The sequence below is a fragment of the Amphibalanus amphitrite genome, unplaced genomic scaffold (assembly GCF_019059575.1).
Source record: "Amphibalanus amphitrite isolate SeventyFive unplaced genomic scaffold, NRLGWU_Aamphi_draft 000327F_arrow, whole genome shotgun sequence".
In the NCBI taxonomy this organism is placed as follows: domain Eukaryota; kingdom Metazoa; phylum Arthropoda; class Thecostraca; order Balanomorpha; family Balanidae; genus Amphibalanus; species Amphibalanus amphitrite.
Window position 1 is genome coordinate 514,255 of NW_024881822.1, and position 141,027 is coordinate 655,281.

Sequence of the window (141,027 nt, forward strand, 5' to 3'; positions counted from 1 at the left end):
TAGACCGCAGCTCGAATGGCCTCGGCTGACTTCAAGCGAACGAGCCGAAACGCCGACCGATCGCTAGCATCACGTGCCGTAGTATATTGAGATACCACAAACACGAATGTTTGCTATCAAGAAATGTGCAACTAAAAAGTTCCCGGAGCGTTCCCCGTCTCTCTTCGATCGCTCGCATGCGAAGGGCGGACTACGGGGCCTGGCACGGGCGCCGCGCCGGTGTCTGCCCCTCCCTCGCTCGCGTGAGCTCTCTGAGCGCGAGCTGCAATACCACGGAGCCTTGACTGGCATGCTGTACGATCAGCTTCTCTGAGAACCAGGGGCCGGGTCGGATCGGACCACTCCTGGTGCCGACGCCCACATGGGCGTCACGGGTGCGATGGGCGTCGGAACTCTTCTAGTCGAGCCGGTAACTGCACGAGAGTATATTGCAGTGAGGTCACAGCATAGATCGCCCAACGGACGCCCTGCGCGGCGCACTATCCGACACGCCTCCCCGCGCCCTCGTCATGCAACGCCTAGACGGCGCCCTTGCAGCGCCCCGTGCGGCGCCCCGGCGCCCCTCCCTTTCCTGCAGGGCGTCTCCCGCCTGCAGGAGAAGACTGCGGCTCTGCCCACGCGGATGTCGGCTTTACAGCGGCCTCCAGATTTCAGCGGCCTGATCCGACGGGCGGCGGCTCGAGGATTAATGTTAGAAAGTGGCCGGTCGCCTCCGCCCCGACCACGCCGCAGCCGTGTGACCGACAGCAGCCGGGGCGGAGCTGCGGGCTAAGTCTTACGGACCGTCATACGGGCCGTCAGCTAGACTATCGTACGGACCGTCAGCGCCCTGAGGTCAGCGGGGAAACAGAGGTTTAGCCGACAGGTGCCGGGCGAGGGAGGTATAGCTGCACGAAACGGAACGGCGATCTATGGTAATCACTTGTGTTTTCCTTCTTCGGCCTTGACAGAATAACTGAACGCGCCCGCGGAATCGTTCATATCCAAGGCCGCCGGCGTCCGAAAGGAAACCGGCAGATTTCGCTGGTGTATTTGTTTCTTTTGTTTTGGTAGATGGATGGGCAGCGGCCGGGGCACAATTATACCGGAGTCGGGGCAGTAATTACTAGCTCCATCTCTGTTTGGGAGCTGACAGGTCGCCGCTATCTGATCGCGCGCAGAAAGCGCCGCCACCGCCGGCCGCCACCGCTCTCCAGTCGCTCCGACGCTGATGAAGATGTGGAAGAAGACGTCAGAGCTTAACTTTAAATCACGCGATATGGCTTACACATAGCACTGCACAAATTCTATGAACTAATTTTACGAAATTCTATGAGGCCAGAGGTTGCAAGTATGAAGTCCACTTCGATCCATGCACCATGCTCAATACCTACTCTCGATGGAATAATGCATTCATCATATAACGAGACTTGTCCAGATGTAGTTGCAGGGACACTGTCACATCTGCCTCAGCCCTCAGGGTCCCTGAAAGAGTTTATTCCAGGTCCTCCGTAAGGGTTCACGCTGGCACTCGCCTTCAGGGTATCCACCCGGGTGCCTGTCACAGTTTCCGTTATGCACTTCGCCAGAGTCCCTGCCGGGTTCCCTTTCAGAGTCCTATCAGGCTCCCTGTCCGGGATGATGTAAGCCGCCGAGGCGCGGCGCTCGCCGTGTGTAAATCAGACACGCCAATTTGCATCGACGGTCGGTAACGGGCCTCGCCCGGCGCATCGGTCACGGCACAGTGTCATCGGTCATGCGGCCGACGCGGGCGGGGTGCGCCGTCGCGACCGGCCGGTCGGACACGGATGTCGTCAGTGGCCGGACCGCCGTCCGCCCGATCCGCAGCTGGGCACTGGTCAGTGATTACTGGTCAGACGCTGTTTGCCAGAAGTACGACCACTGCAGTTTACCGTCCAATTGAGACCTCGCCTATGGTTTAGTGGTGTTGGTCCTCTTGTGCACAACCTAGCCGAGCAGTCACCTTGTAAAACCAGCCCTCAAATTGAAAGAGGTGGACTGCGCACGAATTTTGTCGGTATCCATCATGATTGGTCAGCTACATGTAATATTTTTTCTTCTTATTTTGTTCCTCGACATCTTTTATTTATTTCAAATGCATTCCTCAGTCACAAGCAAAACGTATGAATATTGAATACCTGAACGATGACGCATCACGCATGAACTGGTAAAAAACTGCATCTCGTTGGTGTTATATTCTATGCTGCATCGAAGGCTCCTGGGAAAATTGTCACGATAGGCAACAGAATGTGGTTTTTATTAGTGGTTAACAAACTACGTATATTTTTTTGGTATTTTTGTCCCAACTTCTCTCTCTCTCTCTCTCTCTCTCTCCTCTCTCTCTCCTCTCTCTCTCTCTCTCTCTCTCTCTCTCTCTCTCTCTCTCTCTCTCTCTCTCTCTCTCCTCTCTCTCTCTCTCCTCTCTCTCTCTCTCTCTCTCTCTCTCTCTCTCTCTCTCTCTCTCTCTCTCTCTCTCTCTCTCTCTCCTCTCTCTCTCTCTATTTCTTTTGTCCAGCCTTGCCAGTTGTGCCTCGCCGTTTTTTATATCCGGTTCCTCTCTTCACCGTCCCATTCCCAATCCCTCCTCTCAACCTCCATCTTCGCGGCGGCCGTCTTCTCTCCACCTCGCTTTCCGCCCGTCTCTTTCGTCCTCGAATCCCCCTCCCTCCTCCCTCCGCATCCCCGTGCCACCGGCGGCCCCTCCCACCCCCACCCCACCCCCGGCCCCGCGCGGTGGCCGGCGGGGCCTTGGACGGCTGGCTCCCTGTCCGCTCGGACCGACCCGGACCGTCTTGACCCGCCGGCAGCAGATGGGTCCGGCCCGGCACTCGGGGCGGGTCCATGGCGGACCAAGGTCACCCGGTACGTCACGTGTTTCCGCCGCCGCGGCGGCCGAGCAAAAACGACACCGCTGCAACGCTCCGCCGACCGTCGAGCCGTCCGCCGTCGCGCGATCGGGGCTGGAACCTCGCTAGGGCACGGATCACATAAGGTGATCACATTAGGTGATCCGTGCTAGGGGTAGTGGGAGGATTGAGGAGGCCTGGGGTACCGATCGAAGAGGAACGAGTTTCAATTAGGCGCGATTAGGGGCGGAGGACCAGCTCTGGTGCGCGCACGATGGAAGTGGGTGGGAGGACACGCCCGAGGAGAGAGGGAAGAGCGCCCGAGGAGAGAGTTGGCGGAGAAAAGGAGGATTACCGTGCTAGCGAGCGAGAGAGAGAGAGAGAGAGAGGGAGAGAGGAGAAGAGAGAGAAGAGAGAGAGAGAGAGAGAGAGAGAGAGAGAGAGAGAGAGAGAGAGAGAGAGGAGAGAGAGACGAGAGAGAGAGAGAGAGAGGAGAGAGAGAGAGAGAGAGAGAGAGAGAGGAGAGAGAGAGAGAGAGAGAGAGAGAGAGAGAGAGAGAGTTGTATTGGAATAAAAAGGAAATGTGCACACCATACATACACCCAACAGTTAACACATTATGTAAGTGTGATTTGTAGGATATGGTTAACGTGTACGGGTCGATGAGGCTGTTCTACAGGTTCTGGCGATGAGTTTAATGTCAACGCTGGTTTTGTTGACATTAAGTTTTTTTCTAATCATCCCCTAAATATGTGAACGGTATGATTTAATAAACAAATGCATTTGATTGCCATGTGCTATATTCAATGCAATGCAAGGTTTGCTATAAGTAACAAGAGTGTTTGCATGAATGTTTCACATAATTTGTTGAAATGCAAGCCACTGTCGGTGCCTAATCGGCAGTACCCGGCCATTTGTCTGTCAATTTGTAGCGCAATAGCATAGGGGAGAGTGGGGCAAAGCGGCCACCCGGGGCAAAGCGGCCACCCATCGTTTTAGCCCTCATGACTGGCGTCAGTTCCAATTTATGGTTTCCAATTATACTTCTCTTCACGGTCGTTCGAATGAGCCAGACCGGGGTTTCAGGCCCATCACCATTGTTCTGTGAAACACGGAAAAGCATTTCTTGCCAGGTTACCAACTATGTTTACAACTTTTAAATGTTATGTTATTCCATAACCGTTTGGAATTTTTATAAGCGTTCTTGTCCATGCATTGCATGGTTATCGTACATGTATTTTACCAATTTTAATGTTTTTTACCCCACTAATAGCTAAGCTGGAATATTTTTGTCTCGGACGGTATGCGCGGGGCAAAGTGGCCGGGGCAAAGTGGCCACCCCCCAATTGGCCATAAGTTGCTTCCATCTGGATAAAAAACATAATTTATATTCAAATGTGTCGTCATGCAATTATCTTGGCCAGTTTTCAGTTGCATGAGTTACCAAATAATGCAATTCAATGTTTATTTTCATGAAAATCCTTTCTTTGTTTACCTACGGGTGGAAGATGATAAAGTAAACATCCATCCTCGCTTAACCTTGTCACCATCAAATACCGTAGTCGTACACAAGACAACTATTTTGTTTCTCATATCGGGACTTGAGAAGACGCCGGTGGCCGCTTTGCCCATGGGTATGGGGCAAAGTGGCCAATATGCATAGGTTTAAAGTTTTGTCAATATCTTTCATATGTGAACGCCTTTGGAAATAAAACGCAGTTGAAATAAAAGGCAACTTAATAGGGATCACATTGGTATAGAAAACATCTTTCCAAGTTTAAAAATCAAGCGTTGGCATCGTGAGAAGCGTTAGGGTGGCCGCTTTGCCCCACTCTCCCCTACATCACATTGCCACAAAGCGTGCACCGCAACTTACACTACCAGATGCCAGGTCCATAAAGCTAGTTTGTGTGTGAAATGGCTAAATGACGACTGAATAAAACACTGTCTATGTAACCATAATGATGCTTTCGCTGGTCACGAATACGACTGTACCGCTACCTGTTAATGTTTCTAAAATGTGAATTAGATATTATAGAGCGCATTTCCAGCGCCACATCCGTGATTTCGAGTTAGGCCTACTGTTTAAAGGCGATAGATTTGACAAACCGCGCAAGGAGCAAAAGTGGCCGTCACGTTTCAAGCAGCTAGTGACTGCCATCGCTCACGAATGATGACTACGAATGTACATACTTATATGCTCGGGACATTGACGATATATGTGCGCTAATAAGCTACTGCGCAGCAATATGGCTTCTTTACTGAGATTGACAGACGGAGAACTTTGATGACTGAGTGATGCGTCTTTTTGAGTCTACCGCCTGCTTTAAATATTTAACTCTTTTGAGGATTGAGTAGCTTCATTAAAAAGTGAGCATTATTATTACAATAGATTGGTTTTAATGGCATTTCTGTGTATTTTTCCTTTTCGAAATGACAGCCAAATGACTTTTCTTGATACCAAAGTAAAATGAGACTAATTTAACATTTATACGAAGAGAACAAAGATGAATATTATGGACAGCATCTAAACAACTTGTATCTTTTACAGCATCTTCAAAAGACGTTATGGCAAAATTGCTAGTGAACGACCAAAAAAGTTGCGCCGCGGAGGCAATTGAAATAAATACCTATACTAAACACTAAGATATGTAGATAGGCTTCAGCTCATGAGGGAGCACTTGTCCGTTGCAATCAAAGTTATCTTCATCAAAAAGAATAACTGTTAATCGCCTGCGGCATCCAACTCGAGCATTGCCCAGTTCTGCCAAGCATGACTAAAATCATCTTGGGATGCGCAGCCACCGCGATCCGTCCTTCTGTCGCAGTAAAACGGGTCTCTTGACAGGTGGATATCGTCCTAGAACGCGGATATTATACAGTGCGTCATAAGATCGAGCTCAGCTGCTGCGCACAATTGTCACCGTTAGCAGTCGCAAAGGGCAATACTGAAAAGCACATGGAATAATGGAAATTATCAGAGGTTGGGTCTGATGCTCTGAGCTCTGAGGGAAGTGGCCGAGTGGTTGAACTGACACGAACAAATGTATGCCTTGTTTTTGTGTTGATTAGGAAGAGCTAGCATCTAAATAAAACAGCACTCTGCAGTCTGCCTGAATGCTCGTGGCTGACTGAAGCGGCTCTACACAGTAGCTCCTTTGCGTTTCTTAGAACAAAAACCGTTACATTTCATTCAATAAATTTGTCACGACAATATGGCTTATGCTGTGTATAGTCATTTTCCCATGGTTCTGGTTTATCCAATTAAATTCGATTCAGCACGCTGTTGCTACACGATCACACCTAGGAACTCCTCTAAGGATCTCTCACGGTAGGCTCTATCAGGAAAATAGGACTCACTAACGATATAATACAAGCTGCACTAGTGCACAGTGCCTACACACTTCGTGAAAATTATAAAAAACTTGTGCCGTGAGGTAACTGTGCAGCATGCACGTTGCACATACCTACTCTACCGTGATCATTTTTGAAGTCGTCTACAAATATGATCATTGGGTATTGCCTGGCCTACGTAATTCACCTGTAAGAGTGCGGTGCTAATCTGACGGTCTCGTGAGCCGGGTTCCGCCTCTCCTCTGCCGCGCAGAGCCGTCGATCTGACCACAGGCGGGCGTGACCCAACCACAGGCCACCCGCCGCCAAGGACAGTCCCGGCTTCCTGGACCGACGTCCCTGCAGGCCGCGCCGCCAGAGGGTCGCCGATAGCACGCCACGCCGCGGAAACACTATGGATTGATACCGGGTTCTCAGACACACCCGGAACTGAGCGGCATGGAACGTGGCGTCAAACGAAATTTTCGGAGTAAAGGATTTATCTGCTCGCGCAAATATATGCCTATTCGCGCAAATATATGCCTATTCATTGTTTCGCGAACAGAGCGCCGTTTTGGTTTTTAGTTCTGCTCTGAGGTATAGGTTTGCATGAGATGCAAAGTAGGTATTGCAAATTTCCATGAACGCGGTAAGCACAAAATGCGACGGGGACGCATGACAAAACTTTTCGAAATGCAGATGCTTACTAGCACGTTGTTTTGATACCTCTTTTTCTACTTTGATTCATTAAAGTAAGACATCATATGTATATAGACTAGGCTGCAGTTCTATGTTTTTGAAATAGGCATATCTGACAAATGCATCTTCCACACATAGAACATTTTGTACACATATTTTTTTTCTACACATAGCCTATTTAACAACAACCATGCGAATCAGGACAGGACACGGTCATGGAGTTCAGCGTGGTCACTGAATTATTCCATCTCTTGTGCATGACCCGCCATTTTGACCCTTACTGACCTCTGACCTCAGAGCAGCAGCTATCCAACCCATCAGAGCCATCTGAATCCAGCTTTGAACCAGTCCCAGCATACATGGTCAAACTTTGATTACTGACCGTCGATTTGAAAATAAGAAACTCGACTGAAACCACAAGTTGACAAGCGTTTAGATGCAGTGAGATCATTCTTTCACCAATTATGTACCGTTAGTAGATCATTCTGTAGATGCAACGGCCCTCTGTCAAGCTGCCTTTTATTTGTCCAGATTGTGGCTGCGTATGATAAATGTTCTATGTAACCAAATAAACATTCATTCACAAAAGCAGAGCTCGGTATTTTAAAGATATTTTTGGCGGCACTGGCATTTGAACCGTACCATTTATACCGTGCCATCCTGCAAAAAAAAAAATCATGCAGGGGAGTTGATTAATTAACTCGTTTTACTCTTCATCAATAAGCGGGTCAACCTGAAGCGAACCAGGAACGCACTTTTCTGCGGTATGCTACCAGGGTCCGTGCGTTATGCCCAAATACGGCGGTACACCGCGCCGTGGGACTATACTGTGCGGGAGCGACTGCGGGTCGAGCTTTGGCGGTGTCTGGGCGGTTTTTGCTCGGATGAGCCCGTGATCCAGACCGGACCGCCTTGGCTGCGACAATCGCGAGTCGGGCACATCGGGAGGTGCAGTGGCGGATGTTTCCGACCCGCGACAGACCAGCGGGGGTTCGGTCGGGGGGGGGGTCAGCCGACAGGGGGGTCTGAAGGACGGCCGGCCCGGCGGTCGCCGAGGCCGTCCGCTGATATCGGAGGTCACGGGGGCACGACTGGTCCAGCAGCTCGGCCGGCACACGGAGGGCGCGGTGGTTCCGCCGAGGTTAGATAGGGCTGATCCGACCGCCGCCTCCATTTACATAAACAATCGACGACGACAACGGTGGGAAACTAAATTGTGAAGAAAGTTGGGCGTTTCTGGGCCCGGCCCCCTGCGCGGGAGGGCGAGTGGTGCCGGGTCGATAGACGGTGCTATACGTCAGTCACATATCCTGCCGCCGAGCCGAGTCGCATAAAATGCCAATGTGATGTCCGGTTAGACCCACTTAGCGCCAAACACAATACTATATTGGTCTCCTTTATTCAGCCTTATATGCATGTCCGTCGATATGTTATGTTGCCATTGCTTCATGTCATGGTTATTGTAAGGCATAAGGTGCAGGTCGTTACTCGTGCCAGCGGTGATCACGCAGAAATACGACTGCTGTTGCCCGGTGTACAAGATGACCTTTCGCGGCTTACACTGAAAGTAACAGCCCTCCTTAGTTGTTACGAGATGAGAATTCCAGCCACATAGATTGCTGAAGAAGCATGAAGTACTTGCGGTTTAGGTGTTTTGTCTCGTGCTACATGATAGCTGGCCTCATTCGAGTGCAAAATGGAAGTTCGAGATGTGTGGCAGGAGTCGACTTCGAGAGCTCCTTTGTATAATCCGATCATCAGCTGATGAGCTTTGGTTATGCAATGAAACATCAGAAAAATGAAATTAAATGATACAATAGGTACCCTAGAGTATTGCTGAATGACACTAATGAAGCATTGGACGGTTTTAGTATAGTTAAGCAGAATCTGGATTCGTATTCCAAGGTAAGGAAGCATTATTGATCACGACCGATCTTTTGTGTTTCTGTATTCCACTGGTGAACTATCAAGCAGGGAATTGAAAAGGGCCCTGGAAACTACTGTCACATACGGTGCATAAGCCAAAAAAGTGGCTTCACCTGGGACCGATAACCGTGTGTGGGTCGTACAAGCTTCTTAGTTTGATGTCAAACAGCATATGAATCATATGATACATTAACTATATAATTATACCAGTATTCCATAAACAAGGAAAGTCCTAGCTAGAAACATCAAAATTTGAGAGCAGCTTGAAACATCAGCATTGAAACCAGACTCATTCAGAATCGACACCAGAGGTGTGGCACCACTCACACCAACTCTGAGGACAAATCACTCTCAGCAGTGACCTTGGAGGACCCGTTTCACTCAGCAGCGACCCTGGGTGACCACCTTCCTCCAGCTCCGCCCTCGGAGGTGCCGTGCAGAGCCGTAAGAGCCCCATCGAACATGGGGACATCGTCTCCGAACGGCCTTAATGCCTCTCTAATTGGCTGCCGGGCCGGGCCTTAATCCGGTAATCAGGAGTCGCATTATCCGACCCGCTACTGCTGGGCCGCCGAACGGGTGTGAGGAGTCCACTGCAATCCAGGGAAAACCGGCCACAGTGCCCTCAGGGCGACAGAGTCCAATGACGCAGCTGACACTGGCAAAAGAAAGATGTACCTATTGCGATCTAACGTGTCGTGACTCGGACCTGTCCATGTCAAATTAAATCCTAAAAAAGTTTGCATTATTTCAGGTACGATGTCAGGTATACGATATCGTACGTATCAGGTATAAGATATAGTACGATATCAGGTACGATATCTGTAGCTCTGGAGATTCGCAAAATCAATCAATAACAAAACAACAGAAGGTGACGTCACTGACACTTGATGACGTCAAGCGGAAACAGATCACGTTACATTCCTTAGCAACACTTCGGCACGGGAGGAGAATACTCTGGCTATGCGAATCGGTAGCAGAAGTCACGCTTTGCGAGACAATTCCGTCAATCGATCAAGCAAAAACGACTTCAACCAATGAAAGGTGACAGAAACCGCTAGGAAAACTAGAGATCGTGGCTCGTTGCGCTACAACATGCTACTATTTATAGCTCGGAAAATTAATCGAGCATGTGAAGGACGTCGTTTTACTACTGCTGCAGTCAAAGATTGCAAACGGAGAGCAAAAGTGAGTCCACAGAAACTGCAGTTGAGCAGATAACTAGGCATTTAGTACATCTGGCCTCACTTTATGGAACCATTCAGCGACAGCATCAACAATCAAATGTCAAAAGAAGTCCTAAATAATCGAAAACATAAAATCGCCGAAAATGATTTTTAGCATATCAATGCAAAGACTCGCCGAACGTGACGACATTGTAGCTAAACACTGCAGCAGTCACTCGTACCTAGCTTTACCAACTGAACGCCCTGAGCGCCGTGCAATCTCTCTTCACGTTCTGCTACGAGCAGTTCGGTTGGCAGTCTGGGCGCGGAAGAACGACAGTAAAAGGCTTCGGTGGGCTGGCACAGCCATTTGTGGTCACAATTCAGACCTACACGCTCCCACAGCGGCTGTGATTGGTGCCGGTCAATGGGCCATAGCACCAACCGTGTGCTCGACAGGGCTCTGGAGCACTGGCAGTGTGCTCGACAGGGCTTCGGCACACTGATAGTGTGCCCGACAGGACTCTGGAGCATGCCACCCGTGGCTCGGCGTAACTCTGGGGCGTCCTCCTTTGGACATAAGCAGGCATCTTAGGGCAATGTAAAATGCATTTGTGTGAAAGCTGTCCATCAGGGTGCTACTGATATTAAATTTTGTTAGCCGAGCCTCGGTTCACTCACAATAGCACATGTTGAAACGTCCCCCTCATGGGCATACCTCATGTTTGCAATGTACTCAATAAAGCATACAATGCAAAGTGCAATGCTCTGTTTCATTTTGCAATGCGTTACGTACTGCAGCGCACGACGCATAGGCTTTGTCCTGATGTATTGCGGCATGAGTTGCAACAGGCGCTATCGGTAAATCGGAGTGAGTTAGGAATGAGCTTGGTCTACCATCTATGACGTGACTGAGCAGTGTGGATCATCTCTTCAAAGATACTTATTTAAACAAAAGGCAAATATCATAGCCATTCAGCTTCGGTCAATGAATAAAGAAATAGGTTTGGCAGGTTGTATCGTCAAAATAAGTTCGATTGCAGGCATCGGGAAAGCTTTTGCCGTCATATGAAAATGGTATATGTCAATCAAATGTCATTTGGTTGATTTTAGAATGCTTCTTTTGCTTGACTATTTTCATCGTCCTTGTTATATTGATGATGAGTCTTGGAATTTGCAATAGAGATTTGAAAATGTTACGAAAATGTCCTATTTTGTTTCCCCGGTCTCATTTGGAAAAGGTCCGTGTATTTGGCACGATTTGGACACGCCTAGGCTGCCACATGATATGTCCCTACTCGCATCGTGATCGATAGAATACAAATATATCCGAAAGATTTAAATCCCGGCTCTACGTCGCTCACGTCATCGCACATAGCTGCACACACTGGTCTCGGATCACTGCGAGGATTCCGACTAGAGATGCCACTTTTGAACCCGCGAACCCGCTTTCTGCGGGTTTTCAAAACCCGCAGGGTTTTTGGCGGGTTCGAGAAGCAAAACTTGTCGTGTGGCGGGTATTTGGCGGTCAGACTTGAAGGTAGTGTGCCACCTTTGAAAGATTTCCCATTTTATTTTTCCTAGGATAAGAAGCTTCTGTTTTTACCTAATATCGCAAAAAAATCAAAAATGGGCCTGGAATAGTGCCTTTTTCGCCTAAAAGTTTTTCGGTTTTTAGATATGTATAACAACTGTAGTGGGCTCACCTGCAAACAGGCGTCGGGCAACAATCGCGAATGCGGCGCACTTGTGACAATAAGCAAAGGTCATTATAGTGTTACGACCATACGACGTACGGGAATGAGTTATCAGCTGTCTAATCGTAGACAACACAATGTCGAGCCTTAAACTGTAAGCCCGTATTGGTATTGCTTCTTTTATTTGGCTGTCGAACATTATTTATGGTTTGAAATATGATTTTATGTAAAATAATTGATATGAAAAAGCCGTCTTATAAGTTATGACCCCATTTCACCACACGTAAGTGGCAGAAATGACAATGATCAGCTGACGCATTTTTCTTGGCCGAAGTCAGAGCGCGCGGCCCGACGCACCACGCGTATTTGGAAATTCCGACCTCGACGAGCATCAGAAGCCAACTAACAGGCGTGTTCGAAACCGCAGGATCTGATGATGAACGGGTTTATCGAAACTTGATTGGATGAGCATATCGGTAATAGCGATTTCAGTGTGTGCATTTATTGTTCATAGTGGTGTGAAATGTGGTTGGGGTACGACCGACAACCCGTCGGGGCGAATTTCGCACTGGGGTACTCAAAATTTGAAGAATTTAAGACGTTTCCATGAGTTTTGAAGGTATGGATAAGTTCTAAAAATCCGGTTCTCCTTATCTGGGCCATTAACTCCATACGGTCCAAGAAAGCTGGCACACTACCTTTAAGAACCTATAAATTTATTTTTTTAGATGCAAAACACAATGTCAAGTGCATTTGCTCAGGTTAACAATACAATATTCATCAAAACAACTTTAAAACAGAACCAAATATAAAAATATATCAAGGTAGCACATTTCAAATGCAAAACTGAAAACAACCAGCAATAGCATCCACAGTCTAGCAATGACCAGACCAGGGTACAAGCAACAAACTACAAAGCATAAGTAAATGCTGATGAAAGCATTCCATAAAACATAACAGAACCTGAAAGCAAACTTATAGGAAGCTGAACTGAAGTCTATGTGCAGTGTGCACTAGATATACATTATGGAAGAACCCAGACTTAAATGAGATGTTGAAAATCAGAGCAAATGCCACATGTTACTTTATTTGCGTCTGGTCGGCATAAAAAAGAGCTATCAGCTAAACAAAATTTGATGCAATGCAAATTCATTAATTACCTATCCTACTCTATGTTCTGTCCCACCCTATATTTCGAAAATAACACCCATTACCCTTACAAAAATCAAAATATTGACTGGCATGCGGCCCAAACATAACGCAATATAAAACTGGCGCACTTCCGACATTCTGACAAGGATTGGCATTTGACTGCGTCAATTTTGGTCTCTGAGGCGAAGGAAAGCTGACATTGATGACGCAATAATAATTTTGCAATCAATTTTTCTGTTTTGGTTTTTGAATACCTCAAAATAGCAGGTATAAATGTTACAAAACCAGTAGCTGGTCGCATTTATTTCTTTTGTCTTTTTACTTGTCATTTGTATGCCGAGAGATGACCAGCCAGAGAGCATTACCAAGACCATCTTTAAAATTATTACAATTTATTTAGTATTTACTGTCTCTTTATTTTTTAACAGGTGATTAACTCTGAATTGTAAAACTTTAGCTGTTGTGTAAAATAACTTTATCAGAATGGCACATGAATATGCATTATACAACGGTGTTTTCGCAACAAGTTCGCACTAACTACGGCTGCAATAATTTAGTCGCTGTAACATTCCTTGCAATCAGCTGTTGGTGACGCTTCTGACGCATGTTTCCAGAAACGCGTGGTTCATTGGTGGTTAGTTGGTTTTTGCTGGGATTTTGCATGATTTGTTTTATGTGTAGATCGACTGGATACTCATTATTCAACGTGTCACTATTTATTTTTAACTGGAAATCGCATATCTTTTTTATATCAACATTCATTTTGATAACAATATCATGCTAGAAGCCTAATATTGAGAGGGAGCTAGAGTGAAATTTTGATCCTCAGCCAATGCTGAAGGGTAAGGTGAGAGAAAGATTTTACTGAACTCTTTTCAGAAAGGAATTTCAAATGTATTGATGCATTATTCATTTTCCACTATCCAGTGTGCACTTCCTGAGGACTTAGCATAGAAATTTCAAGTCCTTACTATTTGTTTGGCTGCCTTTTTCTGCACAGCAATGAAGCAAGTAAGGTTTATATAGCTCTAGCATTGACCCAGCTGTATTTTTTTCATGCAAAAGCAGGTTTTTAAGATTGCGGGGTTTTTGCGGGTTCGGCTCAGCCAAAATCAGCTTGCGGGTAGTTGTGGTTGGGCAAGGTATAGCTGCGGGGCGGGGCGGGTAATGAAATGGCAAATTTGTGGCATCTCTAATTCCGACCGTTCCTCGCTTCATACGCGACCATAAAATCGCGAACATACTCTGCACGGAGGACACGACACATCCTTCAAAGGGCGCACGCCCACTCCTTAATCTACCCAACCATCTGCAAGAAATGCTGAATAACCGGGCCCGGTACATTTCTGTCCTCCGGCGGAGCGCAGCGCCCTTCGGACGTGCGCGGCGCAGCGGTGAGCCCCCTCCACTTGTAAATGTCCACACGGGCGACCGTCTGCGGCGGAGGGGCCAGCCTTGACCGCGATCGGCCGGCCGGCAGACGGGGACGAGCAGCACTGCCTCCGGCGAGGGGAGCGGCCCTCTGCACGGACCGGCGCCGCCGACTCCGACATCGCCGCCATTTTCAATTGCGCGCAGAAATTATGGACGCCTATTTTGACCTTAGGTCAAAGTGGTGGTACTTGTCGTTTTATTGTTGGGTGTGTGCAATACATATTACCTACTGCCCATCACTGCTTCGTCTTTCATTTTCCTTATCCTTCTTACAACATATTTCGACAATATCCATCCCATTTATGAGGCTGTCTCTAACGACTCTACTCCACAGGTTCCTGTCTCTAAGTGATGAGGCGCCTCCTTTTCCACCGTGTTTTGTGTCTGAGATTTGATTCGATGTTGTAACACTGTAGGTACTCAACTTCTTATGTACATAAGCATCTCGACCTGTGGCCACCACAAATTTGTGTCTGTATACAGGGCCGCGGCAACAAACAAGCGTCAGATTGTGTTGGTGAGTGACTGGGCTGCAGGTCACAGAGCCGGGAGGGCACCAAGTTACCGACTAAATCACCAGGAGGGCAGAGGTCAGTTGGCTATATAGGCGAAGTTTGGGAAGCAAGTCCAAAGAAGCCTTTGAAGTGATATTGATGTATTTTCGGTGGGCATAAGGATAGTACATGTTTTCGGTAATGCCCCATTCATTTTTTTTTTCATCCTGAGCAATGAGCAGGCGCAGGCTTTTCAGGAAAAGCTGACATAATAATTGGCAATGCTCCTGCGGAAAAGATCCATTTTTATGCAAAAATCCTTGTTAAAATTTAAATAGCATGAAGTTGTGTATTTTGTAAGACATGTTTTAGCATAGAAATAAAGACTGTTTTAGAAACTAAGTATCCAATAAAGGTATCACGAATCCCATGGCATTCAGTAAAGCACCAGGGCGTGCGGAGCTCTGCAGCCCGAGGAAGGAGGGGACGGGCAGTCGGCCTGGGTCGGCGGGTGGGGGTCCTCGTCCGTCAGGACCGGTCGGCCGGCACTCTGCCAGCCAGCGGGCGTGTCCTCCGACCGCAGAGCCGATGCCGCACACCAAACCGGTTTTTCTCACAAACCGCCCGGATTAGCGTGGGGGAGGGTCGGTGGTCGGCGGGCGGCGGGCGGCGGGCGGCCTCCAGTGGGCGGCCGGGGCCGCCGCCAGAGGGGGTCAGCCGCGGCCGGGAGCCGGTCCGCCGTCACCGACGTCACCCACGTCACCGGGCAGAGATCGGCTCCGATGTCCTCCCGGAGCTGCCGACCTGTCCTGGTGACGGACGGAGACGTTAGACCGGGCGTGGGATGTCCGGCTGGAGATGTCGGTTTGGATGGGCAAGTATTCTTGGGTTGAGAAGGCTCTCTTTTTTTCCTTTTTGCGGAGTGACCCATCCACCAAGCATACGATCGGCAGCCATGGATTACAGTTACTGCGTTTTGCAAACATCATTTAGCGGATCAACCTCATCTATTTTTATGTCTCATGTAATAACCTGACAGTCACACAGCATGGACTATGACATGTAAACGATATTAGCAGAGTGAACTCACCTGATTTCGTTAATGCACAGTCTTTGCAGGTACGCTCCTTGTTGTGCAATATTGATGCGGGGCCAGCCCAGCCCACCACTCCCTTTGACGGGGTGTCACCTGCACGGATGGCTCCGCCCCTGTCACTGCTCTCAGCCCTACCTGATGACCTGAGACGATAGACTTCCAGTTGCAGTGGCTGTTTTCAAAGCAGTTTGACTGCTGTGATACGTACCCTATGGTACACGACAAAGGTAAAATGACGAGCTGGATATGCAGGCGGACAGACGGACAGACAGACGGACATGCAGAAGAGGCGCACTTGCGGACAGCAAGGCAGACGAATGGGTGGACTTCTAATGAAGAAATTAACTTCACACTGTCCCCCAACCTCCCTCTTCTTTCTTTAATTTTCAAATTGCTTTGATTTATAAGTAATTGTTTCGTTTGCATAACAGTCTATTCACTCCAGTATTAAATGTTGTCGTCTGAAAATCGGGCGTTGGCATTTGCAAACCGAGAAGGGTTTTTGGGAACATTTGACAGTGAACCATTAACTAATAACATCAGAGAGCGGTAACATAAATTGCCTCCTATCTATAACCGGGTTTAGCCTGTCCCATCTGTCCGGATCTGACCAATGTCTCGTAAATACCGGCGGTGACGCGGGCCGTGTGTTTCGTGCGGCGCAGATCACGGAACTGTACTCGGAGTTTTCCCTGAATCTGCTCTTCCTCGTCCCGTCCCTGGCGCCTGACCGACGGTTTATGAACAGCGCGCCGTGTCGGGTGTATTCGTTGAACAGCACAAAGGCCTTGCCTTCCGCCAAACATGTCAGCACAGACAGAGAGAACACGAGCTGGCTGGGTGTGTTGGAGGAATCACAAAGCAGGTTTGTAACTGTAATGTCAAGAGACTAAAGCTGCTCAGGTGCTCAGGCTGTTATGGAAATTATGTAAACACTACACGAGCGAAACCTGTGTAACATGCAAGAGCTTTGAATATCAAAGTAGGGTGTGTAAAATGACCATTAAACCAAAAAAAGAGTATGGAACGAAACCATTTCTCCGATATGCATATAACATAAACGATAATATCATAATATCAGCGAAATCTCCTATCAAGGACCTACCACAGGTGTGTGTTCTCCCCGCGTACGAAGCTCATCCCTTCCAATATTCCAGTCCTCCGCCTCCGCAGCTAGGGGAGCGGCTGGATGTATCCCTGTGTGGCCGATTCAGCCAACAAGATCGTGACATGTCATAAACGGCTGCGGCAGCGCCGGCGGCGGCGCGGTGCCTGCTGGTATCCAACAGGATCCGGTCGGGACCACGCCGGCGGGCCCGGAGGTGACCGACCCAGGTCCGGGATCACACCCCGCCCGGACCGGCCGAGCGGCCCACAATTCATCCCAAACACTGACCCGGGCCCTGTCCACTGCTATAATTCGCCCAGTTTCTTCAATCACGCTGCATATTTTTGCACTTTTTTTCTTTGGATCAGTATTTGATTTTCCCCATATCTTCCATTTTTTGGAATGATCTTGCCTCCTCGAAATTCAGTGTTTCCTTCTTTTTTAAGTTAAAATTCCTTGTTTTCCTTCATATCATACTTATGCTATGTTTCTCCATAGACGTCTGGTTTTTCCATTTTTTCCCTCACGTCCTCTCTTGACTTCTCCTCTCATCTCACTTCATTCACCATCCCCCTCTTCTCCTTCTCATCCCCACATCCGTTAATTTTTCATTCGCTCTCCGCGCTGAGTCGGTGACCAGCTCTCAGCGCGCTCCCTGCAGCTACCCGGAACTGAGAACGAGCTGCAGCGAGCTGCGACTCAGTGGAGGAATGGCACCACCCATTGGCAATGCAGCGGGTGCGCTCTCCCCTCCCCCTCCCCCCGTCACCAGAGGTCAAAGGTCAGCGTTCTGTCGCCGACCGGACACCCGTTAACCGTGCACACCCGGAATGTCCCCTATAGAAGAGGGTGATGATTTGTCCAAGGGAGCAGCGCCGAGCTAGTTATATATGGGGTACGATCCAGCTGATGCAAGAGCCATATGTTATTTCCGCTGAATGCCGTGTCGTAGAGGATTGTTGAGGAGTGTTCGGTGGAGACACTGTCTAAGGCGCTTCGTTTCCTCGTTCATCACCCGATGGCTCACTGAAACAATGGCGTGAGGTGTGTCATGTTGACCAGATGCTGGTAGACATGAGAAAGGGTTGCTGATCAGTGAGTGATCACATCATGCACACTGATTTTGTGTGGCATCACCTCTTCCCCTATACTTTTCAGTTTTTGACCCACCCGCCTATACTTTTGTATTTCGACCCTACAGGAGTAATACATTGACGATATGACGTATCACCCTAGATGAAATTAAATGGCAAAACTCATGTGCAAGGTATCAAAGAAGAACATCAATAGATAAAGACAGATGTCTCATTATAGGCAAGTACTTTTTTGACAATAAACCTCATCTACGACTGACTTTAGAATACACAGCAGAGATCCTTCCGAATCTTCCTACAACCAGCCGTCCAATTTGTCATAGCGGACCATGTGTGCACAATGCCATGTAAAAATGTTCAGCCCCGCTGTAATATGTTAAATGCCCTGGTGTATCACGATACGAGCCGCATTGACGTCACAGGTCCTGTTTATGTTTTAATTCTCCGGAGCCGGCCGGCAGGGGCGAGCTGACGGGCCCCGGCGAACCGGTGAGACATCGCGGCCGAGATGTTTGTCTCCCGAGTCGTGCAGAGACAATCTGGAGATGGGAGCTCGCTGCATGGGAGAGGTCGCCGCGGCGAGCCGGAGAATGTCGGGGCGGAAAGTCCCAGACATATATTTTATTGGTATAATTGTGGGTTGTAAAAATGCTAGCAGGTAGAAACAGCTTATGGAGAAGATAACCCGTGTTATTGATAAAATAAAATGGTATTCTCATATTACAAATTAGCATGTTTTGTTTAGTTACTTGTCGCTGCATTATTCTCCTCTACCACATCCAACCACCCCATCCGTACTTCTCTGACCTCACTGCCACCTCCTTCTGCCGTGGCTCTGCCGCTGCGGGGGCCTTTCTTTGTCACAATTTCCCAGTACCCGGTGCCAGGACCCGCCCTGTGCCGCTCTCCCAGGCCCGACACAGACCCGCCAGTCTCGGTCCGTCTGCAGTGTACAAAGTACACAGCCGGCGGGGGCGGGGTCAGTTTCGTCACGCGTCACAAAGCGCCGCGCCGTCTGGCCGCGGCTGACGTAACGTCACGTGATGCACGGGAGGAGGATGTGACGGAGACGGGGTCGGCGCAGACGCCGCCAGCACGCCAGGCCGGCACGGCAGGGAGGGAGTCTGGGGCTGGGCGGTGGTTTCGCCGCACCGCGTTCAACGCTCAATCTGGGGCAGCGCTGCACGTTATACCATTTCAAACCATACCTACCTAACCTAGCACGTCATACCAGATATAAAACCATGCCATACCAAGCCACACTATACAAAACCACATCGCACCACACATAACATACCATGCAACACATCACCACGTCTCACCTCAGCACACCAAACCGCCTCACACCACTCAAGGCATGCCACATCGCGTCTCTCCTCAATGCACCGCGCGCCACACCCGACCAGCAGCCAGCCATCAGATTCCAACGGAGCCGCAGCGGAGCCCAGCGGAGCCCAGCGGAGTCCCGCCTCCCTACCGCGCGGAATCCGAAATGTGCCGCACCCGGATAAGGCTGTTGTATATTCGGCCCACCTAAACCGCGCCTCTTTGTCCTTTCTGAACCTTCTTGACCTATACCTCTCTGTCTTCTCTCCACGCTGAAAAATGCACCCCTGCTGCCTGAAACTCATTAAAATGTCCCAGGTCGATGTCTTTTCATCTACTCGGCAACCTTTTCCCGGCAACCCACTTTTCGCGCCGCGGATCCCTCTCCAATATATTTATCCGTCCATCCTCACCTTTTCTGTCCACTTTATGATCTTCCTTGTTCCCTTTACCCTTCTTCTCTCATTACTCTCCCTCCCCTATCCACCCTGCACCTCCCCGTCCACCATCTCCACCCACCCTGCACCTCTGCGACCCCGCCCCTCCCTCTGGTAAGAACAGCGGTCACGGCCCCTCCGCGGTCGCAAAAACGGCTCGCTGGCGCTGCGGTGCGGTCCGCGCCTTTGTCCAGCCGCGCGGCGCCGGCCGTGCGGGCGTGTCTTGAGTAATCCTCGACTGGCCCTGTCATCTTCTGCTTGGGGCAGAAGAGAAACGGCTGGCCACGCCCTGGCTCGGCTCGATAGTGGCGCCCCGAGTTGTGGTGGTACTAACAGCCGCTGCGATTTGTTTGGAGTTGGGACTGTATTCGTTAGAGCTGAGGGTGAAGGAGGCTGAGATGTTTTAGGAATATGCAATGAGTGAAAGAGTGTTGTGTTATTAGTGCTATGGAATAAGCTAGAGCAAAGATTTCGAAATCAAAACACTTTGCTTGTGGTTTAAAATTACTTAAAGGCCCCTGTAGGCATATCAATGAATCATAGATGAAGTTATATTCGCATTAGCAGCAGGATCGATCATGTATTGCTGTAAAAAGTGACACTATCGCTTTTTCAAGAATACCACTTGCTGCTTCTCAGTATCATAACAAGGGTACTACATATATCTTAGTTTGATTTGTGCTTTGACACTGGTTTCAATCAGAAAACTCAATAAGAATAGACAGACGACGACGGAAAAGGTAGGTACATTACTTTTTCGTAGCTTTCTTTCAGCTGTCACATTGTTACGATGTGATGTGCCGTCAAATACGGAATGCAGGTGCGTCTCCAGCGCGTCAATGCTAAGATTATATGGCATACGTTTTTGCAAATGTCCCTATTCTTAGGTGAACATCCTTGGAAAGACGGGAGTGCCGATTGCTTGACGCGTAGCTAAGATGATGAAATTATGCGAGTCAGTATTTTTTACCTGATAAGTTGCACGTTAACCTAATTATAACCTCAAAGCATCTGCGACTACCTATGTCAGACTTTGAATATTTATATTTCATTTCATGTATAAATTTGAACAATGGATAAAAAAAAACTAGGTAGCGCTATCTGTCTCAGAATATTTTTATTGATCAAACAGCGCTCTAACTTTCAGCAATTCTGTAATTTCATTTCAGAAGTCATGCCAGAGCTCACACAGTTCCACTTTACCCACACGCAACGCCACACGGTTTTGGTATTTAAGCAAGACTTAGGTGACGAAAAGTGTTCTCTATTTTCGGGCCTTATTTACATATTGGCCGGGTCATTGATAAGGCTAGGGTTAACCCTCGCCCGCACATGCCATTTTCCCATCCTAGAACGCACATGGGGGGGGGGGGGGGTTGCCACCCCCCCCCCCGCGCCATTTCGTTCCTGTTGGAGAAAGAGCTTAGCAGTAAAGACCAAAAAGATTCTTTGGGAAGAGACGAATCCAATGATACCCAGTTTTACCTTCTCAGGTCAGTCATTGACCTTCCAGGTCAGGTCAAACTAAAAAATGTTGCTGTTTTGGGTCACCGTTGGATATCAAGTGTGCTGCTTATCAAATACCGATGACGATGCTGTTTTCTGGTGCCAAGCCAGCTAGAACCTCTTTGTCACACTACCCGACCAGAACTTTGCTGCTGAGGTCATTTCAGGTCAAGTTAGGTCAAGGTCAATTATATGTGTTTGTATGTCTGTGTGTGTCTGTGTGTATACTGATGTGTGCACCGATTGTTTTTGGGTCCATATTACATGAAATCATGATCTGAGAAGCTTTTACCAAAAATGCAGTCAAAAAACTTCAAAAAAAGTAAATTCAGCTAGCCTAAAACGCAATTATCTTAGATGACCTAGGTTGACCTTGACCCTGACCTTGACCCCTGTACATCGTCGAACAACATGTTCCATGATAGGTGGGAGGTAAGACTGGCAAAAAAGGCCGAAATCAGGGTGTCAAAAGCTCATAAGGCCCATGGCAAACGCAAGATGTTGAGAATTGGCCATTTGGGTCATGACATGACCTGAAAAACAAGGTCATATCTCCGAAACCAAAAATCACAGAAACTTGAAATTTTTAGTGGACATCAAGAAAGGATAGAGGAGCAGCTATACGAAAAATCAGCCTTCTAGCTCTAAAAATGTTGAGTGCAGAGCAGAAAGACTACCTGGGGGGGGGTGGCAACCACCCCCCCCATGTGCGGGCGAGGGTTAAGGTAGAATGACACAGGACCATTTATCCACTAACTCTGATCTGGAGATACAGCTTATTGACCCAGCTTATTCTGATCTGATCTACTTTTTCATGTGTCTAAATACAAACTAGGTAGATAGCATGATTATTGTTTGTTTTTTGAATCGCATTGCCCCTTTGAAGACCTGTCAATAAAGGTCGAAGTACAGGGAAAAAATAGCTTCTTTACACCCAGAGTCAGTCCGCTAAACGATTTATTATCATTAATATACCTGGGTTTAAATATGACTTTACAGTCTCATATAAATACAAACACTTAAGTCAGATAGCCCTCAAACCACAGCCAACGGCTGGCACCTTTACCTCTGGCCCGACACATCACCAATCTACCGGAGGCCAAGATCAGCTGATACTCTCTTATGTGAAGTGTACGACGCGTGGCTGTGGCGCCATAGGGCGTTTTCGCGCCACATTAGCACCGCCACTTTAATTGCCGATGAGACAGCATCGATGGTGTCGGCCGTGTGGCCAATTTCAGGATTGGCGCCGACCACTCCCAGAATTGGACCTGTCTAGGGAGAGAGAGAGAGAGAGAGAGAGAGAGAGAGAGAGAGAGAGAGAGAGAGAGAGAGAGAGAGAGAGAGAGAGGGAGAGAGAGCTGGGGATATCCACACCCATCTTCAGACGTTATTAGACCCTGTCTGACAGACACAGCCCGGCCGTGTTTCCTAACCTGTAAATTACTCATTTAGCGGCCTGTGAGAGCGCCCATGGCGAATGTGGGCCGTGTTAGCGCGGTCTGGGCGAACACAGAGACGGCCGTGTCCATCCGAGGCGGCCGATAAAAAAATGGACCCGAGGCGAGTGTGTGTAAATGGACAGATCAGACGAAATGCGACCCCGTCTGAGCACGCGGGGATGAAATTCTTCAGGAAATGAGGGTGTAAAAATGTGGCAATAGAAGGTCCTAAAAAAATGTGACGCACAAAGCTCGAAGCGAAAAAATGAAAACAAATATATTTACCTACTTATTACACTACTTTGTTTTACAATGCTATAAGGAAATTGCAGACAGAAAGGCTTGTCTTCATTTCAATCATACATGTTATGCTAAAAGGTAGTCAGCTTTATCGAATCGCCGTGCACAGTGTACCCAGGCTAAATTGGACTCTATACCTTGTGTAGCCCTTACGGCATTAACCACACTATCAAACTACTTGCATTGACCCCACCCTAACCACGTTCAAACAAGCCTGCGACCTGACATGTGAACAAGTCGCATGTCCGCAGTCATAAATTGCGTTCAGATTACCTGGTGGCGGCCGCGACCCACCTTTATCGTGGCCTCGTCAGCATGAGCGCCAGATTCGGCCGCTGTCTGCTTGTTGAACAGAGCCGTCAATCGCCGGGCCTGGGAAGAAGGAACGGCGCCGGCGCACCCGTCAGTGGCGCAGGCCTCGGCCGTCCGGCGGCCGCCCGCCTGTCATATGAGGACAAAACGGCGTGTCATAGAAATAAAACACACCGTGACTGGCCGATCGGAGACGGCACGACAGCGGCCGACCCAAACAACTCAATCCCAGGCTCTGAGAGCGTTTTGGGCGAGATGGCAAGGTTAGAGGAAGCAGGGTGGGGCTGATGATTTGTCAGTTTACTGGAGTGTTCTATAGTTGGTTTTATAGATTTATTAAATTTTACTTGACATTCGCAGGTATTGTTGACATTACGAAAGATAAAATAATTTTCTGAGCAACTAAGCGAAAACGTAAATAAACAAACATTGCTAGATGAATAGGCGTGTGAGTTGGACATTCGAAAGACATCAACCATGAACCAGCGATGAGCAATACCTACGAGTCAGACAGGGTTATAAATATTTGCTTGCTATCTTTTTCTTTTACATGCAACGTACACTATCCGCGATGTTTACCTACGTAACAAGTCAAATACTTATGGCATGATGCTTTTTAACCTCAACTTTAGAGCAAGACTACATAAAAGAAGAAGACAAAAAGACAGTCCAAGAAATAAATTTGCAAGCAAACATTTTTCCACTGCAATTGAGACCGCATATTTCCCAATTTGCCCATTTGTTTCAGCAGGATATCCAGATAGTTATTTCGGACAAGATAAGTGCCAGTTTCCTAGATTTTATGTGTAATTCTGTGTCGTCACTTCTGCAGTCGTGCACAAAATCCCCTTAATCATGCAAACATCTGTCACTAGGCCTCATTAATTTTCATTTTGCGGCTGGCTGTGTTTCTATGTTTGCATGATCTTTGTCATTACGGGCGCAGTAATCACAGCTTACCGAAACCCGAACGGGAACCTGCATTACTAAATCATTCTCACCCGTCTAAAAATAACCCTATCCGGTCTTCATTCCTACTTCATTCTCACTAACCAGCACCATTTAGATTACTTTTCCTCCACGGACCTTAGCATTACCCTCCCGATTGTTGTCCATGTTCGCGGGGCGGGCGGTACTGAGCGGCTCCGCCCGGCGACTATCGGTACCAGCCGTGCCGGGATGGGCTCCGGCCGGGCGGCGGTCGCCGACACTCGGCCCAGCCTGGCCACGACGTGAGCCCTGCCCCGCGCCGCCGCCGCCACCGCCGCCCACGGACGCTCCGGATCGCACGCAGCCGCCCCGGATCGCTGACCGCCGCCCGGAGCCGCCCGGAGCCGCCCAAAACCGCCCACAGCCGCCCAAACCTGTCTGGTGCCGTACGGAGAGGCCAAGACCTGTCAGGAGCCTCCCGAGCCTACCAAACCTGCAGGGAGCTACCGCAACCACCAGGTAAGCCCTGCGCACCCCCTCCCCTCCCCACCCACGCCCCCTCCCTGCGCAGTATCGGCGGTAGATTGCTAGTGACGTCATCGCTGATGAGATAGACTGCTCGGGCGCGGCCCGTGAGTGCTGTGTGTGCGTGTGTGTTTGTGTGCGCGCGCACTTATCCCGCTTTACTGCAGTTGTGAGTTACGAGCCGAGCGAGCGCATTCGACAGGCTCCCTAGACGCGAGCAAAGTTGTGGGTTGTTGAGATGACGTTGTAGTCATCTCCGCAACATTTGTTCCTTGACGAAGCCCAGTAGCTCCGATGAGCACCGTCTTATGAGAGCCCACGGACCAGCGCGGCGGCGGAGCACCGCACTGCAGGCTGTCGTGTTATTTATTGAACGAGGGAGCGGTGCCCGAACCAAACACGGCCTGGTAATTTGGCTGAGGATGAGCTCAGCGTAGTCTGTCAGCCGTCACCTCGCCTGAGGGCGTCTGCGGAGGTCCCTAACGACGCTGGTGGTACGGCCAGCACGGCGGTACGACCGGTACACCCGGTACGACCAGCATGGCCGTTGTACGACGCTACGACGCTGCGAATGGCCGACGGTTGAGCACGATCGCGACCGCCGCAGGAGAGCCTTGTGCCAGGTCCGGGTAGCGTCCAGATGAAGATGTCACGCCGAATAGGCGCGTCGTGGACATCACGAGACAAGACGCTGATCGCGTGAGCGACCGTCACGTGACGCATCCCGTGACGGCGCTGATGTGGTGAGCAGTATCACGTCACGTAACTCTCCGTTACTGCGTTACTCTCCCGGGTGCCGAAGCGTTCTCTCCGCTCGGTAGTATGTATGTATGTATGTACGATGCGCCGCTGGCTTCACAGCCCACATTCCTCGTCTGACATTCCGGTGCTGATATCGTACTCGCCCTGGCCCCGGGCGTCACCCCAGGCTGACCTTGCGCAGCCCTCCCGGCGGGGGCGGGGTCGGGGCCGGGGGCGGGGTGGGGGCAGCGGTGCAGACCGGCGCGTGCGGCCGCCCTGCACGGCCGGCGCGGACGTGCCCGGGCGGCGGTTGGTCACAAGGCTCGCTCAGGCACGTCCGCTTGTGAGTTGCCCCGCCGACCGTTCGTTTGTTCGTCTGTTCGTTTGCTAGCCCGTCCGTTCGTTCTTCCGTCCAGCCATCCATCCTTGAGAGCCTATATCCAACGTTCTAGCACCAATGCAGGCTGACACGTCTCTCTGACCGGTCTCCACCACACCATAACAATAGCACCGACTACCCGGCTACTGTTCGGACGACAATGTTATCGTCTGCCGTCTCGGCGCTTCCTTGTTTGACCGTCCGCTCCGAGCCACCGCGGCTTGGCGGCGCGGTACGGCGGCGTGCGGCGACGTGCCGCCGTGGCCCGGTGTCCGGTCCGGTACGGCCGGGGGCGTGGGGCGTGCAGCGACTACGGCACAGCACGGCGCGTGACCGGCCTCGGCACGGCCACTCCCCTCTGAACATCCGGCCGGGGCCGAGATTGTGTAGGCTGCGACCGCTCCCGCCGGCGGATTTGCATGAAAACGGGTATTGGGCGGCTGTGGCGGAGACGGAGACGGAGACGCGAGGGCGTCCCAGCCGCGCCTACTCACCGGGCTGGGCCGGACAGCCACGGGCTGAGGTCATCGGGAGGGGCGAGGTCAGCCAGCGTCTTTGATGGGGGTGCGTATTATTTAGGCCAGGATTCATAATGTCCAGGGCACAATCTGTCCCGTGCTCGAATTGGCCAGTGCCTTGAATTGGCCAGTGTTCACATTGTCCAGGGATTACATGGTCCAAAGGTGGCCAACTGGCTGCAGATAGGGTAAATTCAAAGAGGCCAGGGTTCATAATGTCCGGGGCACGATGTGTCCAGTGTTCAAAATGGCCGGGGCTCATAATGTCCAGGGCACGATGTGTCCAGTGTTCGAAATGGCCAGGGTTCATAATGTCCAGGGCACGATGTGTCCAGTGCTCAAAATGGCCAGTGCCTTGAATGGGCCAGAGTTCATAGTGTCCAGGGATTACATAGTCAACCCAACCCAACCAAACCTAACCTAACCTAACCTAACCTAACCTAACCTAACCTAACCTAACCTAACCTAACCTAACCTAACCTAACCTAACCTAACCTAAGGTAATGATGTTTGCCTACCAGGGATAAGGAAATAGTTTCTCGCATGAATAGATTGCAAGCAATAGTAAATCAAATATTTTTAGGTTAACCCTATTAGTGGCAGGGGGGGGGGGGGGTTGTTTTTATCCACCCCTCAGGTTTTTCGGGAATATCTCCGAAACCGCTGAAGCTACGATGCTGAAATTTTCTGACTTTTCCTAAAACTAAATTGGGCACATTCCCTGAAAATTTCAAGTTCATAACTTTACCAGGGGCGGCTCCAGAGCACTGGGAATTGGGGGGTCCTATTCGTGAGGCGAGTCATTTGGGCGAAGATCACGATGCTGCACCAGTTTTACGAACAGTGAATAAAAGGTATCATGTGATAACATATACAGTTATTGTGCATCCTCTTTTGACACGTTTTTGCTATAATAGGCGGATCCAGGCGTCCAAAAAGGGGGGTTATGTTTTACCTCCCAACATAGGTGCCCTGACACCGCCTATGCATTACCAATACAATTTTAGTCGTTCTCTCATAAGAAAATTATAACATAACAAGACCATTACCACCCTTTTTAGAAACAGTACCAACAAAAACCTTATTTACTATACTTTTTGTGTACCCCCAATCTCAATGATCTGTATCCGCCTATGATTTTTGAAAATGCATATTTTTAGGATCCATGTGAATTCCTGGTTCATTCTCTATCGATCGGCAAAAGTTGCGTTAAGATTGGTTCAGAAACCTGGCCGTGATAAACAGTCTAAAATGTATCTGCAATTTGCCCGTTTTTACCCCCCTCTACCCCCCTATTGACATTTTTTGATTTTATTTTTTTAGAAATGTAGATCTCGTTGAGCCAAATCGAATGCCGTTTGAATTTTGAAAATCGACCGGTTAGATCTCGAGATATCAAGGGGGGTCGTAAACAGCCCCCCCTGCCACTAATATGGGGTACCTAGCCAGGAGCCTGCCACTAATAGGGTTAAGTGGTTATGCATCAGGCTTCAGGCCTTCGGCCTGAAGCCAGATACATAACCACTTAACCTAAAAATATTTGATTTACTATTGCCTGTGATCTCTCCTAAGGCATTGCCTTCGGCACTGCACTGCTTTGCATTGAGCTGATTCCGTGTTTTTTACATAATGACGTCACTTTCAGTGACTATGTAATCCCTGGACATTATGAGCTCTGGCCCATTCAAGGCACTGGCCATTTTGAACACTGGACACATCGTGCCCTGGACATTATGAACCCTGGCCATTTCGAATACTGGACACATCGTGCCCTGGACATTATGAACCCTGGCCTCTTTGAATATACCCTATCTGCAGCTAGTTGGCCACATTTGGACCATGCAATCCCTGGACATTATGAACTCTGGCCCATTCAAGGCACTGGCCATTTTGACACTGGGCATAGCGTACCCTGGACATTATGAACCCTGGCCAGAATGAATGCTCCCCCTTTGATGGTGCTTCAGGAGAATTTGGTGAATAGTGGATAGTCAGGGAAGCTTGTCTGGTTGATAGGTGAAGCCATAGCTGCAGGTGAGTTGGTGGGATAAACTCATTTGCATTTTTAACGGTATGAGAGCAATGATGGTGAAAAACCATAACAGATATTGTGCATACTGTACCTATCATTGTAAAAGCGTTTGATAGTCAACATCACTAACCGAGCAAAAAACTATCAGCACCTCAAGTAACGTTCCGAGAATCCCAAGTAGCTGCAAAAGCGATCGGGGTGTGCCCATTAGGGTCATGCTCCCTGCAGCTCACTAAGAGGGTCGCTTATCGGTGGCTTTTTCCCGCGGGGCGTGACACTGATAATGCGTCTCCCGTGTTGTGTCGGGTCGTGACCTGGTGTAGGTGTGTCAGAGAGCAGTGTCGCACTGTGTGACACGGTACGAGAGGTCACGGGTGTGACATCTGACTCGATTGTCTCCTCTCACACCGTTGTTTATAAGTTGTGGACCCGAGGTAACGATACGGCACGTCTCCCCTTTCCTTACCATCACAACACCGTGACGAGACATTACTTTTCGCCCATCAGGACCGCCACAGTCGACTTATGACGCTATTCCGGCTTCTTAGTCACCGAGTGGTCCTGTCTCGACCTCGGACTCACTACAGTCTGGTCTTGGACCTCAGTTCGGTCTGGGAATGGAACTCTCAACGGTCCCGTCTTGGTCCCGTCTTGGTCCAGTCTCAGACGGTACTCTGTGCCGCTCCAGCGAGTTCTGAGGTCCAGCTCGACTCTCAGCGGCGTTTGAGACTCAGCGAAACCCGGCGTTTAGTTCAGCCACCGCGCCATGCCGCCGCCCACATTCGTCTCAATTATAGACGCGATTTGATAGCGCAGTCACACTGATTACGGTGTCGGTAAAGCGCGCCGCCCGCGCCGTCCGTCGGCGGTCGACGGGCGGGGCCCAACTCCGTCGTTGGACCTCGTGACTCGGCCGCAGCCGTCAACATCGCAGTTTGTCAACACGGCTCGGACCCTGAGCGGCTCTCAGCGATAGTGAGTGCTGCACTTAAAGCGGTAGAGGCGGTCCCCACCCTCACCGCCCCCGCTCTGCAGTCTCGTCTCCAAACTGCGTCGCACCGCGCGCAACCCCGGCCTTCGGGCGTGGTGTGACGATGCGTCACCTCTCGTCATGTGCGTCATAAGTGTCGCCAATGCACCGATATCGCCGCACAGCGCCGCGGCACTCAGTGGCGTGCTGATGACGAATGGCGTTACTCATCACCGTCCCATCGGCCAGAGACGGGGTCACGCGCTGTGCCGGGATTGTGTGACCGCCGGCGGTCTCCCGGTCACTGATGACGTCATAAAACCCAATCCGGGTCTGAGGAGTGGCCCTCGCCCCACCCAGGACCTCCATCGTTCAACTACAGCCCAGCTCTGAGAACCAAACCGTGAGGTGTTGCAATATCGATAAATTGCAATTATGTAATGTTCCAATGAGTCGGGCGATGAATTTACCGTCCGTATAACGGTCGATCCGACGGATAATTGATGCCCCGTCGATGGCTGAGTGATCCGGCCACAATGGCTCGGCGTATACGGGCACCAGTTCATTGCCGGTCCGCCGCGGCGATCGCCACTAAATAATCGGACAACTCCTGAGCGACGTTTACGCCTTCCAAAGAGTGGGGCGCAGCTCGCTGCAGCTGGTGTTTTCAATTTGAGCGGCCCGGCTCTACACGGCCTGAGTAATGGTGCACTCATGTCTGCCGAGCTGTGAATAAGGCTGCGATTCTGATGATAGATTGAGTATAATCGCGTGATTAATATCGATAAGATGGTCTGAAATTGACGGGCGTGACGGCACGCAGCCAAGCGGATTTCTCGCCAGTAAGTGTACGGTGACGCTTTGTGCACCGTGCGATTCAGAAATCAGCTGAATAAACGTCTTTTATGGCAGTGCCGACACGACACTGCCGACACTCGGAAAACATGTAATGTATCGTTATTTACAGAAGGGACATCGCATAAAAATATGCATCATGCATGCAGCATAAGAGGGTCTATTTTGATAAACACAACATTTTATAATGCGTAAGAGAAATCAAAAACTTGCGCCGTGATTTCAAATGCTTAGCCAATTTGACGGTTCTATTATGTTTCAAAATGTATATGCTTTCATGTCGTATAATTTACGCGTCAAAAAGCATTTCATAATGCATGAACGAACAACCCAAATCAATGTCCCCTCACCGCAGACAAAGAATCCGTTCCCTTCCGTCTCTGCCCGTGGTTGTGACACGTTGGTGACCGTTGGACCTCGGACGGGGGCAGTTTACGCAGTGACTGGCTCAGAGACGTCCGGTGGACTCCTTCCTGCGGTCAGTGTCGGTCACAGCCGGCGGTGAGCACTGTGCAGGGCGGTGCACAAGGCGTTTCACAGGGCGGTGTGCGCAGTGCACGTGTCCCAGTGCACCCTGCCGCCCGGTTTCGTCAGACGCCGCGGCAGAAGGCGAGCGGCAGACCCGCGGTTATCGCTGCCCCGGAGACGGGAGAGCACCGAGCGACCCCTTCCCTGTCTGTGCATGTTTTGGAGGCATATCGACTGTGTCCTGCCGCTACAGACCATCCAACAAACAACCTGACTGGTCAGATTGTCAGCCAGCACCGCAACCGGAGACGATACTACGGACTGCGAGCCTGTGAGCCTGTCCACCACACCTCCTCAGCAACCGGGCACCAGAAAACCACGTCCCCCCTCCCCCGATGCCGGATGGGGTGATGACCACACCACCGAGCCGGCAGCATGTGTGTCCGTCAAACTCAGCCAGCTAGCAACCAGATAAGCACGTCGAAGCGCCGAGAGCTCACTCACACACCTCGCAACGGCACGGCGACTGGCGACGTCCCCACGCTGACTCATGCAATAGCTCTGCCGACAGCCGGACCTTCATAGTTCATACACACGTCACCAGCTCGGTAAAGCAGCTTATTACACGCCCTGGCACCACCCAGTCCCGACCAACCGCCGCCGTAACGGAGTGACATGAAACAAACGAAACGCGGCGAGTGTTTTTGTGCAGCGAAATGACGGACGTTGACTGAGCGAACTCTGCACGTCTGGATTGCCCCGCTCGTTAGGCGATTCTCACGATGTTTGAAGTGGTCATAAAAACAATGTTGCTCGCCGCAGAGTACATCAGTTTATGACCACGGGAAGCCACCGTTGCTGCTCAAATTCTGATCACCAGCCCGTGTTGACGTGGCGTGTCGAGTTTGATTGGGTATCGTGTGAGTGATGTCCCGTCATCTTCGTGCTTCTGGCAGTCGTTCAGCCACTGTGCTGTGTTCCCGTCTCTACCGGTGGGGTCAAGGGACTCCTCCCGTTTCACCTCTGACAGCCGTTAGCCATCTGGACGTCTGAGGCTATGAATGTGGCCGGTGGGCTGGGTCAGATGACTGGTTAGCCAGCCTGTGAAACGGTGTGAAAACTGGCGAACCGATGGACCTATGGAGTCGTGGACACGTGCACCGATAAACTTATGAATCGGTGGACTGATGCAGCAATGAGAGATGACGGACCGATGAATTAAAGTGAACCGACACAGCAGAGCGAGAAACCAGCAATGAACCAGCGAGCTGGTGCATGGTGGATAAATGCTCCGATGGTCCAACGGACTATAGTAAAGCAGTTGCAGAGACCAACGGTGCAGTGGACCACAACAGGCGGGGCCCCAACGACGAGAGGCCACCACGGGTGGTCCATGGACCATATACACTTGCCGACTGGCCGGTGGGGCTCCCGAGTCATGACCACGCCAGAGACACCCTGGTTAGAGACTGGCTGCACTGACCTCCCGTCCATCTGGAAACATCTGGATTTATAGGGCGGACCTTGACTCCTGCATGCCGCCACATTTAGTGTGTATGATTTCGGTATGCTTCCTGCAGCAATGGGTCCGAACTTTGACCTGCAATTGTCAGAAGCCGATCCTGAATCCCCATTGGGCGTTGGCCTCTGTCGGGTGTGCTATACGTTCAATTGCGGCCAGTGTGAAGCGTGGTGAGCCGTTCAGTTTGCTCCAAATGCGGCGAGAGACCTCTAATTGGCACCGGGGCTGGGCCTATAGATGCTGGCTTGATTCCAAAAGTTATGGCCCCGCTAAGCCATGAGGTCTCGAGGAGAGATTGACCGTATCATTTTGCCTGTATGCATCTTCCTTGGTCTTCGTCCCTTTCTCCCTCGCCGCTCGCTCGTATCTTCCCCTCTCTACCGTCTCTCCCATGTGTCGCGTTACTGCCGACTCCCTGTCGTATCTGTCGTACCCCGGCCTCCCCAGCTGTCGTGTCGTTGTGGCGCTGATACTCCGGTCACGCGGTGAGACATCCGAGCACGGCGCCTGTCCAAAAATCGCCACCTCCTGCCGGCTGCACCGGTGCGGGAGAGGGGAGGGGAGGCAGCGACCGTCCACCGCAGAGGCTGGAAAAAGGTGACCGAACCAGAGAGAGCAGGGACCTGCATGGGCGATGGTCGAGCGAGAGTAGAGACTAGGGTAGTGGCCGAGCGAGTACAGGGGCCTGGGCGATGGTCGAGCGAGACAAGGGACCAGGGTGGTGGCCTCAGTAGGTCGAGACGACCTGCGGTGAGGCGCAGTATGATATAAGCTGCGATGACAGAGCCGCAGAGAGTTATAATGAGCCATATAGCGAGATGCGTAGCTCTAGGGAATAAAAGCATGATAAAGAGCGATTTAGAACGTGACGTGTAGCTCTACATAACTGGCCGAATGCCTACGGCCTAGCCACGATGAGTCAACGCGGCACGCCACGAACAACCATGGCGAATCACTTGAGCATCTGGAGACGACACAGAGCAGTTTTTCTGCCCCTCCCTGAGCTCACCTGCACCCCCACCCTCTCTCTCAGTCGAGGACACCGGGTGTCTCCTCTGCCGCCGGGAGCACAGGCGGGCTTTCCACGAACCGGCGCCGATCCGCGGGCCGATATGCGGCGCGCTGTCTCGCTGCCAGTGTCTCCGCTGCCAGATCCGGGACGACCACTCCCGATATCGGCCGATTCCAGATCGGTGCCGATTCGGGAACCGGGTTTGGGGATCCGCAGACCGGCTCACTGTGGGGTAAGTCACGCCCGACTGTCCGCGAGATGCGACGCTCCCGTCCGGACCGGTAGGAGCCTGTTTCCGGTCCGTGAGCCGGTTGACGGCTGGAGATCGCCAGGAGATCGCCTGGAGATTGCGTCCGAGACGGCTCGGAGACGGGTACCCGCTGAGAGAAGCGTCTCATCCATCCAGAAATCGTGTGAGGCCACCGGTATCGCACTGCGCTGACGCCCAATTGGATCAGCGGCCGATCCATCTGAATTCGTCCGCCGCGCCGCTGTGTGCGTGTCTGTGTGTCGGCCGACAAAGTCTGTGTGACACCGATTTCACAAGCGTCGACCTGGCTGTATCAATAATAACGGCCGTTTACTGGGTCAGTCGTTGCTGCCATCTGACGACATTGCTGGTCTCTTTTGTGCCTTTTGATTCACCCTGCAGCACCCCAGCGTTCATCTCAGCTTTCAACCTCTGACCACGATGTTTTGACGCTTCTCCCGAGTGCAGTTAATCCTACAATCACCGCTATACCGCCTCCCACGGCCGGCAAAGATGCCGTGCCGAGCCGTCCGGCGGGCAGCGGTTATCGAAACACGCCGACCCGACCGCACTCTTGAGAGCCCGACCCTACCGTTAGCTACCGTGCTGCCGCCGACACCGGTCTGCGGGACAGATGGTCGCGGCCACGACCCGCAAACCGACCTGTCCACCGCTCAACCGCTGACCTGCTGCTGCCACCGGCGCCGCCACGCCGCAGCCGTCTCTGCCATTGGTGTGCCGTGCATGGCCAGAGAGGATCCCTCACTACGGTGCCACGAGCGGCAGAGCGGTAGAGCCGGTAACCTACTGGTGGTTAGAAGTCAGCCGGGACAGTCAGACCTGGGTTTTGCCGCTGAGTCGTTCGACCGCGATAATTTGTTTATTTCGAGCCATGAGCTGTGGCTTTCGCCCCCTCCCCGCTACCCCCATCGTGCCTGCGCCACTGCAGGCCAGCAAACAATAATCAATGCGCGGCCAACCAAGGTGAGGGCGTTTTTTTCCCCGACGGTGGTCACGGTCGCCGCGCGTCACGGACTCGGCGTCACGATTCGTCACGGCGGCGGCCGTGTGACGCTTCCGTCACGGGCCGGACCGGGGAGGGGCGCCATCACGACCCGTCTCACGGCCGAGGCCGGCCCATCCTCGTCACGAGCGGCCGGCGGCGGTCACGGCTCATGATCCGCGCCCCCGCCCCCGCCCGAGGGGAGGGAGCGGGCCATTCATCAGGTCACGAGCGCCGCCTCGCAGGAGCCGGCGACGCGCGACGCCGCGGTGCAGCGGCACGTGCGATGTCGCCACCGCCGCCTCGGCTGGGGACAGGTGCGCCGGGCGGGGCGGGGAGCGGTCGCGGCGGCACCGCGCCGCGCCGTGGTCACTCGGATGTCGCCACCCCTGGCCAGAGGATGGCACGGCCCGCGGTGGCCGCCGCGGCGCCCGGCGCACACCCGCGTCACTTTCGCCACCGCTCGGCGCCGGCGCTGCTATAGAAAGTCCGGCGGGTCGGCGCGGCGCGCGCGGGTGTGGCACCGCTCCAGGCCGGGAGAGGAGTCGCCGCGCGCCGCTCGGACCCGGCGCGGCCTTGCGATGACCCGCGCCTCGCGGCCGGTCCTGGTTGTTGTGTAACCGCCACCGAACCGCCCCTCCGCCCCTCCGCCGCCCGCCGCCCGGCGTCCAGTGAAAGTTGTCGGCGGCGGCGGCGGGGCTAATAGGTGTCGTCTTCAGCAGCTGACCTCGGGTCACCGGCACGCGGTGACCTCGATGGTCCGGTCGGCTGTCCGGCTGGCCACGGCGCCTCTCCATCTCCTCCCCGACCGCGCCCGACCCATGGGACCTCCCCACCGCAAACACGACCCGCAGCGACCGAGCCGGTCTGGCCACTGTGGACTCACTAGGTTACCGCTCACCACCTGCAGAAATTGCCTCATCACATCGGGGCAGATCCAAGCGTCGTCATACACCACGCTGCGAGCACGACGACGCGTCCCAGGCTCGTTCTGATCAGATGCCGACGCGTCGGCGAGGCACGCTCCATCGCCGCTCCGTCGGCGGCTCGCCGATCGCGACTCTCATCACGCCACCGGCCGTGACCGCTGTATATCACCCTCGAACTACGTGACGCTCGCTCGTAACGCGGCGACAAACAAGCTCTTGGTGTTTATACTGCAGCCGTCCGGCGACCGCCGACGGTCTTGGGGCGAGAGATGGTCCCGGCACGGCCGCTGCCCGCGCCGGGCGCCCCGCTGGCGTGCCCGCCCGCGCCGCGCCGCTGGCACCGCTCTCATTGCTCTTCATTACCCTTATCACCACCGAGGCACCGCCGGTGTCAGTGTGCCCATCTTCCCGTCAGCACGCGGGAAAGTGAAATCGGTGCATGTGGCGGCGGTGGAATGAGTGGTCCCGGCTACCATCCGTGTGGTCCGTAGTGGATGGAGAACGCTCGGTGGCGCTAGTGGCACTTTTGGTCACTCCTCCTTACGTTCAAGATCAAGGGGACGGGTTGACGCACAACCGTGACGTGCTGTGCCTGTAAGCTGCTGGGGCGGGTGGCTCGAACATCCTCAGCTCCGAGGTGCCGCCTTCCGTAGCGCGTTCTGAGGGAGGAGCGGCACCTCAGGGCGTCACCTCAGGGCGTCACCAGAGGGCGTCACCTCAGGGTGGCGCACCGTCCTCCCGGCGCGTCATCTGTCGTTGTGAGGGCGTCGGCGGGCGCCGCCTTGCAAAAAGCCGCGCCGCGCGCCGCCCCCGCCGCCGCCGCCGCGCCCCGAGCTCCGCCCGCACCTCCGCCGCCGTCATTGTCCATTGTGGCGGTGGCGGCGTCTCGGGCCGCCGGTGGGGAGGACGGTGCCGCCGGCCCAAAGACGCTCCGATCCGGCCCAGCGCGCCAGAAAGCGGGGCGGGGCGCCGTTTTTGCCCTCCGCTATTACGGCGCGGTGACCATTACGGCGCACCGACCCCGGCGGCGGCGAGGGCGCGGCGCCGCACAGGGCGGAGACTTCCGGCGCGCGGCTCGGCGGCATCCATGCCGCGGGCCGGCGGCGGCTCCTCCGCCCGCAGCGACCCGCTCAGCGGTCGTGCCGCTGCAGCGGACATCTGCCGCCCGCGGCGGCCGCCGCCCCCGCCCACCGGGCGCCGCTCGTGCAGCGCAGAGCCGGCTCGTCGCGTCCTCACGGAGCCGATTTCAGCCCGGGTGGACTTCTGCAACTTAATGGACAGGCGATGGACATCGCCCGTGCTGCGCGCCGCTGCAGCACCGCGCGGTGAGCTCCGGCCCGCGACAGTGACTACACCGCCCGTCTGAGGCAATACCTGTCCAGCGGAGCGGCACGGGGAGGGTCGGCGCACCGTCCGCGGTCACAGCGGACCCCGGGGTCCGTCAGTATCCGCGCGGACCAGTGATCCGGCTCCGACCGTCCGCCGGTGGAGGTCGTGTCTCTCCGGCAGCGCCCGAGGCGGGTCCGGTTGACCGCCACGCCTGCCGAGACCTCACATCGTACGAGCGTGATGCCCGTGTCATGGCGAGCGCGCTTTACTAGCGAAAACAAACAGCACCGGCTCAGCAGCTCCCGGATCTGGCCTGGGGCGGCGGCGGTGCAGCCCGGGCGGGGGTGGGGGCGGGGAGGAGCCGGTAGCAGCCGGCCGCACCACCTCGGGTAGTCTGCCGGGCCAGTCGGCCAGTCCTGGCTTAGAAATCGACAAAGAAAGACACATTGGGACGAGGAACAATTTCAGGAACTGGAAGACTACCAACAGACACCTTACGTAGACACTCAGACACTTAGAATCATACATTAGCAAAGGTCGCCTGGAGGTCGATGAATAAACTCGCTGCCCATCGCCAAGCCCGAACAGTGAAGGCTCGAATATCATGCCTGGTCAGCTAACCATTAGCCAGAGTCGATTCTTGAAACTTTTATCCGGGTTTTCCACCTTCTACGGGGTCGAATGGACCTCTTTGTACCTCGTCCTGTGCCGCACCTGTCCTCCAGCTGCAGGACAAGGGCGTCGGCCCGCGGGTGTATCGGCCCAGCGCGGCGGGCGCGGCCGCCCGCACCGCCCTGATCGTCTTCTGATGCATAGTGGCCGCGTTTACAAATTTGTTTCCTACTCAGGACCACCGCGGCGGATAATTATTGGAACCATTATGGTAATAGATGACACGCGGCATTTCGAAACGTCGCCTGTAACGACAGCGGGCGGAGCCGGGCCGGCGGCGCCGCGGTGTGCCTCGGCGCTCGGGCGCGCGCCGGCCGCCCGGGCGTGTCCGGCCCTCTCGCCCCGTGAATCAGAGGGCAGCGAGCGGTACGGCGCGGCGCCGACTGCGCGTGCGACCCAGATCTGACGAGGATGCGCCTCGCCTCCGCCCGCGGCGTTGGGCGGACCGCCGGCGCTGAGGATGTCGGATGATGGCCAGGGGTGGATAGCGCCGAGAAAGTGTTCGTATAGTGGGGAGAACCCTATATTTTTGGGCTGGTAGATTGCCGTCGCCGACCGAAGTCGGTGCCGCCTCCTGCCACCTAGCGACGACACAAGCGGCGCGGCAAACGGCGGCAGAAGCGGCACGGCCGTTCATAACCGGCGCGCTCCAAACAGCGTCGCGACACGGCACTTTTGGGTCGTGGTGGCGCCCGTAAACAGAGCCAGTAAGCGCGGGCTGACGGGTGGCCGCGCTGCGCCGCTGGAAATCCCGTCTGGTGGCGTCCTAGACCGGCGTAGACCGGGCGTATTTACTCGGTGCAGCTGCGCAGCTAGGCGGCGGAGCCGGTGGAGGCTGGGCGGAGTCGCAGATCGTCGCTCGGGCGACGTGGCTTACGTGTCCGCGGAATTTGGCCGGCACGCCCGCGTCGCCCACGCGCTGCGCCGCTCCCGCCGCCGCCCGGTCGGTGCGAGGGCGGAGCTGAGGTGTGGAGCGTCGGCCGCCGCCTCCGCGAGCACGCCGCACGGCCCATCAGCATAGATCGCAGCCGGTTCGCCGAAATCCGGCCGGTCGCCGCGTCGTTAATGCCGCCCGCCGCCGCCTCGGCCGCGCGGCGCTGTTGAAATGTTCGTGACGCGCGTCAGATTTGCCGCCTGTCGACGATAGTGCACGTAATGTGACGGCTGCGGCGCGGCCGGCGCAGCCGGCGCGGCTATCCGGGCACCCATATCCAGGAGCGCAGCTCGGCCGATCCAGCGATCACCAGTCCGGTTCGGGCCGCGCCGGGTCGGCTCTCGGCAGCCAGGCGGGACGGCTGACGTGTCAATGCTCGCCGCGGACCGTATATACGATGCAAATATATACGGCAGCGCCAACTGGGCCGGACGGGTCGTGGGCGTCTCGGCGGCAGGGTGATAGCGCCTCTGTCGACACCAGCCGACCGAGGGGACGGTGGGATGTCAGTCGTGTCATCGGCACCGCTCCGCCCGCCGGCCCGCCCGCTCCGAGATCCGAGACCTCGACCTGTGCCCCTCCCTCACTGGGGTCCTGTTCTCAAGCTGGACCCCTCCCCGCCCTAAGACACGTTCCTCTTTGGGGGGGGGGGGGTGTTTCGAACTGGGGCCTTCGCACTCTGAGACCCGCTGCCCCATGCAGGACCTCCTCGCTTCTGGCTCCGCTCTGAAGCTTTCCCCTATTTCGGACAGTCCGGTACGCCTGGTCTGCGAATTTTGTGCGCGTTCGCGTATAAATATTTAGGGACTGAAGACATATCGAACTTCATTTTTACATAAACTTAAGTTTCGGTTGCTGCTGGATGACGTATCGTATCATGCAGGCGACAGGCTATTTAGGATTTCAGGCATAGTTGGCATGCGCGTTTCCAAAAATGTATACAATATAAGTGAGCGTAACTTGGTATCTTTACTCTGTCACATAATATGCCATCTGCAATGTCACACATAGAGGTTCAACAGATCGCAACGCGTCCCAGATGAGCAAACCCTGGGCCGCCTGCCGCTGAGCCTATCGAGGAGTGTCGACATAGGGGAGTTACCTCTCGACCTCCTCACCTAGCAGGGAGTGGCGCGATATCCCTGAGCGGAGGGCAGAGCCACAGGAACGGCGCGGCGCGGGAGTGGCCGGAGTGCCGCCGCCGCGGTGACGGCCCGGCCCGTTTCCGAGCCCATCAGGAATGCGATGTCGTCAGGCGAGCCGGCGGGGCGGCGCCAGTGAGCTCCACCCGAGGATGACACCGATACACCCTCGGTCAACTGTGGCCTTGTCGTGCCTCGTCCTGATGGTCCTGGGGTTCGGCCCACGGCTTACAAGCTGTCTAGGTGCCGACCCACGGCTCACGGCGCACCAGCTGTTTCGGTGTCGACCTATAGCTGGCAAGGTGTAGTCAGCAGCTGAGGAAGGCAAGTAAAGTCTCGGGAGTGAGTTGTGAGACTCCGCATCGCATCCTCATGCAGAAGGAGTCCCGTGGACGCGACGGGCGGTCTGTCGGTCGGTCTAGCGAGCTGTCCTCTGATAGTGTCCTGTGATGACGGCTTGCCGCCCTGGCTGACCGCGCGTGCAGGGCATAGCGCTCGGGTCTGTGCAGTCACCTGGTCTCACTGGTGTAGCGGTAGGGCGCAGCTGAGGTTCTGTGCGATCCTCCGGTGCCACCAACACAAGTGTCAAACGATATCCGTTTTATCAACAACTCTAAAAAATCACCTGTGCATACAGGTGGCATCTCTCCACACCGCTTGTGGGTGTCGCTAAAGTGCGATTCATATCTTACCTCAGAGGACGGCAGAATCCCCGGGTGGGTTGGACGATGGGGCGCTACACAGTGTGTGCCACTTGGCACGTGGTACGTGAGCAGGCGGAGCCCCAGTGGTCGCTGACGACATGACCCGATGGTATCGAAACACACCTGTCCGCCAACAGAGGGCTGCGCCGCCGACACTGTTTTGTAAGGCATAAATGCAGCATGTAGGAACCTCGCGCCCCTTGGGGTACTTCAGGGCTGCATTGTATACTTTGGATTAGCATTGCCCATCGTAGGTTATACTAAAGATCCTCTTCTTGGTCATCAATTTCCAATACTGCCATGCTATTGTGCATGTTTAGCTCTCATAAAGTGCGATAAACGGCCATTATCCGCATTCATCCGTCGTTTATCTGAGATCAGATACTTGGAGCGATTAATTCGCGATCACTGAATGTATAAACGAGCGAAGTATTGTGTAACGTATATCGGATCGGGCCACCCAGGCTGGGGGCGGCGGGGTTTGCGTGTCGTCGCGGGGTTCATCTTGTGCGGTCGTTTTCCGGTCTGTATCTGGGGCCGCGGTCGCCCCCGCCCGGCGGCCGGCCGCGTCCCCGCTCAGTCGCCGCCGGCGCCGCGCCGATCGAGCGCGATTTATCGTCGTCTTCGACGGTAAATCACGCCGCTCGGGGCGGGGCGCCGCCGATGACGACCGCGCGCCGTCATCGACCGGCGGCGTCATCAGCGCGGGCCGGCTGCCGTCCGTCACTGGCAGTCCGCGCCCCCGCCCCCGCCCACGGCGCTGGCGCCGGCCCCAGGCGCGTTCCTGACGATCGCGGGGGGGGGGGGACCTCGTCCCAGTGATGACCCGTCACGGGGGGCACGTGCCACGTGACCCCTCCCTCCAGCCCCGCCCTGCCCACTGGCGACGCTCGGCTGGGGGGTGTGGCCGTGAAGGTGATTTGTGACCTGCCAGCACCAACACAACTGTAGCGTGACGCAAGGATGAATGTGAGCCGTATAAGTGTGAGTCAGCTTCAGCGTCGAGCTGTGAACCGGTGACCCAGCGTTGGTCATAGCCGCCGGCATCTGATGCCGGCAGGGCCGAGTTACACCCTGCAAGTAGCTGGGCCGGGCATGACGTATGGGAGCATGATTGGCTGGTTATGATGTGAGATATATGACGTATGACAGCGCGATTGGTTGGTGATGATGTGAGATGTGTGTCTGCGAGCTGTGGATGTGCCAGGAGGGGGATTGTGAGTTTAGTTGGCTGGAAGGTGTAGAGGAGAGCAGAATAGATCTTCTTCTTGTGCTGGACGGTGACTTTTAAGTCAGTACGACAAGCTATTTCGGCCTTCTCGACTAAGTGTTGTGATTATGTCTGACGTAGAAGAGGGCAGTGGTGCACCGGTAGCTGGTACCAATACCATGGAACCAGAGTTTCCTGCGCCTGCATTCGATCTGCGGGCAATACCGGAGTTCGACGGCAGCGGTGACGTCGTCAGATGGCTGGAGCAGGCGACACAGCTGTGTGCCCTGCGTCGTGTGTCACTGGCCGCTGTCATACCCACACGCCTGAGGGACCAGGCGTACGAGGTGTGGGCCACCCTCTCCTCCACCGAGCAGCGGGATGCTGCAATCGTCCGCCAAAAACTGCATCGTGCATTTGCATTGGGACCCGACGCGGCTATGTATGAGCTGTATCACCGACGTCTACAACCGGGCGAGTCTGTGGATGCCTACCTGGGATCAGTCAAGCGGCTGATATCCCTCATAGGTTCAGTGTCCAACGAAGTGATGACGACGCACTTCCTGCAAGGTCTGCCGCCGGAGGTGCGGCTAACAGTACGTAACAGTGCTGGAGATGAAACTCTCTCCTTGGAGCGAGCCGTCGCCGTCGCTAGGTCAACGTTGGCGATGGCGGCCAGGGAGAGAGCGACTGCATCGGTGGCTGTCGTCCAGCCGCCGCCATCATATGTACAGCAGCAGCGGGGAGCCAGAGGGACGGGTCGCCGTCCACCACTGCGGTGTTGGACCTGTAACCAGGTAGGCCACATCGCCCGGCTCTGCCCAAACGGGCACGGCGACGGCGCTACATCAGCGCCACGGGCTCCGCCGTCGCCAGCTGCCGCAGTGACCCAAGAGCCCCCATCATCGACATCAATGTAAATGGGCGCAAGTGCCGAGCACTCGTCGACACAGGGTGCAGCGAGACAGTGGTGTGGAAGGGCATGGTGTCCTGCTGGGAGCGGAGTGACGCCAGCTTGGTCGCTGTCAACGACAGCCCGGTGCTGTGCTGTGGGCGGGCTGTGGTCAGCCTTGGAGTGCGCGGGGCGACAGTGAGTGTGCGGGCGGTCGTCGTACCGGCCCGGTTGCTGGGTGTAGACGTGTTGCTGGGCATGACCGGCATTGACGCCCTGCAGGGCGTGAGTGTAAGTGGAGGATCCGTTCGCTTCGGGAGCGACAACCCAGTTGCGAGCGTCGACACGGCTGCTGTGGTGCAGCGTGAGGCCCCGCCGGAGCGGGAGGTGTGTCGAGCGGTCGACACGGCTGCTGTGGTGCAGCGTGAGGCCCCGCCGGAGCGGGAGGTGTGTCGAGCGGTTGACACGGCTGCTGTGGTGCAGCGTGAGGTCCCGCCGGAGCGGGAGGTGTGTCGAGCGGTCGACACGGCTACTGTGGTGCAGCGTGAGGCCCCGCCGGAGCGGGAGGTGTGTCGTGCGGTCGACACGGCTGCTGTGGTGCAGCGTGAGGTCCCGCCGGAGCGGGAGGTGTGTCGAGCGGTCGACACGGAGCCGGAGCTAAGGATTGACGAGACTGACTTCACGGCTGTGTTCGATGATGTGTGGACAGTCCGTTGGAAATGGGCCGGTGGCGTGGCTCCGCCCCCGCTTGGAAACTCGATAGCTCAGTACGGTGTGCCGAGTTGTGCGCGTGAAAAATTCGATGCAGAGCTGGCGCTGTGGATTAGTGAGGGCTGGCTGCGCGAATACGATGAGACGATGTACGGTCCCGCACAGGGATTGATCCCGTTGATGGTGGTTACTCAGGCAGCGAAGGACAAGGTGCGGCCGGTGTTAGATTATCGGGAACTCAATCAACACCTGACACGTCACACAGCCGACGCTGACGTCTGCGTGGAAGAGCTGCGAAGGTGGCGACGTCACGGACGCCGGGTCGCTGTCCTGGATCTGAAGAAAGCTTTTCTTCAGCTTCGTGTGGACCCGGCCCTGTGGCCGTACCAGACAGTCATCGTGCAAGGGCGGCGGTACTGCCTGACCAGGGTCGGCTTTGGGCTCAGTATCGCGCCTCTGATCATGAAGGCTGTGGTCAGGAAGGTGCTCGCACAGAGCCCCGGGTTGGCAGAGGCAGTGCTGCCTTACGCCGATGATCTGCTGGTCAACGAAGCGGTGGTCTCGGCTGATGAGGTTGCCGAGCACTTCGCTCGATTCGGGCTCACATGCAAGCCGCCGGAGCGGGTCGCGACCGGTGCACGTATGCTGGGCCTTCGTGTCGCCGAGAGCGACGGGCCGGCACTCCAGTGGAGTAGGGACGGGGAGTCACCAACGCAGGCTCCACCCGTGCTAACGCGGCGATCTGTCTTCGCGTGGGCCGGCCAGCTGACATCTCATGTGCCGGTCGCAGGCTGGCTGCGGCCGGCCGCTGCATGGATGAAGCGGACTGCCAACCGCCTCAGCCCGGACTGGGACACTCCGATCGTCAGCGAGGAACTACAACGTGAGGTGGATGAGGTGTCACGGCGGTTTCGAGCATGTGACCCGGCACGCGGCCAGTGGTGTGTGACAGGGACGAGCGTCGTGGTGTGGACCGACGCCAGCTCCATCGCCCGCGGTGTCGTGCTCACTGACCCTGACACGGGCGCCATCATCGAGGACGCGTCCTGGCTGCGTGCCGAATCGGAGAGGGACGTGCACATCAATATCTCAGAACTGGATGCCGCTCTCAACGGTGTCAACCTGGCGGTAGCATGGGGCTTCCGTCGCCTGACGCTCCGGACAGACTCGGTGACGGTGCACCGCTGGCTGAGTGACGCGCTGTCGGGTAAGGCAAGGCTGCGAACCAAGGCGCAGTCCGAAATGCTTATCCGACGGCGCGTGGCTGTTTTCCGTCAGCTCGTCATCGAGTACGAACTGGAGGTCACTATCGAGCTGGTCGCGTCAGCGGTCAACCGTGCTGATGAGGTGACGCGGGTGCCCAACGCCTGGCTGCAGACTGCCGACCAGCCAACCACTGATTCGTCCAAAGCACAACCGGTGGCTGTCGCTGCCATCACAAGTGCCTCAGCGAGTGACATCCGCACCATCCACGAAAACATCGGTCACCAAGGAGTGAGGAGAACGTTGTGGTACGCCCGACGTGAGCTGGGGGTGAGGCGGGTGTCAAAACCAGCTGTGCGAGACGTGGTCAGACGATGCCAGACGTGTGCCTCGATTGACCCGGCGCCGGAGCGCTGGCCCGGTGGGTCACTCGGAACAGAACGCACGTGGGATCGCCTGGCCATGGATGTCACCCACGTGCACGGCCACCCATACCTGACGCTGGTGGACTGCGGGCCGTCGAGGTACGCCATATGGCGACGGCTTCGCCGGGCAGGAGCTCTGGAGATTGTGAGTGAGCTGGAGAACGTGTTTCTAGAGCGTGGAGCCCCGGCGGAAATACTCACGGACAATGCGACAGAGTTCCGTGGCCGGGTCATGTTAGCGTTCGCGGCTCGCTGGGACGTATCCATCCGGTTCCGCGCTGCCTACGAGCCCGGCGGGAACGGCATCGTCGAGCGCCATCATCGTACCATCAAAGTGATGGTGGCCCGGCAGTCCTGCTCCGTTGCTGAAGCAGTCCATCGATACAACGTAACACCGAAGGATGGCAGTGACCCGGCCACAGCTCCAATCAACGGGGTGCTTCGACACCCTGGCCGAGACGTTGACGTGACGCCCCGCAGAACCTCAGACGAGCCTGGTGACGCCCTGCCGCTGAAGAAACCCGGTGTATACCAGGTAGGGGACATGGTGTGGGTTCGGCGGCGGGGCGACCGATGTTTTGTAAAGTCAGACGAGGGTATTGTGACAGGCGTCGTTTCGGCCCAGACAATCGAAGTCGATAATGTCCCACGACATGTGCGAAACCTCCGACATCGGTTGACCGTCCCTGAATGTCCGAGGCCAGGGGCTCTGCGAGCGCCAACGGTGGAGTGGTCTGATGACAGCGAGTGTGATGGCGTGTGTGTGTCGCCAGCTCCGAGTGATGTGACGGAGTCGGACACGCGGCCGCCCAGCGTCGCTCAGTCCCCGGACTCCGATCCACCGACCGGGTCCGATGTGTCCGCAGACGAGAGTGAAACGTTCGTGCCTGCGACGCTGCGGCGTGGTACGCGTGTTCGAAGAGAGCCGGAAAGATATGGCGATGGTGTGCCAGAGGATGTAGTTGATGCGTTGATTGAATGACATGTAACATGTAGAGTAATGTGGTTCTTCAGAACCAGGGGGTGATGTAGCGTGACGCAAGGATGAATGTGAGCCGTATAAGTGTGAGTCAGCTTCAGCGTCGAGCTGTGAACCGGTGACCCAGCGTTGGTCATAGCCGCCGGCATCTGATGCCGGCAGGGCCGAGTTACACCCTGCAAGTAGCTGGGCCGGGCATGACGTATGGGAGCATGATTGGCTGGTTATGATGTGAGATATATGACGTATGACAGCGCGATTGGTTGGTGATGATGTGAGATGTGTGTCTGCGAGCTGTGGATGTGCCAGGAGGGGGATTGTGAGTTTAGTTGGCTGGAAGGTGTAGAGGAGAGCAGAATAGATCTTCTTCTTGTGCTGGACGGTGACTTTTAAGTCAGTACGACAACAACGAATGACCGTGCCTACAGGCGGTAATGATACGCTGAAACTGGTAGATATAGTGGTGCGAACGGTGTCACAGACACCATAAAAAATACACAAGGTTCTGAATAAGAGAAATGCAGTTAACTAGCAGACGAGTCTATCGCTGATGACCAGTCAGATTCCATCCGTTAATTTTTCTCTTCGCGTGCTAACTAGGTATGCTAACAAGCCTCATTCTTAACGCTTGTTATCGCTAATTGGTGCAACTTTTACCAATTCTTCTTACGATAGACTCATTTTGCACACAGCCGAGATCTGCAAACCGGATAATCATTATATCCATTTCATCACGTACTTAACTACACCATTTCTATCGTACGGAATCGAATAAAAACCATAAGCGTCTCCACCGCAGCGGCTGGAGAATATTGCGCTGTATCGGTCGATCGCTCCGAAGGGCGGTTCCAGACGGCGGCCCTGTCCGGTTCGGGCGTCACTCAGCATTCAGGGATGTTGGAGACCGGGACTGAGCGGCACCAATGACACGACCTCATCACCATAGGCGGGTCAGCCGACCGGACCGTGTCCGGTGGAGGGCGTGCAGCGCCCGGCTCGTCCTGTCTGGAGAACGGTACGTTTTTAGATACAGGACCGGATCGCCGCGGTGGTCAGAGGGGCCGCGAGGGACTGGGAGGGGACTGAAGGGGTCCCTGCAGGTCAGGAGTGGTCGTGGGGGACTGGGAGGGGTCTAGAGGTCAGGAGGGGCCAGGGGGTCTCGATGGGTCAGGAGGGTGTCGTGGACGGACCGGGAAGGGGCTGAGAGGAGTCGAGGGGTAACAAAGGGGTCTTGGAGGGGTCGAGGGATCTCAGCAGGCCAGAAGAGGGCCAGGTGGGGCTCTGGAGGGGCTGACTCTGAGGGATCTCAGCGGGCCAGGAGGGGCCGTGGAGGGCTATAGGGTCTCGGGGGAAGGAGGGGCTGTGAAGGGGCTATGGGGCCTCGGCGGGCTAGGAGGGGCCGTGGAGGGGCCGGGAAGGGGTCACCTTGACGGGCGGTGGGCGGGACCGCGCTGCCGCCGACGGTGCCAGCAGCTGCCATGTCGGCCATGATCGGTGACCCGCCCCTAGCGTGTGCCGATGACATCACAGCCGCCGGGTCAGGTGACGGCGCGGACCACCCCGCCCCCCACCCCACCCCACCAGGCGGCACACACGGTTAGTTTGCTCAGCTGTCGGCAGACTGTGCCGAGCCGACTAGCCGAGCCGACTGGGGCGAGGACGGGCCACCACGAGCCTTGGCGAGACAAAACGGGACGAGTCAGGACGGGACGGGATGGGCGAATCGGGACGGACGCGACGCACCACCAGGGTCACGCAGGCCGCGACCCGCTCATCCGCTTCTGGCGTCTGCCGGTCGCGTCTGTGGCGCTTATCTCGTGTGCAGCCGACCGCATCCCGGCGCGGTCGGGCGCCGCCCTCTGCCCCGTATCGGACGACATCCGCTGGGTTTGGAGAGCAGAGGAGACAGACACGAGGAGACAGTCGATACTGAACGGAATGGAGACGGGAGGAGATGGACCAAGCCGAGGAGAACTTTGAACTGTAGAGGCCTACAACGGCAACGATCGGACACTTTCGCAACAGTAGAAAAGACGTGAAGAGGAAGAAGAAAAATAAAGAAGCAGGCAAACGCACGAATAGTTGCATAAAAGATTATTGGTGTATTTTTCTTCTTCATCGCATAGGTATCTCACCTGTTGCACTTGCCTCCCTCCGCCAGGCGAACACTGCCGCCTGCTCCGCGCTGAATACTGTGCCGGCGAACACTGTACTGGTCTCCGCGGCATAGACACACAGGGTGATGGGGTTGCTGGAGTGGGAGTGAGAGCGCGAGCGGGAGAGGGCGAGAGGGAGAGAGAAAGAGAGAGAGAGAGAGAGAGAGAGAGAGAGAGAGAGAGAGAGAGAGAGAGAGAGAGAGAGAGAGAGAGAGAGAGAGAGAGAGAGAGAGAGAGAGGAGTGGAACTTTGGGAGAGAAAGTAAGAGTGGGAGAGGGAGCGGGACTTTGAGAGAGGGAGAGGGAGTGGCGATGTTTCGGCGAAGTGGGAGTGCCGACGGAGTAGGCCATTTAAATGAAGGACGCTGCGGTGGGCCCACTCGTCCTCGGCAGGAGTCGCTGAGCTGACCCGGCCCCGTCGGACACCAGCCCCACCCTGACCCCATCCACTCCGTGCTCCGTGGCCGTGGCCCGCCGTTCCCCCGGCCACGCCAACACGGCCCTCTGAGGACCGCCTGAGCACGTTCCGATCGCCGTGGTGGTATAGGACGGCGGCCGATCTGTATCGGTTGGCAGCCCCCGGCCGTGTCGATCAGCTCCGCCCTTTGCGATCTCAGTCCGATACGAAACAGAGAGTCGGCTCCAGGCGCCGTGCTGAGCCCAACGGCTCATTTCAGTCGCTAATTAATGCCCGGCCTTTCTGCAGGAAACATGATGATCACTTAGTGCAGGTCAGATCGATGATCGACTATTCAATTAGGTCGTAGTTTATGTATAATAGAATGCACACCCGCACCGAAAATGGCTGATAGTGCCGTGCGATCGTAAAGCGGCGCCCAGTGCCTTGTATATTTCGCTGCGCTACACTACAATATTTTTACAGTGGTTTACTGTGACTCAAGGCACCATTTACAGCATATCGATCCAACCCAGTTTCATCCGCAAGGGCTGCATTACTCGTTTGTGTAGCGATCTGGAACCAGCTAAAGTAAGGCTCCCAGTATTGTTGGATATGATTTTGTACGACCTTGCGGCTCAGAACTGACGGCTAAATTCCTGCCATTTGGCATTGCATACAGTTCCGTGGGATAAGCTTGTTTAGCGGCCGTAACACTTCCCCGAAGCAGACCACTTTTTACATGATTGCTAATCGTTCAACCTTGGCGAGATCGACCATCATAAGCATATCTCTTGTTTCCAGAACATCATTTACCACCGGCTGACCGAGTAGTTTACATAATTGTTAATCAGCCAACCTTGGCAAAATCCGGCGTGCCGGCGTGCTGCTGATAAATTACCTCCATCCGAGGCTGTTGTTGGCGCCAAATAGAAATAGATGGCGGGTAATGACGTGTTGGAGAGACGTGTGTACCTGCTGACAAGTCGGCTCGGTAGACTGGGTCGGCGGGCGAGCGCCGGAGGGTGCAGAGACGGGCCCCGCCCAAAGCATGCAGGTAGAACCATGGGGAGACCTTCAGCCTGAGGTGCCTGGAAGAGATGAGTGTGTGACTGACGGTATAGTGGGATGAGCCATGAGCCATCCGGTGGTCGAAGTCGTATCTTTTCTTTGAAGGCGTTGAAAAGGGGATATCATTGGAACCATCAAGACGAGATCGATTGTCCTTTCAACCGGCTGACAGGAGCGCGCAATCAAACCCGAGCGTAAGCAGCTTCAACCGTTAACGGACTCACCGCAAAGGAAGAACACCTGACCAAAATTAGACGGGACTGATAGCCCGCGTGAGGCATCCCGGTGGCAAAGCCTGAAGCGGGCTCTACGTTGAATACATGATTTCGGTAGCGAGAGTTCGAGATTCCATGTTATCGTGCTCGACACCCATCTGAACTGGCCAATCACCCCGCTTCTCACTGGCTCCGTCAGCCACTGTGACCTGGCCGACCCAGCCATCACGCTTGAGCGGCTTTAGTATGGAAGGGTTTCAATCGAGCCCGCGCATACAACGCCAGAGAGTCGACGCGCTATGTGGCACCGCGGAATGGAAAGTCGGATTTTCCGCGGCGCGGCTGGCCGATATGCCGGGCTGCCTTCTGTTGCCTTCGGAGGGTGATGAGTGGGTCGACTACTGAAGCCGTCACCGCTGCTGCTTGGAGGGGGAGGGGAGACGGACCGTCCGTCTCACACCGCAGAAATCCAGCACGCGGTTGCGTTTCCGGCGTGGCCGGCAGCTCAGAGTGAGGCATTGCGCACGCTTGTCGCGTTCGTGATTAACGACTTTGGTCGGTTCTGATGGATTTTCATATTATGCTGCTGGCGAACAATTTAATCCAGCAGCTACCGGGCAATGGAAAACGGGCTGTTGACGGGGAGCACTCTGTACCATTCATTGATTTACGCTGGGTGGCGGCACAGATAAAGCGTGCCACTAAATCACTACCGAGATTAATTCCGTGACAAAACATAATCTTGGCAGGGCGTGAAGAATATTAAACAACCATGAGCCAAATTAACTAGGAGAAGCCGACTGTTATTCGGTGTAAGGCCGTATGCAAGGCGTGTAGCCGAAACGCTTCCTGAACTCTGGCTGCTACCCACTACAAGTGTCATAAATCATAGCCTACTTGGCTTTCGCTTCGGTTGGATCAGCACCGATTTCAGTTAATCCGCAAGTCATCTCCCCTTATTTCATAATTCTTACAAGCTTTTATCATTTTTGTGTTGCTATGCTGTGGCATAAAACCAATGTTGATATCAAAATTCACTACAATTTTATATTTTGCTTCGTGAGCGTGCGCACTGAACGAACAAAATGAAACAATGTGTATGGAACATTATTCAGGGGCGATGACGGTAAAAAAGAAAACGGACTGGTATCAACAGTAAACCGTGAAATCACCCATATTCTTCATGACGTCATTTATGGATTGCATGACTGAATGATTTACCATTTATTGTCATTAGCTTTAATAATAACTGTGACTTTCCCATTTTACCAGATCACTTCCGCATTTCGTGGGTGACTAAACGAGCCGAAATGTGTACAAACCCGCCCCCACCGACTCCAGGATCTCATCTAGTGGCGCCGGTTCTGGTCCGACACTGTCCAACACCGGTCGGACAGGCCTGTTTCCGTCGCCGTTTTGGAGCATAACAGTCCATCGTGTTAAACTCGTTATCTAAGCCATAAAGCATGTCCCGCCGCGAGAGATGACCCCGCGGCGGAGACCGCCCCGCCGCCACCGCCGCCGTCCCGAACGCGGCCATGTATCACGGAAAGTGGGCGCGCGTGGGGCCACGCCAACCATCGCTGTCCGCTCGGCAGCGATCGCCGGTCGAACCACGACACGCAGAAGTGTGATCCTGAGTGAGTGTCCCTGCCGGCGGCACGGCCGCGCCCACCGTGTCGGTACGTCCCCGGGCCGTGCTGAGCAGGCAGATACGGCACATGATCGGCTTTGAACCGCCTACGATCGGCCCGCCCCGGCCGGGTGGTGGTCGTGTGTTAGGGTAGGGACCATCGGCGTGACGCGAGATGGTATCGGATATGTGGAGAGGTCCAGGGGTGTGGTTAGACCACTCCTATCACACCTGTGTTGGCCGCGCTGAGGGCAGGGGCGTGATACAGTGCTGTACTTACCTCCTGGGTCGCACCTGCTGCCAATGGGCGTGGTCTGGTATCTTCCTAGCTCACTTCACCTATACATCAATGCATATGGAAGCACATGGACACATGGACATACATATGGACACTGCGTTTCTTCTGAAAATAGCAGAAGCGGTGTGTGTTGTGCTCATCTACTGCACTGTAAAAAAAAACTTACAAGCCCCTCGTAGAGGAATTCTCAGCGCAAAAATAACATTGCAGGAGCGTGTAAATTTGGCTAATTTTAGGCTAGTTGCCGAGTAACAAGCTTGTTCGACAAGGCTATGCCCCGTATGCATACGACCACCGTGCTCCACCTAGTTTGACAACACGCACGTAAATAGCGTGGGTAGTGCGTCTACTAGGTGTCATAATAGCCCCTGCCTGGTAAGATAACTAGCCACTGCCTACTAATCCATACCCAGTAATTGTACTAGCCCCCAAGGCTAGTAGTGGTACTAGCTCAAGGCCAGTAGTGGCACTAGTTAACTAGTACCACTACTGGCCTTCGGGGTCGAGGCACTGGGTCGACGGAATTCCGTCGACGGAATTCCGTCAACCAGTGCCCCCGACTCTCGACCGCCACCCGCAAGTAAACAGACTGAGTAGCGCTGCAACACATTTATTCGGGCACGAGAACGAGAACGAGAACAATAACAACGCCAGGACAATAACTATAACTTTAACAACAACAACAACAACAACAACAACAACAACTAACTGAATAATTTGCAATCAGGTTTCCTAAATAACCACCATCAAACATTTGTGATTTTTCATTAGCTCTGCACCGGCGGCAGTCGCGGGGTGAAGGTAGGCCAGGACATATGTACATGCCCCATTCTTTACCAGATAAGTCTGTAATGGGTGAAAAAAAACGAATATCAACATTATTATTATCATAAGGCATACCAATCTGGAAAATGATTAAATTAAAGTTGAAGAAAGTGATATATTCCTGCCACAAGCTAGCTTAAGTCCCAAACATATAGCTATTCTGACTTGGATAGACGATAACGGCGCACTTCTGCCAACGACGGGCAACATTATGCGATACTATACATCTTCTAAGAAGCTCAACAACATAATAACTTTTGTTTACAAATGGACAACCTTTTTGTTGAGCACACAGCAAATGATACAAGATGCCTCACCTTCAATCAAGCCAAAGAGCAGTTGGGCAGACACACACAGTAATGGCGACGCAACACAAAATGGACGCCGGCTCCCGGAAGCGGGGGGGGGGGGGACTCCTTCTGAAAGCAGCCACAGACTCCTAGGTTATAACATGCGACGAGGATAGCTATGAGGCACATCCTCATGCCATCCCAAGCCGCTAACCACGCAAGCTTACCAGCACGTTTACCAGCTGCAGGCGTTCGTGACAACAAGCGGGGTTGCACGCAAGGTTATCCGTTTAGTAGGTGCCAGCCGGGGCCTCGTCAGCTGAGCTAATAGCAAAATGACCTAATTGAGGGACACGCCAAAAACTGGCCGAGAACAAGCCAACGGCGGGTAACACTGTGAGGCTGTGCGTAGTTCATTAACACTGCGCAAAATTAGGTTCCTGAACATGCTCTCGCTCGTAGGCATTTGTTCCACAAAGGGCATTGTTAACGTGCATGGCTCTGACTACTAATGTCCATATATGTTGTAACGAGGTGCAAGGGAGGCACTCGTAAAAAATGCCTAATTTCAAAATTAGCTAGTGAATATTTTTTACAGTGCATGCCTTGCCTACATGTAACATATTTCACAGTTCCACCGTCAGACTCCCGGGGTTCTGTGCGCCGTACCGCTACTCGCCGAGGTCGGCACAGGAGCGAGTCAGAACGCCCCATCCATCAGAGCCGGACAGAGCCACCCGTCTGTGAGCGAGGCACAGCGTATAAGCGCGATATAGGAGACAGCCCTGGTCGACGTTTTTCACCGCACCGCTGATGGAGCTCCCACTTATGACCGTTTTTGCACAGTAAATTGTTAATTCATCAGAGATGAGGACCATTGTTGGAAAATATTGAATTGCTTGTTTGTGTGTGATGGTAAATGGGAATGGGTTAGTGTGGTGATGGGGGCGTTTGCTGGCCAAGTCACGTGCAAGTACAAAGTCCAGTTGGTGTTTATCGAGCGCGGGGAACGTCATACGTGTTCGTGACGAAATGTATATGGTGGCCTTGCAACACCCAAAACCTGAAATATTTTATTTTTCAAAGGGAGCATTCTCATGAGGCTAAGCTCCCGATATCTCGTAAAATTGTGTACACAACATTTTGATATAAAATTCAACATTTAAAATTATGAGTTACATGAAATATCGTGAAATATATGATCGTTCATGTGCGCGCTGAGATCATACTTATGTGTAAATCTGAAAATATCAACGGATTCAAAGGTCATTTACCAGCTGTTTTAATTCATATTGCACACGTCACGTAAAATGTGATGTGCATGCAAGTATAATGTATGCATTGCACCACATACAAATCCACGGGCGTACTAGGAACGTCATGAAAAGTGGGTGGGCCACCCTGTCAAGGGGCCTCCTTTTCCAGGGGCCTCCTATTTTCAGGGGCCTCCAACTTTTGCCTCGTCCTGCTGGCTGCTTTCAAGTATGACATCCAAATCTAGCTTCTCAGATCGGGCAGATGTACCCAGGGGCGTAACCGCTTAACCCTATTAGTGGCAGGCTCCTGGCTACCCCCTATTAGTGGCAGGGGGGGGGCTGTTTACGACCCCCCCTTGATATCTCGAGATCTAACGGGCCGATTTTCAAAATTCAAACGGCATTCGATTTCGCTCAACGTGATCTACATTTCTAAAAAATAAAAATTAAAAAATGTCAATAGTAGAGGGGTGTAAAAACGGGCAAATTGCAGATACATTTTAGACTGTTTATCACGGCCAGGTTTCTGAACCAATCTTAACGCAACTTTTGCCGATCGATAGAGAATGAACCAGGAATTCACATGGATCCTAAAAATATGCATTTTCAAAAATCATAGGCGGATACAGATCATTGAGATTGGGGGTACACAAAAAGTATAGTAAATAAGGTTTTTGTTGGTACTGTTTCTAAAAAGGGTGGTAATGGTCTTGTTATGTTACAATTTTCTTATGAGAGAACGACTAGAATTGTATTGGTCATGCATAGGCGGTGTCAGGGCACCTATGTTGGGAGGTAAAACATAACCCCCCTTTTTGGACGCCTGGATCCGCCTATTATAGCAAAAACGTGTCAAAAGAGGATGCACAATAACTGTATATGTTATCACATGATACCTTTCACTCACTGTTCGTAAAACTGGTGCAGCATCGTGATCTTCGCCCAAATGACTCGCTTCACGAATAGGACCCCCCAATTCCCAGTGCTCTGGAGCCGCCCCTGGTAAAGTTGTGAACTTGAAATTTTCAGGGAATGTGCCCAATTTAGTTTTAGGAAAAGTCAGAAAATTTCAGCATCGTAGCTTCAGCGGTTTCGGAGATATTCCCGAAAAACCTGAGGGGTGGATAAAAACAACCCCCCCCCTGCCACTAATAGGGTTAAGCGAACAGTGCGGAAAGTCCGCACCATTTTTTAAAACTTATTCCCCCTCCGATTTTTTTTTTAGAATCTATTTGCCGCCAACGGCGCATGACCCCTGAAAACCCTTACACAAATGTCTTCCTCGTTTCCCAGGTGCCCCCATTAGCTTCATAGGCGCCCTCTTTGGCATATAAGCGCCCTATGTATAGTCATCAGAGACATCCCTATATGTGCCACAGTCTCCCCGTTGTCGCATACAATGTGCGCTTATCATAGGCGTCTCTCTTTTATGGACACTTGAAGGCGCCTCTCTTTGCCATGCCGGCGCCCCTGTTTCTTATGAATGCACCCCCATGGCATTGATCAATTGCAGTCTGCAGACCTCTATTGCATGTGGACGCCCATATATGTAGGCCTCAGAGGCGCCCCTCTTTCGCATTGAGGCGCCCCTATGGGCTTCATAGGCGCCCCTCTATTGCATGTAGGTGCCCTACTGTCTCAGAACCGCTCCCCTTTGGCATGCAGACGCCCATCTTTCGTACGGAGGAGCCGCTGTGGTTCTTAAAGACGGCATGGTGCTCCCAGACGCAGATGGGGCTCTCGGAGTCGACAGTGTGGGACCTTCAGTCGCTGATGGGTGCCCGCCGGATGTGGACCCTTGGAGACGCCGGTATGGGGCCCTCAGAGATGCCGGTATGTGGCCCTTAGAGACACCGGTGTGGAACCCTCAGATACTTCAGTGTGAAGCCCTTACAATTGCTGGTGTGGAGCTATGAATGCGCTGTCTTAAATCCCTCAGAGGCCGGTACATGGACATTAGAGCTAAGTGAGAGCTTGTGTGGTGCCTTCAGTGGCCTTGTGGGGAGCCGTTAGACATCAACATGGTGCTCTCAGGAGCCGGTGAGTCCTCAGAGTCACCGGTGCGGGGCCTTCAGAGCTCCGAGATACTGGTGTGGGGCCCTCAGAGGTGTCGGTGTGGGTCCTTCAGATGTACCTATAGAGCCTTGAGATGCACAGGTGTGGTGGCCCACAGAGGCGCCGGGTGGGGTCCCCAGAGCCACCGATATAGGGCCCTAAGAGACACTAGTATGACCCTCAAAGGCGCCGCTGTGTGGCGCTCATAAACACTGGTGTGGAGCCATCACAGGCGGGTGGAGCCGTTAGAGGACGGAAAGGGCCCTTAGATGCCTACAAGGAGCCTTCAGAAGCCGGTGTGGCACCCTTATGGGGATAAGCGTGTCTACTTAGGAGCCCTTAAGGTGCTCTCATGAGCTCTGTGGGGCCCTACCGAGCCGAAATATGGCCACGGCCAGTTGCCGCGCATGGTTCTTCGGACTATCATTATCAGGGGCCTCATCTGCCTAGTTTGAATAGAAGGGCCTCTCAGAGACCATCAGTCTCATGGGCCTCCTCTGGCTAGTATAAATAGAAGGGCCTGTTAGACCATCAATCCTAGGGGCCTCCTCTAGTTAGTATAAATAGAAAAGCCTCTCAGACCATTAATCTCAGGGGCTCCTGTGGACAGTATAAATAAAAGGGCCTCTCAGACCATCAGTCTCGGGGGCCTCACTAGAAAAGTGTAAATGTGGATAGAGGGCCCCCCTCAGATTCATTAGGAGTGGACCTCTCTGACTATCAGTCTCAGGGGCCTCTTGTGGCCAGTATGAATATAAGAGCCTCTCAGACCATCGGTCTCAGGGGCCTCCCTAGAAAAGTGTAAATGTGGATAGAGGCCCCCCTCCTCTGATTCATTAGGAGTGGACCTCTCTGGCTATCAGTCTCAGGGGCCTCTTGTGGCCAGTATGAATATAAGAGCCTCTCAGATCATCGGTCTCAGGGGCCTCTTCTGACTAGTGACTAGTGTGTATAGAGGGCCCTCCCAGACCACCGGTTTCAGGGGCCTCCAGTGGCCAGTTATATGAACAGAAGGGCCTCACAGCCATCAGCCTCGGGGGCCTCTTCTGACTGGTGTGAATATGAGGGCCTCTCATACCATCAGTCGCAGGGGCCTCCCAGTCTCAGGGGACTCTTCTGACTGGTGCCGGATTGAGGAACCTCCCAGACCGAAAGTTTTGGGGGTCTCCTGTGGCCAGTATGAATAGAAGGGCCTCTCAGTCCATCAGTCTCATGGGCCTCTTCTGCCTGGTGTGATGATAAGGGCCTCTCAGGTCATCAGTCTCAGGGGCCTCCTCTGACTACAGTGTAGATGGATAGGCCTCCCAGACCATCAGTCTCAGGGGCCTCTTCTGACTATTGAGGATAGAGGGGCCTCCTCTGACTAGTGAGGGTAGGGGGCCTCGGCTAGACCGCCAGTGTCAGGGGCTTATTCTGACTAGTGTGGATGGAGGGGCCTCCCAGACCACCAGTCTCAGACCTCTGACTATAGTGTGGATAGAGGGGCCTCCCAGGCCGCCAGTGTCAGGGGCCTCCCCAGACCAGTGTGGATATTGGGGCCTCCTCAGATCCACTAGGGCCTCTCAGGCCATCATTCTCAGGGGCTTCGACTGACAAGTATGAACAGAGGGCCAGTCCTTGGATCCATCACGGCCCCTTGGAGTCCGTGCGTGGGGATTCGTGGAACTTATTTTTACCGAGTTTGTTTATTCTGCAAGGCGACGACGTCCTCTCAAATCGAGACGAGGGGCCTCGCGTAAAAAGTGGGTGGGCCAAAACACATGGTTGGCCCCCCCACCTCGAAAAGTGGGTGGGCACTTGCCCACCTGGCCCCCCCTGTTCCTACGCCTATGTACAAATCACGTAAATTCATACGATCGCCTCATAGTCTCAGAACTCAGCGACTATCGGACAATCCCTCTCACGGCTTCAGATGTAAAGACGGCAGCACTTACGTACCGACCTTTAAGGTCAACTTCGAAAGGCAAATCTTTTTCATCCGTCTGGTAAACATGATCAAAACATTCAATATGCCTACTAACGTAAACATAAAACATGGCACCAGGTAACCGACCTACTCCGGGCAGACACCCACGCGGTACGCTCATGGCTCAAACTATAATTGGATTTGAGGAAACTTCCGCAGCCCGCCCGCTGGACAGTGGGAAATCACATGGTGAAGGACAGTCACGTCATGTACCGCATCTCCGCATTGTCGGCTTCCTTCCCCGTGTACCACACCCTAGCAACGCCGCCCGCCGGCAGGCATCAGCATCAGCACCACCACCCGACGGAACCTCCTTACCACACCGGAGAGTGGAGGGAGGCTCAAGCCCTGTAGGCAGAGGGTCTTCCAAAGCCCCGACTGACCGACTTAAGTCGACCTACAGCCCGACATCGTGTAGCGGAGTGACTCATGAATGGAGACGGTCGGCGCCGGCGAAATTAGCGCGCCTGCGTCGAATTGTCTAGGGCAAAAAGGGCGGCTGGATTTTTGGTGTTGGATCGATTGTTGTCGCAGCGCCAGGGCGTCTGTGTTGGACGTGTCGCCGCCAGGAAAATGCTCACCCGGGCTGCCGGCTGACTGCAGTCTGAACAAAGCGCCCGGAGACGGTGCGGGCCAGCCACGCCATCTTTTACTACCGGACTTCGAACGCGACGCCACTCATAAGGCTTAACGTGCGCATCGCTAAAAGTAGCCGCTTTTTGTGCTCGTCGGGCCATCAGGAAAACCAGGGCGGGGGCCCGGCGGGGTGTGGGCCCGGCGGCGGCGGCATTGTCCAGCCGTGAGCCGACACGCCCGGCTAGTGAGCGTCTGTTTTCCTCGAGGCGTCACGGCACAGCCCATCGCGGCACGGCGCATGGAGGGCACGGCACGGCACGGCACAGGCCGGTACGGCGTCGCACGATACTGGGCGGTATAACGAAACACAAAATGTTACAATCATGCTGCCCGGTGGATGAAGCTCCGCTGGTCAAACTGTGGCGGGACGCCTCCCGTCAAGCTCTTCGCTAACTCCGCTGAAATATTCCACGAAATGATGCTCGTGAATAGCAACATTAATTAGTGTGAAATGAGCCAGTGCCGCTGAATAAAGTAACTAAATAAGCTCAGCCGGGAAGCACCGTCTGTATGGGCCCACCCTCCCCTCGCGGCGGTCTGCCTCAAGTCGGGCGTGGCAGCTCACGGGAGCGATGCGCGCTGATATGATGCCACTCTATCAGAGCTCTCCGTACATGGGAGTAGATATCACTCTGGGTGGTATATCTCCAGCTCGATCTTTCCGCTTCCATCGGCACGGCGCACGGCGTTCCGCCCACACTCTAATACGGGCGCCGGCGGCCGTGGCACAAATTTAATGAGCACCTTTATTATCACGGTAGGCTATCGTATCATACTATGAGTATAGCGTGAAATAGTGCAGCTGCTGGACTCCTTTTAAGACGAACGGCCTGCCTCTGGGTATACAGTGATAGTGAGCGCGCATCGCTCTAGCCCGCGCCTCGAGATGTTCTAACTGACGGTGAAGTATCACGGCCTTCCTGGACATACCGGCACGGATGCGGATGACCGGCGCCGCGTCCCTTATTGGCGCCCCGGTAAATTACATTACCCTCTGCAACTGCGGCTCAGCGCGGCGGCCGGACGACTGCACAGACCTGATTACGGCCGGTCGCCGGTTATCAGATGCCGTTATTGCCACTTGCCGGTGCCGGATCGCTGGTGATGAGGTGCCGATACAGCGCCAGCCGCCGGCGCTCTGATGGGCTTGTTGGGCCTAATGAAGTGCCCTGGTGTAGGGCCCCCGGCGGCGGTTGGCAGCGGCCAGTCAGCCTTCCCTCCGCGTGCTCCGATTGTAGGCACTGCACGCCGCCGCTGATAGGCCCCATGGCGTGTCATCAGCGCAGACGGAGCTGCCAAAACCTGCTCCGCCGTCGGTCAGTAATTTGTAGTGGTTTCAGATGTACGGTGGGCCTCAACTGAAGTGGCTCAGAAGGTGCGGCGCCGACTGTCTTTGTGACGAGATTCTGAATCCTGATGCTTAGCTATCGCGGTATGGTATTTCACCGATATGTTGTCGGGACTGATAATTGCATGCATCATCCGTATCTGTCGTCCGGTATGAGTGATGCAGCGATTGCTGTGACTACTCGACCTTCCAAGGCTGTCTGATGCAACGTGCTGTAAAATTCTTTGTATATCGCATACCTTGGGAACGGAATGTGCCATATGTTTAAAATAAAAAGTCATTGGTTGGTTCGATAAAATTATCTGTTTTGCCTGTTTCTTCGTCATTTTGTTATAACTACCTTAGCCGGCCTAAAAACCATTCCCTATTTTCCCAACGCAATTTCCATTGCTCGAACATCCTAAATCTCCCCTATCAGCACTCAGAAATCGTCGGCTGCCAGCGGACACGGTTCGCCCCGCCCCGCCCTCCGCCGGGCACATCTCTAACGCCGGGCGGGTTTGCGGCCGTGCAGAGCTCTGGGCGGAGCGGCGGCCCGCCCGCGCCCGGCGTCGGCGCCACCACCGCCAGTCCGTTCGCAGCTCTTCGTCGGAGCGGTCGGAGGGGCGGTGCTCGGCAAATTTGCATCAGAAAGCGCTCGCTGCCGCCCGGTTTTGGTGAATTGGCGAGTAGTGCTCAGTCGGTCTGCCGGTCGCGGACGGTCAGTGACGCTTTGTCTGGCTCTGGTGTGTGTCTCTGAGAGGTTTGGTCACCTGAGACGCTGAGACAGACCACGGAGTCCCCACCGACTACATTGGAGAGACGCGTTGAGGTGAGTGCGCCGTGCGCGGACTGCGTGCGTGACGGGGTGCGGACACGTGTACCCGTCAGTAGCGACCAAATCGCTGCGATCTGTGACGGTTTATGTGGCCCGGGTGGCGTGCGAGGAAATGTGATACCTTGATTTAATGACTTCGTTGTAATTGCTGAATTATGTTGACAGGGAATGTAACGATCCGTCATTTCGTTCCAAAAAATGAAAAATGAAAATTTTACCCAAGGACGTTGCAACATGTTTATCCTTGGCTTATCACGCACACTAAAAGCATTCCATAAAACTCTGAAAACAACTTCCCAGTCGTTTGCCGCAAACACTTTTATAGCGCCATTTTGAAAACTAACGGACCTCGTTCATCCTAAATCCCATATTTACCCACCTGCGCCCGACGGAACCACCCCTTTGTATTATCCCGACGGTGCTGTCAAACCGTCATACAACAGAAGAGGCTTTTCCGTCGCTGACCTCACAAACAGCACATACCTCCGTCTCGGGGCGTCTGTGCCTTGTGTGGTGACCCGAGAAGGGCAGCGGGCCTCATCGGGTTCCGATAAACACGGTGGCTGGCGGCGGCCCATCCGTCTCCAGAGAGCACCTGAGCTGACCGGCCCCCGGGCCGCGCCGGGCCGGGCCGCGCCACCGCGCCGCCGCCGGCGCTTGTTTATTTATGTTTCCCCGTCGGTTGGCTGGCCGAGCAGGCTTGTTGCTGGGCAGCGATTCAAGTGTGGCCTGACAGCGCCCGCGGCGGCCCCGCGCGGGGGCGGACCCCCTCCGACCCCTCCCGACCAGACCAGACGGCCCCCCTCCGCCGTCCGGACGCCCGCTGGCCCTCCCGGCCCCTCCCGACCCCTCCCGACCCCTTTACCCCTCTCGACGAGCAGCTGTGACCGGCCGGATGGGCCAGACGCTCCCCACAGAGCCCTGAGGGGGTGTCCGCCCGCCCGTCCAGAGGAGGGGGGGGGGGAGTCAGTGAGGATGTTTGCCTCCTGGTCAGTCAGCGGAAGGTGCTGCTGCCCCGCCGTCCGCCCTTGCCACGCCTGACGATGTTGTTTTCCTCGCCAATCTATTGTGGCTGGCGCCGTATCATGACTCATGAGTTCAACTCACACCCGGCCGGGCCTTCTGTGGTTGTGCTGCACGGGTTTTCCAATACCGCGCTGGTTGCGTTCGTGGTAATTGGTCGTCCTTCCCTATTCATGATTGTGTGGCGACCGTGTCGTGAAAAGCCGTCTTCACTACTGGTAATTAGTGTCCACTGCGGTGTCGTCAGGCACCCGTCATGTCACGGGATGTTCGGGCTAGTTGTAAGTACAAACTTGAACAGCTCATTCGTGGCAAAGGAAAACGTTTGTTTTAAAAGGGGGTCTGGTGAATGCTGTTTTAACGCATTACTAACTACGTTCCGTTTAGTTTGATGTCCCAACATAAATGAATAATAAACAGCTGGCTTAGGCTAACAAGAAAATATGTCACAAATCAAATAGTTTAGCCTCGAAGTTCTAAATTAAAAGCAAGGTAAATATCCCCTTATTTCTGCCATCCCGTTTAATATATTTTTAGTTCTTGATTTAAACATGTGCCCTTTTATCTGACATATAAATTTGCCAAGCTTAGGTAAATGCGATGCGGGCAGCATAAATCGCCTATTATTCCACATCGCACTGAGGAACCAGATGAGCAATATGTTGTTGAACGCCTTGCTTTGATCATGCACCCATAGACAGTGTCAACTGTATGTTCAATCAGCTAATGTGCCGAGGTCGGTCTTCCAAAAGTCGGCCACCGTCCCCGGTAAAAGAACAACTTTGATCGTCGGCCGCCGTTTTCAGGTGATTTATTGCTGTCCTCATTCACTAGCGTGCACAGGTTAATGTGGAGCAATTCATCGAATAAATGATCGCTACATGGCTCCAGGGACTTGTTTGGCATCAAGGAAAACTAGCGTATCTAGGCAACGTCTCCACGTGACACAAACCTGGTCATTGACCCGTGTTTATGAACAATCAAATTGCATTGGCGATGGTATTGCATGGCAGTTTGCTTTATAGAGGAGAGTTGCATGCATACTCGCCTTGATTTTATTTTGCATAAGTCAATTAAAATCTCGGTTGTGTGCGCTATCAAATTGCACGGCTGTTAACAGGTTGGTAATAAGTCCGCAGTTGCGGTGGTTTTAAAACCTCGCAGCGCAGTCCAGTCTGTTCATTCCATGTTCTCAATAACTCATGGTTATCGTCACTTTAGTACGCATTGTAATTTCATTAGACACTAAAAGTCGGCGGTATTTCTCTTGCACGTTCACTATGGGCTCATTCCTGGCTGTTGCTTTAACGTGGACAGTAATGCTCGGCTTTAAATAAACGGGAGTTGAATGTTGTCAATGTGTGTTTCGCCCATTATCGCAGTCTCAAACACTTCATCATTGCGACGTGTTTCCATGTTTTTGGAGCACACCAGTCGACCATTTTCTCAAGCACGGCTGGTATTTTCCATGGGCATGCAAACCCGTTATCTGCGTGCACGATTTTACGGCCATTATAAATAAAATGCTACCAGTAAAACACACGGAGCCCAAGGCCATGCATATACGACCGCACTGTTGGTATAGAAATACTTTGCGAGGATTTACCACCGGCCCAAACCTGTAATTAGAGTACCGCGCGGTTGACGTCAGTGAACAATTAGTCATTCATTCAGCGTGGGATGCGTTTCTGTCGGGGCGCGCTGCTCGGCTCGTATTTTGTCGGTGAGCAGCCTGTCCGCCCAGTGGCTGGCCGCCTATGGCTCTTGATAATGGCAGGCGCCGGGAATCCAGCTCTATCGGATCTCCGAGCCGTGAGCTCCTTTCGCGCCTCCCGGCTCGTCGTTCCCATGCAGGGCAGGTGCGGCAGCGGCCGTTTGGTGGCCGACGGGCTGCTTCCACCCCTCAGCTAAACAGTTGCCGACCAGTCGACACTGGAGAATCCGCCCACTTCGCGGCCGCTGAAACGATTTCGCGGCCAGCTGATGCCGATAAAGCCGGTGCTTTGTTAGCGAAGCCGCCGGGAGCGGCACCAAAGCGGCACATACATACACGCACCCGCCTCCCGCCGCCCAGAAAGTGATAAATTATCAATAATCAGTACGGACACATGTAATGAAGGCAGCAGGGCGTGATAAGGCCGAGGCTGCTCCTGGAACGCTCTACATACATGGAACTGCCTCCGGCTCCCTGAAAAGCTAGCTGACTGCCGGCGGCCCCGTTGCTCCGATCCACCAATCATGGGCTGGGGATTCAGAGGCTCCGCCCACCCCACCTGACCTCGGCTGCGGTCGTAGCAAAGCGGGGCACGAGGCCGTCTGGGGGGGGGGGGGGGGGGGGCGAAGGGAGGAGGCACTTCTGTGCGAGTGGTGGAGATGCTGCCAGACCAGCCGATGGCCGCACCGGCCGGCTTTTGCCTTATTTGGCTCAATTATGTTTTCACTGCGCGATTATGAATGCTGATCGTGCTGTAATTGCGTGCTAATGTGGCGCGATGATAAATTGAGGCAGCGTCTCGACAGCTCGTCCGGCCGCGTCTCTCCGCGAGTGGACCGGCCAGACATCTGTCGGACGAGCCTTCTGGCCCATCGCTGGACTTCTGAGAGCCCTCGTGATGTATCGACCGGCCCTTAGCGCCGATAATCCGCGCCGTCTGAGTTGTCAATGCGCTGAGAGCTGCTCGTTATTAAGCTGCCTTGTTCTGCATCTCTCACGCTGGGTTTGACCGGCTCTGCTTACCGCCCGGCCGTTTCACAATGCGATGATTTGTAACGGGCTGGCTGTCGGCTCATTATGAGCTAATCTGAGCTGATGGCAGCGCCCGTGGTGAGCTGACATGGTGAGCTGGACTCTCACACCAACCGGGGACAGGGGCTGCCGTCAGGGCCCAACCCCGATCATCACTAATCTAAGTTGGATTGAAAGAAATAGACTTCAATAGTGCAAGAAGTCCCGGAGGCAAAACGTTCGCCACCAGAAGGGATTGACGCTGAGTTGTTTCTGACAGCGCTCAACACGCCCCGCAGAGACCTTTTCACCTCTCACGGGGTGTGATCGACCGTCGCGACCGCCCGTCTCCGGCCCCTCCCTGTTATTTGCATGACCCGTCTCTGGCGGCACCCCGCCGCCCTCACCGCACGCCTCTACACTCGAGGACTCGGGTCTGCCAGGGCGTGTTCGGGCCGCCATCGCTGAGAGACAGACGGGCGCGGCGACTCTCTCCCCCCGGGGCACGTCGTCTGAGGAGAGGAGGGGCCATCGAGTCGCCCCGCGCGGCGCCAGTCACCGGCACGCGGCGGCCGCATTCATATGCACGTCGCGGCACGGCCCGCCGACCACGCCTCTGTAACAGATGGCCCATCGCGCCTTAATCGCTATTTTATTCAGAGGTCGACTGTGTGCGCCGGCCAGGAGTGGCCAATGAGCCCACTTCCTGGAAGCGGCTCGGCGAGGCCCGCCGACCGCCTGACACACCCCTACCCGCGGCCCTATCGTCCCAGAGGCAGTCCCAGGGCGGCGCGCTGCCGCCAGCTCCTGTGACCAAGTGCCGGATGTCATTTGTTCCGTTCCCAGATAACGTTAAATGGAAGCTGTTTAGCCTGGGAACCCGCGGCGCGCCCCTCGCCTGTTTTAGACGGGCCGCCTGTGTGGGACGGTGGTGTCATCGTTTGAATGGCGTCAGGGGACTGTGGACCCCCGTGCAAGAAGGCTTGGCGCCACCCACAAGGCGTATCTCCATCGTCACCTTCATGTGTGACCATTGAGCTCAGTCGACCCTACGTATCCTCAGTCTCAACTCTCAAGACATTTGGCAGGTGCGGCCAGAAAACTCTGTCCGTACCCTGTCGTCGATTTTAGGCCGCCCCTGTTTCGGCCCCCCCCCCCCTCCCCGTCGTCGCCGCCGCCGTGGCTGTCTCGATGATGACAAATACGACAGATCTTTCACGAACTGCTGTCCCCAAACGGACGGTTCCCCGTACAGGCTTAACCCTATTAGTGGCAGGGGGGGTTGTTTTTATCCACCCCTCAGGTTTTTCGGGAATATCTCCGAAACCGCTGAAGCTACGATGCTGAAATTTTCTGACTTTTCCTAAAACTAAATTGGGCACATTCCCTGAAAATTTCAAGTTCATAACTTTACCAGGGGCGGCTCCAGAGCACTGGGAATTGGGGGGTCCTATTCGTGAAGCGAGTCATTTGGGCGAAGATCACGATGCTGCACCAGTTTTACGAACAGTGAATGAAAGGTATCATGTGATAACATATACAAAGTTATTGTGCATCCTCTTTTGACACGTTTCTGCTATAATAGGCGGATCCAGGCGTCCAAAAAGGGGGGTTATTTTTTACCTCCCAACATAGGTGCCCTGACACCGCCTATGCATGACCAATACAATTGTAGTCGTTCTCTCATAAGAAAATTGTAACAAAACAAGACCATTGCCACCCTTTTTAGAAACAGTACCAACAAAAACCTTATTTACTATACTTTTTGTGTACCCCCAATCTCAATGATCTGTATCCGCCTATGATTTTTGAAAATGCATATTTTTAGGATCCATGTGAATTCCTGGTTCATTATCGATCGGCAAAAGTTGCGTTAAGATTGGTTCAGAAACCTCGCCGTGATAAACAGTCTAAAATGTATCTGCAATTTGCCCGTTTTTACCCCCCTCTACCCCCCTATTGACATTTTTAATTTTTTTTTTTTTTAGAAATGTAGATCTCGTTGAGCCAAATCGAATGCCGTTTGAATTTTGAAAATCGGCCGGTTAGATCTCGAGATATCAAGGGGGGGTCGTAAACAGCCCCCCCCCCCCTGCCACTAATATGGGGTAGCCAGGAGCCTGCCACTAATAGGGTTAACGTATGTGGCAATTAAGTGAAAATTGGACGCATTTTGATCGATGATAGTTAGTTTTTACCATTTACTAGCAGCGGGAACTAGCCAATGACAAAGAGAAAGACCGGCTATAAGTGATAAATCAGACATGCGGTGTGTGAGATGGTTTTCTAGTCATTTTGCGAGGCAAGGAAGTGTGTCCTGTGGGCTGGGCCGTATGTTACCGTATGGAGCATAAATACACTCACGATGTAAATTAGATTCATGTTTCACCAGTGATTTGTCGCCTATATCAACTGCGGTTTTATGCCTTTTATTCGGCAATGCACCGCTGTTGTCCCGAAATTTACGAGCTTCGTGCATGGTAACGGGTATCGCTTACCGTTGTGGAAAATAAATGACAGGACAATGTGCAGGACGGAATTAAGTCAACATTTTTACCTCCCTTATAAGGTACTATGCCCTTTGGTAGCTTATATTTTCGTGCTCCTAATTACTTACTTTTGGCATGGCGGGTTAGCCATGCGACCTTGTTTGCCGACTTTTGCTACAATTATTTCTACAACCATTGTTAAAGTAGCTAAATGTGTGCAGTTTTATAAACCTTCAATGCCACCGACTGGGGATTCGTGTCGCTACTTCGTTCGCCATTCATTCAATAATATTTACGATTAGAAAGGTCATTTATTTCTACGAAAATTATCACGTCATAGACCCTGGGCCACACTTTTGAAAAGCGAATAGCACTGTGGTATTCTGTAAGGAAACTGGGACGAAGTTTGTATACTCCCAAGGCCTAATTGAGTTTTTCTCCCGTTACTGCACGCCAATGACATTTTCCATGCACAGTGTTGTAATCAGAGCCTGTCATCCCTCACCGTGGATCGCTTCCAATGCACTGTGATGCGCAATGTCTCTGAGGCAATCCTGGCCGAGGCTGTCCAAACGCCGTGACTTTACGCCACATGAATCCAAACCAGTTGGCGGACTTGAGTGACTCTGCCTGCCTGCGCGATATCGGCTCAAACCAGTTCTGAGGCCACTCGCTGGCCGCCCATACCTGTCGTGATGTGACCCCTCCCCGCGCGCCGGAAACGGTGACCATCCGGGGAGCGGGGCAGGAGGAGGGGGGGGGGGAGTTGGGAGGGTTCCCGACTCGGTGGCAGGCGGTGCCATCTCCCCGCCGGGAGTGGTCTTCCAGGAACCGCCGGGCGGGGGCGGCGGCGGCGGACGATGCGCGTCTGCGGCGAACAGAGGCGGCCGGGCGACGGCAGCGCACGAGAGGGGCGAGGGCAAAGGTCGCGCCGATGCGTCGTGCCGGCCGCCGCTCGGCACGGGCGTGGGCGAGGGCGGGGCGGGGGCGGGGGTCGGTCACCAGATCAGCTGTCAGTGGCCAGTGCACATGTCACGGCGGTGGACCGACGGCGGGGTAGAGGCTCGTGCCCGCGGCGAACCACCCCGCCCGAGATGGACCGGCGCGGTATCCTTATCAGCGCCCGGCGTGGCGGACCGACTGACCGTCCGCGCGTGCCTCGTGACGTCAGCAGCGGAGGGAGAGAGGGAGGGAGAGGAGGAGCAGAGGATGAGACACGGGAAGGAAGCCTGCGGCGGGGCGGTGCACCACGCACCGCTGCTCGGAATATTCCACACACCCGAGGGCCCCGTTTTCCAAGTCTGCGCCGTGCAAAACAAAGCGGCCGCACACTCGCAGTTCCCCCAGACCTCAGTGGTGAGTGGTGACTTGACTGCTCTGGGAAGTCTGGGTCTCGACTGAGTCACCGTCCGCCCTCTGCCCGCCGGCAAAGGATGTCTCAGTGCCGTGACCACGCCTGCTCGTCAGGCCGACTGTACCGCGTCGCCGCGCTGCCTGAGGGCATCTGACAGCCATAGCCGCCGGCTACCAGCAGGAGACGCCGCGAAGAATGGCCAAATTGGGGCGTGTAGGGTTTGACGATTTTCGAATTTGCTCCGTCACGACGGCTCAATTAGCCCTGAGTGATTGCCGACGGCCACGCGTCCGCACGCCGCTGACATAGCGCGTACCGGACGTTCAGCCGATGACGCCTGCGTCGCTGATGACGCCGGCACCGCTGACGACGGGCGCCCGTCAGCCCTGCAGCGTGTCGGCAGTCCCATGGACGGCTTTGTTTTCGGCCAGTCACCGGCGCCGATTTCAGAGAGCTGGCAGCGTTTCGGTGTGCGCGCGGTCGACGATGCGAGCCCGCTCCGCTACCGTCACCGCCGGTGCCGGTGGTCGTCGCTCTCCGGATCAGATTTGCACGTGGAGTTGTGCAAACTTGTCATTTTTGTGTTTCGATTTGCAGCCGTTGTGAAACACGATTGATAAACGCCGGAGCGACGGGCGACGGGCGACGGGTGGCGGACGGTGGCAGCCCGGTGGCTGTTTCGCGTGCGATATCAAGGACAAGGCTGCGCGGCGTGGCATTGTGACTCGACTGCCGTGTCGGCGCCGGGTCGTGGCGGCGCCTCCGTGACCCAGGGCGGTGCAATCCACCCCACACCGCCCCAGGACACAATGGCACACGCACGGCGCCAGTGTCACCGTTTGACCCACATCGGTCAGAACTCAGAACCCAGCGGCCCGCTGGAACGTGCAAAAACGCCGGCCGGACGCGGCCGCCGCGCTGCGCCGCTCGAGGCGTCGGTAGGGGCGTGGAGAAGCGCCCTTTCGGGAAGGGGAACAAGGACAGATGGTCCCTCCCTCGCATTCTTCATTGTATTATGCCAACCCTTCCTGCGCGCGCGGGGCGGCGGCCAGCGCGGCGTCAGGGGAGGGGAGGGGCAGGTGCTGCTCGGTCAGGGAGGGGCGGGCCGCAGAGCTGCGCACGGTCGCAGGACAGAACCCGCCCAGCGGTCCCTCCCGACCGCTCTCCGCCGGCTGCCGGTCCTGTTGACGAATGCCCGGCTGGTTGGAATTCGGCCCGGTGTGTGCGGACTCGCGTCAGATGACGCCCCGCGCCCGGCTGCGGCCCGTTGGGACCGCCCCGGGCGGAAGACGATACGCGGCCGCACCGGTCTGCGGGAAGAGGACGCCGCCGACTGGGGAGGAGGGAGAGAGGAGAGGGAGGGAGAGCGGAGGGCGGGAGCCGGGTCACGACAGTTCGAGTGTGGTCACTTCAGCCAGCTGGCGGGGTCGCGCTGAGCGGCGTTTCCCGCGCCATCTGCCGCGCTGGCCTTTTTGCAGCAGGCGGCGAAAAACGGCTCGTCGGCTGCGCTCGTGGCGCCGGTAGCGGCAGGCCGTGCCGTCTCCAGACACGATCGAACACCGCTGTTCGGTGACCGTTTTTGAGGCGGTACGGGTCGGTTGGGTCGATTGGGCCGAGCACCACTGCGGTGTCTATTGGTCCATGTGGTCTCACCGCGGTCACAGACTCACACTGCGACCACTTCCTTACCGATGCAGCTGTCGCCGAAGTGACCGTCATTTTCCTCCGCTGTGCCGCGCCGACACGGCGTGTTTAAAAGGACCATTGTACCGAGCCGTGGCGTAGATTGAGCCTGATTTGATTTTAATTACCCGCTTCAACTGCGTCTGTCTATCACGGGTTTCGTCAGCGGCCTGACCGACCAGCAATGAGCTCACAGCTGCAGCCGTCCGGACTGATTCGGATAGCGAGGGCGGCGCCCGACCGCCCGGCCGGGGCCCACGGACCGCCCTGCGCAAATATTTGCCCGACTGCCTGGCGGCTCGGTCGGTCGCTCGGGCGGCCGCACCGACCACGCTCTGTTGTCATGTCGATAAGTTTGTAGGTCAGCGGCGGCGGTCGGCCGGGGGCGGTGGGGTGCCGCGGGCGTTCTGTACCCCGTCACCCTCGGTCGGCGCGCGCCTGATTAACAAAGGACCGTGGGTGGGAGCGGGGTGGGGAACAGCAGCGGCCGTGGGAGTCGGCCGCTGACAGCAGGGCCGCCGCGGAGGGTCCCTGCCAACCGACCGAAGTGGCAGAGCCAGAGGGGCCTGGAGCGGGTGATCCGTCATCTGTTTTAACCCACCCGGGTTGAGCCTCGGCCCAGCGCCGTCCTACTCGGCCCGCCGGACGGACGGGCGTAGCCGCGGCGTGCCTACGTCCCACGCCGCAGGCGGTAAACACGGTACGGGCGGGCCGTGTGAGATTGTGTGCGGAGGGCGGCCGCGGCGGGGGCGGGGGCGGCCGGCTGTGGTCCCACACGACCCCCGAGTAGTGTATGAAGAGGGTGGAGTCAGAGGTCTGGCCAGGGTGCAGAACCGCAGTGCAACCTTCAGAGTTCCCGTCTGGTCGCCTGTTTTCTATCAGCTCTACCGTCTGTCTCCACTCAGACCGAGGTCTGCTGATCATCTGCTCCCGACAGAGCCGCCTCTCCCTCTCCCTCTCCCGTCCGGGGGGGGGCGAGGCCGGCCCCCCTCTACGCCCTCCGGGCGGATGTCCGCTCCTCTCGGCTGTGAATCTGTGTCACGGTCTCTCGCGCCGCACCCATCCTCATACGTGGCCGGCACTTTATAGATATGGCCGGTTCGCGCGCTGCCTTATGGATATGGTGTCAGGTAATGCACGACCTATGGTCTTAGCTCGACTCGTCTCACCCCAAGAGACCACCGGGGACCACCTGGGACCATCTGCCGAACCACCGGGGACCACCTGGGACCATCTGCCGGACCACCGGGGACCGTTAAGAACCGATGCGCCTCTCGCCGACCGCTTACACCTCGCTCAACGCGCCCGATACATATCAAAGCTGGCACAGATTGAATCCGTGCTGATTTGCAACGCGCTAAGCAGCGCCATAAATGTCGCACTAAGCTGTGGCGCCGCCTGTGCAACCACCTGGTAGGCGCCGCCAGCCGGGATGTCCCGGGATAAGTCGCTGGCTCGCTGATCTATCCGCCGTGTTGCGTTGCGGGCCGGTGAGATACGATACTGCGGCCGCCGCACCTGCCGGGCGCTGCTCAGCCCGTGTTTCGGCCGGATACTTTGGTGGGATTTCGGTGTCCGTACGCGCTGTTGGAGAGTCGAGCCCCACGCGTGGGTCGATACAGGCCCAGTGGCGCTCACGACTAGCGGCTCGCCGCGTTTGAGCGACTCCAAGACAATGGCGCGGCGGTTATTGGGCATAACCGGATGCATGACGAATTGCTTATTTGCGCCGGCGCCGAGCGCCTTTGATGTCGCAGCGCAGCGCATCTAATGGTCGCAGAGAGTCGGCGAAAGCACGCCACGCCAGTGCGGCGCGCGAATCGGTCACCGCGGCCGTCACGGCAGTCTCCGTACGGGCGCGGCTGACGGTCAAACTGAAGGGGCTAGTTAGAACTTCAATGTCATAAAGCCTTCATGTAACCACTCTTCATCTTCGAACTTATGTTATGCGTTTGTGCAAAAGACGAAAATGCACGCTAATGCGCGACGTTGACCATCAATCGTCAATTCTCTACGCGACTCGGTATTGGCACGCTCACGTCCTGTCCCGGTAACATTTTCCAGTGAGCGGCGCTGAACCACTGCCGGCAGCAGCGGTAGCGCCAGGTCTAGCTGACTGAGCCCTGAGGGCGAACAATCAGTGCACGCATATTGCTGTGAGACAGAACGAACCATGACGCCAGTGACTGCCTCCAACCGGTGACCAAAGCCGTGCAGTGCGCCGGCGGTCCATGCCATTACTGACGACGAAATAAGCGGGTGAAACTGGCTCCCAGTTAGCGCCCAGTCATTATCAAATGGACTCAGCAAACCTTACGAAAGCGTTGTTGGCGTGCCACTTAGCTGTGCCCACCGTCAAGTCGTGTGTCGCTGGGAACTCGCGTTGGTTTGCCTCTCTCTCTCGGCGCGAGTTTACATTGGCAGGTCGTTTTGTGCACGGCGCGGGACGTGGCCGGGGCGTGCCCGGGGGGGGGGGGGGTGCAGAGGGCGTGCCCCGGGGTAGGGGGAGGGGAGGGGGCGCACCCGGGGCGTGCCGGCCGTAGCCGGGGCGTGCCCGGGGCTGTGGCGTCAGAGGGCGGCTCCCGGTGCGTGGCAGTGCGCCGGGGGGCGGCGGAATCGGGCGGGGTCAGAGGGGGCCGGGAGGGGGTCGGGTGGGGCCGTGTCACCTTCCGGGCCACTGTGTCAGTCGCACAGACCGCCCTTTCCCGGGATAACGTGGTGGGGCCTGCAGGTCTGGCTAAAACGCGGACCAGTCAGCAGCGGGAGGTAAAACGCAGTCATATTGCCGGCTGGTGACGGGGACCGGGCCGTTATCAGTGATAGTGATGGGGATTGTGATGCCGTGACGGCGAGTCGGTGACGCAGTGACAACTCTGGAGAACCCGTCCCAGGTAGCGGGGATGATTGCCTCAGTGTGCACCACTGTTTCGTGTTACCGACGCGTGGAATCGCCGACTCCAATTTTTGTCCAGGCATATCAGACTAATGGCTCTGTGTTGGGAGTAACGGTTGTTTCTCAACTGACTATGCAATCAGCATTTCTAAAGAGAAAAAAGTGAATGTTGAGAGAGTGAGAGATGATGCCGGAAAAACTAGTGATTCCGACCGTAAAATCTGTCCGTTGCACTGTTTGACCTCGAGATATGGTTGGCTCAAGGTCCAGGCCCGTTTGTCGCTGTCAGGGCCACCATTTGTCGAGTGCCGTGCCCTTCCAGCCGATCCCAGCCCAGTCGGGCCGGGCGGGAGGGGCGGGCCAAACCTCGCCACTGCACACACACACTCACAGGCAGACACACACACAAACGCACACAAATCGCCTCACGTCCCGACTGGCCCCGTAAAAACGCGCCGACCAGCGCCGCCCCGAACATCGCCCGTCGGCGGCGAATCCTGCGCGCGCGCCGCGAAACTGGCACAAGGCTGTGCGGTTGGCGAAGCGGGCGGGCGGAGGGAGGGGAGATGGGACCCGGGCGGGAGGGAGGAGGGGAGATGGGACCGCTGCTGTTCCGACCCCACCTCCGGGCGGGTGACGGAGCGCAGAGGCTGCAGTTGACGGCGTCGGAAACGACGGTGAAGTGTCGCTATCCACCGCCGGCGTCTGAGCTAAAACACACAGTTGACAACCATATTGGTTTATTGATATAGTCCCAGACTTTTCCCATCCCCTCTCCCACCTATTTTCCTTATCGGTCCCTCACCCCACCCACAGGTCTTCCCTCGTCCACCGTGTGACGTAGGTGGGCCCGTCGCCAGCCGCCGTCATCCGTCCACTGGCCGCGATTAATTGAGCCATGCATCAGGTGTGTCAGGCCGTTACTCCAGGCTCGCGCTTGCCACGAGCCTGGCCGCCCGGACGAGCCAGTGATCCGTGACTGGTCGGCGACGCCCGTGAACTGACCGTGACCAACGACCCGCGACCCGTGACCGGTCCTCTCATACAGCCACGAGGCCAGGCACCCATGGACTGTAAATCCCGCCGAACTGACCACTGACCTCAGTTACAAAGGTCAGTGTTAAACTGACCACTGGCCGTCTCTTCGTGACTGGCCGTCTCTTCGTGACAATGAGCGGTTCGTTCGCGACAATTCGTGACCGTGACCGTGACCCGTGTACCTATATCCGTGTCTGTGTCCGTGAGTGACTGGGTGTGACTGACCGGGTCTGTATTTTTGTTCCAGGTCTCGCCTGCTTTCCTGTTCAATGGTGACGGTGGCAGCCGCCGCCGGGCTGCACTAGCCGCCCCGAGCCACTTCGCCCCTTGAGGTCACCCTAGATCACCAGAGGTCACCAGAGGTCACCGAGGTCACCGCTGGTCACCGGTCCCGGCCCACGGTCACCATTCCGGCCGCGTTGTTTTCCACAGCGCCGTACTGCGGCGGTCAGCTGAAGCCTGCATCGATGCACGCAGAAATGACGTCCAAAGAGGTGGGTCTAAAGCTCTCAGCAGAGAGTGATAGCGAACTCTGGCTACTTTAGTGAAAAACAACACTAGGAGGCTCGTCGTATACTAACAGAATATCTTGAATCACATGTCTGCATCCGCAATAGATTTTTGAACGTTCATGCAACAAAAGTAGAAATCGCGGCAGCATGAATCCAAATTTGGCCGGTGCACAATGAACTGAAGAATGCAACACACTGAGGGAGTTAATGGCGGTAAAATATCTGCCAAGGGGGATGCACCGGTCTGTTGTTACCATGCACGCTTCGATGACCTACATGTGTGCCATGACTCACAGCAGGGGCGTCGCCACGGATTTTTGAGTGGGGGGGTCGGGTTTCTAGTCTTCACCCGATGGGTAGGGGTGTTTTTTTTTTTGCCACACTTCCTAGTTTTGTGCCTGCGTATGTGTGTGTGCGCGCGTGTAACAAATCGGCGCGCAGCGCCGCGAAATTTAGTATAACCTATTAGGTATAATATAGGTATACCTACCTACATCACTTGCGTAAAAATTATCACTGGTCACTTAAAGGTAGTGTGCCACCTTTGAAAATTTCCCATTTTATTTTTCCTAGGATAAGAAGCTTCTGTTTTTACCTAATATCGCAAAAAAAATCAAAAATGGGCCTGGAATAGTGCCTTTTTCGCCTAAAAGTTTTTCGGTTTTTAGATATGTATAACAACTGTAGTGGGCTCACCTGCAAACAGGCGTCGGGCAACAATCGCGAATGCGGCGCACTTGTGACAATAAGCAAAGGTCATTATAGTGTTACGACCATACGACGTACGGAAATGAGTTATCAGCTGTCTAATCGTAGACAACACAATGTCGAGCCTTAAACTGTAAGCCCGTATTGGTATTGTTTCTTTTATTTGGCTGTCGAACATTATTTATGGTTTGAAATATGATTTTATGTAAAATAATTGATATGAAAAAGCCGTCTTATAAGTTATGACCCCATTTCACCACACGCAAGTGGCAGAAATGACAATGATCAGCTGACGCATTTTTCTTGGCCGAAGTCAGAGCGCGCGGCCCGACGCACCACGCGTATTTGGAAATTCCGACCTCGACGAGCATCAGAAGCCACCTAACAGGCGTGTTCGAAACCGCAGGAGATGATGATGAACGGGTTTATCGAAACTTGATTGGATGAGCATATCGGTAATAGCGATTTCAGTGTGTGCATTTATTGTTCATAGTGGTGTGAAATGTGGTTGGGGTACGACCGACAACCCGTCGGGGCGAATTTCGCACTGGGGTACTCAAAATTTGAAGAATTTAAGACGTTTCCATGAGTTTTGAAGGTATGGATAAGTTCTAAAAATCCGGTTCTCCTTATCTGGGCCATTAACTCCATACGGTCCAAGAAAGCTGGCACACTACCTTTAAGGTCAGGTCGCCATGTCAAGTTCAGTTATACGGTATACCTCTATCAAACTTTCCCCTCTCGCCATTCTTGTAGCTTTTCTCCCATAACTTCGAAATTTGGTACACTGTATACCTAATGTATGGGGTTATACGTATCAGCAATTCATTATTCTGAGGATTTGCATCTATGATCTGGAGGCAGGTCAAATACGTGACCTCATCATTAGAAAATAATGAGAAATTAGAAAAAGCACGAATGCCTCCTGCTTTGACAAAGTTCGTCAGACACGCAAAATATCTTTGGAGCCATGACAAATCAGCTCATCATTGCCAGGGACAGGGTGCAACTTATGGCGAGTGATGTCTCGAAAGGTCATTAGTGGAAATGTCCATCGAAAGCCACCAGCATTTTTTCTACAACTTTTGACAAAGACGCGGTAGAGCGATGACAGCACCTGGAAGGTGTTCACTGTTCAGCTCAACAACACGGATCCATTCATATGCAACAGGAGGTCCTTTTTCGATCATGACAACGTTGACCTGAGGTCGTTTTAACGTTAATTCTGAATGGTCAAATTTTAACTCATGTGACGCGTCTCAAAGAGATAAACACGGTGGTGACAAGACAACATATGTAAATACCAAACAAATTCACGGAATCTAAAGTTATTGCAAAGCAAATGTTTCGGCAGAATCTGTCCAGTTAGCTGTTTGCCTTCTATGGGCAAAACATAGACCTGAGATGAAATCTGACGCGAAGCTAGCGAAAGAGCGTTGAAAGAGCTATCGAATATGTTTTCTGCTTCACTGTAGCCCTTCTTTTGGTGGGTTGCCAGTCCGCAGTCGCTAACGTATAACGTATACTAAAGTACCGCTGAGGTATGCTTTCGACCCCTGATCGATCTAGAGGTTTGCGAAAAAAAGAGCATGCTGCCCGTGACGAGAGAAAGCCGATGATAGGTACCCATTTACAAGGTTTCGGGTCATCTCAGGACTCAGGTCATCGCCAATAATCGCCATCGCCAATAAGTAGGGAAACTCGGGACCTGCTAGAACTTTGCGAATGTCAGTTGTGATGGTTTTTCGAGGTTCTGATTACGAATGTTATCTTAGTTTTGAACGAAGACGATGACTTTATGCATTTGGGGTAGATCAGGTCAGGTCAGATCGACCAGTACCTAATAGTGGATGACCACCACCGATTGCTTCCTAACATGTTATACATATGTATAAGCAGCACAACTACTTCTTAAATGCTCAGATGGGCGCTAAGTTCAAAATCAGCTCCAAAAACTTTCCTATACCTAAATTAAAAGCATGTTATGAAAAAGTGAACCAAGGTCATCTTTATTTGAATCAGGGATATCGATTTATTTTTTAGTAGGTGATTAACTCGAGCGCACCGGAAGTTTCGTTGCAATCGGCTCCTTTTTGCGCGACTTCTTTGCGAAAGCCCGAGACGGTTTCATCTGACTCCCTTTCCCCTACATGTGCACTGTACACTAGTTGTGACGGTAGCCATGGGGCTGAGGCTAGTTTGTAGTTTTTTAGTTACGTACTGATCCGACGAATCGACTGCGACCATTTTTTTTTAACGATCAGACGAGCGCTCGGGGCAGTTTTGGCGCGTCCAATATTTTGAGGGATAAAAAGGTACTAGAATGGTGGCTACTTAAAAATATTGTTGTGCTGGTGTTCCCCGCCCATAGCTAATTGAACTTCAGGTAATTGGCTAATTGGCTTTAGGGAGCTCTTGAAGCGATTCTGAATCTGATGTATTTGTTGGTGTTGCTGACGCCTGCTTCACTGACATAAAAGCTAAAAAAAGCATACTCAGCATCGCAGAAAGTGGGGGGGTCGACACCCCCAGTTTTCAAGAGTGGGGGGGTCACGACCCCCCCGACCCCCCCGTCGGCGACGCCCCTGACTCACAGATCAGACAAATGATCAGTGTGATTGATTCGTGGTCTGTAAAATGTTTACTGACAAAACTGTCTCTGTTTAATTTGTCAATGGTTTGAGTGCTTGACGAGATACGGGCTCGTTTCAAAAGGTCGCCAGAGAGTATATCACTGGCAAATCGCCGCTTGGTGCATCGTGGCTCGTTTCCATGCGGAACACACAATCTGCCTCTGAGCGTGGCCGAACGCTTTTGAATTGCACCCACAGGGCAAAACATATCGAACGGCAGGGCCATCCGTTTTTTATCCGTTCAATAATCGTGCAGGAACGTTGGACTATAAATCTGGAGGCCACTATCGTATCCTTGATCTGTAGGCAGCGCCCGTGTGGCGGCGGTCGCGTGGGGTGCGGCGCGGCGCGATATTTCTATCTGTCGCACCATTGTTCGCCTTTTGGTGCGGCCGCGCGCCGCTCGGCCCGGGCCGGTTTGGACGGGGTGGGGCGGAACGGCCGAGGGAGGACGCCGAACAAAGTGGTCGCCTCGGGACGCCGGACGCAGTGGGTCCCTCGGCTATGGTATGCGCCGCGACTGGTCGCGGATCAGGTTCGTAGGGCGGTGCCGGCCGCGCCGCCCCGCCCCCGTCCGCGCCGCCGCCGCCGCCGCTCCAGTTGCCAAGTGGAGCTGAAGTCCGTGCCGCCGGCCACCACCCGTACCCGTCACCGCTTCGTCATCGTCCCGCCGCCCATAGCGCCACCGTCCCGATAGCGTCGGTACTTCTGAGAAATCACTACCCCGGCCAGTCACCAGCTCAGCTGCGCACGCTAGCTACACTTACCACTAAAACTCCCGACTAGATTTCGTATTTTTAACTGAAAATGCGCGTAAATGGGCGGGCCCGCCCGCGAAGAACCAGTTTCTGATCTCCGATAGAGCGAGCTGATTAGGGCGTGGCCCGTCGCGCCCACCTGGGGAACGCAAGGAACGTTGAACCGCGTCCGGCGCAGCGACAACCTGCTCTTTGTTAGGAACACAGACGGACTAGGAATCCAAGTGGAATTTCAGTGGGATTTGGAGTAGAATCGGAATTAGAATGGAGTCGCCTGGTGAGCGAGCCGACGGTCGCCAGTTGGGACACCCATGACGCGGCGATTTCCGCTCCAGATGCGTTTCTTGGGAAAAGGTGAGCGCGGGGCGCCCCACCCCAGTGTCGCTACTACCGCCGGCGGCTTCTTACCGGGCCGGATGGGACACCGCCGGCTCCTGCACCCATATGATGCCAGCGGTCATTTTCCAGGGCGCTGCGCGTAGCGTTTTAGGTGGCCGTCTCCCCTACTTTCTCCGGGCGTGGATTACCGTAATTCCTAGCAATGCCGGTGTTTTGTGCTCATTTTCGACGCCGCTGATAAATGACAGAATATGTGTGATTGATCGATGTCACATGATTTTATGATCCGTTCGTCCCCGTTAGTCACAGTAGTTTGCCTAGACATTTTGAGAAAAGGACCCACGTCTGTCAGTTTGAAATGGATGGTGCATGTGTAGTCATTCTTTTACGGCGTATTTCCCATTACCATCATTAACCGAAACAAGCTGGTCAACGTTCGATCATTTTTCGCCGTAGCGTGGATATTTTTAATGGGCCGGACCAATTAAACTTTCGTTTGTGAGCTCATCTGCTGCTGATTTCCCTGCGGCCTGTCTGTACCATGAGTTTCTCCTCTCGCCATCGAGCGGACGGCCGTCAAAACGTTCATGCAAATGCCGCGGCGGTAATGTTTCTTCAACTGACGCCAGTGGCATGTTTACGAACTGCTTACCGCGGTGTTATAACGCCATAACTAACCGATTCCAGGTTAAAAGGCTCGTCGCCAGCGCATCGCAAAGCGCACATTTTCAAGGCTGGCCGGCCGGTCAGTCGGTCGGTCAGTCGGGTGGCTGTCGCCGGACCTACCGTCGGCAAGTGGCCGACCTCCGGGGCCGACCCCGTTACTTGGCATAATAAAACTCGGCATCCAATGGCCATTAGCATATCCCATCCGCGTTGCGTGTCCTTGCCACAAATCGGCCCCCACAGCCGGCTCGAAGCCGTTGCAGCGGAGACGACGGCGCCGCCGCTATAGGGGCCATCCGCAGCGCTGTACGATTGAAAAAAGACCTCTATCAGTTGGCTCGTTACCAGAGGTCGCATCAGTCGTAAACCATTAGATATAATTAAATCCAATTCGTCTGTGTGGTCGAGGAGGCGGCGGTAAGGCGGCGCCGCTCTGTAGACGGACAATGGCCGAGTGTAATAGTTTGACCATCATTCAACGGGTGTCGTACGCCGCTCGAAAAACTACCCACTATCACAGCCGAATGATGATGAAGTGTGCCATTATGTCACCTCTGGTAGAGGCTTTCACGCGCAGTGCAGCGCCAATTAGAGTCGGCACACTCTGAGAAATGTCTCGTACCGACTCGTGAACAATGCCCGAGCATGAAGCCTCAATTACATGAGAACATCCAGCCGATCCGATCATTTAGAATCTCGTCGGCATTACACAGCAATTATAATTACTGTAATGACGGTAGCACATTTAACGATGTCTCCGGTGGGGGCCGATTGAATTTATGATGCTCACTGTACACGACACACTAATGTTGGGTTGTCCAGCGTCGTGCCGGACTCAAGTGCCGAACTCGAACCACTCATGGCAGCCGCAAAGCAGCGGCCGGCGCCTTCTTTGATGGGAGAAACCGACTGAAGATTATTTTACATTTTACTCCCGGGCGTGACGACCTGATAAATACCTGTTTATCATCCTAGTTCACTATCATGCATTAAATCGGCATCGTTATTGGTACATCACTAATCGTACCAGCTGTGGTTGGGCGCAAACACATCAGAGAGACGAGCTCGTAACAATGCATGTGGTCCCTCGGCGGGCTTTACTGCTTGTTAGCCTGATTTTAAGCGGCCCTAAATTCTCTGTTTGCGTCTCATTGGCGTTTAGTATCGATTTTGTGACCGAGCGGTCGGGGCGTCTCGCTCGTAGGACGGGCGCGTTTAGTGGGTTTACTGCAGTCCGACCCGGCAGGTCGCTCTCCGGCCACCCCGGTGGTCTACGGATGGGGTCAGGCCGAACCGACCCGCTCCCGGACTCCGCCCTGTCTCCGCCGCTACTCCGCGCGCGGAGAGCACCCAGATGACGCCCCGATACGGAGAATCCCCATCCGTCTTGGTACGGAGAACGCCGCCGGCCGCACCGTCTCCGGTCACGACTCTGTGGACCGCGCGGCGGATCTCAACCCTTCTCCCTCCGGTCCGAAACCGTTGGCCGGTGGGCCGGCGGGTGGCACTGCCGCTGCCGGCCGCAGCGTGTCATCAGCAACACCTCAGCTCTGTGGTTATCCCACATCAGGCGCCATCGAGCCGGGCTGTTATCGCGCCGAGCTGACATAACCGCACCGCCCAACGGCCTCTACGGCCACCACCCGAGCCGGCGCGCTCATTTTACGCGGGTTTTCCTTGGCCGCGCGCTGGGAGCGGCGGTTGGGGCGCCGTGACTGCTGCTCAGCTGGAGATCGTCCCAAATACAGTCATTTGCTCAGGTGCAGCGGGGCTGGCGGTGACACGTGCCCCACGGCGGGGGTGGGGGCTCCCTGCGGCAGCTCCGGCCGGCCCAGAGAACTGCGCTGTGCCGCTCCACAGCCCGGGTGGGTGGCATTGCTGGCCTACCGAGCCGACCCTCGTCGGGCCGGTCTGGCTCCGTGCAGCGGCGCCGAGCGTGGCACGGGCTTTCCCGACCGCGCGGCCCCGGGTGACAGCGCGGCGCCCGGCCGTTTCGGCGGCCAGTTTGGGGCCACATCCGCCCCTGACCGGGTCATTGCGAACACACTACGGCCCAGAATGGCCCATGGTACCAGTTTGGGCCAATTAAACAACTTCAGGCGCGGTGGTCTGCGGTTGAACGCTGCTATAGTGGGTACTGAGGCTTGAAACTCTCACGACTTTGCTCGGGTGGTGCGTTATCATAGCGGGGCGTAGACGCTGGAACTGGAGTAAAGAACCGAAACCAGTTGCTGGGCCACGCCCTGTCCGCTGTACTCGTTTATTTAACGTTCACGGTTTCAAACAGCCTGCAATGTAGAGTTCCATTAGACATCATCAATCGAGCTACAAGCGGGTCGCTTCCTCTGATTAAATTTACCCTCAGTGTCGGCATCCCGTGGCTGTTTTGGGTTGCGGAGCTTAGTGACGGTCGCCAGGCGGGACTTTCCGGCAGAGAAGGCCATGGCCGCGGTGCGGCGGCCACTCGACGCGGTTTTTAGCGACAGGCACTTGAAGCGACTGAGAGGCTTCAGATCTTATCGCGTTGATGCAGAGATTTCGCGCGGGGTTCTGTTGAGATCTTCCTTGGAAATGTTTCGCAAAGACGTTTCTTGAAATGTTGTTTGAACGGATCTATTTTGTGGCAACGCCAAACAAATCAGTTTCGCGAATGCGCTGATGTTTCGTGGCGATATACTGGGCGTGTTCGGTGCGCGGTCGGATCTATCGTTGGCTCGGTTTTTCCTGCGGCGCCCCCCCCCCCCTCCTGTGGAGGTCGGGCGGCGCCGGTGGGCTGCCGAGCTGCTGCAGCAGCCCGGGGAGCTGCCGCAGCTCCGGGAGCGCTGCCCGGCCGACGCTACGCCGAGCTGTGAGTTATGAGACATCGGCAGCCACCCGGTGGGGCTGGCTCGCTCGGCAGCTGGTCTGGCACGCTGTGCTGTGCTCTGTGGTGCGCCGATGTGGTGGAGGAATCAGTGGGGTGAAGCGATGTTCCTTGATGAGAAACCGGACACCCAGTGACACCGTGATATATCATCGACCGATGTCCACCAGTCTCGTGACATAAACTCTTCTAACCACCTGATGGAAACTCCACCAACCGGCTGACCAAAAACAAACGAGATAATTAAACAACACCGCGCCCGATCGGTAATTCATCTCAGACCACCTACCTAAAAAACGACCCACAAAAAACTGAACCACTTCTCTAACACCTGTACCGGTGTTCAGACCATGTAAAACACACGGCTCTCTGAATCTCTTTTCCCTCGCCGCGGTGGCGAGTCAGATCCGACAGATGTGCGGCGGACCCACCGGTATCCGGCCACCGTGCATTAATTACACAGTGATTGGCGGCTTGTGACGTGCGATATCCGCCCACCGACGGCTGTGTGACGTCTACTGTGACGTCCAGGCTGTGTCTGATGTGTGATGTCTGCCCTCTGGCTGACGTGCCATCTGTTAATGTTTGTGACTTACATTTTGTGATAGATGTGTAAGATGTTATTTTTGTGTTGTTGTTTTGAAAGCTAGATTTTATTATTTATCCTGTCGTCCTCGTTCCGCATGCTTGTCGTCTCGTTTACCACTGCTTTGCACATGAAATTCACTAGCTGCCTCCTGTGCTACACAGTTGTGCTGTCTGATGTAACAACTGCCATAACTGACGTCTGTGACGTTGCCCGGCAGGCCGACTGCGCCCCAGAGCAGATGGAGCCGGTGGACCTCAGCATCAACAAGTTGACGGCTGCCGGCCACGCGCGACTCAAGGAGGCCACCCGGCCGGACGTCGTGCTGAACATCCCCCACTTCACCTCCAGCGAGCTCACCGTCATCAAGACAGGTGAGAACAGCGCGGGGACTGCGCGGCACGGTCCTGGGCGGGGCGGTCCCGGCGGGCGGGGCGACGGCTGTGGGAAGCGGGCGGCGGGCGTGCTAGCCGCCGGCGGTTTCGGAATGCGTTCGGGGCGATACGGACAGTGCGGCGGCCCGGTCGTGTGCCGTTGCCAGTGTCAATGGTGCAGATGGAGCGCAGATAGGGTGGGGCGACATTGACCTGGTTGCCGCCGCCTGTTCCGCCATCACAATCGCACGGGTAGGGGCGGGGAGGCCGATGGGGTGCGGGCGACACGCTGCGGGGGGGGGGGGCACACGCAACTGGTCCTGTCGTACCCCGGGTCTCTCTGAATTATGTTGGTATCTGCAGTATTGCATACTGGCGAGCCACTCTAACACCTCCAGGTATTTCCTAGAGGTGACCTGGCCAGATCACTGCTTGCTGACCCGACCTGCACGTCCCAGTACGATGGGCGGTTCGGGGAGTGTGGCCCGGGCCGCTCTGCCCGCCGGCGCCGGGCTGCGAGCTCAGCCGGGTCTCTAACTGGTGACCCCTGACCTGTAGCGGGCCGGCCCGGGGTTCCCACACCCTCCCTCGGCGGCCGACCCACTGTGCAGTCTCATTACACAAGAATCGTGCCAAAACACAACCAGTAATGGCAGCCTTGGCGGCCAAATTTATCGCTCCCCAGGCAGACATCGATCGTAATTGTAATTACTTTTATACGGGGCACGCGTGTCGGAGCGTGGTAAGCGACCATCGCCGGGCGGCGGCGGGGGCGGGGGCGGGGGCGGGGGCGGCAGGGCGCGGTCGGCAGGACGGCGCCGCCGGCGGCCCGGGAGTGCCGCCGAGCTGACGGCAGTGCCGTGTCTCGGCCATAGCGCCGCCGCCGGCGGGCGTCGTGTCGACCCACTCGGTCGGCCCCATGGCGGCGCGCGAGGCTCGTAACTCGCCGCCGGAGCTGGCCGCTGTAACTCAATGGTGGCCGGGTGGCAGCGCACCGCCGGCGGTGCTCCTCAGCGGGACGCCGATCGAGTCGTGCGGTCAATGGCGCGCTTGTCGCCCCATCGACGGCCGCCGCCGCCGACTACTGGCTATCCCGTCCGGTTGGAAGTGTTGTATCGGCCGTCCGCCTTCAGTAGTCGGCCCTCCGACCGGACGCCGCGCCCTGTACCCGCCCTCACCCTCCACCGCCGCCGCGCCGCCGCCGACGAGTTTTCCGCTGACCTTGGCTGCGCCGACGTCAGGGCCCGGGCGGGTGGCGAGGAGGAATTAAATTACCCTCGCTTCGTGTGATTACGCATGTTTTCCGAGGCGGCGCTCCTCGCTTTCCGCCATCGTCGGGCGAGGCGCTTTGGGCGCGGCGCGGCGCCGAGCCGCACAAGGTCAGGGTTACCGGCGGCCGGCGCGACTTCATCGGCGCTGGTCATGTGCTTTAGTTAGCATTGCTAATGCGTCTTTTTATCGGGCTGTGTCGGTGTCTTAGTTGACCTCCCGCGGCGGGCGGCGGCCAGGGTAGGAGAGTGGTTTTTAATGTTCCCGCTGACGTCGCCACGGCCGGCGCGGCGGCTGCCGCTGCTGCTGCTGTCGCTGAGGCTGCTGCTGTTGCGGCTAAAGCTTCTACCGTCTGTACTGACAGTGCCTGTTGTGGTGGCGTTCCCCTGTCAATATCCGGCCTGCCAGTCCTTTCCTCCTGCACCGGTCGATCACGTCCCCACCGACCGCTAATGAGCCTTCAGGCGGGCGTCCGTCACCGGGCTCGGGCCGCGCTGCCGTCATCGTATCGGCACCGCCATCGGCAGCCGGCAATGAAGATGACGTATGCGGCCGATAACGTCATCAATCGGTGCCATAATACAGAAGGTGTCCGGCGGCGACAGCGATGCCGGACTTTATTAGACGCTCCGGCAACGAACATCTATGGCGCCGCATGTAATCGCACTTGTCTCACTGCGGATTGGCCGTGTAACTCAGTGTGCACGTCGGCCGAAGATAGATCTGATTTAGGGCGCGGTCTCGGCGAGCGTGTCGGACGCTGCGTGCCGGCCGCACCCCTGTGAGATGCATGGCCCGCTGTCGGTCGGAGGTCGTGCCGCCGAGCGGGTGGAACTGTTTGTGAGGTGCTCCGTCGCCCGGGACGTTAATCGTTGTCGGTTGTCGCCGCTGTCGGTCCATGCTCGGTCTCTGCCGTCCGCTGTCGGTCTTTCCCGGCCTGTTCTGTCGGTCGATGTCTCGGAGGCGGTAGTACCGCTGCATGTCTCTGTCTCTCCCCTGTCTGTCGCTGTCTCCCTGTGGACACCGGAGGCCGCGGCGGCCACCCAGTCTGCCCGGTCGACCTCTGATGAAGACGCATTGCAGTGCAGATGAGCGCGCCCCCGCCGCCACTGCCGTCCCCTCCCCTTCCCGGCGGCCGTGATTATTTATTGATGCCGTCCGGGTGGTGGCATGCCAGCCACGCTCCGAATGTTGGTCCCCGTCTGGGTGCTATTCGTCATCGCCCGGTGGCAGCAGTCTCCTTCCTGTGCCGCCCCTCGGCGGCTCTCTGGCCGGACCTCGTCGGTCAGATATGATCGGTGCTGGCGGCGGCGACCCGCCCTGTGATGGTGTGCTGTCGCCGCGCCGCCCACACCGCGGATCGATCGCCGAGGAAGGATCGAGGAGAGGCGGAGGAACAGGAGTGGTCTCAGCACAGGGAAAGAAAACAGAGACAGAGACAGGCGAGCATAGCTTACATAGAAATGAAACCACACCTAAGAAACCGTATGGAACAATTCAGTACAGACCAAAACAGACTGCAGGGAGGCTCCAAGCTAGACAGTAGCGTCAGATAAATGTCATCGATTTGGGCCGGTCCGGCCGGGCCCCGCCCTGGCCCTGGTTCGGTCAGCGGCGGCTGCTGCGTCCGACTTTCGCCCGGCCACCGCGACCGTCTGTCAGCCGCCGGGCGAAGATCCACCCCGCAGATTGGCGGCCGAAGAGAGAGCGAGCGGCAGCGGCGGCCGCTCGGAGTCCCGCCCGAGCGTCTCGGTCCGCCCGCCCTCGGCCGGTCCCTCGCCCGCTCCCCGCCCCGCCTGGATGAGAGGAAAGGAACAGGTCATCGACTCATGCCGGGTGGAGCCGCGGCGGCGCGGTTAATTGGCCGCGGTCGGGACGGCCGCGGCGTCGGGTGTGGCCGCCGAGGAGGCTGGGAAAGCCGGCTCGAGAAGCCGCCGGCCGCGCCGCCGCCCTCCGGTCGCCGCAGCCGGCGAGCTGTTCAGTATTCTGCTGACTGCGGCGCCGCCTGTCAGCTTGAAGAAGGGGAGAGCCGTTCCCCTCGACTGCCGCCGTCGAGACACACCCGCCGTCGTGCAGAGACGCACCCGCGGCGCGCGCGACCTGCACAGGACGCTCCCGGATGTAGCTGGCCGCGGGGCCGGGACGTCTAAATGGCTCGTTAGCGCAAATGCAAATGACTCCGACCGGCAGGCTGCTGTGTTGGTGTCAAGGAGAGCCGCACCCCGCACCGTCATCGCCGCGCCTCGGTCGGCCATCTCCGCGCGGCTCCTCTTCACGCTAGTCTGCTGATTCGGTGCGGCCGGCTAGCGGTGCAGTGGACGGTTGGTGGGGTTTGCTGGCGCTGGGCGCGGCCGCGGACCGGACTGGCTCTGTCCCCGGCTAGGCCACGGGCGGGGGCCGGGCGATGACGGCGGTGGTCGGTGTTAATTGACCGGTCACGCCGCCCTAATGGCCAGGTTGGCTCGGAGACGTGACGCCGCCCGCCGCGCCGCCGCCGCCGCCGACACAGGAGCCGACTGCCTCATGAGTCGGCACGATGACTCTCAGTGCGCCGTCAGGGTGCCCAGATCGACGGCTGCCACGCTGCTGCGCTCGCAGACGAACTTTATTGACCCTCGCCGGACAGAAGGAGTAGCTATTAGCTAGATCGCGTTCCATGGTATATATTCTATACATGGGAGCGGCTCTGACGGCCAGCAGTCAGAGATCAGACATCAGAGATTCATGTCATCTTTCAGCAGCTACTCGCTCCGCTACCATGAAGCACTCTGAATCTGTCGGCAGCAGCGGGAGCCGCCGTGAACTCAGCAGCCCGCTGCTGATTAGCGCTCGACGAGTCGGCAGATACTGAGGAGCACGGCGCAGTTTTTGCCGAGCGGAACCGCGCCCCGCCCCGGCGCACCCGGCCAGAGCGCTGACGTCCAAAGAAAGCCGGCAGCATTAGGGCGGTTATCTGTTGTCAGCGGTCGGCGCACGCCGCGCCGCAGCCGCATTGTTCTCCCGAATGCGATCGATCTCGCTCCGATGGCTACATCATTATTTTGAGCGGCGCGCATTGTGCCAAGCCGAGGCGTGAAGTGGCGATCACGGCCTCCGACAGCTCGCAGACAACTGAGGTGTCAGTCGGCAGCGCCGCGCGCGCCGCTCGTCAGTCTGTCTCAGATCGTGAGCGTCCGTCGGCCCGTTAGTGAACGTTTATGGCTTCTGTTGTGCTCAAACCGCGACACGAGCCACCGTGGGGCAGGCAGTTTCAGGTGGTGTTCTGAGAATTGTTGTTTTTTGTTGTAAGGAATCCGATTGAAAATACCAAGGAAGGTCACATGCTCACTTTCCCACCACGAAAATCAGCCGTCTTTGCAGATTTAGAAGCGTTTTCTTTGCTGGGGTTTTCTCAAGATAAGAATCACAATATTGTTTTGTGGTAACCTTCACAATGTTGCCTCCGTCTTTGTCGTGATTCTCGGCTGCAGGCTGCAGTTATGATCCTGAGTGATGAACTTTCGCTGTAAAACAATCTCCTCTTGAAGCAGATCTTAGCACGATCCTGCCACATTTAGGTGTCACAGTTTTAGACCTGTGCACGCCGAAGCAGTAATCCCGGAAACCCGCCTCCGCGGTCGCTCGCGCGTCACCTGTTTGGAAATTCTCGTGAGAGACTGCAACGCACGGTCGTCGGCTAACACTGGAGTGACTGCAACTCCGCACAGCAGTGTACCACCAGCGACTTCAACCGTAGCGAGCGAGTGCAGTCCAGTAGGCACCGTGTGTTATTAAGCCATCACTGGACGGCCGCCACCGGCTGGCGGGCTGTCATGTAGAAACGAGGCCAGCGTGGGTGAAACAAGCCTTCTGCCGCGCTGCTGTGAATACATTACACACGCACAGGCGTCGTTACCGGCCCATGTACCGCTGGGGACGGAAACGGACGAGGAAGCGCGCAGCCGGCGCGACCGGCACCGATTTGTCTTGGCTCGCGTCGGTGACGATTCTCAACAGTCACCACGGCATCCATCAGTGGAAAGGCAACCGTCATCGGATGGGGAACCTAGATGATGGGAGCTGCCGGCCGCCCGAGTCTCTCTCCACACACGCGTGTGACGTGCCCGGTCGCCTGCCTCTCTGGGGCGCGCCCGCGTTGCGCCGTCGTCCATGAGACGTCACTCAAACCGGTGCGCTGCGTCCATGGCGCAGAGTTATGACCCAACCACCGGGCAATACATTATCAATCCTAATTATCACCGACGCCACTGATGTACAGCCCAGAGTGACGTGAGATCAGCGGCCGCTCGGGTCGCACGCAGAGTCCCGCAGGCCGTTCGACTAATTGTAATTGAGAGGGCGGCTCGTTGGGCGGAGTATAAATCAGTGGGAGCCGGGAGTGCGGCGGTACCGGGCGTCGGCGCACCATTTGCACTGGTGCTTCATGGCGACCGAGCGGTGATGTATGCGGCCGCGCAACGCGAGCCGCCGAGCTGAGCCGAATCGGACCTACATAATCGGGCCGAGCCGAGCCAGGGCTCCACTGGCGCTGAGGACTAGAGACAAGACTGGAAAAGGACTTACGGACGACTGGATATAAAGCGGAATAAAACTGGATATAAAGCGGATATAAAGCGCAGTTGGAACCACAATGTTATATGTGGTTACTTATTTCACGTTCGTTGCGCGATACAACACAGTTGCGCTGAGGTGGTTGTTCCTTTCGAGCTCTTTTTTAGCTTTTTTGAGCTCTGTTTGAAGCCAGTTACGGCGCAGTTCTCTCCCGGTAGCTGCCGCCCACAACAGCCCAGGTGGTTTTCTCCATTACACGCCCGACTGAGAACGACACACGACAAAGAGCGATAACAATAAATATATTTAAACCAGCTGCAGCTGCCGAGGCCGCTGTGGTGGCAGTCAGGGCGGCTGGGGGGACAGAAGCAAAGGCGGCGGTGGGTAAACCAGGTGCGTCAGTCACCAGTGGACGGTTGTGATCTATCACTGCGCTGGGACACTCTCTTCGCTGCTCTGCCTGGTTATCGCTCAATCTTCCACTTGCCCGATGGTCTCTATCGTCCGATCGTCCGATCGACATCTCCGTCTGTGCGGCGCCAGCACAGCCGATTGTCGGCAGGGTTTGAAGACTGGCTGATCGGACTGACTCCACGCCGCTCCCAAACAATCGCCCTTAGTACTGGGAACCGGCTCAGCTGAAATCATAGTCCACCGACAACCACCCAAATCCATAAGTCGATGATTGGACGAATAGGTACTTGTGATAAAGCATGGATAAGTGAACGGTGGTTGATGCGCCTTGCGATATAGCCGCCACGTAATCTGTTGTGTCGCCCCCGCATCGTCGTATCATCGATGTTTTGTGATAGTTTGTGATGTCATCTATAGACACAAAAGTTTCTAAGCAGAGTTAAATGACGTTCGATGACGTCCAATGACGTCCGATGGCGTCCAATGACGTCCGATGACGTCTGATGACGTTGATGACGTCCAATGACGTTTGATGACGTCCAGCGATGGGCCGACCGGGCGAGTGCTCGTTCGCGGCATCCGACTCAGTCAAGGCACACAACGTGTGTCCACGGCTGGAATGGTCCGAGCACTTTCACTGTGTTTTTATCCGCAGGGTCGGCGCTCCCAGGCAACGTTCACCGAAATTCACTTCGTTAAAAAGCTGGCGCTCTTTTGTATTCCGAGGGTGGATGGTCACACACACATAGAGAAACCGTGAAAGCTCGGGTCGTGAGTGTCCAGCACTCGTGAGCGGAGCGCAGTGCGAAGTGGGGCGCTATGGAGCCCTCCTTCCGGTCGTTAGTGGGTATATCGCGCTGCGTTGGACGCGCTCGGTGACCAGGGATGAAATAAATCAGTGGAATGGCGCCGCGAACAAGCCGCAGAAGACACGCACCGCCCCCGATAGGGTCGGATGACCCACTTGTTGCATCACTCCAGCGCCGATCCGTGATTACCGTGCGCATTGCTGAAATAGCTGCGCTGCGCTGCGGCCCGCCGGTTCAAACTGCCGTGCCGCGCTGCCGCCGCCGGCCAGGGGTAGTGATTATCTGCCGACGGCCGGCGCGGTGACCGTCTGCCGGCCGCTGCACTGAGCCGCCGGCCCACGGCCTCCGCCGTGGGTCTGGGATTGGCCTAATCAGGCGCTCTGCCGCACGGAAAACCGTCGAGCGGTGTACGGGGCTCAGCCCGCCCGGCACCGGTCGGACGAAACACCGAATATGAACTGGGCTGGAAATAAACAAAATATGAATTTAAATCTGGACGGACTTCCACACTGACGCTGATCGATAGCTTGGTAAAAGCGGCGCCGGTAAAACCCCGACCCGGCGATTAGACTCTGGGCTGGGAGCACCGTTTGTGCCCTTCATTTAGCCCAGCATCCATAACAATGATTTATAACGGTGCCATCTTAACTGGCACTCTAGCTCGTGTGGAAACCCGGTGCGCTACACTTAAATGCTGGGCGCGCTTGGGTCCCGATTTTCATGGCCTGTTTTACGTGGTTTTTATGTTTATGTGTGGTCTTTGCGGGGAGGGGGTACGCCCTCGCGGTCGGGCCGGCTCGGCTGTAACGTTGGTCCAGAGAGGAGCTATCGATGCCGCTCCAATAGTAAACACCCGTCGAGAGCGGGCCATTACGGCAGCGCGCCCACCGACAGGCCACGCTCGGTAGTGGCCGCCGCCGCGGCTCGTATTGTATCGGTGACTTTACAGATCTGTAAAGTCACAGATGGAAAATTGGCTTGTCTAAAGTAACGCGTATAGCCAGGTGTAAATTTTGCAATTTGGCAATTGCCAGGCAGTCATTGCTATTGATGGAATCCTCGCGGCGATCTGGCATTGGTCTGTGCAGAGGTATCGCTCGTATTATTCTTTTTACGGCCTTCGCAGGTGATCCAAGCAAACAGCTCAATAGAGTAGAGTGACATGTAATTATCTACCAGACAATAAAACATCCCTTATTTGCACCATTAAAACATACTTTGGAGAACCAATTCGGTTTTATAATGAGTGCCCTGATAACGCTAATTATCTTCGGCTTTACACCAGCGGCGTCACGCATACACCGTCACGGAGCCATGGTCTTATTTACTCTCTGCTGACCGCGTCATCAAAGAGCCGCCGTTGTGTGTGCGCGCCCGCTCACATACAAACGACCCTGCAGCTGATGACGGTGACACCCCGGCTGCCTCTAGTCTGTGTCCCGTGTCCCATGGCTCGCGTTCCGTGGCCCATGTTCCGTGACCCGGCCCGGACCGGATCCGTGCGGCCGTTAGTCACGGTACGGTCGAGCCCGGTCGGCCGCAGGGCGGATGTGTACACTCACGGCCGTGTATCAACGCTCGTGACGACGCGTGGCGGACCCTCGGGGCGAACCGAGTCGCGCGCGCACGCCGCTCCCAGCGCCTAGAAACCGGAGTCACCTACACTGCCAGCCGCGGTTGTTGGATGTAATGAATGGATCCTGTTTCATCCTCGCACTGCGGCCGCCTTGTGCAAACTCTGCGACGGTGGCCCACAGCGCTCGGTATGCGTGATGTAAAAAGGACAGGTCACAGAACATTCCCCTGAGGTAACCTCTGAAGGCGAGCGAAATGTTGTAAAAAGGACAGGTCACTAGGAACTCCTTTGATGTCGCCCCTGCCTGATATCTGCGACGAAAAGTGGGATAAAAAAAAAAAACAGGCCACAAGACACTCTCTTGGGATCAACCAGTGTTCAGGCGTGCGATGTGAGGCGATGCAAAGAAGACAGGTCACAGGCCGCTCCCCTGAAGTATCCCGCCAGTCCCGCAGCGGGGCGGCGCCGCACTGACACAGACGGTGGCTGGTCTATCTGCGCTGCCGTCAGTGTTAGTCGCCGCCGCGGCAAAAACGCCGCAATCGCGCCATCACTGTGCGCCGGGGAGCGGCGCACCGGCGGGCTATCGAACGCCATCTAAATGTCGGCGAGCGCCTCCGGTGTGGGAGGGCCGCTTGGTCACGGTTTCTCCGGGGAGTAGCCCCGACGGCAGCGGGCGCCCTGATTGGCCCACTGATGGGGCCTCGTGTTCACGGACGGCAGTAGAACACTAACGTAATAACTTCGTGAGCACCCAACAGTCTCTTGAAGAATGGAGGTGGATTGGAGAGGAACGTGAGGCATGGTGGCATGTATTTCAAGTAATGTTTTGTAATCATATTTATTATCGCAGCATCACCACATGAGGTGATATATGAGCAAGATTGATAGGGATATTGTTTGAAATATGATCATTGCTTAAGAATTTCGAGCGATATATTGGATCGTTTAAAGCTTTTAAATACGAAAATAGCAGCATGTCATGTTTATACATTGTTACCGTTCAATCATGCCTTGTTTCAAATGCGAATGGTACGTGCTCACTTTGCATTAGCTGATGCTGCAGCTTTGTCAGAGACCGAGTGTTATGCTGACGTCATTAGATGTATTGAAAATGTTGGGGACAGCCACGACGACACTTAATCAAGGCATTGAAGCGTGCGCCTACCCTTCTTTTGCACGACACTCCCTGCTGCTACGTCCAGGCTCATTTGTCCGGCGCTGCAGCCCTGCCCCTGCGTTGATATGTTCATTGTCTTTCGCCTATGCTAATAGCACTCATTATAGATATATGGATAAGGCAGCAGTGACTTTGCCTCTGGCATCACTACATCCGTGACCGGGAGTTACTTGCATAAAAATTAATTCATTCCCATTCAGACTGTCCAAAGCACAGCTTAATCTTGGTGGCCGTTTTTCACTGGCGCGTTGTCGCTCCGCCCTCTATTCTCTCCTTCTTGTGCTGCCGATTCTGGCTCTGTTGTTGGTGCAGCCTGCTGCTGCCGCTGCCGACAACCGGACAGGGTGGAGAGCAGCGTGGACCACCGGTACCGCCGGCGCTCCAGGCACTCCGTGAGCCGTCAGTCTGACAGTCGTGACACTCGTGGTTCCATGACAGTCGGAGGGTGACAGTGATGTCGACTCTCCGTCTCTATCACCGCTTTAGTTACTGTTATGGTACACCAGAGTCTCAGAGTAGAGATTGTTGACCAAGGATTTCTACTGTCGTCGGAGGTCAAGCCACGGACCTGCCACCAGCATGGAGCCGTATGTCACCAGTCCTACCACACTGTCCACTCTCTTTAGACAGCGCCGTCACCGCACCCCTCCCATCTAACTGCCCAATGCTTCCCCAGCCGACCAGACCACTTCCACCCAAACTGCTCAACCTGTAACTCGCGAACCACGGTTAAACATATATTAATCGAATGCCAAAACTACAACCAACAGCGACAAGAGCTGCAAAACTATTGTTTCCGAAACAACCTATCCCTCAACATCACAAAACCCTTCTAAGCGACCAAAATCCAGACATCACAAAGCTCCTCCTTAAATTTATTTTTGATTCAGGCATCTTTAGAGACTTATGATCACTTTTAATTACATGATCTTACCTCCAAGTGAGGTAAGGTATGATACTGAAATTCTCGTTCACCGGTGCACATTTTCAGCGATGTGCACATTTGTGAATGAGAATTTTACACCTCTCCTCTATGACGTAGAGGAGACAGAAAAAAAAGGAGAGAGAGAAAAAAAGAGGAGGGAAAAAAAGAGAGAGAAGGAAAGAAAAAAAAAGAGGAAAAAAAAGGAAAAGAAAAAAAAAGAAAAAAAGATAAAAAAGAGAGAAAAAAGAGAAAGAAAGAAAGGAAAAAAAGTAAAAAAAAAGGAGAGAGGAAAAGAAAGGAAAGAAAGAAAGTGTATGTTTTGTACCTGTATGCATACCTGTGTATAAACATGTACGTATGTGCTATCAAAAAAAAAAACAGAAAAGAAAAAGAAAAAAATGAAAGGGTTAAAAAAAGTGAAAAAAAGAAAAAAAAAGAAAAAAAAGAAAAAAAGATAAAAGGATAAAAAAATGAAAAAAAGGAAAAAGAGAAAGAAAAAAAGCAGCACAAACAATCAACAGCAGCAGCAAGCAGCAGCCGAGCCGGCCTGGGGGGCGGTGGCAGCACCAACTCCAACCTCGAGACCTGCCGCCCGCCTCCCGGGCCGGCAGAAACGCTTCAACAAAAGAGGAGCCACGGGCCGGCCGGGGGGCGGGGGCGGCACCATCACCTCGAGACCTGCCGCTCGCCTCCCGGGCCGGCAGAAAAGCACAAAAGGGAGACGGGTCGGCCTGGGGGCGGGAGTGGCACCAACTCAAACTTCGAGACTGCCGCTCGCCCCCCGGGCCGCCCCCCCCCCCCCCCCACCACGCATCAATAAAAAAGGAGCCACGGGCCGGCCGGGGGGCGGGGGCGGCACCGTCCCCGACCTCGAGACCTGCCGCCCGCCTCCCGGGCCGGCAGAACAGCACAAGGGGGGGGGACGGGTCGGCCTGGGGGCGGAGGTGACACCAACTCCAACTTCGAGACCTGCCGCTCGCCTCCCGGGCCGCCCCCCCCCCCCGCCACCACTCATCAACAAAAGAGGAGCCGCGGGCCGGCCTGGGGGGCGGGAGTGTCATCATCTACAACTTCGAGATCTGCTGCTCGCCTCCCGGGCCGGCAGAAAAGCGCAGGGGGGGGGGGGGTCGGCCTGGGGGCGGGAGTGGCACCAACTCCAACTTCGAGACCTGCCGCTCGCCTCCCGGGCCGCCCCCCCCCCCCCTCCCACCACGCATCAACAAAAAGGAGCCACGGGCCGGCCGGGGGGGGGGGGGCGGGGGCGGCGCCGTCTCCAACCTCGAGACCTGCCGCTCGCCTCCCGGGCCGGCAGAAAAGCACAAAAGGGGGGCGGGTCGGCCTGGGGGCGGAAGTGGCGCCAACTCCAACTTCGAGACCTGCCGCTCGCCTCCCGGGCCGCCCCCGCCCCCCCCCCCCACGCATCAACAGAAGAGAAGCCGCGGGCCGGCCTGGGGGGCGGGAGCGGCATCGTCTCCAACTTCGAGACCTACTGCTCGCCTCCCGGGCCGGCAGAAACGCATAAAGAAGGAACCACGGGGCGGCCTGGGGGACGGGGGCGGCACCGTCTCCAACCTCGAGATCTGCCGCTCGCCTCCCGGGCTGCCCACCCCCCACGCATCAACAAAGGAGGAGCACGGGCTGGCCTGGGGACGGGGGCGGCGCAACCTCCAACTTCGAGACGTGCCGCTCGCTTCCCGGGCCGCCCCCCCCCCCACGCATCAACAAAGGAGACAAAAAAAATGTGTAATTAAAAAAAAAATTAATTAAAAAAAGGATTTAAAAAAAAAAGATGATAAGAAAAAATAATAATAATAAAAAATATTAAAAAATATATATAATTGAAAAAAAATAAATATCAATATTATCACTGAAATGTCAAATCTCTGAATGTTCCTTGTATGTGTGTGACTGTTTATTGTGTGTGAATATATGTGTCGAAGATATCAAAAGAGGCAAAAGAGGAAAAAAAGAGCCCACAAAAAAATAATACCTAATAATAAAATAAAGCCCACAAAAAAAGCAATAATAACAATAAAAAAAATATAATAATAAAAGAAAAAAAGATAAAAAAACAAATTTCAGAGTCCTTTCAGAGACCACAGCTGAAAGGACTCCCAGACTAATCTGCGCATCCGGAGCGATGCCGTTGCGGCTTTGCAGAAGGCCAGCGAGACCTATCTGGCCGACCTCTCCGAGGACACCGACCTCTGCGCTTCCACGCCAAGCGTGTTACCGTGACGCCAAAGGACATGCAGCTGGCATGTCGCTAATCGCAGGAGGCCTGCCTCCTAACGCAGTCCAACCCAGAAGGACAGCACGGCCGAAATCGCCCCTGGCGGCAGGCCGAAAACACAAAGCAAGCAAGCTGCCGCACTACACTATCCACTGTCCACAGGGCGTGGCGCCGCCTCTCCCCTGCGACTGTCCACCGCCTCCCCGCCCCGCCGGACCACTCAGAGCCTTCCGCACGGCGCCAACCAGTGGCCCTGGGCGTATCCCCAGTGGCCAACCGCTCTAATTACGCCTATTCGTTATTGGCTGCAGTCGGTGCGGTTCGCTCGATATCATTACGTACGGTGCAATTAGGCGCGGCTGGCGGCTCGCTCGTCTGCCCTGAGTAAATCAGCCGGTAGCGGGTCCCGGCCGCCTCCCGCCGGCGCCGGGCCGGACCGGTAGCGGCGCTCCCGATTCCGTGGACGCCCACGGCGGCGGCGTGGCTCTTCTGGTCGCCGATTTCGGTCACGTACTTACTGCCGCCGCGGGGAAGTGGCTATGGCGCCGCCTGATCAAAGCCGTAACACGCTGATGGGCTGAGGCCGGCCGCAAATGAGCAGAGAGTCACCACATCGTTATGTGCCTCGGAAGTAAACACTGGAGTGGATGACATCGGGATAGGGACAGCGCGACACGGGGCGATGTCACTAGACCGCTGACAGACGGAATGTCGTCGGAAGGCAGTGAATGGTCGTCGAGACACTCTCTTCTTCAGGAGGTGAATGCGAGGTCGCCCTGGAGAAAAACAAGGCGACGTGCCGTCCACTGCCGACCTGGGTCGGGTGCGACGTGGCTTACTCGTCGTTGGTAGAGCGACGTCGAGCGATGGCGGCGACCGTAGCCACCTGTACAACGTCGTCTGTCGACGGTGAAAGCGAAGCCGAGCAGATCGTTTAACGTCCGATCACGTGCGTTACGTGTTGGCGCTGGCCGGCGTGGGCTGGAGTGGGGTGCGGTGGGCCGGTCAGTGGGCCGCGGCGGGTCAGAGGGGTCGGGACGGATCAGACAGGTCAGGGTAGGTCAAGGAGGTCGCTGGGGATGAAAGAGAAACAGGTTGGTATTCAGCCGATCGTCGGTAGCTATAGTGCCACTTTTGATCGCTACTCTGCGCTGTCGCATTTTGTGTTTATCTTCTTCACCGAGACAGTCCTGGCTCTTGAATTCTGCTCACAAGTCACAACCACATCACGCCGGAGGCAAATCGGGCGTCGTGCGACAAGAAGACAGTTGTTGGCCGCCTGAAAGTCCTAACAGCGCCCGCTTGCCGCTACCTAACCATCGCCAGCTCTCCACCGGCCCTTCATCAGCCCTCCACCATCCCTTCGTCGACCCTCCGCCGACCTATCACCGTCTGCTCCCGGATCTGGCCGGCCCGGGTCCGGACGGACACAGATTGGTCTGTCACGGCTCCGTCCGCAGCCGCACTGGCAGATCAGGGTGGGCCGCTCATCTGCCCTCGGAGGAGGTGAATGCACCGGGCCAGACCGGAGCGGACCGTTACCGACCCGGTCGGCGGTTTTGAGGTTCCACGATCATTTTGTAATTCCAAATTATCAGCGGCGGCATTCGTCATCGTGTTAGTTTGTCTCACCAAAACAAAGAGGCTATCTCTGCTCCCACAGGTTTGGTCCAGTGATGATGACGTTGATAAAGCAGAACAAAGTGCAACTATCATGCATCACACGCGGTGGACTTGCTGCTCCGCTGGATGACTGTCATTGACTTCACATAATCTACACGTTTAGCTTCAGAATGATACATTGCCAATTTATGGCTGAGCCGTGCTATCAACGGCCATCGCGGTGGGCAGATCCAGCGTGACTCGCGCCTCAGATGGGCGTCTTTTCTCACGGTAACTGTGCCGTTAGTCGGTAAAGTCTGCGGTGGCGATCTCCGGAACAGGAAGACCATCTGCCGGGTGGCGGCCGGCCGACCCCCGCAGAGGCACTCGCCGCCTGCTGATTCACTCCGAGCAATGCGGCTCAGATGAGATGTCGCCTGATAGCGGCCGAGCCACTGTCATCACCGAATACCGTTCCTAACGAGCTACGGCCCGGACTGCCTACCGGTCCGTCTGATTGCCGACAGGGGCGGGGTCTTGGCTCCGCACTAGGGCGGGGTCTCCCCTAATCACTCCAGACCGGCCCTTCAGTACCGCAGACAGAATTCGTGGAAGAGCCGCCGGCGGCGCCGTGGTCGCCCCACCCTCTGTCCCTGTTTGGTGAAGAGGGGACCTTCGCTGGAGCACCCGGCTCTTCCGGAGAAATAGTGGATCGTCACGGCCAAGGGAGCTGCTTGAGTCTTGATCTCTGCTCCACCTATTTTGATGGCAATGATTCGCATGACGCAAGAGGATGCTACAGGAAACCAACAAAATCAGTCATACGGCCAAAGCCTGAATGTGGAGGTAGTACCTTCAGAGCGGTAGGTATTTTCTTATTCCGTCGAGGTTTCGTTCGTCCACTCAGTCTCAATGGGCGTGGCACGTTCGACGTCCCACGGCCGTCCAAACCGCACCGTCACCATCACGTGGACAGTGGAAGGACAGAGGTTGTCACCGGGTCCGGCGCGTCCTTGTGCTGACTGCGCGGTGCCTGCCGCTCTCCCGCTGCGTGAAGGCTGTTCCAAACTCTCCAGCAGCTACCGCCTGACCGAAGTCGATCACTGATCCAGCTGATCGGACGGATCTGTCGGCTCTCATCGCCGGGCGCCGCCACTGATTAAAACGTCCAGCCGGCGGCGCGCGTGTCACGAGCGTCGCCGTTTTTGCAGCTGCTGGTGCAGATCTCGTGCCGCTCGAGCAGCGGGAGCCGCCGCTCGTCGACACGGCGCCCGGTTCGATTCTGCGCAAGCTGTTGCGACAGCACAGATTCGCCGTGACCGTTTCGACACCTGATTTGTTTTTGTCGCCTGAGAAATTGGCCGCTAATGCGCGGCGTGCGGCGTTGCGCGACTCTGGCAGGCCGGGGAGTGGGTCGTGTGGGCGTCTGCCGGGGCCGGTGTGCCGGCCGGACCGATAGGCGGCCGGCCGGCACGGGGTGTGCCGCATGCTCCCCGCGCGGCCAGCCCTGATTAGATGCAGCTCACATCGGGCACTTGGCCGGTAACTGGGAATGATCGCGGGCGCGGCCGCTCGTAGTCACCACTTGAGCTGGCCTAATCGACGGAAACACGGCTATGGAGCGCGCCGCGCGGCCGTCGACCGCCGCGGGGGGTGCCATAGAAACCGGTGCAAACTGCTTGGTCTCCAGGCGCGACGGCCATTGCGTGCTGGTGGCGGCACCGCTGCACCGCAGGCACCGCAATCGCCACCGCCGAGGACGACTTCGTTACGGCTCAGCGACAACCATTGCCATCCTAATTGCTTATATGCCCGACTGTAAAGATAATTTCATTGACTCGTAAAAAGGTCCGCGCGCCTTTTGTTCGTCACTTGGCCGTTCTCAGGTCATTTCGCAATGGCGCTGCCCACGCCGCTTTCTGGCGCAGCGCGTGACCCTCTGGGGTCGCGGTGGTGACGGCCGCACCTTCCTAGTGCGTGCAGGTCACGTCACCAGGACCTCACGCGGCTGGCGAGAGCGGCGACAATATGCCCCAGCCGCGACCTTCCAGCACTCCAGCTACGATGACGGACACTGGGACAGTAAATTGTGACACAGCCGCGTCCTCGGGTGTAAATAGTGTCTCCCATCGGAAACGGTCCGGCTATGGGAAAATATGCGGCCGTGCGCGTTTATTTCTGTCACGTTGCGCTCGTATCGGCCCGACTAACAGGTTAACGAGTTCAGATACGGCACCGGCCGGATCAGATATCAGTGTGTGCCGGTGGGCTGGGCCGGGTCGGGCCGGTTCCCAGCCGTGTGCCGCGCCCACTCGGTGCACGCGCGCCGCGCGGCTGACCTCTGCCGTCTGCCACCGTGCGGCACTCGTCAGCGGCTGCCACCGCCGAGCAGCTTACTTTACTAAGCCATCGGCGGCCAGCGCTATCTGATCGGCCGGCCTAACGCCGTCTGTGTTGGTGCAGCGTGACGCTGGCGGCGGCGGGGCGCCCGGCTTTATAGCCGGACCGGCCGTGGGAGCCGCCGGGACGCCGCCGGCCGATCCGGCACCGGGCGGCGGCGACAGGCCGGGCGGGGCGGCCGACACTCCACCCGGATCGGCGCCCATAGATCATGGTCGTGCGCGTGTGATTCGCCCCCGCCCGCGGAGCCGCCGGCGCCCGGGCGACCCCGTCGCCGGCATGTCGGCGCGCCAGGGATGCTCGGGGAGCGGCTGGGCGGGGCCGCATTGACCTGGTGACCGGGCCGTTCGGACGGCGTTCCCACGGCTGGTTGGCCGTCACCCGGCGGCCCCCGGCGCTGACCCGGCCGGCCCGAACGGAGCGGAGCCGCCCCTGACCAGGTCACCGCCGGCCGCAGTGAGGGGCGCATCTCCTCCCCTCCCCGCACTGACCCGCGCCACAGCGCCGCACCTCCCTGAGAGCGTCGGTGCGTCCCGCAGGGCCCGGCAATGACTAGCGGTAGCCACCTAATGGCGTGATTAACGTGGTGGTCACGGATGCGCTATTTGGATAGCTCATAATGGGAGAATATAACGAGCCAATTGGCAGCCGCGCCGACTCACCATTAAGTGGTCTCATTAATAAGCCCGGTCGAAAACCTCCGGGATCTGTTATCAAAATAATAGCATTAGCATTCAATGGTATAATTAGCTCACAATGGCCACGTTCTCCGAATGTGTTGTTCGGTTTGTGTTGTTCCGATTGGGTGTTTTGAAGACGCCGCTGTTGTAATTAGGGACGATGAGCCGGCGGTCGCAGAGTTGTACGGGGCTGTCGCGGAGTCTGCGCGGGGGTGCGGTCTTCGTGGCTGGCTATCTCCCGGCTCTGGTCGGCCGGCGCTGCACAACTCGCCGCAGTCACATCCATCGCCGTCTAATGGACCGCACAATTAGCCTCTTGGCTCCCCTAATGATTTGTATTTAATCACCAGGAAGGACGGCCTCAATTTCGATCGCCGTAACTCGCTGCCGCGCTGGGTGTGGCTCTCCTGTGAGGTCGGAAGGCTGAGTGGTCTTGCAGCCTTCAGAGCGTGGCTGCACGCCGCTTCTCGTATTTACTGAAGCAATTGGGCGGCCTCGGTGACAAGGCTTGAATGGTTTCAGCGGAGTTTAAGTAGAAGACATGCTACATAACTCTGTGCCGTGTTAGCAGGGTCGATATCTGTCCACTGAGGCCCTCCACGCGCCGCGAGAGGACGGTCAGCGTGCTTTACGACTCTTGCACCCACTCATCCTTGGGGAAGATGGTCGTTTAACGCGCACTTTCACATTTCAACCCGCGCACATCCGCGCTCGTGCGTAACCTATGCGTCTCCTCCCACACGTGTCCGTTCAGTGGGGCCTGCCCTTACCGGACATTGCCCAACTGTGCGGCGGCTGTCTGGTTTTGAGGTTCACCGGCGCTGCTCAGGGTAGCCATTACGCCGGCGGCGGCGCGGCGGGCCGGCGCGGCTGACCCCGGCCCGATACGGAGCGCGGCCGTGGGAACGAAGCCCTCGGCGGGCTCGTCCTCCATATCGGCTCTGATCGGCGCACAGTTTCCTCGGTGGCCGCCGGGGAAGGCGGCGCCCGTTTACCCGGTCCTGCGGCGGCCGGGGCGGGGCGGGACGCCCCGTCACGGATCAGCCTGGTTACCCAACGGAGTCCGGTCGACCCGCGAGGAGCAGCGGCCCGCGGCGACCGGCAGCGATCCGCAGCCGTCAGAACCAACAGCCAAGACAGAGAGCGCTTTGTGTGCGCAGAGATTGCACACTGAAACGATGCAGATGCGTGGAACGGCACGTATCATGCGGTTATCAATTTCACAACGGTTTCGTGAAATAATCACAGGTCTCCAGTGCTGTGCGCGGCGCGGCAGCGGTCGGCGGACGCGGGTTGATTTGTGCGGCGCGCACTGCGGTTGGATCACACTCCGTAAATGGCGCTGTAACTTTGACCAGCGCGCACCCCGTGTAATGAACGACCTGCGTGGCTCGGACGGCGACATCCGTCCGTTGCCACAGTTGCCGCTAATTGCGGATGGCATTGATAGCACCCACGGCGGCGCGAGGGGGAGACAACGCGGGACCCGGGTCGTCACCGGACTGACACCTGTGTCACAGCCACAACCTATGTCAAGCCTATCACCCCTGTGTCACAGCGGCGGTCTGAATCGTTGCGCCCGTTAATTGTAATGTTTTGTCGTGATGTGTTATGTGCCGTGCTGCCGTGCTATGTCTGTGTGTGCCTCCCCTGGCCCGGCGACCCCGCCCGATACATTTCGCGTGCCCGCGAGGAGTGCGGCTCGCCCTGTCGGCAACTCTTTCAGTATTCTACGAACGGGCCTCGCACCACTAATGATGGGTTATTGCAGTTCGACTCGTGAGAAACCTTAACCGGCTCATAAAGAACCGTTAGAATTGGACTTTCCGAAGGTTTATTCTAAACAGTATATACCGGATTATTAACTGCGGTGCTTGTTCGTGGGGTTTGTAATGGCTTTGTGCCGAAACCGTGAGCCATATGGGCGAATGGTTCTCAAAAGAGCAAAAATCGTGAACGCAGCCGGTTCTCTGACGCCTAATGGACTCGTTCTGTTCTCGATAGCATTGCATTGCGTCAGCGTTGTTCAATTATGTCGGCTCTGTGCGCCAGCGACCAGCCTCATGGCAGCCAACCCCGTGATTTAAAACACATTAGGCGAAATTAATGATTTGTGCTGGTCGGTGGGGCAGCGCGTCAGCGGCGGCAGCGCCGGCAGCCAGCGCTCCGATAGTGTAGTATCATGTAGCGTAATGTAGCGTAATGCGATGTAGTGTAATGCAGTGCGCTGAGTAGCGTAATCGATCGTTACGGGACCGCCCACGGGAGCCGCGGGCGTGTGTGTATCGGGAGAATCTGCAGTCTGCACCCGCTGACTGACCTACTGGGTGGGGCTCTGTGACATGACCTCAACTGACCTGACATTAGTGAACCGCCTTGATGGAACTTAGCATTGCTAAACAAAACATCACACTGTCGGACGTGCCGAGAGTGATGTGATGACCCATGCAAAACCGTGTCTGTCTGCCGCTTGAAACAACCTGACCTGGCCCGTGACCCAGCCTGACCTGACCTCTGTTCTCTCTCTCTCCGGCAGAGTCACCGATCAGCGATAACGACAAGTCGGGCTCGACGTCACCTTCTGACTCGCCCTCGCCGAGGTCGCCCCCGTCGGACCTGCTGCCCGGCCGGTACAGCTCGCCGTTCGACTTCCACTCCTGCTTCCCGACGCTGCTGGCGCTGGAGAAAATCCAGGGCTACAACCAGTGAGTACCGCGACTGGTCTGGTCTCGTAATGCGAACGCCGAGCCGGGGGCGCTACAGATGCGGGACTATACATAGTAGATGAAACCAGCCTCGGCGAGCGGAGAAGGTATTTCCGCTGGACGGCCGGGCGTTCTGAACCCATCTGGTGTAAATTCTGACCCAAGCGGGGAGGATCTGATTAGAGCTCTCGGCTAGAGTTCATTCTCTGATGCGGGATACTCGACTGAGTTGTATGAAATATTAGCCCGCGGCGCGCGCGCATGTGCACTGCACGACCTCGCCTACAGCGGAGAGGCGTCGGCCATTTCAACATATTAATTCCACTCCATTTCGAGAAATTAATCCCGGCCGAGTCGTGGTCGGCCGGCGGGGTAGGTGGTCGGCTCGCGCGGGCCGCCGCCGCGTCGCCTCCGCCCGCGTCAGAGGCTTGTAATCTGGGCGGGATGCGGCCGAACCGTCGGTGCCGGGGCCGGCGATTAGTCCGGATTTATCGGTTTGGGTTCACACCCTTTTACACAACACTCTGCCGGATTTATAGTCGACTGAAGGGCGGCCGGCAGCCTCTCCGGCCCAGCAGCGGCCCAGCGGCGGCGCGGCGCGTGGTGGGGTGGATGGGACTCGTTCGTATGCGTTACAGCGCGTCCAGCTCCGTACGAGCCCCTGCGTCGGACCAGCAACAAGACAGCTCATAATTGCAGTTGATCTACGGATGTGGGAGCGCGGCGCCACCGGGCGCTGCGACGGATTCATCTCATTTATGGTTTTGTTTATCTTGTTGAGCGGGTTCGGAGGGCCGGCGCCGCCCTGACCTGCCGGCTGGGTTTCTCCGCGATCGCTGGATGTGCTGTCGATGATGTGCTCCGCCCCCTGCTGAGAGGAGCCAGAGAAACTAGGTGTAGACACTGCGGCGCCGAGGTCAGACAGCCCCGACATGTCAAACATGATAGTACACAATGCCGCTAGTGTGTGGTTCTCGAGAAATGCCTCGACGGAAACCCTGCTCCCCGTTTCGGCAGTACCAGCTCAATCAGTTTGTTCTTTCAAAACACAGACATTTACAGGCTCGTGAAACTCGACGAGTATCTGACGTGAAGGCTGAAAACAAGCTGAAGTGATCACGATTAAACCTCACAAAAATCAATGACGTCAGCTAATCCATATGACATTGTTAGTCTCAACATATGAAGTGATATGTCAGCGCGCTACCTTGACGCAGAGGTTTCTTCTGGGAAACGGCGACTGAGAGGGAAGGAAATCGACAGTCAGTCGCAGCTAAATCGGTTAGCGTTTCTGCCGACCTCTCACGTCATGTGTGTATTTACCATATTGTCCTGCACACGATTCAGACTGTGAACCGCTGGAGGTTGGCAGCTAGCGCCGTGTGAGAGATTAAACGATGCCTACACGACACCGACCGCTTCCGAACTGACCCACGTTGGTGGCTGGTCTGGCAATCTTGAGATAAGTTACGTAAATCAAATCAAAATGTCTCGCCAACTGATCACGTCAAAGTGGGTGACTTCTTGTAGACCAGAATTCCTCCTCCTGTCCCTTTCTTGAACTTGAAACTGGGAGTGGAACCAGAAACATATCCCGCACCGAACATCCTCGTACGCCTCTCCTAGAGCGGGAGTTCTTTTCGTCTGACCTGACCTGACCTCCTGCGCCCCGTCCTCGCCGTTGACCTCAGCCGCCGTGATTGACCCGTCCCCACTGTCGGTCACGCATCGGCTCGGTGACGGGCGCGGCACCTGGGCCGTCCTATCGGCGCGGCCAGCGACACACATCCACCTTATGAGGTCGTTACGGCATCGGAGCAGCGCTCGGCGGCGATAAACCAGCCACCAGAGAGTAAACCTGTCGGCAAAGACGCTGGTGATGACGCCGCCGGCCACGGCTCCAGTCTGCACGTCACCGACGGCCTCGACGAGCGTCCGCCGCCGAGACATGTCGCAAATTGAGACGTCAACGTGACCTTACCAATGAGTTGTATCGTAAAATAGCGGCCGTTATCTGGGTCGATCTGAGCGGCGGGGGTGATATTAATTAGCTGACTGGATGGCGGTGTAGAGTGATGGCGTGGTGAGGTGACGGATTCACCCGTTGGTGAGTTGGTCGGGTGTGGAGAACGATCTTCTTCATGACAGAGCGCCCCGCCGGGGCGCCGCCCTCAGTTCTTTGCTGACAAATCGTCAGCACACAGCTCGCTGACCGGATGAATGCTATCGGCGGCGGGCGTTAGCCTTTTGTGGCGGCGGCGGGCGGCGGTATCTGCTCGGAGATCGGCCGACCGACCCACGCCCGGTGGCGCCGCGCCGCTCCGCGCCGGGGGACCGATTCACAGTAGCCGGCCGCTCGGCGAGGGAGCCGGGCGGGGGCGAGCCGCCGCGGCCGCCCTCCGTCAGGATTAGGGAGCTGTGTCGCGCCATGGGCCGGGCCCGGCGACCTCCGCCACCGCCACCCGCTATAAACTGACGGCTAACACACGGCGGCGCTAGCGGTCGGACTCTGATCTGATACGGCGGCCCGAGCTGCCGCTCAGGTCCGGCACACCGAGGCACGCTGCCGACGGCACAGCTCGGCACGGGCATCAGTACAGCTCGACCAAGATATGTTGCTAGATCGACCCCGCCGACAGGCGACAGGACACTCGAGCCTCGGCCGGGCCGGGTGGATTATCCGACCGGTGTTTGTGTAAGCGCGGATTACACCGCTAATGTCCGCGGGTCCGGCACTGATGTCTCTCTGTGGTCTGCCCACCGCGACACGCCGTTACGTTTGTAGTGACGTTACGGCCCACTTAGAGGCGTCACGGTGGCCGCAGAGGGACATGGCGCCCGAGTTACCACTAAGTTTATCAACACTTCAGCTTCTGGTTACCGGCCTGTGTCTGCGTTGCAGTCACCTGGATACTGTCGTGTCGGGCGTTGCAGTTGCCCAATGGAATCCGGTGCTAGCAGCCCATGCAGCGATACAGTCTTTATCGTCTAAAACAGCGATGGAATCTCTAGTGCTAGCTACTTGTGTGCCAATGCAGTCACTCGTGTTAGCTATCACTGAGCGCGTTGCAGTCTCCGGGAGGATATATTTAGTGTTTTTAGTTTGCAGCAGTTCTGTCCTCGGTTTAAAGCTGCCGATGTTGCTGGGTTCTTTCACATGACTCGTTCGGTCTGCGTCCAGACAGTCGCACCTGCGCAGAACCGAGCACGTCCCGGTGGCGGCGGCACTGAACAGGAGCCGTTTTTGTCGCATTTGTGCCCGTCATCGCCGGCAAAGCCCCGCCCGACGCGCCGCTGCCGATGCGCCGTAAAAACCTCGTTAGCCCGACCGGGAGAGAGAATAGTAGAGGAGAATAGTGTCGGAGAGGGAGCGGGCCACGGCGTCGTTTGTATGCGAGAGCTCCTGCCGAGGGGTGAACAGGAAGGGTGGCGACGGTAGCGGCCGGGATGAGAGGTTGGGAAACTGAACGGTTTGCCGCTGCAGCACTAATGGGGCCGGGAAAACGGAGCCAAGATGGGCCGGCCCGATCACGCCCGGGAAAATTCGCCGCCTCAATTATTGCATGCGTGTAATGGAGTTAGTTCTTTATGAGAGTTGCGAAAGCAGCCGAAGCGCGATCTTTTTACCGCGGCGCGCGCGCGCTGACGCCGCCCCGTGGACTTGCCACACCTCTGGAGCCGGTGGGTGACCCCGATAGTTGGCCCGCTCCCGGTCGGCCGGCCCGCGATCCACGGTTCTGCGCTCAGGGCCGAGCCGGCGGCGGCGCGGCGGCCCTCTCCGCCCGGCAGCCTTGGCCCGCGGCGGCCGCTCGGCGGATCTTTACGTCAGCACGCCGCCTCTCCGGCAAATCCGAGGACCTGTCCGGTGGGCCGGCGGCCGCGGCGGAGCCGGACCGCCGCCCGCCGGTGGCGTGGTGAGGTCGTAAACCTGCGCGGTCAGCACGCACTGCACGGCGCCACCGGCGGCCGCGGTTGCCTCACACGGCCGGCGGGTCCGCTGCGGACCCTGCTGCCCTGTAAGGGCGCACTGCCACCGCCCCGCCGACCGGCCGGCCTCTGCCGCCGGCGGCGGTCGGCCGGCCGGCGCGCGTGGCCGGAGCCGCTGCACGCGCCGCCGTGCCGGCCACGCCGCGGGGACGTTCCGCTGGCCCGCCGACCCGGCCGGCCATTTCACGGGCACGGCCGAGCCGACGCCGTCTCGCTCGGCGAACCGCGCCAACAAAGGCGGACTCCGCCGAAAAAGGGTCGGCCGCACAGAATCGGTCGTCGGCCGCGCGCCGGGCCCACTCGGCTGCACGGCCCGCCGCTCCTCCCCGGCCCGTTATGCGCTCGCCGTGGCGAAACGCCCACGGAATGGGAGGCCCCGCCCTGGCGACCGGCTACGGGCGCCGGCCAGCCGCGCTGTGCGTCTCCCCAGGGCGGAGCGGCCCGTCGGCTCTCACGTGCGGACATGATCGCCGGCCAAGAGAATATCTGCCGCGTGAGTTCTAACGTCTGTTCGGCGCATCTACCTCGTCATTAGTGTCCGTTGCATGGAGGATTGATGAGGCCTATCTGGGTTTTGAATTAGAAGCCAGCAAAGGGCGGCGTGACTGACCAATATTCCGAATAATGTTTGTTTAATCAGGCTGGCTTCCTTCCCCGTAACTGATAATAAATGAGCTGGGGCGTGGGCGTGCAGGGTCACGTTTTAGAGAGAAATCGTAGGTGTGGTCCGCACCTGAGCATTGAAATTGCCTTCCCAGGCACTTTGAGTTAAGGTCAGTGTGTTAATTTGTTTAAATACATGTCAACTCTGATGACTTCAAATCACGATGCAAACTTAATCACCGGAACTTAACCATGTTCGAATCGACTGCAGAAAAGGGCGAAAGGAAAGGCGTGTCTAATTATATTTTAGTACACCGAACGGATTATTTGCAATCAACCGAACACAGCTCGCCAATACACCGGCGCTTTTCACTCTAGCACCGCATACCGGAAAACCCTCTCGAGTACGATATGGACCGGTGAAGCATAAAATGCCAATTCAGAACCCGTCCTTGATAGACGTCCTTCGCTTTCACTGCAATGCTCAACATGCAGGTCAATATGAGATAACTAATCCTAAGTGAATGATCGATTTGGCGGCCCCGCCCCTGCCCGGATGGCCCCGGTTTGATGATATCTATCACCGCTGATGACCTAAACTCTCCACTAACGACGCGAACTCTCAAATCCGCGGCCTTCCGCGGCGATCACGTTTGAGTTTTAGTGTTTCCCATTGCTGCGGTGGCCTCCGCACAGCCGCGGGCTTGGGCGGAATACCAAGCAGGCCTAACACTCGTACGGCACACGAGCTGGCGGCAATTAATCCCGTTCCCAGATCAGTACAACACTCGTGACGGGCATTGCAGAGCGCGATAGAGACATGCAACCGCGCCGCCGGGATCGCTCGCCCAACCAGCTTTGGGCTCTTGGCGAATTGGGTGAGGCTATCTTCATGTCACTACATACCTACAATGTTTGTTTGACAAATTTAAACATAAGACACAAAATAAGTATTTTTGAAACACGAATGTATGACTGAGAGACCACAATACCCAAGTATCGAATGTTAGCATTGACATTATATGAGTAGGAACGGGTGCGATGTTGAGCGCGCTCATCGCTGGTCACTGGTCAGCCGTCAGTCGGGGCTGGGTTTCGCGTCAGCGCAGCTCGGGACGACCTTGTGACAGCTCGTCAGACGGGTCCGGTCTGCCAATTTGCGCGGATAATCCACCAGTAGCAGCGCTATGAGGGTGACCGGTCGCACCAGTCACCGCTGCGAGCCGGTATTGTTCGGGACGGACCGCACCGACCGCCGCCGATACCGCCTCTTCGTTAGCGACCGGGCGCCCGCGCCGCGTCCGTCATTAGCGCCGCTGCGCCACTTACGCCACCGCCGCGTCACTTATGCCGCCGGCGCGTCACGCCTGTAGCTTCTGAACCGAGAGTGGCCGAAACAATCGGCCATTTGCCTGTCAACGACTGACAGCATAAAGGGGAAGAGAAACGCCAAATTACGGCAGTTGTGATGCGTGTTAAAATGCGATTGTTGATATTATTGTCGGATTATTTCTTGTGTTTGTCGCTGATGTTCACTTTACTTCCTGTATCGCCCGCCTATCAATGTTCCTTCGATTGTGTATTGTTACACTGACCTTTCCACACTGTAACAACACCCAAACTCGTGTCTGTCTGAAAATGTAGCTGATTTCTGTTCAGTCTCAACTTTTCGCTCTCAGTCCCTCTGTCAGAAGATTGTGGTCTCTTTCACCCCACAGTACTGCTTGGTAATGCTAGCTTTACACCTGCCATTCTCCCCCTGTATCTTCACCAAATCTGACCGCAGCCCTCTCTGTCTCCCTCAGTGCCCGGCTGCCCTCTTCAGTGTCCCTCTCTGGGTCTGCGGACGTGCACCACAGCGTCTTCTCCAACCTACCCGCCTCAGACGGTCAGCAGCCCTCCAGCAAGGCGGCCGCTGAGGCGCGCCGGAAAAAGTCGCACCGCTGCGACTACACCGGCTGTGGAAAGGTCTACACCAAGAGCTCGCACCTCAAGGCGCACAAGCGCACCCACACAGGTAAGGACGATGAAGGGAAGGTGTGGAGAGGGGAGGAAAGGGCGTGGGAAGGAGTGAATGGTCTGAAAGGGGTGTGGAAAGGGGAGGGTGTAGAAGGGAGGGAAGTTATAAAAGGGTCAAAGGGCGGGAAGGGGCTGGGAGGGATAGAGGCTATGTAAGGGAGAGAAGCTGTGAAAGCGGGAAGGGTGTGGAAGAGAGGGAGGGAGGGGTGAGAGGGAGGGATGGTGTGGAAGGGAGGGCGTTACTCGTGAGGTGGGGGCGGTCACGCTTTACTACAGCACTGTAGCGAGTTGAGTCTGTTGAGCAGGAACAAACGGCGGGAAAGGTTGCCAACGGCTTGGAGCTAGTTATTTTCGAGTGTCAAATATGACACTTGCAAATGAGGTGTTTAAACCGTAAAATGGGTAGCATTGTTGTTACGAATGGCTCTACTGTATGGCGAGCGGAGCGATTCAGTAAACCGTTACGCTTGGCTAAACCGCTCGTAGTTTTCCCAAGTCTCATCTCGCATTCATAGAAAATGTTGTGAAAGAAGTCGTGACTTCATGAATTCGAGTAACGCCCTAGATAACTCTGAGCGAAGTTCAACGTGAGCTATGGTCCAAGGATGTGTTTATATCGTAAGCACGGGCTCAGGATCATCTGTGTAAAGCCGGTGCGCCAAGCAGCTCACAGACGATGCCGAGCTATGTTGCAAGCTGACCTGACCTTTGGCCGGGAAAAGCCGTGACCAAATTAAATCAGCGGACCGTCTGCTTTATGGAGCTGCGCTAATTCGGCTGCCATTGCTGGCCGGCCGCCAATCAGCTGTAACTGATCGCACTGCAGCCGGCCGCTAAAACGCCGCCATTGCACGCATCGGCCGCAATTAGACCGCTGCGGCACTGGCGATTTTATTGGCCGTGCCAATTGTGGGAGGCACCGCGTAATGGAGCCGATTTCGCTCTCGTCCATGGCGTTCTCGGAAGCCGGCCGGCCGACTCGTAAACTGGTCCGTGTGATGCCGAGACGCTCGGATCGTCGACGATACGCCCCCGAATGACTTGGGACCGTCACGATGCGCCGGTCGGACTAACAGCTTTTATGAGCGGCGCCTGCATTGTCCCGCGCCGCGCGCGATTGTCTTACCCAGGGCAATTGCTCGGTGCAGTGCAAACCGGCCGAGCATGGGTTTTATTATGATTGGCTGCTGGGTGGTGAGCTCCGCGCCGGCAGAAGCAGCTGTGCAGCCTCTGACGCTGTGTTCGAGCACGCTGACGTCCTGTTTTGTCCGTTTCCAGGTGAAAAGCCGTACGAATGCACGTGGGAGGGCTGCAACTGGAAGTTTGCGCGCTCCGACGAGCTGACGCGGCACTATCGGAAGCACACCGGCCAGAAGCCGTTCCGGTGTACGCAGTGCAACCGCTCGTTCTCGCGCAGTGACCACCTGTCCCTGCACGCGCGGAGGCATGTGTGACGCTAGTGACGTCTGGGCAAGGACGACCGAAACTCTAGTGTTGCTGCCCGCCGCCGAATGGCGCCACCGAGCGCATGGACGCCCTGTGACCGGTGATCGGACGCCCCCGCGCCGCGGGTCACATGCTCGCGAATGAGTGGGTGACGTCATTTGATTTTGCAAATGGTACAAAGATACCGTGCTGATTGGGAGCGGGTTCGGGCGCGGTCCCCACGCCCTGTCCGGCCGCGAAAGGCCCGAGTTCATACTGTGACACCACCGGTCTCCGCCCATCGAGGCATGGGCGCACGCACACAAAGTAGGAAATATGATGTACATTACTAATTTATACATGTGTGCCTACCGGTGCTCGTCAGGTGCTTAAAGCATTCTTACAGGGTTGTGAACACGATGGTCTCAAGATGAATTCCCCCCGAAAAAGGAGTGCTAGCTGGAGACGGTTTCTAAGCCCTCGATAGGTGGCGCAGTCCACAGCCTAGCCAGCCAGATTCGGAATCTACTCTGTGTAGTTGGATATCACTTTAAAATCAGCCGGCCTTATGAATGACAGTGTTCTGGGATCGACCTGTCTCCATCTTGTATCGCGCTTCTACATCTTGTCAATTCGAACGCCTTCGACCAGTCCTAAGTCGACCTTTTAGCGTCAGACCGCTGTTAAGAGTGGCACGGGGCCTCCGGACCCGAAATCCGGCCCCTCGCCGGGCCTACGGGCTGCGTCCCGTGAAAAGCCTGCTGTCTTTCGAGCTGCAGTGGCCACCAGTGCCGCCTGCGCGTGCCTTATCACCCCTGTCTGTGACTGTCCGCGGAAAGAGCGAGAGGGGAGAGAGAGGGACAGAAAGCAAGAGAAAGAAAGAGAGAGAGAGAGAGAGAGAGAGAGAGAGAGAGAGAGAGAGAGAGAGAGAGAGAGAGAGAGAGAGAGAGAGAGAGGGAGGGAGAGGGCGTGTGTGTCCCAGTGGAGTCTCTCGTCAGTCCGCGCCCGCCCCAGACAGGAGTGACGCCTTAGCGGTACCTGAAGATGGCTTATTCCCTGAACAACTCGAGACCAATCCCGTGCCAAGTCATAATTGTTATATTTTTGTATGCGTAGATGACTGAGCCTTGTTCGAGGGCCTACTTTGTACATTCCATATTGTATAGTGCAAAATATATAAACTATATATTGTATCAAACAGTGTGTTTGAATGAGAAAATGTCTCATCTGCCTGCAGGCACACAGAAGATAGGGGAGAGCGGGGCCAGTTGAAACACGGGGTCAGATGAAACATGGCTTTATTTTCAACAGTATGCAACATATGGCGTTGCCGACACCACTGCGCATCCGCGCTCGACCACTTGCTTTGTCAACGGCGTTTGGGCGGCAAACGGACGGTAATTTTGATTTGACACTTGTTTTTGTGTTTTTGAGGGGCGTTTGGGAGAAATCGTTTTAATGAATATTTTGTGATATCTCATATACCTTTGTTTGCTGAAAGAAGAACTCCTGGCTCCGGAATAACACCTTATTTGGCCCTTCATTCAGCATGATGCCGTCCCTCCAGCTCGTTTGGCATGTGCTTTACGGCGCGTGCGAGATGGCGGAAGCGGATGGGGTCAATTGAAACGCTTCTCTGAGGTTCAGTTGAAACAGGGCCACAGGCCGTTTCAATGGACCCCGGTGACCTTTGCAATGGTTATTGTTCAGGGGCTGTAAACATTAAAGGAAATAGTCCACCTTTGAAATGAGCTTTTAAACTGAAATAGTAGTTTAATAGAGCTCAATTTTTGACCCCTTTTTCTCCAGCCTTTTGCTTGAAAGCACACTATAGCCTGAGATATTTCTCATTTTCCTCATCCGCCCATTTTTTCATAGTCTATGTACTTTATGTCACCTATTATGAGGAACTTTGCACTTTTAGCTTTCCAACGACCTATTGAATGTAGCATTTGGAAAAGTAAACCGGACAAAATATCTTCTTAAGAAAGTGGCCTTAAAGAGGAAAACATCCCATTGTTAACCCGCGCCCCGTTGGGCTCTGCCGAGCAACGCGCCCGGTTGGGGGGGGGGCCATTTTGGCCCCCCCCTAAGATCTCGAGAACCACGCAACATAGCGACAAGCGGTAAACGGCGTTGGATAGCCCCAACGGGGAACTACCTTGTGACCCAATTTTATTGACCTAGGTCAAACCGATGACGTCACAGGTCAGGTCAAAGGTCCAATTTTCACCGTTTACAGGCACTTCAAGAAATGCGTTGTAAAATCGAGTAAAATGCATTTCATTGAAAATCATCGATGGGGAAATGTTCTTCAAACACATATTTTGCTATTTGAGGTCACTGATACCAGGTCAGGTCACAGAGGTCAGGTCACGGGGGGGGTCACAATATGAAAGTGTCGTGTGATACGTGTTTTATGGTCCATTTTACATGGCAAATGCGATTATATGGATCAGGCAGCCTTTGGGGCCAGCTTAGATCACGTTTTGGTCAAGGTCAGGTCAAGGTCAGGTCAAGGTCAGGTCAAATTAGGTCAAATTTCAAAGTTAATATATTTGCATAAAATGGGTATCGAATCGATGCAGCTCGTCACGGGGAGTTCAATGGTGGTCTTTGTTTTGCCGTACGTGGTCTAGAATTGCTAAAAATTGAGTTCAAAAATTTGACGTCATCATTTTTGAACAGTTTTTTCGCTATAACTTGGCCAAAAAACGAGATATCGATCTGAAATTTGGTATGTATATAGAGGAGCGCTGGGACTATCACATATATTCCGTTTTTTCGAAATTCGGGAAAATTTTGGATTTTTTCAAAGTTTTTCTAAAAAAATCAATTTTTTGAATTTTTTTGGTCAAAAACCAAAAATTTTGAAAATCCGAGATAGCAGTTTTGTAGCGCCGCTTTTTGTCTACTAGACCATATAAAGAACTTTGAAATTGCTTGATAACTGTAGATTTGGTGAGCGTTTCAAGATTGCATGTTTTTTGCTCATTTTTGCTCGAACATGACCTCAGTTTGACCTCAATAACTCCTGACCTAAGGTGACCTAAGACTTGAAATTTGGTGTGAAGGTATCAAATTGATGCCCGGGAAGGTACTGAAAATTTGGCGGCGCTGCGCGCCGCCGTTTTCTTGCTATTCAGGAAAAACCACAGGGGGGGGGGGCCAAAATGGCCCCCCCCAACGGGGCGAGGGTTAAGAATAGGTGCAATTGACCCCATGGGCTGGTTCAATTGACCCTCGCATCGGGGTCATTTGAAACGGGCGTAGAGCTGTTTTATAAGCATGCGTTTGGCAGCAAAATATGTTTGAAACATAATTTTACTTATCTTAAAATAAAGCCAAAAGAGCATATTTTTCATGGCATTGTGCATTTTTCGATATGACAACTAGATCTCGCTGTGCATGTCAATATATAAAAAGTGGTTCAACTGGCCCCGCTCTCCCCTACTCGTATAATCCAGTGGAAACGAATCAAGCTCTTAGCTCCGCACACATTTTGAGAAAAAGTATAGTGCATAATAAGACACATCACAATGAGCCTTTAGAGTCATGGGAAGAAACATGGGAAGCTAATGGAACCATTATTCCATTCTTAGGTATTACACAGAAGACATCACCAATTGAAACATGACTGCATAGGCTCCCATTTCTGAGACACACGAAAGGCTTGGAGAATAAACGAAAACGAAACCAAAAATAGAAGCGAAACCAAGCTGCAGGTTTCTGAGACAAGAGTGACACATCAACATAAGCACCTACATTTTGTGAATTAGGCTCTCAAGTCCCATCCCACTAAAGGGCAAAAGATGCACGAGTTAGGCATAACTCAACCTAACACTCGGCCTTCACTGCTGCGTGACTGCCCATTACTGCAGGTGTCTATGTATCGCCGTGCTCCGTGCCATTGAGCCATTACGGTGCGATCTGCGCCAGACGCCCGCCGTCGCACCATCCCTCGGCTCACGGATTTATCACCCACGCGCGCCCCACGGAGTGGGCAGCGCCCGTCACGGACAGGCGTGAAGACTATGACGTAACCACGAGCTAGCGCTCCTGCCACCACGAACGGTTGATGGTCGGCAGAGAACATGACTCCGTTATGCAGTGAATTATTGCAATTATTGCAGGCCACCATTGATTCAGAAGCAGCCGTGTTGCTAAACCGATGGGTCATCAATGAGGCCAGATGGTTGCGGTTACGCTTCACGGATTCAGTGTGAGTTTCCCAAGTTCCCAGAGTCAAAGTCTACAGGGCCAGGTCTCTTCAAGGCCAGCAACGGTGTTTGGAGGATGTTGATTATCAAGTGTAGGCAAACGAAGGAATTGGAGCTGAATAATCATGTCATTGTCTCAATTGAATTCAATAATCATAAATGATTTATTTTATCGAGACGAGGCAGAGGAAGCATTACCTACATATTTTATAGCTGTGCTATTCAGCTCAGACCCAATGCACATATTGAAGATGTATGAATTGGACTGCGGTAAGCAGGCTGCGGGTGAGCGCCGGCCCACGAACCAGCTCAGAGCCGTAAAACGGCAGAACAATGCTGCAGCAGCGACATCTAGGCACTATTACCATTAGTTTTCACATACTGCCACCAGAAAGCGCCACCAGCGGGTTTCTCCCTCCTGCCGACTGCGCACAGCGAGCTGCTTTTCTTTGCGATTGGTTATGCGGTGAAGTTCACAAGAAATAACAAAAAGCAGATATAAAAACCACAATTGAAAACTGATGAGGCATTCGCGAATAAACGACTTCTCCTCATGAATAAAGATAAGGTAACCCGGCAGGCGGTGGGCCTCCCGGCCACCTTCCGCGCGGTGAGGGGGTGGGGGCATTGTTTTGCCCCCCGTACCTCCGAAACTACTGGACGGATCCGTAAAATTCAAACGGTGTTCGATAGCCCTGTCAAATTAGTCGAAATAAATCTAATTTCATTTACCTCAGGGTCACCGATGACGTCACAGGTCAGGTCAAAGATAAAATGTTGCACCGTTCACACATCACGGGTCTTTTTTTTATTTAGTCGAACCTCTCTCCAACGGGCTCTTGTCCCAATTATAGGAGAGAGCACCTGCTCCTCCCGCCGTCCTGCTCCTCCGCCGTGCCAATAACTTGGCACATAAAGACGCTAGAGCTTAAAAAATGGTATCATTGTGTTCCTGGTGATCAGCCGAATTGAATGATATGCGATATGATGCAATTTGGTTAGCTTGAACTTAATTTATTAATTTAAGTTTACTTAAAATTTAAGAAAAACTTTAAGTACACTTCAGCAAGCTAAAAAGTATATCATTCGACGCGCCTTGACGTGCTGAGTTCACTGGTGCTTTTCTTTTTGCTTTATCGTAATTAGATTAAAAGTTATAAGCGAAAAACTTTTGACCTGTTTTTAGCGAAATTTTTACATTTATACCCCCCCAAAACCCCCGAAATATTGACCTAGAGCAACCAAATTTGCACAGGGGCGAGAACTCCAGGGGGCCCACCTATCTACCAAATTTGGTGTTTCTAGGTGCCATAGGAGCCAATCGCGAGGGGGGGGGGTCGCATCGACCCCCCCCCCTGCCAGGCCGTGTTATGAAAAATGCCCTGCCAGGGCGAGGGTTAAGGGACATCTATAGGAATGGACATCTACAGGAATGCTTACACTTGAAACAGGTAAAATATACGGCCCAGCTATGAATGCCGAGATGTGCGTCTATCCGGTCTATCCTTATCCCTCCGACGATTCCTCAGGACCAGCCCATCCCAATCTCTGATCATGTTTTCCTGTTCTGGGCTGACAGTCACCCTACCCAAGCGGCCGCGGAAAAGGGAAGCTTCAGAAGGAGCATACCCTATTGAGGTGACCGTTTGAATGGCTGGATGGAAGAGCTTGTCCCAATGGGCACACCAAACCCAAGGAAACGGGTTCAACCGAAGCGGCGCTACAGCCAGAAATCTAGTCTAATACATAGTTAGTTCAATAGCTGCCCCTTCTCTTCTTTATTACGAGCGAGCGAGCGCAGCGAGCGAAGCGAAGTCATTTCAATATAACAGAAAAATCTCAGTATGAGCGGCCCGGCCCGGCCCGGCCTGTAACGCTTTTGAGAGGCTTATATCTCAGCAACCGCTGGACCGATTGGCCTGCGGTCTTTTTTGCTGGGTAGCCCCATCCCTTCTACCCCGTAATTGACTACTTTTGATACATCTCAGTGACCGTCGTGGCACGTGCCACGTGAAAAGTCAAGGGTGTTCAAGCTGTTTTACAAAAGTAGTGATTTTGAGAGGCTCATATCTCAGCAGCCGCTTGGGCGATTGACTTGCGGTAATTTTTATAGGGTAGCTGCATCCTTTCTACCAAAAATAGGATACTCTCCATGCATGTGGGTCACCCCCAGTGCACGTGCAAAATACAACAATAAGAGGTGTCAAATTTGTTCCCATTTTAATAACTCGGTATTTACTGGGGCGATTTCGCTGAAACTTGGCATACAGGTAGGCACCCACCAGGCAATGCATTCCCATGTGTTGCGGTTAAGGTGCTACTGCACGTGCGCACGTGCAAGGGGCGCTTCCAGATCTCGAGAACGGCTGGGCCGATTGCGCTCAAATTTGGTACACGGTTGGAGACCGGTTAGTAGGGTGCCGTGCAAAAGTCAGTTTGGACCCGTTTGCACGTGCGCACGTGCAGAATGCCGCTTCCAGATCTCAGGAACGGCTGGGCCGATTGCGTTCAAATTTGGTACACCGCTAGCGACCGGTTAGAACTTAGAAGGGTGCTTAGCGCAAGCCCGTTGGAAGTACCCTCTCGCCCTTCCGCACGTGCAGGGCTCACTATCTCGCTCGCTCGTTCTTCGCCCAAAAGGCGTTTTACTGGTTTCAATATAACGGAAAAATCTCAGTATGAGCGGCCCGGCCCGGCCCGGCCTGTAACGCTTTTGAGAGGCTTATATCTCAGCAACCGCTTAACCGATTGGCCTGCGGTCTTTTTTGCTGGGTAGCCCCATCCCTTCTACCCCGTAATTGACTACTTTTGATACATCTCAGTGACCGTCGTGGCACGTGCCACGTGAAAAGTCAAGGGTGTTCAAGCAGTTTTGCAAAAGTAGTGATTTTGAGAGGCGCATATCTCAGCCGCGGCTTGAACGATTGACTTGCGGTAAATTGTATAGGGTAGCTGCATCCCTTCTACCAAAGGTCGGATACTCTTGATCTATGTGAGTGACCCCCAGTGCACGTGCAAAATACAACAATAAGAGGTGCCAAATTTGTTCCCATTTCAGTAACTCGGTAATTACTAGGGTGATTTCGCTGAAACTTGGCATACAGGTAGGCAGCCACCAGGCAATGCATTCCCATGTGTTACGGTTAGGGTGCTACTGCACGTGCGCACGTGCAGGGGGCGTTTCCAGATCTCGAGAACGGCTGGGCCGATTGCGCTCAAATTTGGTACACGGTTGGGGACTGGTTAGTAGGGTGCCGTGCAAAAGTCAGTTTGGACCCCGTTTGCACGTGCGCACGTGCAGAATGCCGCTTCCAGATCTCAGGAACGGCTGGGCAGATTGCGTTCAAATTTGGCACACCGCTAGCGACCGGTTAGAAGGGTGCCTTGTAGGTATGTTCACGGTGCTGAAATGATCTCAAAGAGACTCAAAGAACAAAACTCAACAAAATACGCCGGAGATCATTTGAGAGAGATACTCGGAACCTGAATTAGTTATATCAATGTTTTGGGATATAACAATGCATATGACAACACAACATCATTTCTGAGTCTTTCAATGCCAGTCAATCACAAACATGCAAAAAGTAGGTAAGCGCTTGGGTCTAACCATGCTCACATTTTCCTCGCAAATACACCGGGACACGTAATATCGTATTCGAAAGGAATATCGTATGCATGATTCATGGGTACACGACATTAGCGTCGCCACGGGGGGGGGGGCAAGCGGGGCAGCTTGCCCCCCCCCCCAACCTCGGACCGGGCACCCCCTGAGATCGATACAGATCCGATGAGATTTTGGAGTCGGGAAAAATGGGGGTAGGGGAGAGTGGGGTAATTTGGCCGGTGGTGTAAATTGGCCGCCCCCACCTGTACGAAAGCTGATAAAAGTGAATGAAATAACTTTAGTCTCTATTCATTTGTCATCGGCAGCACTAACTCGAGAACAAATGCCAAAACTTTCCCCCTCTTAGTTTTATTCAAAATTAATAAAAGGTGAATTACGTTAGAAAATGGTAACTTTTACTTCCGTTTAAAAATTTGTATAACATGTAGTATTTGGGCTGTAAACGAATTCCAACATTATAGCGCCATTTTTGAGGGTGTTCAGCGGTTCCAAGAGCAATTTCATCTAGTTCTGTACAGCCATGACGACTTTATAGACAAAAATTTTCAGAATGGCAATGTGGGGTTATTTGGCCGGGACTAGCGGGGCAACTTGGCCGGTGCGCTCAGTGTCACTATGCTGGGACGGCCGAGTTGTCATGGTCAATTATACCATAAAGTACATAATTCATGACCAACTTTGACTACCTTGATGCCATATTTCCTATTGGACAGCTGTAAGGGCATGTGACGTCATCAAAGGTTACCTAACGCTTTTTTGCTAATAAATACTTACAGAAAAAAAGATACAGCCGCGCAAATGGTCTCATTGTGTTCAGCTCGTCAAGGCGCATCGAATGATATACATGATGACCTTGAACTGACGTAACCTTGAGGTCAAGCGACCTGAGGTAACGTGACCTGAAGCCAACCATGACCTTGACCTTGACCTTGACCTCTCGAGGTCAACACATACATGTTTCGATGCGGAATGATGAGAGAATTACGATGGTACTTTTAGTTTTGGCCTAACTTGATTACTTCAAAAGTTATTCGTAAAAAACTGTCATCGCATCTAGAGCCGCTATTTTGACTATTTTCGACCCCTGTGACGGCTGAGTCAACCTCCAAAATGCTTCAAATGCGTCGTAGGACACGCGTCATTGTTGAATGTGAAGCTGACTCGCCTATAACAAAAATCATGGCCTCAAACTAACACCGGCCAAATTGCCCCACACCCCCGGCCAAATAACCCTGGTAGTGGGGCAATTTGGCCGCTTTGCAGACCTTTGTAATACGCCGCAATTTCAATATAAGTAGTTACTCAATCATTTCAAGTTTACTGTCCAAGAAAGTAAAATGTATGCCACACCTGTCAGCGTTGAGAAAATGCAGAAATGTGTTGTCGATTTTTAGTTACATCGTTTTCTAAAAAAAGCGGCCAAATTACCCCACTCTCCCCTACCTTTCTGAGAATGCCTGTGAGGTCAGACTCGGTTGGAGCGTGCAGTTCAAACCAGAGTCTGACTCGCAGTCGCCAAAATTTTCAAGACTCCGAGTCCAGACTCGGAAATGTCAATGCTGTGACTCATTCTATGTTCCTAGTTCGTTCTTTATTACATTTTACAGCTAATTTTCATATAAGTAAGTTTTGGAGTGCTGACACAATTTTCGTTCAAAGCGTGAAACGAAATCTTCGGGGCCTTTCTCAACTCTCGTCAAATGTCTGCGACAGGCTCAAGTACCGTACAAGTGTCGCAGGGCTCATGAGCTTGCTTTAAACAAAAGCTCCTAAGGATCTCCACTGAGCCCTAAAGAAACTTTCAGAGGGCCCAAACCGGCCTCTAAAAGTCCCACTGGTGTCCATGTTCTCTGAGGGCCCATATAGGGATCTTTGAGCCTTCGAACATTTCTGAGAACCTTAACTGGCTTCTGATAGTTCAGCCAAACTTTTGAGGCGACAGACTTTGCTAACCCCAAGCCGGCATCTGAGGGGTCACAGCTCACGTGTCCCTCTGAGGCCCGCAACAAATGTTTATTATGTCCCCACGCAGGGTCCTTAGGGATTCGACACAGACCCCGAGGGTTCACACTGTAATCCGAGGGCTCCAGGCTCACCCTGGGCCTATAGTCTCTTAGCGCCCGCCGCCCACACTGGCTTCTGAGGGCCCCACCTTGGGCTCGGAAAGCCCTAAAGCACCACGTACACGTAAATATTTGAGGTGACCAACGCCGATCTCCGGGATCCTAAGCATGCTTCTGAGAGTCAGCACTGACCCAGTGGCCTGAAATGACCTGGAAGTCCCAAACCTATTTCTAAGGGATCCCTTGCCGCTATGCCGTGCGTAACTTTTGGTTCCGTTTAACAGTTTTTGTTCGCGTTTGCAGCGCTTCCCTTCACACGAAAAACGAAAAACTTTTGTTCACACTCGAGTGAACAAAACACTTCCTCTCACTGGAGCAAAGATGAATTACTTCCGATTCACACTTCAGACATTCACTCTCCGCCGAATGCCCAACTTAGCTACGATCGGCGGCTGGGATAAGTCCTATGCATTTCACGTAAAACATCTGCATGCATGCGTGAATGGAGGTTTTAGCAAGGTGATCCGATTAAATGGAGCGTTTTTCACCTTTTTCTGGGTAATGATCATGAAGGTCGAGCGTCTGCACAGGGGCCCTCTGCACTCCTGCAGTGCGTCGGCAATCGCAGCCACTATAATTCTACCAGTCGTTTTTGTCGTGAAATTTCAAAATTTCGAATTTTTCTGTAAAAAATTACATGTCATAGCTAGAAGGAAACCTTTGTCACCATCGGATTCCTCGCACCATTGCGCGTCGAATGATATGTAAAACGAGGGAGTAAAGACTGGGGAAAGGCAAGTTTTAACCAGGGGCGCGGGAACTACTTTCCGACTGGGGGGGCACACCATAATAGAGATTAACCTAGGGTACCCCCAAATCTAGTTTTCTCACCGGTTTTAGGCCACTTATTTTTCACCCCTCGACTTTTTCAACAAAAAAAGAAAACATTTGCAAAACAAAGTATGGTATTCCGTCTCAAAGCTGTGGGGGCACCGCCCCCACGGCCCCAGAGTTGGGGGGGCAAGCTGCCCCCACTGCCCCCCCCCCCCCCGGCTCCCGCGCCTATGGTTTTAACACACAAGTTGGTTTTGCCCCCAACCGAGAATCTCTGGCGACGCCTATGGTACACGAGCGTCTGATTGCGATAAACGTGAATGTCATGCGCAAGTAGACTGACCTGCCTGCTGATGCAAAGATCCAAACAATTACAAACCTGCTACTACCAAAACTCCGCATCTCACATGAGATCACGAGACACGAGGTCACGCAATGTTAGCTTCAGATACATACCTACCTATGATATTTTATGTTTCCAAAAGACATTGGTTGTTACTGCGAGCATGATCTTCAATCATCCGGTCGAAAAATTAGAAACCGGATATCCTACGGATCTTGTCATGCTAATGAGCGAATGAGATTGCATAGCTAGTTCCGGTTCCTTTTTGCATCACTTCTTCCTTGAGTCTGGAATGTATGGAAGGTGAAAGTTTTTGCAAGAAGGAAGAGTCAGATGGTTGAGACGACGGTTGTCTGTAGTTACTATTGATTTGTCTCATACTTCACTCCAGACATCCAGGCGACAACGCCTCGCGAGCCTCGATGTATTAACGTCGAACCACTGCATTGGCTTGGCACGGATTCAACTAACACCGGGGCGTTTCTTTGAGGGGGGGGGGAGGGGGGAGTAATCGCTACATCCTTGAAAACATTATGGAAGGTCCAAAAGTAGCTGGTTTTGGTCCCTCCCTTTGAAAATGGCAGTGGATCCGCGGTTGTACGCAAGACTTCGCTCGCTCGTAACGATATGTGAGCAAGCACAAACGTCACACACGTAAGGCAACTAATCGTCATAAAACACATCCAAGAGACACATTATTTATTGTTTTGTAAGGCAACAATATCAAGCATAACCAGTCATCGAATGCTTCACAATCAACGAGACTCGCCCTGTTAAATAAAGCTCTTCATCAATGTGCGACCATCACTCAAGCAACCAACAACCTCATCGCAATACAATTACAATAGTGGAAACACCTTTACACATAGTAAAACACGCTTCCAACGAGACCTCAATCTCCAACCGTGCGCACAAGCGCACTGTTGTTCCCGCGGTGGCTCAACGAGGATTCATCTCTTCCCTGGAATAAGTTATGGATGCCCCCGCCTTCCGCTATCCGGGTTCCCGCGTCGTCTCACATCTTCCGCAGGTTCAGTCGCTCACACATCCATCATGTTCAGGTCGACGGTATCCAGTTCGCAGACGTACAGCAGCTTCTGGTCGCAGGTGTGTCCCGTCTCGCGAGCGGCCGTCACATCGGCCGTCAGCGAGGGACACAGCGGCTCCGGCGGGACTGCCGACTCGCCTCCGGCGTCCACGATCACCGCCGACTCGTCAGAGACCGCCTCTGGCACCGGAACGGCCACCTGGCTGGACCCCAGAGCGCCGTAGCCGTCCCTCAGGGCGGCACTGGTGCGCTCCAGGCCGGCGGCCGGGTCGATCCAGAGGGCGGCCTCCTGACGGCGCACGGCCGGCTGCGTCCGCACCGCCTCCCTCCAGAGCGCCTGCACGAGCAGTTGGTCGGACGGAGTGACGGCGTAGGCGAGCCGAGCTGACGGCCGCTGCTGGGAGCACAGCTGACGTGCCTCGTCCCAGGCGGCTGCTACAGGAGACAGACGGAAGCAGCGCTCCTCAGAGAGCGTCCAGCCGACCTCACAGGGACCGCGACGCATGTCGGCACGCTCCTCCAAAGTGGGTGCCACGTGAGCAGAGCGCTGGCCGGCCACCAGCCCGCACAGAGCTGCCGCCAGCAGAGAGAAGCGCACTTGAGACATGTCGCCGGAAAACTGACCGAGTCGAGCCGCGCGCTGCGCAGAGAGAGTGGCACAGGCGGTCGGCGACCTTCAAGACCCGGATAGAGAGCGAAAGCGGACGGGAAACGCGGACGGGCCGAGCGCGGTAGACACAGCCGGACGTCGTGGGGCCGCGGATACAACTGGCCGCCGTCGGCCGACGCGCTGCTTATGTAGCCACCGATCTCTCTGAGCGGTCAGACCCAGCCTGCAGCGCCGTGCAGCGACCAGCCGGCAGCAGCGGTGACCCTGGTCTGTCGGTCACCGGTCACCGTATCTCACTACCCTCTCGTCCTTCCTATAGCTGCTGGGAATTACGTCCACGGAAGCGGTTCCACGAAGCTTGTCAAATAGTAAGCTGTAGTTGTAAGCTCTGCAGTTGACTGCGGTGAGGCAGCTGGGCGAGCTTGATGTTCTGTGCGGTCGATTGTGCCACAATTGGTGCAGGTAACTGGTTTTGCGGCATGTGGTGACGGGAGCGATAAACAGAAATGGAGACAAGAAGTGCCAGATGGAAGGGGTGGACGACACTGATACGAGTTCTGATGTTTGTGTCTTGAAGTTCGAGTCCTGGGCTTTTTAAAGTCATTGCACTACAATCTTTGGTTTGCGAATTGTAGGCCAAACCAGAGCATCGACCCTTTAGTGTGCCCATGTCAAACCATCCCATGAAACAGTGGCGGTTCTTCCATTGAGGCACTTGAGGCAGTGCCTCACCAGCTTTTGGGTAAAAAAGCTTTTATTGGGTGTTGCTTCCTTAATTTCATTCATGGCTTGGGCCATATAGCTTCCATGAATCGGCACAGCAATGCTGCTACCTTGGATGTTTACCATGCTACATAATAGTTGCCAATTTGGTGGCCTAATGCTTTTTTATGGGAGAATCAAGTGAGGCACAGCCTTGCCGAAAATAGCCAAGATCGATTTATTGTGATTTTAAATATGAAACTGTAGATTATGTTCAGTATTTTTGGTAAGGTCTTACCGTGATAGTAATGAAAAATAATTTTATATTAAATAGTTCAGGGATTTGTCTTATTATGCCTTACTTTTTTTCTTAAAAAATGTTGAAAGTGCCAAAGGGAGCAGCGACCTCCGTTGGAAAAACTTGGGCTGTGAAACAGTGCCTCACAGCCTAAAGACTAAAAACCTAGGCGTTTTTGATATGGCACATCGGCAGCTCACTTAGATCGAGTACGTTTTTGGCGCGGTTACGACAATCAGTAATTCCATCGGTAATGTATAAATCAGGCTCATGAGATACTCAACATTGGCCAAATAAACGTTGCCTCTAAACCGCCTATGCTTCCCTTCTGGCTCCTGCGAGACATCTCTATTGAATATCTCTTTAACGATTCAAAATCTAACATTTCGCCAATGGATGCCCAATTGCTGTTCCATGAGTATGTACAGAGAAACCTAGACTCCACATTCTTCTACACTGACGGCTCATGTCTTTCAAACCAAACGGGCGCGGCAGCCGTGGGCCCGAATATTAGATACAAAATACGCCTGCAAGACCATACCACTATTTTTTCAGCAGAAGTTCACGCTATTCAAACGGTAGTCCGTCATATACAAACACTTCACATTGAACAGGCAATAATCTGCACCGATTCCAAATCTGCCCTTCAGGCTCTAGAAAGAACTGATAACGTCACCCACTACTGCATCCAAAATATCCACAAAATGCTACTAGAACTAGACGAAAGTCAGCATATAACTTTTCTTTGGGTGCCAAGTCATTGTGGCATCGCAGGGAATGAGCTGGCAGACACCCTCGCTAAGGAAGGAGCAATGAGAGCAGACCCTAGTGGGGTGCCTCTCTCGATCGGGGACGTCTGCCACAAACTCCGAACAAAATTTAATACTTACCTACAAAACAAATGGAACCAATCCCACTCTCCTCATTTATATGCGATCAAGCAAAATCTTACATCCTGGACAACTTGCAACCAGCCAAATAGGATTCGCGAGGTTACACTGGCAAGGCTACGATGCGGACATACTCGTTTCACCCACTGTCATCTTTTCGAAAGGACGGACCCACCAATATGCCAAACATGCAACACACGCATTACGGTTGAACACATTCTAATCGGATGCACAGCCCTCCGCAATGAACGAAAACATATCAACAACTACCTTACAAAATATCGCCTCAGAAACGATCTTCCGACCCTTCTCGGAGATGATCCAGCACTTACTGATCTAGTACTTGATTTTGTCTTAAACTCACCTTATTCCGACAAACTGTAAAGTAAGCACCTTTACTTGGCCTTAAGCATACCGCATTACAAGGAATATATAGTCGCCGAACGAATGCGAAAAGCGTTTCTCATCCTTCTCGCTATCATCGCAAGGGACTGTCCACATACTCTGGGACTGTCCCTTCACCCACTGCACAACGACGAGCAGCGGCCAAGGATTCTTCAGTCACGGACCCGGCCGCTGAACAGCGGCAGCGGCCGGGTTTGGGCGACCACAGGCCCGGGTACAACAATCGGCCCTCAACAGCGGCAGCGACATATCCTCCACTCTTCAAACCATTCCTATCATCCAACTTTCATCGTAACATCGTAACCCTACCATTCACAAACTTCCTCCTTCCCTCCCCTCACAAACATCAATTTAACGGTAAGTCTCACTGTCATTTATGTGTCTTAACGTAAATTCATGGGTTTTTCCCCATATTCATGGCATAGTACATGGATATGGGTTTTCCCATGTTGTCTTGCAGTATAAGTGGCCACCGGTCTTAGTTAGGACGGCCGGTTTGTTTTGCGCGGCGTAGTTTAGGTCGCCGCCCTCCTCGCGAGGCCGGTAACGTAAGTTAGGGCCACTAAAAAAAAAAAAAAGCAATGCACAATGCCCCAATCATTGCAAGAGATATCGTCACGTAAAGTGGGCCAAGGTGTCATGTATATTTTATTACTATACAAAAGTAGTAGGAATATATTCTGCGGGTATTGTTGTACCTACTAAAGTTATAAGTCCATATACGAGTGCCTCACCTGAATTTTAACCCAAGCGCCGCCACTGCCATGAAACAAACATTAGAAATGAATACTTGAGTACCTGCCGTGTGCGAATTGGCCATCGGTATTCAAGTGTCGCCTGATTCAAATTTCCTTTCATCAACATCATGGGGCTAAATATGTGCCTCACGAGGTTAATTTATGACAAAATGTGCGGTAGCCCACGGTACACTGTGGAGTACCTATCGGTTTCTGTTAATAAAGTCATACAGATATTTCGCCTTAAAAGATACGAAGTACTTACGTCATCCATTTTTGACGTACTCAACAACACATTTCGACGCTTGTCGTTTCGCAGCACGGAAGCCAAGTTGGAGCGGATGTTAAAACTAAACTCTCGCTTCACTTTGATGTGTTCTGCACGCAAAAAGTACCTTGGCGTGGGTTATCCTTGCGTGTTGTACGTTTCAAATTCTTCCCCAACTTTGGATGCGTGGAACTATTTGTACAACTACCCACATGAGCAGTGAAACTCAGTCCAATCCAGAATCCAATCCAATCCAATCCTCGACGGTCAATTTCCAGTGCTATTTTATATAATGGTATCGTGTAAAATGCATCTGGTTGTACCTATATGAAACAAAAATAACTACGGCAGATAATCCTCAGAACACACACACAAAAGCTCGAATTTGGTAATCCTTCAGACATGACCCTTATTCAATAATATTGTTTTCACAGCTGATCACGAAGGCTCCTCCGGCCAGACAAAGCCCAGGCTGCAAAAGAAAGTGTCACGCCCAGAGACGCGAAAATCTGGCGAGCTTTCACGCACGCGACTGACCCAGAGAGCCCTGGTCACACGCTGCGCGAAGTCGTGAGCCCCGTTCGAGCTAGGGGATAATCTGGGCGCGCCATGACCATAGAGGCTGGGCCCGCGTTCCTGAACACCAGACAGACACGGCATCCAAACACCACGCCCACACGTCGGCACACATCAGCACGTCAGTACACCCACACATCAGCATGCCATCACTCCACGTCAGCACGCCCATACATCAGCACGTCAGTTATATTTAGGTAATGTCAGTACGTTCACATGTCACTGACATGTACTGACTGAATACTGACAAGATGTCAGTATTCCAGTATGTCAGCATGCCCACACATCAGCACGTCAGCCCACGTCAGCACGTCAACACTTCACGTCAGCATGTCAGCACACATCAGCAAGCCCACACATCAGCACGTCAGACGACATCAGCTGCAGGTCAGTACTTCACGTCAGCACACAAGTCTGTCAGCATGCCCAGTGCCCACACATCAGCACGCCAGCACGTCAGCACACATCAGCAGTCAGCACGTTAGCACGCCTAACAGCGTCAGCCCGTGGGTGTCATCACGTGACTAAGGTGAGAGGAGGACAGTCACGCTCCACAGCGTAGTAACGGGTCATGGACGCGTCACGCTGTTAGATTCACCGAGGCGCGTGGCCGGACATAACTCTCAGACCAATCGACTCTCCTTCAACACCTAGAGTAGAATGTTCTCTAGCTCTCTGGACCTGGGGTGGGCGGGTTAGTCGGTATTCCCGGCCCCGTATACTCCGTGATGACGTCATGGTGACAGTAGTGACGTCACAGAGTGCACGACTCTCTCAGGTGAGGTTTCAGGTGAGGCTGGCATTAGGGTATAAATGACGTCACTGGAACGACCACGCTCATTGCAGGCGACTTGTAACAGCGGCCGTGACCCAGCTGGGTGACCACGGTGCCGGAACTCCACAGTCCACACGGAACCAAAGTCGATTGGATAGAACGTCGGACTGCCGGAACGGCGGATGGCTAAAACGTATTTCTGTCGGATAGTCAGATGGATAGAACGTATTTCTACCGGACGGTCAAATGGATAGAATGTATTCCGGCCGGACGGTCGGATGGATAGATCGCATTTCTGCCGGATCGTCAAATAAATGAACTGTCAGGCTGTCGGATGGATGAACTGTCGAATAGTCCGACGATCGAACAGATGAAATGTCGGACTGTTTGACTTGGACAGTTGGACGACATGGACGGTCGGTCAGGACGACATGGACAAGATGCCGGACGATATGCAGTAGTCGGCTGGCCGGTTGGACAAGTTGGTAGTCGCAGGAGCCAGACCAATGCGATCGAACTCGACAGGCAGACAGAACGAGGCAAGGAACAGGAAATGCAGCATAATTCGAACAGTGGCAGAGCGGCGGTGCCATCTCCTGTCTTCTGGGCGATTAGGAGATATGCAAAGGACACGACATTGGGGTTACCAGTTGAGATCAATATTGACCACCAGCCCAAAGTGTGCCGAGTCGGAATACAGCAGCACATAGTGACTCATGACATTCCTCGCTGAGTTGTATGCAGTGTAAATAATGCAGGCACCTTCTCCATGCCGATTGTAACACAAATGCACGGTCAACGCATCAGGTAACTGAGGTTGCTCGCATACATACATTACCTGCGTCGCATACAGCATACATTGCGGCTGCTTTCAATGGTGTCAAGGTAGGGTGACGTAATTTCTGCTGAATTCCCCTTCGCGCCGCCTGCATAAGACCATACATTATGTCCTCTGCAAGGTGCATCGATGACTACGTGCAACGCCGCGATTAAATATGACTAACTCACTCCACGGCACGGAAAGTCAGGCTCGAAGGATACATATCAAACCATTCGCTGGTTAATTCCGGTGTTTAATAGTTATTGGGGAAATCCGCAGATTTTCTTATTCAAGTGTCAGGTCTGAGCTGCTCAACGGTCTCACGTACGACTAGACTGAAGCATATGATTCCAATTCGCATATAACATGTAGCGGCACTTCGTCCAGTATTCGGTAATATCGCGCAGTTACAGTCACACAAAAGTCGTCAATTCGCTGCCTTTGGTCGTATGTATTTGTGCACAAAAACATGACCAAAAAGCACGAGTATATATGAAATATCCAATTCAGCGTTGACTAAAATGAATCACAAATCTTTGGTCCACAGGTCATGGTATCGGTACACATGTTAACCTTGCGGGTGTCGTGGACAAAAACCGGCAACTCACCACGACCACGAGCCTCGGAACCTGTGTTTAGTCTACTCCTACGCAACGCATATATTGATTAAACGAACTAACTAATCCAAACAGACTGCGGGTCTCTAACGCGGCAGCGCCGCCCGGCACTCAGCTACTGAAGAGCAAAAACATGACCTTGCATAAAACAGATCACGCGCGCCTCGCTACAATTCAAACCCCTCACGGCACACGCCCCCCCCCCCCCCCGCGTGCGTAGACAAACACGCCAGCACGCGCGAGGCTGAACGGAAGGCACAGGCGGCCGGCACGCGCACACACAAAGTCTGACATGCCGGTTACAAGGACAGGCGGAGTGGAACGACCCTCCAGCCCGCCCGGTGAAGCATAGACGCAGGACTTCGGTACAGATAGAGACCGATACAAGGGGTACAGACGGATACGGTGCCACTGCTTAGGTGCATTCGTACCGCGCGAGTAGTAGAGCAATGTGTTTGCGTGCGAAAACCGACGGTGCCGGCAGCGCGTTTGAATCACATGACATGTTTTACAAACTTCTTTTTACTATCAATATTTAAGTAGATGTTAACATTTTGCTCAAGAGTTCATAGAAAAGTCCACAGAATACTTGCGGGAAGACCTTTTCTAGTGCAATGGCCACCAGATTCCAGAATATACAAAATTTCAACAGATCCAAACCCAATGCGACACAATCATATGCATAGCGATTAAAACATCCGTGTACGACCAAACGCCCACGCAGCATTTGTGAAAAAGGCATGACCAAGGCATAAATGATGTTTGTGAGACAAGTGCTTTTTAACATCCTTCAACGTTCCACAACCCTCAATTTGTAAGATACATTATTCGATAAATGCACGATGAATGGAAGCTTTCTGGGCACAAAGTATATCAAAATAGATCGTGGCGCATTCCTGGCATTACCTACAGCTAAAATTATTAGTGCTTTCGTACGAATCAGGGGACATTGAGTTGCCGATAGATAATGGTAACATAGCCACAGTTACCAAGAGTAGAGACATAAGGAAACAATAAGATCCACCCAAAGGGCCAAAGACATATAAGGAAAAAGCCATTCGCTTACTATTCACAAGATATCAATAGGTTTGGATAAAATTGAGCAACAGTGTGTCTATTAATTGGTTGCGAGATGTTGATACAAAAAAAAAAAAAAATCGGAAACGTAAGGCAAAAACGTAAAGCTAATCTATGTATGGCAAGAGGGTTGATGAGGCAAGACCGGTGCGGACACTGCAGCATAAAAAGGAGCTCACGTAATGTAGCTCAACACCATCAAAATCATTTGATCAGCATTTGAACAAAACATACGACGGAATATACAGCTGTTGGTCAGAACGAGCAGAAAACAAGGAATGTCTAATGTCTTATATGCGTGTCATACGGTCTTATTTGGTCCATATCCAGGAAGGATAGAGCTATGACAGAGCCACAGAGCTCAAACACAGCGCAAACGGAAAGAAAGAACAGACTCACAGTGCAGGAAAAATGTGGGAATTTACATACGTGCGATTTTACAATGAACATATGATTTTAGTCATAATGCATAAACTCCGGAAAACCACATACAAACTTGTGTAAAGTGACGGAAGATATGGTCAAACATGGTTGGAAAGTGTCACGCCTGGTCATCGACGGAGAGTTTGCGAGAAAAATGGTTATCAGTAACGATACGTTAGTATGTAACGCTCCAACTTGTTAGATCAGTCTTTTACAGGCATGTACCGCTATCTTGGATAGCGTCTTACAAGGGATGACGGGCTAAGTAGACGAGCACAGCTTTGAATAGGGAATAAAATTGGTCATAAAAATGACGTATACTTTTTCCTGCCTAGTCAGATCAGCGTGAATGACATTCGTCCGTGATCCTACCAGAGGGAACATTTAAGGCTACTATCGCAAATAATTTAGCGCAATTTGTGAAGGAATTTAAATGTGATTCGTGTTAATAACTACAAAATTCTTAAAATGTTACGTACCATAAAACGAAACAAAAACCTAGAGCGAATAAAAATTTCCCATAAACATATGCATTGTGCATTTATAGGGAGAGAGCTTGAAAAGGCACTACATGAATCTATGTCACAAACAAATTGCGACAAAAATAAAATATTGTGATCTACTATGGTAAACGACCCATAAATCGCACAGGACGTTACCAACCACGGATAGCGTGCTTGCATTGCATCACGGAAACTCCTGACAACCAACCCGCACAGGTGATGGCACCGAATTTTCCTGTTTTTGATCTGTTTAATCGGTATACTTCCGGCCACCCCGGCACCCGCGACGAATGCCCCCACTACACCCCGCCCTCAGTTGTCGCCGACCGACCGGTAGGTGGCAGCAGCGGCGCTGGAGACAGCTCATTTTTGGAGCTTCTCCACGATCCAGTCGTCTGTGAGCTCCTCCAGTTCACGAACTTCGTAGACTTTGGTCAGGTCGGCCTCCTTGACCAGCGAGAGCTTGCTGCCGGCGTACATCATCTGGAGCTGCGGCTTAGCGTCTGCGAACACACATAGATGTCGTCAAAATGACGTAAAATGACGACGCATGACGAGAAACGCGTATTGCCATTGCGTATTACGTATGGCAATGAACATTTCTTCATCGATTTACGAAAACATGCATGGTACCTGGGACGTGCCCACGTATAAATGCTATGAATGAGCAGGCACATTGGTTAGTCACAATGCTCTTTGGCCACACCCAGCCACGAATGTCCGTGACTCAGTTGTAACATGATTCACTGCTGACGCATTCTCCCTACCCATTCACCTTTCTAATCCACTCATGGCCTGGTAACTGTGGTCTAAATATTTGCCAGCCTGCCTTAACTCTCGCGACGCATCCCCACTACTGATTTCTCTCGAGCCCCCATCCCCCCAGCCCTACCATAATCGCACTCTCTGCCCGTTCAGCACCCACCCAACACACCTTTTGGCGTTGAGAATATGAAGATCATGGGATAACTGACTCGTCCGTCCGTATGCTCCAGGCGACACGAGTAGATGACGAACCGCGGCTGGTGCTCGGGCAGCTCCGCCCGCAGCTCTTCCAGCCCGGCGAGGTCGTCCAGCTCCTCGTCCACAAACACGGTGTGGCTCTCGCTGTCCACCTTCACTGTGGAATGAAGTGGAGTGTCAACACAAACACGGTGTGGCTCTCACTGTCCACCTTCACAGTGTGGAGTGGGGTGGAATGTGGATACAAACACTGTGTGGCTCTAGCTACCCACATTCACTGTGGAATGGTATGGAATGAATATGATGTGTGGGTTGCCATGAAGATGTTCACAGTTCACACATAGGTACTGTGGTTGCAGACTGCAGTCCACAGTGTTATAACACTTGACCAGTTTGGCTGACAGGATACAGTTGTATCTATAGAACTACCTGGCCGACATTACTGAATGATAAGAAAAGATGGCTAGCTGGTGTGAGTAAGGCAGTTTGGTGGCTATAAAAAGCAAGTATGCACAAAAAGATATGAAGTCAGATGTTTTACTTACAAATCAATGCGGCATTGGTGGTTTCCTTTCTAAACCGGAATTTCCTGATGCTCTCTTTGGCTTCATTTGATATTTCACAGATTTGCACATTCTGAGCCTGAAACATTATTTCTCAAGTAAATAAGTGTCATGTGAAAATTGCCTTTTCTGGTCCACCTGAGCCCTAAGGGCTGAGATCTGAGACCTACATGGTTATGAGATTTAATGTTCTTAGTCATAAATTACAGTCTCAGGATATGAAAAGCTATGATACTTGCTATGCTGCCAAAAAAAGTTTGGAACATGAAACAAGCACACAAACACCTGGGAATAGTGAATACACAAGTAACAACTGACAAGTAAACTTCTTCGCTAAAAACAGAAAAGTACCTACTCACCATTTCTTTTAATAATCGTAATATGAATTGATCAAGATATATGGACTATGAGCATGGACGAGTGCGCTTACTAGCTAGGCACAACAGCAACACTCTTCACTAAGCCTCAGAATCTCAGCACTCAATTTTTAATGACCTTTAGCAAGGCCCACACTTAAATTTGATTCAATAACTTTGACTTTAAGATGTTGACTTAAGTACCATCGAGCTGAGCTGGAAAAGAGAAAAGCACATAAATAAGTAATTCACATTCAATTAGAAAAGTGTAGTACACATTTTGATGACAATCAGCTGATGTGAGTCAAAGTAGATATTTGCACAGTGTATGTAAATATTTCAGCTTGAATATTTGGATATTTGAGTTAGAAAGGTGTGTGTAGGTACCTCAAAACCAAGTAAAGAGCATCTTCTAAGAAACAGCTTTTTCAGGGTTCAGGCCAAGTTCAGGCCAAGGCCAAGGCTATATAAACCGCAGCAGCAAAACGGCAGCTGTCCAGGTTCCGGCAGTCAAAACCAATCAATAGAACCGCAATGGCAAAACATGTAACAACAAAAACGCAAAAAATAGACAGCATAATCCCAATTCCCAACCCGCCCAACCCAAAACACACAAAGAGCCGTGAGCTAACCCCGCGTTCGATGTCTCTCGGACGACGAAGATTCTACGTCGTCCGGCCAATCCCGTCCAAGGTCAGTGGGGGCTCGGCTGCGGTTATGGAACGTGATTGGTCGGACGGCGTAGAATCTTCGCCGTCCGGGAGACATCGAACGCGGGGTTAATGTGAGCCAAAGCGATGAGCTAGGCGGTATGCGGGGGTCTATTCTAAAAAAGGAAAACGATGATAATATTTAATAAATTGGTGAAGAATTGGTGAAGGTAAATTGCGTCATATAAAACAAATCTTCATTAAGTGTCTAAATTTTGTGCTTTATATTAATTATTAGTTACCAAAAACTAATAATTTATTTGCTTTATTATTAAGTAATTGTAAAAAATGTAAATTTCCTGCATTTATTTCCTAAAAGTAATATGCTCTGTCATATTTATCCAAAATCCATACTGCTACATTTGTAACAGCTGCGCAGTGTTATGCTACATTTGTTAGATTCCCGCGTTCTGTTTACTTTCATTTCATTGTAGTGTGGTGTGTGCGGTGTTGCTTGGTTGTAATTTTGTTACTTTTGTCCGTATCTTGGTCCGCGTTTCCGAAGAGGCCTGGCGGTTTATATAGCCTTGGGCCTGGCTGAGAGAACATACTATACGAGAAATACTTTTTTTCATCTACTTCTGTACCTGTTGAAGAATTGGTGAGGGTCCTTCCGTGATCCATCTTTGAATCGGAATTTGTAAAGCAATGGAATGCTCATTTTTGGCATTATTGCTTACTAATGCCTTGTAATGCCAGTTTCATGTCACTAGTAAGCCAGACTTGAAAACATCCATACACTACGCCGGACGCCTGTGAGACCCTCTTGCGCCGAAATTCGGGGCAAACAATTTTGCGCTGAAATATCTGTGTGATTTGCGCCAAAAGTTACGTGCCCATGTGTGCGAAAATTAAGCCCTTTTTATATAAAGCACATGTGAAAATCTACCGATCAAGGCTATATGAGCCCAACAGAGTGTTCCGGGGCCTTGTACGCTCTCCCATGTTTGAGCGTCCGAATGAGTTTTTTGTTTCCACGGAAACCCAATACCTCAATAGTCTTAGCGCACTCTAGCTTCATGCGGTGAAACAAAGTTGGAGCCGTGAGTTCCGGGGCCACAAATGATGTTAATATCGGCGGAGCAGTGCGTTCGAGGCTGGCGGGAGTCAGCGAGGGCCGGGCAGAGGAACAGCATGTGCTCCGGCACATCACCCTCTTCTCGGCACACGGCGCAGAGCGCCGCGGGGCACCGCTTGTCTGGGCACTGCTGGCACGCCGCGGAGTGGAGACAGCCGATTCGGTGCCGTATTGGAGCGAGCGGCCCCAGTGGCCACTGGCCCGCCCTCATCTGGTGCATCGAAACGGCATCCTCTCGGTCCTCTCCGGGGATAGGGAGCGGCGGCGTGCTCCCGAGGAGTGGCTTGAATAGTGATTCTGAGTAGTTGTCGCGCTCTGCGCCGCACAGTGCGATGCGAGGCCGCACAGCGAACCGCCCTGGTCAGCGAGTGGGCGTTTGAGGGCAGGGCGGCCGCCTGTTTTGCCAGGTCGTCCGCGCTCTCATTCCCCTCGATACCGCAGTGGGCAGGAACCCACTGCAGTATTGCTTAACGACGCTTGGCGATGTTCAACAAGGTCTTCTTTACCTATCTCCACGCCGAGGGTTGAGGTCTCACCTGGGCGGCCGCTGGGCGGCCCTCCTGAATATGATGTGATGGCCAGCCGGCGAGCTGCCAGTTTAGCGGTACCTAGTTGTAAAGCCGGTGTCACTATTGATTTTTTCGGCGAGTCCCTCTTTGTCCCGCTGGGACCGGCTGAGTTCTACTTTGTCCCACCGGTTGAGTGACTTTGTCCCGCCGGAGCCGGCTGAGACCCACTGTGTCCTGCTGGGACCGGCCGAACCCCATTGTATACCTCTGGGACCGGCCGAGTCCCACTATGTCCAGCAGTAGTGGGCTGAGTCCCACTATACCCCGCTGAAGCCGGCTGAGTCCCAATTTGTCACGCTGTAGTCGGCTGAGTCCCACTTTGTCCCGCTGGGACCGGCCAAGTCCCATTGTGTCCTGCTGGGACCGGCTGAGCCCGACTTTGTCCCGCTGGAGCCGGCTGAGTCCCACTATGTTCCGCTGTAGTCGGCTGAGTCCCACTATGTCCCTGCGCTACCGTTACCCATTTTTCATTCTGCACAGTGCAGGGCGATCTCGCTGTTCTACTCAAATCCTATCATCAATAGCAAACACGGCATCGAATTCTGTTTCACTGTTGGGATTTGAACCCGCGACCCCCGTCGTCATGCCCGATAATCTCTTCCTCATCGATAGAAAGCACGCATCGATAGTACGTCCGTGACGTAATATACTGCGACGACACTAGCGCCAGTCTCAAGGCCACAGCCCGTCACACTACCTCCAGCCATATAGGTACACGGAAGTGTGACGCCTGCTTTACGACTACCGAGATGCTTTCTAAACGAACTAAAAACCTAAAACCTACAACCTAACAACCTATCTACAGCACCTTTCCTTCGTTGCAAAAAATGAGTGTGACCCCTGCTTTACTGCTACCTGATTAGCATGGGAGTTGTAGCTGGGCCTGCTTGATGCAATTACCTCGATTTGCAGGGGGGCACGATTTGGGCACGATGGCTAAAACTTTTGGTTTTTATTAGTTTAAAAAATACTAATTGATCAGTGCAGTATATGCCATAAAATTTTTGCAAACTTAATTGTATCTGCTCAGATGGGAAAGTGCCCTCCAAAGTTTTAAAATGAAGCATCACCTGGAAAACATTACCATTGTTAGAATATTTCATTTTCCACATGTCTATGTGAAATCAATTGATGACTCAGACTACAATTTAGAACTGCAATGCAAGCTCCTTAGCTCAGCGGTGCTGAATTATGTGTGAGTAGCGGACCTTCTCAACTAACAACAAGAGGTTGAGGTGGTCCCTGTCCGCCGGCAGAGGACATCATGCTGGTGGACTCGCCTCCTGGCTCTCCGACCCCATGGCGCAAGGTGCTGTATGAGCGCCAACCATACCCTGACAACTATGTGGGTGCCTCGTTCCTGGAGGATCTGCGCAAGAACGTCAATGTGACGCTCTACAGCCGGCAGGCGGCAGTGCTGGCGGCAGGGCCGGTGCTGCAGCAGCTCTCCAGCGTGGTGTTGGTGGCGCTGGCATTTACTTGGCTGGATGAAGGCATGCTACAGCCGGAGCCACTGCTGGCCACCATCGCTGTGACCACCACGCTCGGCTACCTGTGGCTGCTGTTGGACTCTACGAACCTGTCCTCGGGCGGCTGGCAGCAGCAACTGACAGCCGACCTGCGCCTGGCCGCAGTGTTCCTCGTGTTTGGCTATGGCCTGTCTCCCCTACTGGCCACTCTGACAGACTCAGTGAGCACGGACTCTGTGTACGCCCTGGCCGCCTCCGCCATGGCCCTACACCTGGCCACGCACGACTACGGCGCGCGCGCCGCCTGCGTCTCGGCGGCCGTCTCGCTGAACGCTGGCCTGTTCGGCGCGCTGTGCCTGGCCTCACGGCTACCCAGCACGCTTCACGTGTTCGCCTTCCTGACGCTGGCGGCGCAGCTCCTGGCGCTGCTGCCGCCGGTGCGTGCTCACGTGCGCCGCCGCTGCGGCCGGCTCGCGCTGCTGGCGGCGGCCGTGACCCAGGCGGGCGCGGCGCTGCTGCTGCTGGGGCGTCTGAGCGGCACTGCCGCGGCGCTGCTGACCGCCGGGTACCTGCTGGTGTGCCCGCTGCTGCCGCTGCTCTATGTGCGTCTACAGAAGTACAAGGATAACATCTACGGTCCGTGGGACGAGGCCATAGTAGAGGACACGCGGAGGACGATTCGACGTGACGACCTGCTCCGAGAGGACTGAAGAATTAAGACAAAGTGAGTGCTACAAAGTGAGTGTCATAATCACAAAGCACACCGTCGGAATGAGTGTGTGATGAATGGTGACTACCGATAAAGGGACCGGACCGTGTTAAGTTTGTATTGGATGTGCGCGAAAAAGCAGCGTGGTGCGCGGAATCCATCGTGAATGGTGAGTGACTGTGGGCGTGGACTGTTCGAGTATGGATGAGTTCTGAATTTCTCACACTGCGCGGGCTGTGTTAGCGATGGACTGAAAGACACAGACGATGTGAATTGTGAACTGTGATCAATAAGACCATGCACTGAATATGGATAATGGGTGTGCTTTGTTGAGATTCAATTTTTTGTGATCATGATTAGCGTTGGTTTGTGTTTTATGACGGCTTTTATCCCGAGCATACCTATTACCTAACTAGCCATTTTCATTTTACGATTTCACTTTGACTAATTTATTGACTTATTATGTTCTTATATTCCTGATTGAAATGCTTTGTTTCAGTCGGTTGTGCATGGATTTGATTCGTTTGTGTTGGTGTTGCGTTTTTGTGACCGATTGGTGTGGCGAACCTTGGCATCTGCACTCTGCATCTTGGGCCTTTCACCCATTGATAACGTATCGTTTAACCTTCGCCCCAGTGGGGGGGGGGGGCATATGTTACCACCCTGTCGCGTTTTTTTCGTATAAATAAAAACCGCGGCGCGTAGCGCTGCGCCGCTTGGGGTAGCTTTTGGTACATCAATTTTGGACAATGTGTGAAATTTTTGACCCCAGGTCATGTCAGGTCAGGTCACTAGGTCAAGTTAACTGACCAAGCCTAAAAAAAAATTGCAATCATGTCCAGCCTGCAGTGTTTGTCAGAGAGGTTTCAAACTTGGTGGATTACATGATGTTATGGGTGCCTACAATTTGTATATCTCGGATTTTTATATGCGTGACCTAAGGTCAGGTCAGTGGCGTGACCTTTCCATTATAAGTCAATGGAGAAAAACGAAAATGCCTCTAGATTCGTGTGTACGCATAGGAACAGTCCAAATATTTCAGGATAACAATGATTTGGACCACCCGTGACGACCAAGGTGTCTTTTTTGCTGATAGCCTCTTGAAAGGTCATCCGAGGTCATTTGAGGCTACAAACAGTTTTTTGCCAATAACTCTCGATTGGAAAGAGATAGAACGCTGGGGTTGGCCTCATTGTGTTTGTCTTGCCAAGACGCATCGACTGATATGCAACATGACCTTTTCCGGTCAGGTCATGACCTTGACCTGAGGTCAAATTTTGAAGTTGACCTTTCAAGGTCAAGTTATAGTTCATTCGACGCGTCTCGGCGAGAGGAACACGATTTTGGCATTAGAAATGATTTAGCTTTTTTAGTCAAAAGTTATTGCCGAAAAACACTTTTCTTAAAAACAGCTATTTTGGAGTTTTTGCCCTCTGGAGGCTAAACCGTTGACCTGAGGTCATTTTTGATGATGACCTTATCAAAAGAAGAGTTCAAAAGCTATCGATTGCTTTTCCCAGCGTTTTTCTAGCTATCATAGTTCCTGAGATAATGGCATGTTTTCTGAAAAATATAATGACAATTCGCAAATTTTGACCTTTGATGACCTCTGGTGACCCCAAAATTGCTCTAAGATGAAAAATGACCGAAATACTTTCAAACGTACGCATTAAGAGCTATCGACTGCTTTTCACCGCGTCTTTCTAGCCCTCTTAGTTTTTGAGTTAGAGGTGGGTGGTAACATATGCCCCCCCTCACTAGGGCGAAGTTGGCGGAGACCGCCACTGGGGCGCGGGTTAAAAGCCGTGTAAACGTGCTTTTGCTGGTTAATTTCCATAAATGTGTTACGACTTTCGTTTATCAGCCGTGTAAATGTGTTTCTCCGGGTTCATATCATCAGCGAATGTGTTTTGACTTATGACATGTCTATAATACATGACATTAAATGCCACGGAAAGGAATATAACGCTATATTTACTTAATGGTGAAACGTGCTATCCTAGTAATGGTATACCGTGCTATCTAGTAGGTACGGCTGATTCGAGACTTCGAGACATTACGTCGCACCAATGCACGAGTAACCTATTGA

The 141,027-nt window shown here is 54.1% G+C and overlaps 3 protein-coding genes across 5 annotated transcripts; 2 read left to right on the forward strand and 1 right to left on the reverse strand.

Moving 5' to 3' along the window:
* Positions 1–24,574: 24,574 nt before the first annotated feature.
* LOC122388589 (Krueppel-like factor 8) lies at positions 24,575–112,885 on the forward strand. 2 transcript variants are annotated; one of them, XM_043379778.1, is made up of 6 exons: positions 24,575–24,817; positions 74,118–74,364; positions 83,156–83,309; positions 103,485–103,653; positions 110,049–110,260; positions 111,541–112,885. In XM_043379778.1, the coding sequence occupies exons 2-6, from the start codon at positions 74,338–74,340 to the stop codon at positions 111,714–111,716; spliced, it is 738 nt and encodes a 245-aa protein (XP_043235713.1). In that variant the 5' UTR covers positions 24,575–24,817; positions 74,118–74,337; the 3' UTR covers positions 111,717–112,885. The 2 variants fall into 2 exon arrangements, with proteins under 2 accessions (XP_043235713.1, XP_043235712.1); XM_043379777.1 differs by lacking the exon at positions 24,575–24,817 and adding an exon at positions 60,272–60,659.
* A 17,447-nt stretch (positions 112,886–130,332) lies between these two features.
* On the reverse strand, positions 130,333–135,010 carry LOC122388583 (glia maturation factor beta-like). Its single transcript, XM_043379771.1, has 5 exons — positions 134,977–135,010; positions 134,407–134,619; positions 134,030–134,126; positions 133,456–133,641; positions 130,333–133,024 (listed from the first exon to the last, which is right to left on the reverse strand). The coding sequence occupies exons 2-5, from the start codon at positions 134,407–134,409 to the stop codon at positions 132,885–132,887; spliced, it is 426 nt and encodes a 141-aa protein (XP_043235706.1). The 5' UTR covers positions 134,410–134,619; positions 134,977–135,010; the 3' UTR covers positions 130,333–132,884.
* A 524-nt stretch (positions 135,011–135,534) lies between these two features.
* On the forward strand, positions 135,535–139,652 carry LOC122388576 (phosphatidylinositol N-acetylglucosaminyltransferase subunit C-like). 2 transcript variants are annotated; one of them, XM_043379762.1, is made up of 2 exons: positions 135,535–135,714; positions 137,996–139,652. In XM_043379762.1, exon 2 carries the CDS (start codon positions 138,025–138,027, stop codon positions 138,937–138,939), a length of 915 nt encoding a protein of 304 aa, XP_043235697.1. In that variant the 5' UTR covers positions 135,535–135,714; positions 137,996–138,024; the 3' UTR covers positions 138,940–139,652. The 2 variants fall into 2 exon arrangements, with proteins under 2 accessions (XP_043235697.1, XP_043235696.1); XM_043379761.1 differs by having other exon boundaries at positions 138,017–139,652.
* The last annotated feature ends 1,375 nt before the right edge of the window (positions 139,653–141,027 follow it).

Coding starts and splice junctions, on each gene's coding strand:
- LOC122388589 (XM_043379778.1), top strand. CDS start 74,338: ATGCACGCAGAAATGACGTCCAAAGAG. Junction 83,310..103,484: donor GCTCACCGTCATCAAGACAG/GTGAGAACAGCG, acceptor TCTCTCCGGCAG/AGTCACCGATCAGCGATAAC. Junction 110,261..111,540: donor GCACAAGCGCACCCACACAG/GTAAGGACGATG, acceptor GTCCGTTTCCAG/GTGAAAAGCCGTACGAATGC.
- LOC122388583 (XM_043379771.1), bottom strand. Junction 133,642..134,029: donor CACCAATGCCGCATTGATTT/GTAAGTAAAACA, acceptor TTCATTCCACAG/TGAAGGTGGACAGCGAGAGC. Junction 133,025..133,455: donor CATATTCTCAACGCCAAAAG/GTGTGTTGGGTG, acceptor GTGTGTTCGCAG/ACGCTAAGCCGCAGCTCCAG.
- LOC122388576 (XM_043379762.1), top strand. CDS start 138,025: ATGCTGGTGGACTCGCCTCCTGGCTCTCCGACCCCATGGCGCAAGGTG.